Genomic DNA, 144,179 nt, shown 5'->3' with positions numbered 1-144,179 from the left:
TATGTCAATGTCCACTATTTGAGTTTAAAATGATGTTATTCCACTGAAGGTATGTTTAGAGCCCTAAACACTGCTAGAGGGGAAACCTCCTTGGATGAATGGTTATAGCCATCAGCATGTCTATAATGCATTGCAAGTCCCTTAGTCTCCCTCTGAGTTCCACGGCATTGGTTTCTCTTGATGGAAGATGCCATGAAATCCCACACAACAGCACACTTTTGGATGAAGGATGGCAAATTGAATTTCTCCTCAATTTGCTGAATGCCCTTGGAAATGGATGCTTATTGACATCTGTACCGGAGAGCCCAAAACATCCAAACCTCAAGTCAAATCAATATTATCTATCAGCACGCCTATGCAACCAGTCTAGGTGAATTAATAATATAACTCAAACTAATACCTGTGCAAAAATATAGATTTATTGTTGGTTCTCCGTCATATCACTTGACTCCATTCATCTTTGTCATTTCGACAACATTGTCTATCAATCAATAACTGTGGGCCAAAGTAGTCAAGATGAATAATGCTCTGAATTAGGATTCCTAACCATTATCGATTATGAATTTGTCCCTGTCCTTGAACTCATTCACTGGGCCTAAATGCTTTTATGTGAAGGGAGTGCTTCAATCTCTTTATTTGCCAACTTTTTTTAACAAACAATATTTATCCCATGCCCATCTTGTATACTAAGATGCAGGTTGTTAACATTACTGTATGTGTGGCGTGAGATTCCTTGACATTACCCTTTAGAACAGAGCGAGCCAGTATTGCTGATGAATCATGGCTGCAGTGGTTATCTGCATCTGATAACCTGGTGAGGGACATAACGTGCTGAGTGCCAGAGAGAAAGGCCTGACAGCTGTGAAAATCAGCCCAGAATATTTCCCGGGAAACAGGCTTTGTTGCGTCATGGCATGAGGCCTTGGCAAAGTACAAGCCAGAAACATGGAGTCTGAAATTATGTCTCTGTCTCTCTGGGTAAACAAGCCAGCACACATTCATTACACAGCCTCAAAAGTGTATTCATCAGCAAATGGGAACTATTTCCTTCTATGAATTGAACCCATTTGTTATATTTTAGGATGGATTCTTTGTCATGTGAACCATCAATACCAGTATGTGGATGTAAAATACGAAATGATGTTATCTCAACAAAATGGATTCCCACAAAAATGTCATCTCTCTCTGACAGATTGAAGATCTTTATCAAGATGCCACCCAGTTGTGACCGTAAACATCAAAAGAATGTGGCTATATTTTTTAAACATAACATTTGCATTTTCATGCATTTAACAGTGTAATCGTGAGCCTTGGCCTGTCCAGCAGCAACAGTTTTTGCCCCCCCCCCCCCCAAATACCCTGTAGAGAACTATCCAACAAAGCAACTCTGACATAGCATCAGTGTTCCATTTAACTGATGTTTGAGAAGCCATTACCTTGGCACATAGTAGACAGCTTTATTTAATCTACAAGCTGCCAGGCCTGTCGCCTTCCCAGACTGGCACAGCAGGTGCTTGTTCCTCCAATCTGCAGGGGTTGGCATGAGCCAGGTCATTTTATTAAATCTGGGGGGGGCTGGAAAATCTGGCAAGGAACAAAGTTCAATGCTGACACCTCCAGGTAAATGTATAATTACTGGTACCGACCATACGCTTTCAATCTTCCAGTATACACCAGACAGAGGACTGCAATGGAGTCAAATTAAGAGGTCAAAATGACTGCGTTGCTCTGGTGAAATTTTGGCCAAATGCAGCATTTGATATACCTGATTATATATTTAAACATTTTTTAAATATATTTTTTCCACATCTAAGCAAAGGAGGTCTGACCAAGTAATAATAGATGCCTAAATATTGGAGATGGTGAAATACCTCCCATATTGAATAGATATTCCCCATCTCTTTTTCATAGAATCTAGATTTAGGATCAGGGGAGCATTGCCCAAGAAGACTGTCATTCAGAGTGGACAATTACCTCGTCTCATACAGGGATCTTTTTTTTTTAATTAGGGAGAGTAGGGCCAGGTTCTAGAATGTAATGTTATGCTGTCAGAGCCACAGTGTGTCTGGGAACAAAGGTCGGTGGGATCCTCTGTCTTCAGTCTGGAGTCTGGGATTACATGTGGAAGAAGAGCTTCTCCCCAGGATCTACCAGGCCAGAGGGGTTAAAGGCACAGCTACAGGACTTGTCAGAGATGCCATGTTGGTGTCCCGATGTCAGGATTAGACCATGATCATGAAATACATGTATGGTAGCTATGTACACTCAGGGAACTACTACCTTAGATACTTAAAGCAAAGGGGAGCTGTGGTCATAGTGGAAATTCGGGCAGAGCATTTGAGTCATATTTCATTAAGTTAATTGTACATAAATGGCCTTTGTAGACACTTCAACTGAATATGACTCATATTTTCATGTAGCTCATAAAAGTGGTTGTATGCCCACAATCATTTTGGATGAAAGCATCAACATCAGAGACATCAGAAACAGACTTTTGTTGCACCCCAATGGAAACATTACCATTGGACATTCTGCTAACAATGGTTGAGATGTTATGTTTTATTATATTTTATTTGACAAGGCCGTCACAGTATCATTGTTTTGTTAACCTCCCCCATAACCCCCCCCCCCCCCACACACACACACACACTTTTTAACAAAGCACCTTTTTATGTTATTTTTAAACAGCATTGTCTTTCATTTTCAAAAACATTTTGTTATATAATTTTTTTAAATTCAGTTATTCTGACTCATGTCTCCCTTTAGTGGTGCTCCACCTCTCCATTTCAATTTTTCTGATAGACAGAATATAAATTGAACATTTATATTGTCTTACATTTCTCATGACTCTTGAAGAAGAGAGGACGCACCACTGTCATCTGCTATCTGAGCTTGTTAGTTTTCCCCAGATGAAATGTGATTTGTCTGCACCAAATCCCCGCCATTTAATGTGGGATGTGATCAAGTGTGCAGGCCGTATTTATAATGCATCACCGTGTTGCTCTGCACAAGGAAAGGCCTATAATAAGTCCTCTTTCACCACACCATTAGAGAGCATGTCTCTTCATTTCAGTGTACACTGATAATTTACATGGGGCCTGACACAGTAAATGAGAATAACCGGGGTTATTTGTTGTTTTTACTCTCCTTTTCCAGTCTCATCAACATACTGGGGGATAACGCTTTTCTTCTTCATATGCATTGTCTGAAAACAAGTTATTTTATTCTGTAATTGTTGAGCGGTAAACACAATGCTTGTTGACATTTGCAGAAAATCGGTGTTGATCACTGAGCCAGAGCAGATTCGCAAAGCCAGTAATTGAATAGTGAGGAGTGCAGTGAGGGAGGGAAAGATGTGGCAAAGCTTGCTGTGAACAGCAGATGGCACTGGCGGAGCAGGAATGAGTGTGAGAGCTGAGCTTGGTCTATCTGTGCTCTCTTTTCTTGAGGCTGGCTGGTCCTTCCACTCCACCCAAGGTGAATAATGACGGTGTATAACCCACCCGAACACTAGAGTAGCACTTTTTAATCTAGTTCAGATTTATGATGTTAACAGCATGAAAATGCCCCCTGCTTCTTGTTCGGGATGAAATAGAATGTATGTGTGGGCATTTAATAAGAGGGTGTTTTGAAAGGTGATAGAAAAAGGCCTTTGCCTCGGCTCTCACTGAAGTGAGTGGACTTGTGAGTCATCTCTCAACCTTTTAGATGTGCGAGTGAGGAGGAAAAGCATGAGGTGAACTGATAACCAAGGACTACATCAGACAGGAATGAATTGAAAGACGAAGTGTAAATTGCAGCAACTCCAAGATAGATGAAAGGGCAGAAGCGAAGAATGTTGAAATTGGAACTCAAAACAGGGCCATAAAAAAACAAGATGATGAATAGCAAATATAGATTGACTGTATCTAGTGCCTCATTCACCATGTGCACCCCTGTGGCAGAGTTCCTCATTTCCATAAAAGTCTACTTCCTCCGTCTGACAAGAGAGAAAACACTAGCTGCTGCTTTACAAGAACACTGGGCATGCCATTAAGAATTCTCCATTACATGGCTGTAAATGTACTGTGCATCTAGGTATGCGTGTACTTCACTGATTTATTCATGAATTTATTAATTCACTCGTTCATTTCCGAACGATACCGATGGTAGAAGTTCAATATGAAATCCAACATGGGAATATATGGAAATACAATGTAATGGCGCAATTGGGAGTATAATTTTAAGATACAGAGTAACTCTGCAATTGTCAACAATGAACAACAAAGAACGGATGAATTGTATCGCAAAGGATGTATGAACTGAAGACCTGATACTCCAACTCCAGCCTCGAGCAACAAATGAGGGGTCAACCAACAAATAGACAGACTGTGAAAACATTTGACAAGCCAGAGTGCGAGAGATTAATGTGATAGATCAATCTAAAGATTTATTCCTTCCCAGCCAAAGGTCTCCATTTCTGTCAAATGCCTCCTTGCTAGATCACTCACCATAGACACAGGGCCATATCATTATCTCCCTGAAAGAATTGTTTTGTTGGCTGGCAAACAGATACCAGCGGATGACCTTAATTATCATGTGCCAGCAATGCTGGGTTTTAGATTACTGAGTTACTTGAGCAGCCTGCTTCAGTAAAGTATGCTGCATGTTATATTGTGATTGTGTGGGCAGGAGCCGATAGCCCCTCTCCTTTCCCCTGTATGGAACCTGATGCCAGCACAGGACACTCTGGGGAAGGTTTCAGCAGGACAAGGCATTCAGCCAAATAGCACTGCTGCTCCCACACAGGTCTACAATTTGTCTCGCTGCTCCCCTGGATACACCTCATGAAAACAAATGAACTCTCACCTTTGTTGCTATGGCAAGGAAGTACACAACATTGTTAGTGACAACGATTCATTACAGGATGCTCAGGGTTATTATGGGATTGTTGAATGCCACCCCCTCAGGGTCCAGATGCCCTACTGTACGGCTGCATCTGAGATTTGATTGTGGTGAAAATTGGATGGGGGAGAAAAAGAAGTGAAGGATATTTAGTGACCTCAGTTGTCCAGTGATGTTTTGTCCTAAAGGGTTTTCAGGACTACATCAAAGACAAGAGCAGGGAGCAAGTGTAGAAAATCCAGTCCAGGATCAGAGGTCATGGGCTGTATAAGCACTCCTGGTGAGGGAAGATCATAAACCATGGGGTGTTAAATCGATTTTCTGTGTTCCTGTGTGGCCCGTGGCTGAAACAGTGGGGGAGAGACATGTCCGTCATCTTCATCCATACGTTTATAGTGCCTATGAGAAACTGTGACCATCTAAACCTCGTATATCAATATATTTTAGACCAAGTAAAAGTAGTACAGTAGTTGACTTTCAGTACACTGAGGCTAATAAGAACATTAGTCTTTGTCATACGGCGATGAGAAAAATAAAGACAGCGATTGTAATGCACTGTAATCATGAAATGGATTTATGAAATTAATGAATATCTCAAATGAATCTTGTGTCTTACCGTCATAACAGAAAAATGATCAAGTAGATTATTAATCGTTATGACATTGTCATCATGTTGGCTTAGTTTAATCACAGTGAAATCCAATGCTATAGCATATACCCCAAATGACCTTTTCACATATGCTGAAACGTTCATGGGGATGTGCTTAACATGAAGGTACAGAAAGGTCAGCGTGGGATTGAGGGTTAAACACGGTAATCCCTGATTTGAAGGGTTTTCAATGAAAATGAGCTTTGTCTTTCATCCCCTAATCAAAATTATAGTGGATTTTTTTAATCAGCGATTGAATGGCTTCTGTGGCGCATCCCACCAACCATGCATGCCTCATTGTTGAGTAACACAGAATGAGTTCAAGAATTCAAGCTCAGATTCGGGCTAATTGAGCTTGTGTCTTCAAATAAATGAAGGTAGTGGTCTTTGTAGCACAAGCCTATTGCCACTACTGCCCATGATTGACTTCAATTATAGGCTTTGGGGATTAGGTTGACCCAGGGTGGAAGTAAATCGTCTGGCTCTGCATACATAAATGAGTGATTATCAATTCTTGATCTAAGGGTAGCATCCCAACGCAATTCGCTGAGTGCGTCAATAGAAATGCTGTCACTTTTATAGAGCTATTAAATGTTAAGACGTATTTTCCTGCCTTAGAGCCGAACCGTCAGACTGGGTTTCAGACACCGCCATTACTATGTCGTCATCGTTTTCCATCCGTCACCCCACAAGCGTCCTCCTTTAATGTCCTTTCATAGCAAGACATCAGATGTTATATCATTAGAATAGTGTTCAGAAGTCATTAGGGTTGGTTGCCTGTGTATAGCGCTAAGTATAGGTATGAACCACATTGCCTCAGTGATCACACAGCTTGGACAGATTCCAGGACTCACTTGCTGCCTAGTGAGCAGTCATGGATGGGTGCAGTGAACAAGGATTGGGTTTTACCCAGGACATGTGCAACCTCTGACTACAGGACCCCCTTTACACTGCTGCTATTATGGGCTTCTGAAACAGGACTCAGTTCATTTGATATTTCACGTTTGATGCATAGCTGGAAGAGGAAACTATTAGCAGGCTTCAACCGATATAGATCTCTATGTATAGCGTTGATCCTAGACATAGAAGTGAACATAATCTACGGTATGCAGATTCAACACAAAGATATGTTATCTGCCCTTTATGAGTCATTTGGAATGATTTGGAGGTTCTCACTGGTACCTCATGTTAGAAGTCACCATTGGTTGGATCTCAGGTATCTCCACTAGAAGTGCACTTGTATACCATATTAACCGGCAGGGAGGATAGACATGGTTGCAGGATCTCTACACTAATTACACAATGTCTTTATCTCCTCTCCATCAGAGCCTGAATGTAGTTGTAGAATGCAGAGGAGCCAGTGCGGGGTCAGTGACGGTGAGTGCAGCTGCGCATGTGTCAGGAAGTTAATGGAGGCTCCACTGTAACAGATTACAGCAGCTCTGTCAGAGGAAGAGGGGAGGCAAGGCCTGCAGCACATCCATCACTGGGCCCTGTCTATGTGCAGCCTCAGTCTCCCTAAGCCGTGTGATAAAGGTGCATGTCAGCTCCCCTCCGCTGCTCAACTGCGTCCAATCCCTGCAGAATCCACACAGAGGCTCAACACTGGATAGGCTGGTACTGTACTGTACCTGCAGCCTTCTATCTGCACAGCAGGACATAAACATATAGGCTTGAGCTCTCACCAGTGCTATTTCCTTCTTCTTTCTTTGGTCCTTAGGATACCTCAGACTCAGACCCTCTGTCCAGATTCATTCCTGCATATTACATGGTTCTCTCTGTTACCAAAGGCAATTATAAAGGGTCGAGCTTATTGTGTGGCAAATCCCCAATCGGCTTGTCTGCACAGGGGACTCTAGAATTAATCCTGTCTGAGAGTAGGAGAGAGGGAGAGAGAGAGTAAAGAGAGAAGAGAGAGAAGAGCAATAGTAGAGAGAGTAGAGAAAGAGTAGAGAGAGAGAGAGAGAGAGAGAGAGAGAGAGAGAGAGAGAGAGAGAGAGAGAGAGAGAGAGAGAGAGAGAGAGAGAGAGAGAAGGCACACTGTGTTTTCATGTCATGAGTGTCATGCTAGCAATGTGTTGAGAATACTTTGTTCAGGTTGTGTCTCTGCTCAAGATTACAACATCAGACATTCTTTAGTCCATTAGTGGCACAAGCTTATGATTCTTTTAGACATGCTTGTGTAGGCCACTGAGAAGTTCATTTATTTCTCAATCATATCGTTTCATTTTTATCGAGGAGGATAGTATGGCGTTGAAAAACACCAACAATTAATTTTTGCTAATATTCCTTATGACATTACACTGTCTGGACCCTAATGACAGTCATTACCAGCACAGATGTATGTTTATAGCACAAATATCAATAATGCTCGGGAATTCCACTTGTAATATTTCATACCTACTGTAGAGGCTAACGATGATACTCTGTGTTATGTAGATTGGTATAGTGGGCAAGCTTATAGACTCATCTGCACTGAACTCAGATGCCTCTGTAACATGCTGATGTGACATATCACCATTCATATTAAATGCACCAATGCAATAAGCATTTTGTACAGCTCACAACTCCTAATATTGTAGCAGCGTTTACAGTTCAACACATGATTACAAATACATTCACAATGAATTACAGGTGGTTTCTCTATGCCGTTACTTACCGATGCATTGAAAACATTCTCAAAAACAGATGACTTATTTCTCTGAAAACTCTGCTTGTCAGATATCACTAGTCTTCCTTGACTCCGGGAATACTACATTTATTTTAGTTTGCCTGGCATGGGTTTTTCTGAGAGAGAAGCATATGTTATTTCCTGGAATTCTCAAAGCAAATTGTTAATTTCAGTGTGCAGGTGCGTAAATTCCATGCACTCTGTTTAAAGTAGTTAAGATCAATCATATAAAAAATCTTGCTTTCAAAAGTTTGTGTTCCTTCCACAATTAACAAAAAATTTATATTTCCTTTTTACATGAAAAGGGAGGGACAGCTGGAGCTCTACCAAAGCTGTGTGCTGGGAACGGACAGCATACTTAATCAGTTCAATTAGACCTAGTTGCCACCAATATCTATTGATAATGTGATGTGAACATGTATCACAAGGCATACCTTTGATCATCAGAAATGAAGGAGATAGCACATCTGCCAGTTACCATCAAACACAGCGTGTCTTTAAAGAATAAAGTTCCAACTGGGTTAGAGAGAAGCCTTTAGTATTCAGTAAGCCAACTATTCAGATGTTCGATGTGGACAGAACAAAGATGACAACTGGGTTAGAGAGAAGCCTTTAGTATTCAGTAAGCCAACTATTCAGATGTTCGATGTGGACAGAACAAAGATGACAACTGGGTTAGAGAGAAGCCTTTAGTATTCAGTAAGCGACCTACTCAGATGTTCGATGTGGACAGAACAAAGATGACAACTGGGTTAGAGAGAAGCCTTTAGTATTCAGTAAGCCAACTATTCAGATGTTCGATGTGGACAGGACAAAGATGACAACTGGGTTAGAGAGAAGCCTTTAGTATTCAGTAAGCCAACTACTCAGATGTTCGATGTGGACAGAACAAAGATGACAACTGGGCTGAAGGTCAGCTACAAACGTAAGGGCAGTCATAGATTTGAGCTTTTGTTGAATTAACTGCACGGACTTTACTGGGAAGCCTGATGGGAATCTCATAATTGGAATAAACTGTGTTGCACATTCAAAATGGTGGCATTTGTACAGGAGGTTATATTATTGATATCGATCCATGTTTTATAATGATGAAATAGAAGAGGTTGTTTTGATTGACACTACTGTGGACGTGTGTCCAGCTGAGGTATATATTTTCAGAGGGAATGTCATCCTAGACATATATATTTCAAACCATCTCAGTATCAGTCGGTCTTAATTTACATTCCGTGGACGTGTTTAATAAACAGCTTTATTGTGTTCGGAAATGTGTTTTAAAGGCAACAGATGTATGGTCATAAACAACATGGCATCTGTATACTTTTTGGTGACTATGGATTTTATGTGGCCTCAACATTATGGTTTTATCTCTCTCAATAGTCCCCAAATGATACATCTGAAGACTACAGCATTGCCACGAGGATATTAACATCCATCCATCCATTATCATGTATCTCCCCATGTATATTTACCTTCCTGACTGACTTAAAAGCCTCATAATTCAAGAATATGAGATATACTGCAATTATCAATGTCCCCTGACAATTTGAATCCTATTCTGTTTTGATTAAATGCGTAGAACACCAACCAATATAGTCATGCTTTGCTGTCTAAAAATGTAGCACTCTCATTCTGAAGCATAATTTCCTCTGAGGTTTATAACAACCGGGCCTCAAATTAAAACGAGATGACCAATGTGCTGCAAACCTTTTTCAGATAGCTTTTTAAATGCACCTATTTGTTTTAATCTCCAATCTCTGCCCTACCATTAGGGTTTCCCATTAAGCCCTGAAAGACAGGCAGGAACCTGGCACATCACAGGAGCAAGAGTCCTAAACAGACATCTGTCTGCCACTCAGCAATGCCTTAAATACAGCAAGGCCGTAAATACATGGAATTGAATTAGTTAACATAAAGAATGAAACCTTCCCTCTAATTGGATTAAGTGATGGATGCCCCACTAGCATAAGTACAGACGTATAAGAACATCACTGATTGTTTCCATGGATTTTAGCTGAGGAAAGAGGAAGGCTGTGCTGTGGATTGGCTTTGCCTCATAATGCAACCTGGTCTCAGAGCATTTCTTATTATTCTCTCTGTAAATCTGAGATACTCCATTTAGTAAGATATCTAATGTTCGTATGATATGTATCCATTTGTGGATGCCCATCACCCGTTTTGTATGATATGTTACAAATTACAATGCGTATTATATGTTACGAATTTACAAATGTACAAAATGTTACGAATTTGCTAAACATACAATATGTTACAGTCCCCTCCTATACTCCCTGTTCACCCACGACTGCATGGCCAGGCACGACTCCAACACCATCATTAAGTTTCCAGACGACACAACAGTGGTAGAACTGATAACCGACAACGACGAGACAGCCTATAGGGAGGAGGTCAGAGACCTGGCCGGGTGGTGCCAGAAAAACAACCTATCCCTCAACGTAACCAAGACTAAGGAGATGATTGTGGACTACAGGAAAAGGAGGACCGAGCACGCCCCCATTCTCATCGACGGGGCTGTAGTGGAACAGGTTGAGAGCTTCAAGTTCCTTGGTGTCCACATCAACAACAAACTAGATTGGTCCAAACACACCAAGACAGTCGTGAAGAGGGCACAACAAAGCCTATACCCCCTCAGGAAACTAAAAAGATTTGGCGTGGGTCCTGAGATCCTCAAAAGGTTCTACAGCTGCAACATCGAGAGCATTGCATCACTGCCTGGTACGGCAATTGCTTGGCCTCGCAAGGCACTACAGAGGGTATTGCGTATGGCCCAGCACATCACTGGGGCTAAGCTGCCTGCCATCCAGGACCTCTACACCAGGCAGTGTCAGAGGAAGGCCCTAAAAATTGTCAAAGACCCCGGCCACCCCAGTCATAGACTGTTCTCTCTACTACCGCATGGCAAGTGGTACCGGAGTGCCAAGTCTAGGACAAAAAGGTGCCCCAGTGCCCCTGCACATTGGTTAATCAGGCTATATGCATTGTGTCCCGCCACCTGCCACCCACCACACCCTCTTTTACGCTACTGCTACCCTCTGTTTATCATATATGCATAGTCACTTTAATTATACCTTCATGTACATACTACCTCAATTGGGCCGACCAACCAGTGCCCCTGCACATTGGGGCTATCTGCATTGTGTCCCACCCACCACCCCCCAACCCCTCTTTTACGCTACTTCTACTCTCTTTTCATCATATATGCATAGGCACTATAACCATATCTGCATGTACATACTACCTCAATCAGCCTGACTAACCAGTGTCTGTATGTAGCCTCGCTACTTTTATAGCCTTGCTACTGTATATAGCCTGCCCTTTTACTGTTGTTTTAATTCTTTACCTACTTATTGTTCACCTAATACCTTTTTTGCACTATTGGTTAGAGCCTGTAAGTAAGCATTTCACTTTAAGCTATACCTGTTGTATTCGGCGCACGTGACAAATGTGACAAATTGTTTTGATTTGGTTTGAAATTTGATAAACTTATGATATGTTTACGAATTCTAGCTAGGTGGCTAATGTTAACTAGGCTAGGGTTTAAGGTTAAGTTTAAGTTCAGGAGTTAGGTTAAAGGGTTAAGGTTAGTGTTAGGGGAAGGGTTAGTTAAATGGGTTAAGGCTAGGGTTAGGGAAGGGTTAACTAACATGCTAAGTCGTTTCAAAGTAGCTAAAAAGTAGTTGAAAGGTTGCTAAATAGCTAAAGAGGTCCGTGATGAGATTCGAACTCGCAACCTTTGCTTTTTGTTCTACATTCCATTTCGCTTCACCACTTTGTCCTGGATCATCTGTCCTTGAGGGTGTGTTAAGGGCACCTAGGTGTTATGAAGTGAACCATGATCAGGGCCTGGGTTCATTCTGCCAAGGCAGATCCCTCCTGATCTCAATGACTTCACACAAGGAGGGTGCTCTCGGTAATAACTCTGCTAGATGATATCTAATCCAGGTACTTGAAGTCTATCTGCACTCGCAATTGGTGTGTTTTTTTTCTCCATTTCCCATCTCCCAACAACACATGGGTCTATGAACTGCAGTACATATCAATGACAGCAAGGGCAATAGAAACATTATTAATGTGTTAATTTACAGGACAGGCGAGGTGTGCAGGGCTCAGGAGACTGCAGTTTTTTTGGACCGAAGGGGATAAAGCTGGAGGAAACGATTTCTATGATGATGGGGATCAAATAGGAAATATGAATTATTAATCACAAGCGCTTTGTCCCTCATGCCCCCGAGGAAAGAGAGACTGCTGCTAACACAATCCCCATCCCATTTATTTTTATGGAAAAGTTATTAAAGTGTGTACTTGAGATCAAATGGCACAAGAGGAAACGATGAAAATAATGTCATCACTCGGGTCCGAACATTTGGAGGCTTTTAACAAGCGATCAGACATTTGCTGCCGCCCAGCAATAAATTATGACCTAGAGAAAACTTAAAAACCCTCCCTATTTATTTAGCTAAGAGTTCCTTTTCAGAAGACAACAGTTGGCTGCCAAGTGACCGGGACTTCTCTGAGGGATTAGGAGAGTACATACAAAATAATCCAGTCTATTTGGCCCTCATTAAACTAACCTGCCTCAGCTCAGCCATATTCTCCAGATAAACCTGGCCACACCCCATTCATCTAAATGTAACCAAATGTGCAGTATCCCAATATTCTGCTGCAAAGCATACACACCATAATGCATTATGTAAAACTCCCTAGCATAGAATTCCATTACAGAAAAATGATCGCTCTGCTGTGCCAAATGATAATTAACCTGCTTGAGTGCAACTTTGTCGACTCAGGGTTGTGCTTACAATGGTAATCACAGTAATCTTATGTGAAATATTAAGCGGCACTAGAGAAATCCAATCAGTGTTGCCTATATAGCAAAAAAAAAGCATGTGTCACAGTGCATGGTACAGAATACAGCTCAAATCGAATCAAATGTTCTTTATCACAAGTGCCGAATACAACTGGTGTAGACTTTACAGTGAAATTGCTTATGAACCTTTCCCAACGATGCAGAGTTTAAACATAATAATACAAATACAATAGTAACTAACACAAGAGGAATAAAATAAAATACACAAGAATGGAGCTATACTCTATACAGAGAGTACCAGTACTAGAGCAATGTGCAAAGGTATGAGGTACTTGAAGTAGATTTGTACATGAATGCAGGGCAAAGTGACTAGGCATTCGGATAGATAATAATAAGAGTAAAATGAAGAATACAGTAGCACCAGCAAATGATGATTGTAAAAGGGTGTGAGTGTGCATGTGTGTATGTATGTGTGTTTGTGTTGTGTTGTGTCGGCATACGCGTGTGTGTGTTATGTGTGTGTGTGCATATGTAGGGTTTGTCAATTTGTGGGGGTTTTGTGTCAGTGTAACAGTGTAGTGTGTGTGAGTGAGTGTGTATATGGTGTGTATATAAAGTCTAGTGAGTGTGTATATGGTGTGTATATAAAGTCTAGTGAGTGTATATGGTGTGTATATAAAGTCTAGTGAGTGTGCATAGGGTCACTGCAAATAGTTTGGGTACCATTAATTGACTATTTAGCAGTCTGGCTATTTAGAAGTCTGGCTATTTAGCAGTCTTATGGCTTGGGGGTAGAAGCTGTCTCTGAGCCTGTTGGTTCGAGCTACCGTTTGCCGGACGGTAGCAGAGTGAGCAAATATTTTGGGGAGGCAATTGTTCGGGCCTTCCTCTGACACCGCCTGATATAGAGGTCCTGAATGGAATGAAGCTCGGCACCAGTGATATACTGGGCTGTCCGCATCACCCTTTGTACACGTTGTGGTCAAGGGGGGGGGACCTGCTCTTTCCATGACATAGACTGACCAGGTGAATCCAGGTGAAAGCTTTGATCCCTTATTGATGTCACCTGTTAAATCCACTTCAATCAGTGTAGGTTGAAGGGGAGGCGAAAGGTTAAAGAATCATTTTTAAGCCTTGAGACAATTGAGACATGGATTGTGTTTATCTGTCATACGGAGGGTGAATGGACAAAATATTGAAGTGCCTTTGAACGGGGTTTGGAAGTAGGTGCAAGGCCCACCTGTTTGAGTGTGTCAAGAACTGCAACGCTGCAGGGTTTTTCACACTCAACTGTTTCCCGTGTGTATAAAGAATGGTCCACCACCCAAAGGACAAAGGAGTCTGACACGAATTGTGCAGAGCAACAGACGGGCTACAGTTAGTCAACTGACATTCCATAACAACATTAGTGCCCAAAGACCAATACAAAAATGAACCATTCGTCGTACCTTGACATGAATGGGGTATGGCAGCCGACAATCTTACAGAGTTCCACTTCTTTCAGCAAGAAACAAGAAACTGCGGTTGCAGTGGGCTAAGGAACAAAAACACTGGACACTGGAGAATTGGAAAAACATTGCCTGGTCTGATAAATCCCAGTTCCGGCTGTTTCAAGCTAACGGGAGGACTAGGGTATGGAGAAAAACACATGAGCACATGCATCCATCATGTCATGTGTCAACATTGCAGGCTGGTGGTGGTGGTGTGATGGTGTGGGGTTTGTTTTCATGACTCACATTGGGCCCCTTGATAAAGTGGAGCAACATTTGAATCCCACAGAATATCTGAACATCATTACCAACCAGGTGCATCCCTTCATGGCAGCAGTGTATCTATCTGTGTATCTATCAGTGTATCTATCTCCATGCCACAAGGCTAGGATTGTCCAGGAATGGTTCCATGAACATGATGTGAATTCAGCTTACTACAGTGTCCTGCCCAGTCACCAGATCTCAATCCAATTGAGCATCAATGGGATGAGATGGAACAAGCTAGTCAGAGTAGAGATTCACTACCAGCCAACTTGACACAACTGTGAGAAGCATTGGAGCCAACATGGGCCAGCATTCCCATGGAACACTTTCAACACCTTGTAGAGTCCATGCCCCGACGGATTGAGGCTGTTCTGAGTGGAAAAGGGAGTGCAACTCAATATTAGGAAGGTGTTCCTAATGTTTTGTACACTCAGTGTATATTTATCATACTGCACGAGAACACTACAGTATTTCTTGAGGCAAAGATCGCTGAAACAAGTAAATGTTTTTTTTAGTCAGTGGAATCCAATCAATCACGTATAGTACTTTGAGCTGTGTCTGTGTTGACCAGGGAGTGTGTGTACTCAGCTGTAGTACTGATGTAATGTGAATGACTTCAGCTCTCAACCTTTCTCTGTGGTTGTCCAGGGGAATGTAGCTGAGGAAGAAGTAGAGAGGCATGGCCACAGGTCAGCAGTGTTTATGACTAGTGTCAACACGGCTGACAGACTTCCCGGGGAGGGTTTATACACTTCCCACAGCGAGCGGCACCTGCCGAGGGGGATGTTTCCCATGTTTCCTTCATGCCTAAGGAAGCTTGGCATGTATTATGAATGTTTCCATCCACCACCAATGTAAATCACCCATCAAATGTGACTTACCACATATCACAGTGGAGAGGTGAGGAATGATTGCACCAATTGAATCTGGAGATGATTAGATGACCATGAAAATTGGAGGAGCCAGGTTGTGAATTTAGCCAGCACACCAGAGTCAACACCTTCATTTTTACAATAAGTGCCTTGGTATTTTGTCACCACAGAGCCAGAACTGTGGATCAAATGCCCAATCTCATACAATCCCCTAGATCTCAACTCACATGGAATTTAATATGTTGCCAACTAAACATTGACAGTAGGAATTCCATGGAAGTATGATGATTTAGACCACTCTGGCTTAGATCAGGTTTACTTACTGACGGTGCATTCGGAAAGTATTATGGGGTATTGTGTGTAGATTGATGAGGAATTATTTTATTGAATCCATGTTAGAACGTAACAAAATGTTGAAAAAGTGAAGGGGTCTGAATACTTTCCGAATGCACTGTACCTACCTACTTACTATGATGATGTCCAAAATGAACACTGTGCTCTGAGATGGGCCTCTTCATCTATTCATTAATACTCACGTATTGCCAAGCGTATTGGGGTAGATCTTTGTTTGAAAGTTTGAAGGACAGCACCCTGTGCAGGGCAGTGAACCAATCAGTGCCCATGGCCACTATGGCCTCCGATGTATGCTGCTTTCTAATGTATGTTACTTTCTAATGTACACCACTTTTATTTCCCCGATACTGCTGTTAATCATAAAAAGATGGAGGAGCACACCTACAGGTCCTTGACACTGAGGCTTTGTGACAGAGCAGGATCATTTTCATTCATGAAAGCCATCTTTAATTGAAATCTTCGTTTGTCATTTGGAGTATGTCCACAGTATAAAACAGTCCCTGACATAAGCAGTGCATTGGAATTATTATATCATTAGGAATTAAATAGGTAATACATTCTGGTCTTGACTCTGGGGACAGTTACATTCTCACATTTCTATCACATTTCTCTTTTGAATGACACATTTTTGTTCTTGCAAAGCACAGATAAGGCTAATTGGACAGTTGAGAGGCTCATGAATTGATGATATGGCTTGTGTTGCTTTCCATTTAAGATGTGGACGGAATTAATGAATGAAAGGTCTTTCTCAGGTTCCTTGAGTTCTGTGTGACCTTGGGGATGTTTGTGGAATATTTCTTCATTTTTTTCTTCTCTTTTCCTTGTCTCCTTTTGACAATGACAAGAGGCTTTACATGCATACCAATATGGCACGTGGATGGAATATGGTGACACTCTGAATGTGAATTCTCTGAACGATTTGAGTCATTGCTAAAGTAGTCATTAGTGGTCAAATCAATGCCAATATAAAGACTGCAGTAAGAGGAAGCAGTACATTGGTCTTTAATAAGTCCCATCCTGTCTCTGCCATAATGATGCTTTCTAAAAGTATGAATCTTTTCTCATCATTGAAAGCCTTGTCCAGACATGAAATGCAATTCTTAATACATAGTGGATACGCATTATGGAGGGTTTATTCTGTCATTAAAGCTGGCTGTTAATAAACTTTGTGTAGAACAGCTTGGCAATACTTGTTCTATTAATGTTGTTATGAACCAATGTTTCCATGAATCAGTCAGCTGCTCACATTGCTAAAATGTCCAACTAGCTCTCACAGTCTCACGACTGAATTAGACGTTTATCAAATGTCACATTTCTAAGTTGTTGCAAACATCAACTGTTTAAGGTTACAGTTAGGCTTAAAACAAAAACAACAACTTTTCTATAACTGGATTTGAACTTGCAACCTTTGGAATCAAAGGCAGATGCTTATGCCCATCCACTATCCCAATACACAATTCAATTGCAAATCCGAAACCTACTTGAAGGTAAAAGAGCTCACTGATGCCCCTCGTGCCAGTTTCCACGTCATCTCCCAACGTCCTCAGACATGGATGGTCATCTCCCAACGTCCTCAGACATGGATGGTCATCTCCCAACGTCTTCAGACATGGATGGTCATCTCCCAACGTCCTCAGACATGGATGGTCATCTCCCAACGTCCTCAGACATGGATGGTCATCTCCCAACGTCTTCAGACATGGATGGTCATCTCCCAACGTCCTCAGACATGGATGGTCATCTCCCAACGTCCTCAGACATGGATGGTCATCTCCCAACGTCCTCAGACATGGATTGTCATCTCCCAACGTCTTCAGACATGGATGGTCATCTCCCAACGTCTTCAGACATGGATGGTCATCTCCCAATGTCCTCAGACATGGATGGTCATCTCCCAACGTCCTCAGACATGGATGGTCATCTCCCAACGTCCTCAGACATGGATGGTCATCTCCCAACGTCCACAGACATGGATGGACGTCGAATACTGACTTGTATCATGGGTGACCCGGCTGAAAACGTCATGGTCCAGTATAGTATCACAGCCCCAACAGTCTCCATTCTTCCATGCCATATTGACTGACCATCAGCAATAGGCTGTAACTCCTAAAGCAGAGCAATCAAAGTGAATCGACAGGCAGTGGAAGCAATATGACACTTGTTGTTGTGTTTCTTCTCAGTGAAGGGATTATGCCTGATGTTGTGGGCTAGAGGGAAGAGTGGGTGTTTACCTGAACTGATCAATAGGAAACTCTCAAAATGGCTTATTTTTCAAAACAGAGATGTAGCTTTTTGAGTACTCACAATAAGATCATCAAACAACATTCTTTGAATAATCATAAATATAAAAGGAGTTGTTTGGTTCCTGGATGCTGATTGGTTGACAACAACTTCCACAACTCCCACACAATATCTTGACGTGTTAATCTCATAATTCCACTGTCCCACAGCCCAGGCAGGAAATTCATCTCCCTCTGGAAAAAAACATCTACACATAATTTTTCAATGCTACTATTTGGTTTGCAACAGTTGGGGGTTGTATAAACCTATCTGTCTGCCTCTACGACCTGTGTGATAATGTATCATTTGACTAATGGGATCTCTCCCATGCCAGCAAAGAAGAGGCTGGCTGTCACCAACCAGCTCTCGGACCATGGACAGTTCTTACACTCATGTGCCATCAACGGAAACGTCACTATTAACATCACTAACTAGCTTGGTTAGCTCTGACTCACCAACCATTATAGTTGTTGCCTATTTAGGCCGATTAGATATTTATTAAATTATTATTTATTAAGGTGCTTGTCTCTCATTATCATTTAATCTCTGCTAGCCAGCTACAGAATGATTTTTTTTTAGCATAGCAACGTATTAGAATTAACGACTAGGTCAATGAGATAGCTATTTACTCATTAAATTAATATTTGTCATTAATATTTGTATAAATATGTTGGCAACCGTTTTATAAAAGCCCTCAGGCATTATTGCTTAAATAGTCGTTTATCTTTGTTTTTAGAATAACTGTCTGGTCTTTTCTTCATCACAAAATGTCACACTTCAACGATAAAAACTCAATATATCCTGGGTAGAAATGGAAAAACTAAAGCTTAATCGTTATACCTTTTCTCACAACAATAAACTCCCCACCTCCGTCCATATGTTATCCAACTCCTGTGGGCAAGATCATATTTCTTAGTTCGCCGTCTGAAAATGTGTATCTTCCCACTCGCCTGGTATACAACGGCTCTATATGAAAAGGTACTCCATCTCTGTACGCTTAGTGTTTGATGAATAGCCCTTTGTATATAGCATGTCTCAACCATACTAAATATGTAAACAGGGCCTACAACGTTCTGTTTCCCTGGAAGTAAAAGAGAATTACGCTCATGAAATTCTGTAGCATATGATACGTAAATGCGCTAAATCTTCGCCCGATCGCATCTGCTCTGCTGAAGAAATGAAGCGTTCTGTGTCCCGTTGTCATCGGGACTCTACTGAGCCCTCTAAGGTCACAGAGATCATTCGCCTGTTGAAAATGGCTTAACACCGACTGCAAATGATCACTGCTCGAGAATGATAAAGCTGATGATCTCTGGTGTCGATTCTCTGGGTGGTTCAGAACGATACATCTTCCTCACCAGGAAAACCTTTTTCCACCTTGTAGTTCTAACATAACATGAGAAATGATAAATAGGCCAGGTGGAACTCACCATTTTATAGGACTCCTAGCCTGGGGTCCTGAAAGGGCCACAGATGCCCAATGACTCATACACCTCCATACATTCTGCAGCCCACTACTCCCCCTCTAAAAGAATGCTGTGGCCTACTGAGGCTGTGTAAATGACGTAGACTGGAGAACCACAGTGCACATGGCTCAGTGCTCCCTATCTGAGGGGAGAAACGAGACTGGCATGCTGTTTCTGATAAATAAGACACATTCAGAGAGGATGGTAGTTGTCAGAGGCCATGCTCTGGAAGTTCAAAGTGAAGCGCTTCATGGAGTTCTGCAAACTGTCTGTTGGGAATATCGCCCGCAAAAAAATATGTATCTCAGTGTCCTTATACTACACATACAGTGATGCATAGATATAAAGCATAGCCTCCAGACACTGGTGAATCTTTCAACTTCACACATACAAACAGTACAAATTCTGTAACATATGTAAATATGAAATTCTACACACAAGCTGCTCAGTTGCTATTTTCTCTCCTGCTACAAATATTCTTTGTAATATCACATGCATGAGATGTATACTACACGCATGTGATGGAAGATCATCTTTTTTGGTGTATGGCTAATTGTAACAGCCAATTATCCCATGTTTTCATTATACCGGCTCGACAATTTGAGGGTCATATTTCGATTTTCATGCTGCGTATGGAGAGAGCAAGCAAGCTGTGATTTTTTGTTGTTGCGGAGTAGCATGCCAAGTTTTTGATGTGCGTATTTGTTTATGTCTTGGAGAAATATTGTGAGTATGTATATTTTTAATTGGTAGTGGGGGTGGTGGGAGGCAGGCAGGCAGGGGAAGCTGGTTATATTCCGTTTTTCTGCTGTATGCTTGTTGTGTGTGGCTGCTGCTTTTCACTCCAGCTTGCTGTATGTTCACCCTGATATGCACCCTCGGGCAGTGTGCCTTTCATTATTTCTTTTGAAACTTTCATCTGAATTCTCAGAGGGATTAGCCCTCTTGATTCCTGACACAGTCAATGAAAAACAAGCCTCGTACACTGGGAGGCTTACAGCCGGCAAAGCCGTGCTCAACCCTCCCTCCTTGCCTTCCCTGTGCTGTGTGTGTTGGAGCTGGGATGATTTACACAAGAAGTGGATGCTCTTTTTCTCTGTGGTTTTGTTTCATGTCAAAACTGGGGTCATCTTCAGTTTTCACTGAAATTCATCAAAGCTTCAGAGCAAGAGGTTAATTCAGTGGAAAATATGAGCCATTTTCCATTTCATATAAAAATAAGACTAATTTGTATAAGTCATGATCTGTGGCATAGCAGGTCCAACCCTCACCCTATGTTGTTGGTATATGAGTCAACTCTCAATATGAAAATAATGAGGGGTGTTTGAAAGGATGGAATGGATGATGTTGAAGAAATAGATTTGGTAGAACTCGCTCCAAATGTGACTAATTAGTGGAGGCCGATTGAATTGATCTCGAGTGAGAATTGAATGCAAGCACTTATCTGGAGGATTTGAATGTGAGTTATCGGAATCAACCCTTACTTATCCCTCATCTTTAGTATTCAATTCGCACGTAGCTCTCAGCAAAAATGCAATTGGTCTTTTGAGCACTGCCATGTCCCATTCTTCTTTAATAAGGGATGTGCACCCATACAGGCTGCAGAGCACCTTGGAGATCTGTATGTGAGATACACTGTTCACTTCATGTCTAAGAATAATAATTAGCCTGTCTTACCTCCGGTCCTCCCAAACCAAGCATGTTCATTAAGAATGGACAGGGCACTATGATCACCTTCTGCGCCTGCAAGAATAATGTTAAGCCTGTTTATGTGGTAGTCTGGGGAAAATGTTGGAGTCCAGATTCCTACTGCTGTATGGAGAGTCGGTGGATTATTAAATAGTGTCTCTGAATTCTTTGGGGTTTTAAATGTTGTGTGTTGTTGACACCCTCCCTCCTCCAAGTTCTCCTTTGTAGCTTATCTTTGTCAGCAGTTTTATTACTTTGCAATGCGCTACTAAGCAGGTGGAGTTAATCTATCTTGTTTGCCCTTCAGTTATGGTTTACTGTCCGGGGGACTGGACACAAGTGTCTCCAATAATCCCTTAATTAGGCGATGATGGACTGTTCATTTAGTATGCAAAGCTGCAAATCTTCCTCTCCACTGATCGGGGAGTGCCTCTGCAGTGGTACGGCAGGCCAGCACTAATGATCTCAGCAAGTGGCAGCAATCCATTGCAGCGCTGCAGCGAGGGCACATTAATCTTGCAGGTGATCTGGTTGATGAATGACCCTGGCCCAGAAGCCCTGGCAGATCCCGCCTTAATTATGCTGTGGGAGCCACACTTGGGAGGCACCGGGTCGCACCGCACCGTGGGGACGTCTTGCAGATTCAGGGATGGCTGACTGGCTGGGACTCAGGAGGAGTGGAGCCATCGCACCAGCTTACAGGTTGTTCTCGTCTCACCACAGCCTAATGCTGGACGAGGAAGTAGAAGCTCCAAAGCGCCCTGGGAGAGATGACAGTGTTTCCTGATTCCACCACTCCAGAGAGGAGTTGATGTGTGGGACATGATCCCCAGGTGGAACTTAGCGGAAAGGGCAAATAGAAAGTCATCAATCCCAAACGTCACAATGATAGGTCATTAGGAGCCAAGTGATTTCACAGGGTCTTCTCTCTGAATGTGAGACTCTTAGAAGGATCTTTTTTTTTCTTGTGATGTGGCTTCGAACGGTGCAGTGCATTTTCACTACTGCTCCAATGGCACTCCATTAATTCACAGTGCTCAGCAGGGCAAGTGTTGCATCAGCGACACACCCAATGACCCTAAGATAGCTCAATAGTACAACAATGTACAAGTACAGCATAAGAGAAAGAGAAGGAAATGATTTCATCTGAACAATTCCGGATCAACCTTATTTCTCTGAAAAGGACTATAACCATGTTTTTTAAAGTCCATGTTAAGTGACACTTGAAGTGGATCAACAGACCAAATGAGTCTAAAGATCTCTGGCCCATTGTCTCTTTCAACATTCTTCTTGATCCTCTCCTGCTGTTTTACCAATGTGCCAGACCCTTAATACTGTAAAGGTCTGCTGGTGTTTAGGGATGGTATTATGCTTCTGTCTCTCAAAGACAGATTGACCATACAGAATGTATTGCAAATTGCCATGAAGCCTGTCAGGCAGAAACAATATGATTAAGTACAACCCGTAGCACAGTCCTTAATGAAGCAAGAGCCGGGATAAAAGTTCTGCCCCCCAAGGACCTGCTGATGGTGGCCCTATGGTGATCCAGTGGGAGAGGTCTAATACAGGTAACTGACAAAATAAAGGAAACACTTGAGGGATACAAAGTATATTTAAAGCAGATGCTTCACACAGGCGTGGTTCCTGAGTTAATTAAGCAATTAAAATCCCATCATGCTTAGGGTCATGTATAAAATTGCCCAGTGGCCCATTAGTTTGGCTACCATGGCTAGAAGAAGAGATCTCAATGACTTTGAAAGAGGGTTCTCAAAGGAGCATAGGGGGTTTTAAGTGTGTGTGTGTGTGTGTGTGTGTGTGTGTGTGTGTGTGTGTGTGTGTGTGTGTGTGTGTGTGTGTGTGTGTGTGTGTGTGTGTGTGTGTGTGTGTGTGTGTGTGTGTGTGTGTGCATGCGTCTGTGCGTGTGTGTGTCTCAGTCTCCAGATTTCAACCCAATTGAACATTCTGGAGCAGTACGAGACAGCGTTTTCCACCTACATCAACAAAACACCAAATAATGGAACTTCTCATGGAAGAATGGTGTCGCATCCCTCCAGTAGAGTTCCAGACACTTGTAGAATCTATACCAAGGTGCATTGAAGCTGTTCTGGCTCTATTAAGACACTGTATGTTGGGGTTTCCTTTATTTTGGCAGTTACCTGTACATCTCAACTCTGGTACTGCGTGAGTATCAGCCCCCCACTGTCCTCCCTCTAGGTATGGTCTCTTGGTCTTCACTGGTTGCTATATCGAACATACAGTATGACCCATTCTGAGGTTATTGGATTATTTCGCCCAACAAACCCCACTGTGGATAATTTGTCCCTTTTCTTGCAGTCCTAGACAATTACTTTTTTATCAGGGCAAATTTTGTGAAACCTCATTATCTTGAGCGTTTGGAATGAGGATCAATAGAGATTTATCCTTTGTTTTATTTATTACAGTGGAATAGAGGAAAATATCCATTGTCCATTTTCCAACTGCTTTCCATGTAGGATGTTGCCATACCATATTTACACCTTTAATTGTTCTGCCGTCTTCCGTGGGGTTTTCAAGCACAGAGAGGCCACTGCTATCCGGCCACAACCTTGGAGCCAACTGCTGCATTGCAAACATCCAACAAATTGATTTAATTGCATTCACATACAATAAAGTGGCGATGTAAAAGGTCAGTAAGAAATGATCCAAAGCCCAAAGGAGGTTGTTTTAAGGTGCCAGCTGAATTTAATTCACATCCATCACTTTTTATCATCTAATTAGTTCACAGAATGGCAGGCAACATTGGGGGAAAACAGCATTATCGATCACATAAAGGCCTGATATCTATCACTTCACCTCCGCATTGACAGACTCCAGCCATTTCTAACCATGGGAGTCTATGTGGCTTCAGCAAAGTGTTCTGAGCATCTCACTGAAGTGACGCTTAGCCAGACAGCATGTCTCTACAGCTGACATCCTCTTGTGATAGTTTACAATAAATACTGTGTTTACTTCTTAATTATTTATATCATCGATTAATTTCAATCAATTTAAAGGCAAAGAATGACTTTGTTCTTGGACATGGCTGCTGCCATTGCATTTATTTTGCATACTGTATCTGTGACTGTGTGACTATATAGTGCTTTTGTGGTGCAACACATCAGCTCATTATGTCAGTGTGAGGCTAAAACATGCAGGGAGTTAATTAATGTAAACCACCTGTATCGATGGGAAATGATATAAATTCCAGTAAGCTCATAATGACTTCAAACAATGATTTGCAACATTGATGAGTTGAGATTCTAATGAATGCATAGATATCATTTGGTAAGACAGGAACTAAAAATGAACTGTTCATTTTGAAACATGGACTCCATTTTATACCAATTTTGAAGAATGCAATCAAAATTGATTTACTGTAATAATCCCTCCCTAATCTTAAAACACAGACATTCTGAGACAGACTGTCTTCCTCCAGAAAAAGAAAAAGCACCCAGGAGACAATGAGTCCTGTATATAGTGATCCCCTTAGGCCGGCTCCAACTACCTCCACATTCCACAACCCACACTGTACCAAAGTACTATCTAACTTTTCTCCTGTTGACGCCAATACATGCATTATTCAAAAGTGATTATCTCAAGTTAGGTGTTATCAACCAGTTGTAATATATCATTTTAACTTACCAACCTTCAATTACCAATCAACAATTATTAAATCAACAGTTATTATATCTTCTAGACAACCAAATGTCTCGTATGTGTGGACTGCAGGATCCCTGATACAGTACTTGAATGGCAGTGGATATACTGGTATACAGGTAACTGACAAAATAAAGGAAACACCAACATAAAGCATATCAATAGGGCGTTGGGACACCACAAGCCAGAACCCTTCCTGTCTCAGCCTCCAGTATTTATGCTGCAAAAGTTTGTGTCGGGAGGCTAGGGTCATTCTGTTATATCTGGAGTATTTTGCCTGTCTTATCCGGTGTCCTGTGTGAATTTAAGTATGCTCTCTCTTTTTCTCTCTCTCTCTCTTTCTCCCTCGCTCTCTCTTTCTCTCGGAGGACCTGAACCATAGGACCATGCCTCAGGACTACCTGGCCTGATGACTCCTTGGTGTCCCCAGTCCACCTGTTCGTGCTGCTGCTCCAGTTTCAACTGTTCTGCTTGCGGCTATGGAACCCTGACCTGTTCACCAGACATGCTACCTTGTCCCAGACCTGCTGTTTTCAACTCTCTAGAGATAGTAGGTGCGGTATAGATACTCTGAATGATTGGCTATGAAAAGCCAACTGACATTTTCTCCTGTGGTGCTGACCTGTTGCATCCGCTACAACCACTGTGATTATTATTATCTGACCCTGCTGGTCATCTATGAACATTTGAATATCTTGGCCATGTTCTCCACCCGGCACAGCCAGAAGAGGACTGGCCACCCCTCATAGCCTGGTTCCTCTCTAGGTTTCTTCCTAGGTTCCGGCCTTCTAGGGAGTTTGTCCTAGCCAACGTGCTTCTACACCTGCATTGCTTGCTGTTTGGGTTTTAGGCTGGGTTTCTGTACAGCACTTTGTGACATTAGCTGATTAGCTGATGATTGATTGAGAACAGTTTTAATGCACCTTGGCATTAGATTTGACACGTTTCTGGAACTTTATTGGAGGGACACCATTCTTTCACAATAAATTAAATAATTTGGTGTTTTGTTGAAGGCGGTGGAAAATTCTGTCTAAGGTGCTGCTCATGCTCATCAAACCATTCAATGGCCACTTGTACCCTGTGGATGGGGGCATTGTAATCCTATGGGGGGCATAGGCATAGTAGCCAAAATAATGGCCAGCCCAGCATTTTTATGCATGACCCTAAGCATGATAGGATGTTAATTGCTTAATTAACTCAGGAACCACACCTGTGTGGAAGCACATGCTTTCAATATACTTTGTATCCCTCATTTACTCAAGTGTTTCCATTATTTTGGCAGTTACATTTACATAACTTTACTATAACAAAGCATACTGTATGCTGAAGTGGCTGTACAGTATGTACCACAGCTGCTAAGAAAAAAGGAAGGGTGTGATTTATCTGCCTTTCTCTGTGTAAGAGATGTCCTATTGGATTGTTCAGCATTTTCTGTCCTGTGGGAGGCCATAGGTCTAACGCAAAAGAGCTGCACTTTGATTTTTTTGTTCACTACTCTAGGATTATTGCGTTTTGGCAATAAAATATCTTTGGTCTCACCTTTTTTCCTCCTTGCTCAGTCATTTCAGCCACTGTTTGATTTGCCAAACTGCTGGTTACACAATCTTAGAGATGTGATGGGAAGAGAAATTTGGCCAAATAAGCATTCTCTCATACTTTCAGATGCTAATACTATAAGATGACCCTGTCATTCTGCTTTGAGAGCAATGAGCCCTCCATTTATTGTTGTCCAGACATTGCTGTGGTGCAGATATTTCTGGTGTGTTTGAGGAGTATGATGAATGAGACTCTCTAATAAAAGGAGACATATCTCAGTGGCTCACAATCTAGAATCTCTTACTTTACCTCCCAAAAGGGCATAAGTCAAATTTGTCAACATTTTTCAATTCAGAGAACAATACTGACTGTCACCTTGTGTAATAAATGTGGTATAGATATGTTCTCCCTACATAAGCATCTTCAATGCAAAATACCTCAGTAGGGCTACACAGACTAGTGTCCGTTCCAGCTCACGTACAATGCACTCCATAGCACTGTCATGTGCCCCTCCTTTGTATCAGACCAGCATGCATGAGAAGCAACAACCTCTGTGATATGAATTGGTGGAGTGAAACGACGATTTTCATCACACATAATTTCCATCGAAAAAAAGATTGATCTATTCTCCAACCATCCATCCTACCTTCTTGTGTAAAATCTCCCAAGATCACGATTACAACTATTGCAATGTTCCAGAGAACACCAGTAGGGAGCAGCCATGAGCTGCTTGTATAATAATTATTTAGTAGTAGTCATATAATAATAATAATAATAATAATAATAATTACTATTATTATAATTATGACACATTTTATTCAGTAAATAATTTGAGGAAATTCAGATGTAGCCTACATTAGTTGAGCAAATTATCTTATCATTAAGTGCATACAGGGCAATACACCGCTTTCTACTTTTCCCTACTCACCCTTACATTCATCCAGCAACATCTTTGCCGATCATAAGGCATAGAAAAAGGAGAGGAGGAATAGTCATCCCGCCTTCCCAATGCCATCTCAGTGTTATCTGCCTGTCGTATCTGACGTCTCATTGGGTTTCCTACACTCTGGCACCGATTGCGAAAAGTGGGTGTTCACTTACTGAGTTTGTGGTGCTCCTACTAATATAATAGTGCTTCCGTGCGGGTGAGCTCACAGAGTTGATGAGCACATCGTATCTACCAATCAACAGAAGGCATTAGGACAGCAAGCAACATTCCTGGCCACTGAGAGAGCGCAGTCAATTAATATTTATGCAAAGGTTGTTCACTTTCTACTGCACAAAGTTAGCAGTGAGAGGACCAATGTGTGGCAGTTTTTTCACCCTTGTTGGGAAGATCCACCGGATTTGTAATTGGCCGCCAGTGTATCGGGATGAAGACGTGCTTTGCACACTACTTCAAACACTTTGGCGTTCCCTTTTTTTTTTTCTGTAAAATGCCAAGACTTCGTCCATCACATTCTGCACATTTCAAACCAGGCTGCTCATTTGGAAGGACGCCAGACCGCAGGCTTGCTAATCTGCAAATTCAGTCCAATAAATGGTGACATTGGCTGTCAGCGTTGGAATAAGAAATCGATAGGCTACTCAAAAAAGGGACGCGATATTCTTTCGGAATTTTAACGATCTATTTCCTGTATCCTTATAACCATGCGAATTAGGGGTATGCTGGAGTGGTTCAGCTACTCACATTTTCAAATGGAGCTGTGCTCATAGTGACAGATTATTGTTGTTGAGTGTCCATGCAAGTATTGGGGTGGAAACATGTCTGGCCACTTCTTTGAGAGGATCACTGCTATCAGAGATGGCATTTTGGTCCAGCACTTCGGTTTTTACCTCTAAAGTGCCCCGGAAAATTTTATTCATGTTCACCCTCTCTCTTTCTGTCACCTACTTGTTCTATAGCCTGATGAGCTGTTACAACTCGTTACAGTTCCCCTTGCAAGAGAACTACGTGTACCAAGGGAGGCTGGTAACGGAGGAGACAACTTTCGTAACATTAAGGGAGAAACTTTATTCCACTTCACCCCAGGGCTATTTGGACGAGGAGCTGATAGAGGTGACTGCTGCCGAGAAAACGGTTGCAATTTCCACCGTCAAAGATAATGTGGAGACCGAACAAAGAACATTGGATTGGGTTCGGAATCAGGCGGCTCCAACTAAAACTGCCGCGGTGTATCAATCTCCCGCTCTGGAGAGGGAGCACCAGGAATTCAGCACCACGGACAACGAACTCAGGGTGAACTGCACCTCGGATTATGGGGTGAAAAAATTACCCCAAGCCATTATAATTGGGGTGAAGAAAGGAGGTACCAGGGCTCTGCTCGAAGCTTTGAGGGTCCATCCCGATATCAGAGCCGTTGGGAATGAGCCACATTTCTTCGACAGGAACTACGAGAAAGGGCTGGATTGGTACAGGTGCGCGCATCCACTCTCACTTAATAACCCTATCTGGTTCAGAGGTCTCATTACCCCACATAACACAAACCATGTGTTGGTAGATAGCCTCGATTGGTTCATATTTTAAATGCATTAGATTATCTCTAATAATACCTATACCACTATCAATGCAATTATTTATTATAATCATAATAAAAAGAACAACTCTGATGAAAAATTGCCTACCTATTAGATTGGATATCTGCCAAGTAATTCTGCTTAAGCATGTTTCTAGTCTAGTAAAATATCCCCCACTTGTTTTACATCCAATGATACAAAACAGTTGATCAGGTAGCCTCATTTTTCTATCCATTCCACTGCATCAAAATGAGAGCTAGACTGATTTGGATGATAAACTAAAATATTCATATCACTTAGAACCCACATCTAGGGAACAAAGTAGCCCTTATGCACTACACCTTTATCAAGCTTCTGAAGTACAGTGAACCTAGTTTTGCAATAATATACAATGTTTTATCGTAGCGTGCATGTATATGAACATAGCATGCAGCAATAGCCAACCTATTCAGTCGAACAGGTGTTCATGCGAGTGCATTCATTGGAACAATACTCAGATCCCACCTACAGTTGTGGTATTACCTTTCCACAGTGTTCAGAACTGCCCCTGTGCAACAGGCCTGGTACCTTAGCAATGTACTCTGTGTTCGGAATATGATGTCCAGTTAGTATTCATACTGTACCACATGTTCTGATAGTGTCACAAATATAGACAATCTTGCCTCATTTAGACAAAATGTATTTCCTTGTTTATTTCCATCTGATATTCGCTAGTTCCCAATATTGCGTTTATTTAGCACAAATGCCTTGCCATGTCCCCCATTGCAGGAAAAAGTCTGGTAGCTTGATAACAAAATTCTGCGCTCACCAAGATCCATATCTGATTCGGTGTATATTGTAGGAATTGTGAAAAAGTGGTCATTTTAAAGCTATTTAACAGAGCTGAAACCAAATGCATGTAGCTAAAGGCCTATTTAAGTCTATCTATCTAAAAGCCATATTGCCAGGCTTTTGCTGTATGACTGCATGGGGGTAGAGAGATCATAATTTTGATCAGCTAATCCAGATGTTTCTCTGCTGATCCTGAGTGTTGTGCCATCCATGTCTTCTCACATGCAATACATTCAAGGTAAAGATTCCCCCAGTCAGGTTCATCACCCAGTCATGTTTTTTTCTTTGTTTTCCAACACTGCACATCTCACTGCCTCCTTTTGATTATTGTTCTGTTTATTAAAATATAAACAATCATGGCATTGAACCACAGTCTGTTTGAGGGTTCTTCCGTCCTTCCGTTTGACAGTGGCACTCGCTCAGTAAGGCACCAGCATCTAGCAAGATGATGGTCTGACCAACCAGGGGAATGCTGGATGATTTCAAATGGACTCAGTGAGCAGAGAATGAAAATGAAGCCAGCCAGTAGTACACAGAGTCCCTGACTCTGTGCTTGTGCCCAGAGGGATGAGTTGCTGTGCCTGTGAACCCAGTCTAGTAGAGTGGCTCGGGGCTTTGGTATACAGGGGACCATCTGCCTCAACTCATTGCAGTGTGGATGGGAGCTATGCTCTCCTCTGTCCTCGGCTGTTGGCTGTTCATTTAGCCTGTGTTAATGTGAGACGTTTCATTACGCTTTCGGGGTGTCAGGCTCATTAGACGACAAGATGACAGGCTTACATAAATAACACCAAAGTGTGCTTGTATGTTTTAGTGCCCCTGAGCCAACCAAATCCCTTAAGCGCTCTTAACATTTATTTCCGCGTTTCGTCCTCTGAGTAATGTTAACCTCAGGATGACGTATGCAGAAATGTAACTATCGGGTAGCGGTGTTCTTTACACCCATGGGGAAGATATAGCAATGTGGCTGTTCTGTCTGCCAAATTTGAACAGTGTTGTAGTGTGACAAGGGAAAAAAAGGTTACACTCAGAGCTATGTGATCTGCCCACGTCCTGATGCTACAGACAAAGCATGTCATTTTTGTGGTGTTTTTGCTGTGTAAAAAAATATACTACGTCACGTCTGTGTGCAGGCCTGCTGTGTAGGCAGTGTGCCTAATCCTATGACTGAAATGATGATTACGCCAATATAACATTGGCTTAGGAGGTTGAGTCCAAAAATGTTGTCAAACGCACTGAATCAATTTGGTTGTGCAGCGGTGGCTTGTTTCATACTTTGTGATGGCTTGGAGAGTTAGACACTGGCAGAGGATGAATGTGGTACCCGTTGTAAAAGATTTAAAAGAATCCCGTACAAATGCACAGCCTGAAGAGGTGTGCACTGAGAGAGCTATTCTGTGCTTGCCACAGTTATACGGTGCTCCAGAATCCCGGTACGCATACAGAATTCATCTGGTAGAAATATCAAGTGAAAACATATTTTTATACCCCATCCGCTGGGCATATATTTCACAGGGAGTAAGTTCATCTTCTTGTTCATGAAATATGATGCAGCACCTCAGTGACATCTGTTTCACCCGGGTTACACAGTGTTTAAAAGGCTTGTCGGGGAGGACCTTATGCCTTGTTAAACTCCTTACCGCTTTTGAGGAGAAGCTATAGTCTTTAACCAGCAGGTCATTCTTTCTGTGTGTCGGGTCATAATAGCTATACCATCATTAGAAGAATCACGCCGTTGCCTGGAAGCCTATCTCGGGTTTAAATAGGTGCTGCAAAACAGCAGACGATTCATTGAGCTGGTATTTAGGAACAACTCTATTGCTTGTGTTACAGTTGATTTTCCACGAAGATCATTTGGGTTGTACTACTTTGCTGATCATATTGTGTGAGTTGTCAATGAGATGCATAGCTCTGAAGCGGCTCTGAGGTCTCCGAGCCCCTTATCATTGTGTTGGGAGAATGACACTTTGTAAGCCTTGTAAGCGATAAAAGCTGAGGCAATGTGACTGTAAATCCTTTGAGCTGTTTTGTATCTTTGCAAGGCAATGGCCCTGTGTTGCACAGTGTGACAAACAATAGTGTTAATTTACAGTGGTGCTTGTTCTGAACGTGCTCTCCTTCCCCAAGCTATTTCACCTCAGGCGGAGGTCTTGGTTGCTGCCTGCTGGCTTTTATATGAGGTGGCCTTTAAATAAGATGCCAAAGAATCAGCCTTGCCATCACCAAGGACTTTCTCTCTTTGTGTGAATTGTAATGCATTCTGATCAATAGGGACCTACACAGCTCAGAAGCCCACACAGTGCAGGCTCTACGCTCTGCCAAGGCCTTGCAATGAAGTGCTCTCGTTCTTTTATCTACTTTTTCTTCGAGGCTCTGTTTCCCACTGAATGGTGGAAAAAGCTTAACGAAATAATTTCCAGTTTGCTGCTTCTTCTTTTTCAGTAAATACGAAATGCTAGTAGTGTAGAGACCATGTCAGAGCACCATGTCTTTGCACTGCTGCAGGCCCGGGGGGACTCTGAGGAGAATAGCATGAATTCCAGCCCCAGCTTTATCCGCACCCTTCAGTGTAGTAAGACAGGACCCTCTGACAGGAAGTGTGTGTCGGAGACAGCGTTCTACTGCTGAGAGTAGCATCAGAGAGTCTAAATCCTGTGTTTATCCCTTGTTTACCCCTGCGCTCCCACCTCAGCATGCAGCTCCACGGCTCAGCTCCCTGAGTCTTGCCACCAGACAAGGGGCCCGTGACTCCAGTCGGCGGGGAGATGGGATGGAGGGAGGTGGGCCAGATCCCTGAGCAGCAGGCTGGATGCCATCCCCTCCATCTTCCAGCTGGGCCTGTGTTGCTGCTGCTCCAGCTCCTCCACGTCCTCCGCTCCTCCCCGGCAAGCCGGAATCTGTCTGTGCCTGATAAGATGGCGCCAAGGCTCGCAAGGACGCACCTCTGGGTACTGGGATGCCAACGTGGCAGTTGTGGAATTAAACTTTTTAATTAGCAGCATGCCCCAGTGCCTGTCAAGAGAGTGGACCACTGCAGTCAGGTTGGTCTCAACATCCCCCCTCCCCTTTTCCACTTGATTAAACTCCCAAGCACCACAGAGCCCAGAGATTCCACCAGCGTCCACAACAGAAACATGTTTATTTCCCGTTACAGCGCCTTTGACTGGATGCAGACATGGCACAGCGCTATGACACAGACGGCACCTTCCCGCCAGAAAGCCTTTGTGTCATCTCTGTCTGGCTGTTAAACATGAGTTTATGAAGGAGAATAATCAGAACCTTCAGATTGCTGCACCACCAATTACTGTCAGTCTGGATAAATATGGATATTGGATCACACTTAAATAGCCTAATGTAACTCCCTCTGTAGCAAGTTCCTACAACTATGAATGGCAGGTTTGTGTAGCCGTTTACTCTAGTGTATTATCACATGCAAGATACCTGTTACAAGTCTACTAGCTAGATATTTAGGTTTGTGTATCTTATGTGTGTGTGTCTCTACAGGGATACTGTGGGAACAATTCACAGCACTTTATCTTTCCAGTTCAACCATATCAGCAGGTATTATCAAGATAAGTCTAGTCATGAACACCATCCACACAGCATTGCACTGCCTGGGAAAATGTTTTTTTTTCTGCAATGGAATCATTGTTTTGTGTTGGGAGAATGTGGATTCAATTTGTTTTGTGTTACTCTAGGGTCAGCCTTGGGGGGTTATCTTAGTCTATTTTTATTGTGACACTAGAATTATGAAAGAAGTAACACTGCTGCATCCTTTGTGGCTTAGAGAGAGAACAAATCACTCTGGCAGTGGGTTAGTGCAGACAATTTCATTCTACCCCAGCTACTTCTTGCTATTCACATGCAATACCTTACCCTCTCTCTTTGACATTCATTTCCTATTCCGTGTCATGGACAAAGCTACACCCAAACACCTAAAGTGATCATTCTCCAATTCCAGTAAAGTTGACTTTACTTGAGCTTAGAATTTAATTTGCTGATTCAATTTGCCAACACAATGAATTGGCAATGGGGCATGGTTGCCATCAAGGCTCAGCCTCCCTTTAGGTTTGTGTCTGTCAAAATAGAACTGGGTGGAATTCTGCCTTGCATTCTTCTCCATTCCACCGCCAATGGGAAAACAGGGAATTCTTAGCCCCCTATTTCAGTTCCATGTCATAGATGGATTGCCTGAAAATGACAGCCCCAGTCTCGCCTGTTAAGTGATTTATTTTGGACCAAAAATAAAGTATAAGCACAAGTCATTTTAAGCTTGAAAGGATTCCTATCTCCCAGGGATTATTTACTTGCCGCAGAATTGCCGTGATGTGCTTCTAGTCAGAAGGAACAATGATTCCATTCGGCAAGAATGCTGCTTTACAGCCGTCTTTAAATCTCTCCGAATAATACTTCCTTTTGGGACAAATAAGCATGTCAATCATACTTGTCAAGATTCCAATTTTCCTTTAGCCTCTCCTGGAGCACTTGGTGCTGTGCATACATGCCCCTTATCGGTTGTGAGTGATGCAGTCTCATGACACAAACCCAAAAGCAAGCTGATGCATTGGTTCAGTCAGAGCAGGATTCTCTCTGACAGGGCTGGCCATGGAGCCAAGACGTCACGCAAGGGCTGTTGGGAGCATGTTTCAAATATGTGGCTGTGACCTGACATGTACTCCAGGAATGTGTTAAGCAGAGGGATGTGGGGAGAGTGGAAATCATAACTTCTCCCTCCACGCTCCACCAGTAGCATTATTCCGCCTGCATGCCCATGACATGTTACACACAGAGCTTATTCATAGGAAATACATCAGCTTGGCTGTATCAAGATGTAGGAATTAGCTTGAGATATAGTCTGGGATGACATGGAAAGCAATCGCCTTTTTTTTCAAGGACTTGCCAAAGAACAGAGCAGAATGAAAAGGCAGTTCTAGCTATAGAAATACACATGTATCCTGTCAGCTCACATGCACCTCGCGCCACTGACGCCATCCACAGCTCACAACAATATTGACAGGCTTAATTCAATTATGGCAGTGTGATGTGCTGAGACTCCGGAGGTGTGAGCTAATTCCTCTGTTTATACCCCTGAGTCACTGTCACAAACAAAGAAATTCATTGGCTTCCAGGAGCTTGTTTGCTGCGATTGTCCCATTGCCTTTGAAGTTTCTCATCGCTTTAAGTTGTTTATTTATTCATGCTCTTTCTTTGCCTGAAATCACCATGGGGTATTCCGCTAGAATATTTTAGCACAGTGTGAAACAATGAAGGAGCTGAGTATTAGACATGTAAACTACGCATAACACAGTCCTTACATTGAGATGGTATTCTGATTCAGAGGGGCTGGGTTAAATGCGGAAGACACATTTCAGTTGAATGCATTCAGTTGTACAACTGACTAGGTATCCCCCTTTCCCTTTCTGTGTTGATTGGGCTTTTTAAGTAGGAACTCTTCATTGGGAGTTGTGTTTATTGAAACCCTTTTATAAGTATTTAGGTTTTTCGAGTTTCAACCATCTGCATCAAGAACATTTTATCAATCAGACCTCCACCATGAGAATACTGTCCTCGATTCTCTGTATAGGCTGGTGGAAGTGATTTTTATATAGAGGCTGTGGCATTGTGCCAAGCTCCTTTGAGACTTAGACTAAACTGATGAAATGCAAAAGGATTCTTTTAGGGATTATGCTAATTACTAATTGGTGTATAAGAAGGTGATTGTTTTTCCTGGATAATTTGGATTATTGGCATTAGAGATTTAGTTGCAAGTTAACGTGCTCTTCCTGTTTTAATGGGGCCATTAGCTCCTCCCAACCATGTGAAGCCAACTCTTAGTTAATGTGGCTGATAGTTTTTCTTTATGCCTTTAACATGCTCAGCCACACACACACGTGTGCAGGGTGACACACGAGGAAATGTGTTTCGGTGCAATCATGTCAAAGATGCGTGTGTGTTTAAAAGAAAAGTGACATATCCCGTAATCCTTCATGTATGGGGGTAAGTACAAAGGGGTACACAGTCAGACATCACAGGTACAATCACGTTTCCCCATGGTTTTGTTTTTCTGTTGAATGTCAGAATTTAGCTATGAAGCTTTGTATTGTTCTAAAAAAAGATAGATGCCAAACTGTAGTTACAGTATATATATTTTTAAAATATTTTATTAGGCAAGTCAGTTAAGAACAAATTCTTATTTTCAATGACGGCCTAGGAACAGTGGGTTAATTGCCTGTTCAGGGGCAGAACCTTGTCAGCTCGGGGATTTGAACTTGCTACCTTTGGGTTACTAGTCCAACGCTCTAACCACTAGGCTACCCTGCCATATTCACAAGATATGTTTCAGAGCAGGAAGAAAAAATAGGAGTGAAAACATGATAACCCATACCCAGGGCTATAGCAGGATTAGACTCTCTTTTTGTCTGAGGTTTATCTTTAGATATGTGAGCTACACTTGGTTATTCATCCCATTCATTTTAGTATGCCTGGGATGACTCTGCTCACGGTCGCCTTCCACTCCCATCGACCTCCAGTTTGTTTCACATCTGCACGACTCGAGGAGGGAGAATGTGAAGTATGAATTGATTTTTAAGTAAGCATACATTTTCCTTCAGACACCTGCGGAACATATTGGGCTCGTGCTGCATTGCAAAACAGGCTATTTTAATTGATCTTTGTGATGAACAATGAGGACAGACCACCCTGTCTTTGGAGTCAAGGTGACTTTGGCATCACAATCCTATGCCGAGTCCCTTGTTTTTTTTTATGATGGGACAACTTACCATGAAAGCGCATCTGGGCAGAGGTGAGAAGGTAACAGTGCTGTAACTAATGGGTTTATTTAATTTAATTTACTGGCTGTGGCCCCCAGATCATTGGAGGCATGCTGGCCACAGTGAGATTGAGGTTGCAGTGGGAAAGAAAGAAAGATTAACCCTCTTTTCAAAAGGGCAAATTTCACTCTCATGTCATGCTGGATTTTCTTGCCGAGATAGCAGGCCTGTATAAATCTGCAGAACTAAATGAATACAGGTTTGCGGTGAAATGGGCCTCTCAAGCTTATTTCGTACAAGCCACCTAATCAACGTCACGCTGGGGCCATGCTCGCTGGGCTGGGGAATCGGTCATAAATGAAGGCTTTGTCAACATGTCCTCAGATGGATGCAAGGGAGCATTTGCAATAACAATTGCTTCTGGATTCGAAACGTTGACGTACCAACGGAAGGTCAATTAGGCATATCTAACACGACTGAAGTTTTTTTGAGGGGAAAGTTGTGAGGGCAAGTATTTTCCTAATGATTAAAGGTATATAATTCTGTAGAACAGCTTGGTAGGGTTGTTGCTGTCACCATTAACACAGGCTTTTAGCTAAATATTATCTTTGATGCCATTGTTGTAGTCACATGTCTCTCCATATCTGTTTCTGGCCACATTGTCTCCAATTAACAGTCTCACAATTTTCTGATGCAATCAGTGGAATATAAATGAAGCAATCCCAGTAGCCTCTGGCTCTGCGTCGTCTCAGCCTCACGCTGAATCACTCGCTGTTAGATCTGTTTTGTAATAAACCCACTTTTTACAGGGCTAAACACGTACTCACTGCACCTTGGGTAAACTCAACAAACGCTTCAGGGTTTCAAAATTAATGTGGCATAATAATTAGTTAACCAACAGTGCGATGCCAGAGGAAGGAATTTTACTCCTTGTGTTTAATAACAGATAGTTTAATTTGCCTTGCTACTAATGTTGCATGTGTTTCTTCATGCTATTTAATAGTTGGGACTCACTTAGCTGGCTCCTTCCCTCCACACAGATGGATCTGCACAAATATACCCATTAGATGATTTTTCTTTCAGTAGATTTTTGTTTTGTGGTGGCAAGACAGTGTAAAACACTGAAAACTGCCTACAAACCACTGATGGTTGCTCACGGCGGAATCCGATCAAAACAAAGAAGCTGTGTTTGGTTAGTTCACTCAGTCAGCCATTGGCTGATCGATGGATCGGTCTGCATTCTAGTGGATGTTATTGAAGTACATTTTTTAGGACTGAGGCTTATAGGCTTTTGTAGGACTGAGGCTTTTAGGACTTTTGTCTTATAGGCTACCCCAGGTGTAATATTATCACTTTCCCTCTCACCTGTCTGTTGGGCTAACCCAACTCTAAAGCTGTGAGAGGGGTGTGTGTTTTTGTTTTGTTCGAGACGAGTGAATGTCCAAAGCCAAAGCAAAAAGGCGCAAGACATTACACGGCACCACCCATAGATGAAGAGACTAACAGTCTTAAAGGCCAGTGCAGTCAAAAGTGTGATTTTCATATGTTTTATATACATTTCCACACTATGAGGTTGAAATTGTGAAATTGTGAAAATGATGATAATGCCCTTTAATAGGGATAGGTGTTCCGTCAACAGGACAGTTGTAAATCATACAGCGCCTTGTGTCACGATAGCAGATTTTAGAGAAACAACAAATGTCGGTGTATATATATATAAGTGTCTTATATTGGCTGAAAGCTTAAATTCTTGTTAAATAACTGCACTGTCCAATTTACAGAAGCTATTACTGCTAAAAATGCCATGCTATTGTTTGAGGAGAGCTCCTAAGAACAAAACACTTTTTTCACTGCGATAAGTTTGAGAAATTCACCTCTGAAGGTGAAATGTGTACTTACATTCTGAAATCTTGCTCTGATTTATCATCCAAAGGGTCCCAGAGATAACATTGTCATTTTGTTAGATAAAAATAATTTTTCATATCCTAAAAAGGTCCATATAGCATGCACAATCGATTTTGTATTTCCACTCGTTCAATTTACAAAGAAAGGAATCTGTGAAAATCTAACCCTAAATGTTGTTTCAACCAGTCAAATCACATTCGTATGTATTCCTCATACATCCTAGAATGTAACCAGTCTTCACTATATCATTAGGGGTGTAGTATATCCTATAGGACACCAAATTTGGTCAGAGAGTGATGCCGTCATGGCACGCCGACGACGCAGCCGGTCTTGCTTGATCGACTGTATCTTTGTCAAATAAGCACCAATCGGGGTCAAACAAAGCTAGCTAGATAGCCAATGAGCTGGCCTTTACGGTAGTATCCGGAAACCCTGTATATGTCGCAAAATGTATCTGCCAACCTTTTGCGACAACATGCCTTTTCCTTTTTGGTAAAAATTACAAGAATATTCATAGTTATGAAGTTATGAAAACTGGTTGTTTTGCAAATGTTGAACTTATAATATGGCTACAAATACTGGAAAAGCTAAATCAAAGTCCAAGTATACTGATTCGATGATATTCTTGCAGAAAATGTATTATGAATGCAAATTTCTCCTTCATGATTTGCCCAAATATACCTGAGTGACTTCACACTAAATGTCATGTAGTTCACTCATACTTCAAGTTATCAGTATGAAACTTTGCACATACACTGCTGCCATTTTGTGAACACCATCGGAATTACAACCAGAGTGATGGCTGGAACTGGGACCATTCTCTTGCATTTCAAGATGGTGGTAAAAATAAAAAATCTTTGTATTTTCTTCTGCCAGATATATTGTGTTATATTCTCCTACATTCAATTCAAATTTCCACAAACTTCAAAGTTTCCTTTCAAATGGTACCAAGAATATGCATATTCTTGCTTCAGGGCCTGAGCTACAGGCAGTTAGATTTGGGTATGTCATTTTAGGCAAAACATTTAAAAAAGGGGGCTATCCCCATGAAGTTTTGGTGGGATGCAGTTTTGGACTGTCTTGTGTAGGGTTGTCGACCGATTAATCGGCATGTCCGAATAATTAGGGACGAAATCAAGTTTTCATAACAATTGGTAATCTGCCTTTTTGGACACCGATTATGGCCGATTACATTGCAATCCACGAGGAGACTGCGTGGCAGGCTGACCATCTGTTATGCGAGTGCAGCATCAAAAGGACCTTGTGGCTGATTGGAGTCAACGTAAGTTGCTTGCTAGCATTAACTTCTTGCGTCGAGCAATCCCGTATCCGGGAGCGTAATCATAGCCTCAAGCTCATTACCATAACGCAATGTTAACTATTCATGAAAATCGCAAATGAAATGAAATAAATATATTGGCTCACAAGCTTAGCCTTTTGTTAACAACACTGTCATTTCAGATTTTGAAAATATGCTTTTCAACCATAGCTACACAAGCATTTGTGTAAGAGTATTGATAGCTAGCATAGCATTAAGCTTAGCATTCAGCAGGCAACATTTTCACAAAAACAAGAAAAGCATTCAAATAAAATAATTTACCTTTGAAGAACTTCGGATGTTTTCAATGAGGAGACTCTCAGTTAGATAGCAAATGTTCAGTTTTTCCAAAAATATTATTTGTGTAGGAGAAATCGCTCGTTTTGTTCATCACGCTTGGCTAAGAAAACCCCCCGAAAATTCAGTCATTACAACGGCAAACTTTTTTCCAAATTAACTCCATAATATCGACAGAAACATGGCAAACGTTGTTTAGAATCAATCCTCAAGGTGTTTTTCACATATCTATTCGATAATAAATCATTTGTGGCAGTTTGGTTTCTCCTCTGAACCAAATGGAAAAATGCATGCAGCTGGAGATTATGCAATAATTTCGACGGAGGACACCAAGCGGGCACCTGGTAAATGTAGTCTCTTATGGTCAATCTTCCAATGATATGCCTACAAATACGTCACAATGCTGCAGACACCTTGGGGAAACGACAGAAAGTGTAGGCTCATTCCTGGCGCATTCACAGCCATATAAGGAGACATTGGAACACAGCGCCTTCAAAATCTGGGGCATTTCCTGTTTGAAATTTCATCTTGGTTTCGCCTGTAGCATCAGTTCTGTGGCACTCACAGATAATACCTTTGCAGTTTTGGAAACGTCAGAGTGTTTTCTTTCCAAAGATGTCAATTATATGCATAGTCGAGCATCTTTCCGTGACAAAATATCTTGTTTAAAACGGGAACGTTTTTTTATCAAAAAATTAAAAGAGCGCCCCTTATATCGAAGAAGTTAAACAGATTGTTTTTATAAGATTAATCTTCACATAATCACTAGTTAACTACACATGGTTGATGATATTACTTAGGTTAACTAGCTTGTTCTGCATTGAATATAATGAATGCGGTGCCTGTTAACTTCGCCAAATGGGTGAAGTTAACAAAAGCATATTCGCAAAAACAGCACAATCGTTGCAATAATGTAACTTACCATAAACATCAATGCCTTTCTTAAAATCAATACACAAGTATATATTTTTAAACCTGCATATGTAGATCAAATACATTTATGTTAGCAGGCAATATTAACTAGGGAAATTGTGTCACTTGCGTTCAGTGCAAGCAGAGTCAGGGTATATGCAGCAGCTTGGGCCGCCAGCTCGTTTCGAACTGTTGACAGGCCATTTATTCCTAACAAAGACCGTAATTAATTCACCAGAATTGTACATAATTATGACATAACATTGAAGGTTGTGCAATGTAACACCAATATTTAGAATTAGGGTTGCCACCCGTTCGATAACATTCACTGAAAGAATAAACGTTTTGTTTTTGAAATGATAGTTTACGGATTTGACCATTATTAATGACCAAAGGCTCATATTTCTGTGTGTTTATTATATTATAATTAAGAGAGCAGTCTGACTGAGCGGTGGTAGGTTGCAGCAGGCTCGTAAGCATTCATTCAAACAGCACTTTCCTGCATTTTCCAGCAGATTTTCGCAGTGCTTGAAGCACAGCTCTGTTTATGACTTCAAGCCTATCAACTCCCGAGATTAGGCTGGCAATACTATAGTGCCTATAAGAACATCCAATAGTCAAAGGTATATGAAATACATATGGTATAGAGAGAAATAGTCCTATAATTCATATAATAACTACAACCTAAAACATCTTAACTGGGAATATTGAAGACGCATGTTAAAAGTAACCACCAACTTTCATATGTGCTCATGTTCAGAGCAAGGAACTTAAACGTAAACTTTTTTACATGGCACATATTGCACTTTTACCTTCTTCTCCAACACTGATTTTGCATTATTTAAACCAAATTGACCATGTTTCAATATTAATTTGAGACTAAATTGATTTTATTTATGTATTATATTAAGTTAAAATAAGTGTTCATTGTTCATTCACTATTGTTGTAATTGTCATTATTACAAATATATATATAAAAATCGTCCGGTATCGGCTTCTCTTGGTCCTCCAATAATCGGTATCGGCGTTGAAAAAGCATAATCGACCTCTAGTCTGGTGACATCACGAGGCGGTAAATTAGATAAAATAACTAAAATAAAGATAGTTCCAAAACTTTTCAGTCCCCCCCCCCACTCAGATAAAAAAATAAAAAAAAAGATCAGTCTTGAATTTACAACAGATTATTTTCCCTTTCATGAGATATAGACAGTTTGCATCATCTCTTGTTTTGTAGCTTTTTTGTGCTCTTTACTATAAATATTGTGAAGCGGAAAAGATCTTTGTAGATCTCATTACATGTTCCATGAATTTTTCATACAGTATGGCATTTGGTTCAACTTGAATGATAACTGCATTAGTTCACCAATTGTCTTCATTCTACTACATTCTGGTTATCCGTATTCAAGTGTTTCATCATCAGTGCATGATGGCATTGGCATTTTTTTGTTTTAACGTAACAGCTCCATTGGACTCCTGTTCTCACCGGGAGCTTTCGCACTGAGATTAGCCACACCGTGTCTCTAAACTGTTCTGACAGGTGATTTGCCCATAGTCTTTTGATGAGTTGTTCACATTCTGATATAGCAAAGTTCCTATACATAATAATTCCACCGTAAACGCCATTCACAATTGAATCATAGATGTCTTAAAGATAAAAACGACTGGATTGGCCCTTTAAATCCAGGTTATCATAAACCAGTCCACTCATGCCACCGTCAGACTGCAGCTGAAGTGTAGGTTGAGTTTAGGTTATTGCAGTGTAAGTCAAAATTATATGCCTCCCGTATCCTCACAAGTTTGAACAGGAAAGGAGAAGGTAGGTAATAGAACTTTTTCTTATTGCGACAGCGTCTTTAGAAAGGCATTCAAAGACTAGCCCTAGTAATACAGGAGTATGGTAATTAATATCAGTCAGAAACAGTATAGTGTTCAGACAAGCCTTGACATTGAAAGGGCATGCCCCCCAACTCAAATAAATGGTGCCCCACAGAGCCAGACATGGCCCTGGCATTCCCCGATTTTTAGTTCCTTTTGTTTCACCAGTCAAGGGCATTTTTCTATCAGACTTGTCCATTATCTGAGTCTGAAAGACACAGCAAAGTCCACCACATGGTCTGTCAATTTGTGAAACTCACCAGAGCAGTCCTGGTGTGATAATGAATGTAATTTCTTTCATCCTATGGCACAGACACAATTATTTAAAATGCCTGTGGACCTGTGCATGCGGCGAAGTGTAAGATACACCAAATAGTCATCTTCACCCACTCCTAGATGAAAATAATTGTCAATAATGATGTATTTCTTTATTATAAGGAAATAAAAAAAATTAATACAGAAACATGTTCCAGTAGGGCTTCAATAGGAACAGGAATATTTCCTAATACTGTCACGTGGCTTATTAGCCACAGCATCAACCACGCATTTCTTAACATTCTACAATGCTGCCCGCTGTGTGCTGGTTCATCTATCTGGCTTGCACCCGACCAGAACTGACAACCCACTGGATTGACTGACTGTCACCAAGGCACCCCCTATAAAACCATATCAGCCCAGCCTGAGGTTGTGATCCCAGCCTCGTGTTGTGTCTGGCTAGGGCATGTTTGTTTTGGAGAGAGCACTCTGCCTTCCTTGGCTGTCCACTTTATTGCAGCGGCCCCTAATAGCTTGATTTAATGCACTCTCAGAGGTCAGATATTGCGCTGGCAGCCACAGACCACTTCCTTCCTCACTGCCCCATTAATAGCAGCAAACAAATCAGAGATGCACTGTAAATTCTCTCCCTGGCATATTGGAGCTGTTTGGATGGGAGACGTGGACAGATTTATTATGGGGAGGAAGGATATCTCTAGCCAGGTTTTTTTCCCATCTCTCTCCAAAACATGGGCTGTGTGAACACTAATTAAATGTATTATTCCCAGTAGGATAGCTTAGCTAGTGTTCCTTCACATATCCTCTGATCCTTATGATAGGTCTGTGCAAGATGTGTACTGTATGTAGAGTCATGTGCAGAGTCACTCATCAACTTCTTCAGTAACCTCATAAAGGCTTGTAAGTAAAGCCTGTTTATCCTGACCTGCTTTTCACAGGACTACTTCCTCCAAACAAGAAGCTCAATCTCAAGTGGTTTATTTTGTCATTGAGGTTTGCTAATTGTGCCTTGTAAATGCCTTGTAGATGTGTACAGTGACAGTCATAAGCATATCAGTCCAGAACCTTTGACATTGTGCATCTTGGCTTTGGAGAGTCATGTGTTGTGTTTAGGGACTATCACCTAAATAAAAACTACCGGTCAAAAGTTTTAGAACACCTACTCATTCAGGGGGTTTTCTTTATTTGGACTATTTTCTACATTGTACAATAACAGTGAAGACATTTAAACTATGAAAAACACATATGGAATCATGTAAACTTTTTTCAGGACCATGTCTTTCAAAGATAATTCATAAAAATCCCAATAACTTCACAGACCTTCATTGTAAAGGGTTTAAACACTGTTTTCCATGCGTGTTCAATGAACCATAAACAATTAATGAACATGCACCTGTGGAACGATCATTAAGACAATAACAGCTTACAGACGGTAGGCAGTTATGAAAACGTAGGACACTAAAGAGGCCTTTCTACTGACTCTGAAAAACACCAAAAGAAAGATGCCCAGGGTCCCTGCTCATCCGCGTGAATGTTCCTTAGGCATGCTGTAAGGAGGCATGAGGACTGCAGATGTGGACAGGGCAATACATTGCAATGTCTGTACTGTGAGACGCCTAAGACAGCGCTACAGGGAGACAGGATAGACAGCTGATCGTCCTCACAGTGGCAGACCATGTGTAACAACACCTGCACAGGATCGGTACATCCGAACATCGCATCTGCGGGACAGGTACAGGATGGCAACAACAACTGCCCGAGTTACACCAGGAACCCACAATCCCTCCATCAGTGCTCAGACTGTCCGCAATAGGCTGAGAGAGGCTGGACTGAGGGCTTGTAGGCCTGTTGTAAGGCAGGTCCTCACCAGACATCACCTATGCCTATGGGCACAAACCCACCGTCGCTGGACCAGACAGGACTGGCAAAAAGTGCTCTTCACTGACGAGTCATGGTTTTGTCTCACCAGGGGTGATGGTCGGATTCGCGTTTATCGTCGAAGGAATGAGCGTCTCACCAAGGCCTGTACTCTGGAGCGGGATCGATTTGGAGGTGGAGGGTCCGTCGTGGTCTGGGGCGGTGTGTCACAGCATCATCGGACTGAGCTTGTTGTCATTGCAGGCAATCTCAACGCTGTGCGTTACATGGAAGACATTCTCCTCCATCATGTGGTACCCTTCCTGCAGGCTCATCCTGACATGACCCTCTAGCATTACAATGCCACCAGCCATACTGCTCGTTCTGTGTGTGATTTCCTGCAAGACAGGAATTTCAGTGTTCTGCCATGGCCAGCAAAGAACCCGGATCTCCATCCCATTGAGCATGTCTGGGACCTGTTGGATGGGAGGGTGAGGGCTAGGGCCATTCCCCCCAGAAATGTCTGGAAACTGGCAGGTGCCTTGGTAGAAGAGTGGGGTAACATCGCACAGCAAGACCTGGCAAATCGGGTGCAGTCCATGAGGAGGAGATGCACTGCAATACTTAATGCAGCTGGTGGCCACACCAGATGCTGATTTTGACCCCCCCCCCCCCCCCCCTTTGTTCAGGGACACATTATTCCATGTCTGTGGAACTTGTTCAGTTTGTCTTCTGTTGAATCTTGTTATGTTCGTACAAATATTTACATATATTAAGTTTGCTGAAAATAAACGTAGTTGACAGTAGAGGATGTTTCTTTTTTTGCTGAGTTTAGTAACCAAAAAAAGTGTTAAACAAATAAAAATGTATTTTATATTTGCGAATCTTCAAATAATCACCCTTTGCCTTGATGACAGCTTTGCACCCTATTGGCATTTACTCACGAGGTAGTCACCTGTAATGCATTTCAATTAACAGGTGTGCCTTAAGTTAATTTGTGTGTTTGAGCCAATCAGTTGTTGTGACAAGGTAGGGGTGGTATACAGAAGATATCCCTATTTAGTAAAAGACCAAGTCCATATTATGGCAAGAGCAGCTCAAATAAGCAAAGAGAAACAACAGTCCGTTATTACTTTAACACATGAAGGTAGTGAAGAACTTTGAACGTTTCTTCAAGTGGAGTCACAAAAACCATCAACCGCTATGGTGAAACTGGCTATCATGAGGACTGCCACAGGAATGGAAGATCCACAGTTACCTCTGCAGCAGAGGATAAGTTCATTAGAGTTGCCAGCCTCAGAAATTGCAGCCCAAATAAATGCTTCACAGAGTTCAATTAACAGACACATCTCAACATCAACTGTTCAGAGGAGTCTGTGTGAATCAGGCCTTCATGGTCAAATTGCTGCAAAGAAACCACTACTAAAGGACACCAATAATAAGAAGAGACTTGCTTGGGCCAAGAAACACGAGCAATGGACATTAGACCAGTGGAAAGCCCAAATTAGACATTTTTGGTTCCAACCACCGTGTCTTTGTGAGATGGGGTGTGGGTGAATGGATGATCTCCGCATATGTATTTCGCACCATAAAGCATGGAGGAGGAAGTGTTGTGGTGTGGGGGTGCTTTGCTGGTGACACTGTCTGTGATTTATTTAGAATTCAAGGCACACTTAACCAGCCTGTCTATTACAACTTCTGCAGCGATACGCTATCCCATCTGGTTTGCGCTTAGTGGGACTATCATTTGTTATTCAACAGGACAATAACCCAACACAACTCCAGGCTGTGTAAGGACTATTTTACCAAGAAGGAGAGTGATGAAGTGCTGCATCAGATGACCTGGCCTCCACAATACTCCGACCTCAACCAAATTGAGATGGTTTGGAATCAGTCGGACCGCAGCGGGAACAAAAAGCAGCCAACAAGTGCTCAGCATATGTGGGAACTCCTTCAAGACTGTTGTAAAAGCCTTCCTGTCACACCCTGACCTTAGAGAGCCTTTTAATGTCTTTATTTGGTTTGGTTAGGGTGTGATTTGGGGTGGGCATTCTATGTTTTGTTTTTCTATGATTTTGTATTTCTATGTTTTGGCCGGGTATGGTTCTCAATCAGGGACAGCTGTCTATCGTTGTCTCTGATTGGGAACCATACTTAGGTAGCCCTTTCCCTTCTTTCTTTGTGGGAAGTTGACTTTGTTTAGGGCACATAGCCTTTAGCTTCACGGTTTGTTTTTGTACTGTTTATTGTTTTGTTCAGCGTCTTTTTTCCGAATAAAAAGAGAAATGTACGCTCACCACGCTGCACTTTGGTCCTCTTCCTTTAAAGGCCAGGTGAAGCTGGTTTAGAGAATGCTAAGAGTGTGCAAAGCTGTCATCTAGGCAAAGGGTGGCTACTTTGAAGAATCAAAAATATAGTTTGATTTGTTTAACATTTTTTGGGTTACTACATGATTCCATATGTGTGATTTCATAGTTTTTATGTCTTCACTATTATTCTACAATGTAGAAAATAGTTGAAAAAATAAATAAAAAACATGAATGAGTAGGTGTTCTAAAACTTTTGACAGGTAGTGTATACCCGATATGAAGCCGTCACAACCATACAGGAAAACAAAGCTTGTAAATTGGAAGTAACCTTTTCTCAGACAGCCCTTTCCTTCCAATCACATCTCGGCTTTGCAGCAGTATGACAAAATATTTATTTTCATCAAATGATGCGTATTTGGTCAGACAGGATAATTATTATTCTAGTCAGCATGTGTTTATCTTGATGTAGCCCTCAATAATCAACTAGATCCAACAAGCACATTTCATTCAGGTGCCACTGCAGTCAAAGCCCTTGGATTTCTAAGGAGCACTGCTCAACATCATTTTCAACAATAGTGGTAAAATGATTTCCTTACACAATGTTAAACATTTGACTTATATTTCACGCTGTAAATATAGCACAAGGGTGTATATATCAGAGCCTTCATTATTCAATATTTTTATTGACATGACTACAGCATTTGAGAATCATCAATTATGTTTCCTGGGATAAATGGAACAATGTCAAACATGTGGTTTCCATATGTTTGATGTGTTTAATACCGTTCCATTCCAGTCATTACAATGAGCCCGTCCTCCTACAGCTCCTCCATCCAGCCTGCTCTGATCCTAAGGTGCATTTACTGTAAAGGCGTGACTGTTTTTGAAGCGTTTCCAACCTTCCCTGTAGATGTTACACACAAAGCACAGCTGCTTTGAAAAAATTACCCAGAAACCCAATTTTTTTTCATAGTTATTGGGAATTGGAAACTACACTTGCCAACAATCATTTAGAGAGACATGACAAAGCTACATAACTGTTAACCCTTCTGTAGCTTATCTTTAAAGGCCTTCATTATGAGTTAGAGCCATATACTTAGAGTTTTATCAAATCTATGAAACCAACTGGCCGGTGATTGTAAATGAATCATGTTGTGGTGTATAAACCCGGGATGGTTGTGATTTTTAGGTAGAAAGAGCTCCAGTAATGCTGAATCTCTGAGGCAGATGTCTGTATTTAGACAGGGCAGGTAGCATATTTGAGCAACAGATACTCTAGGGAGTAAAAACCTTTCAGTGTTCTGCCAATTACAGTGTTCTGTGTTCTTACGGTGTTCTGCCAATTACAAAACTTGCCTTGGAAATGCACAGTCCTCTTCTTATACTCCTCTCCATATTGTTTATACACCAATCTCCCACTGCATTCTCACCTTCACTTTTCTTATGAAGAATAAACTGCCCGGGGCTACTCTCATGCAACAATGGTTCACACTGTCCATAACACAGAAAAGCATTCACCTTACTCACAGGAGACCATGACTATTTCAACAGTATAGACCTCTTGTCACAAAAGAGCAGGAGCGAGGGAGGACAGCATTGTGTGCGATTGAAAAGTAGACATTTTGCCCATCCCTGTATCACTTGATTATGTTGTGGAGAAAGAGAACTTCACAAGGAGTGGAATATCAATTTTCTCTTATGTTCTAAAAATGTCAGTAATCAAAGACTTGGTATTAATTACACACATAAACAAAGCAGCCTTTTTAATGGTGATCAACATCAAAGGTAGTGGCGGACTCAACAAAAATAGTCCTTGGAGAATTCAGTGTGGGGTTGTGTGTGTGTGGGGTAGGGGTTGTGTGTGTGGGGTTGTATGTGGGGGGGGGGGGGGGGGGGGGGGGGGGCTTGTATGTGTGTGGGGTAGGGGTTGTGTGTGTGGGGTTGTGTGTGTGTGTGTGGGGGGGGGGGGGTTGTATGTGTGGGGGGGTTGTGTGTGTGGGGTTGTATGTGTGGGGGGGGGGGGTTGTATGTGTGTGGGGTAGGGGTTGTGTGTGTGGGGTTGTATGTGTGTGTGTGTGGGGGGGGTTGTATGTGTGGGGGGGGTTGTGTGTGTGGGGTTGTATGTGTGTGGGGGGGGGGGTTGTATGTGTGTGGGGTAGGGTTTGTGTGTGTGGGGTTGTATGTGTGTGTGTGGGGGGGGGGGTTGTATGTGTGGGGGGGGTTGTGTGTGTGGGGTTGTATGTGTGGGGGGGGGGGGTTGTATGTGTGTGGGGTAGGGGTTGTGTGTGTGGGGTTGTATGTGTGTGTGTGTGGGGGGGGGGGGGGGCGATCAGGTCAGTGCTTGTGTGCATGCATTATGTTTTGTGTCAGTCTGTCTGTGTGTTTTTGTTTGTGCTGAATGAGAATATTTTTAATGTGGAAAGTCTGTGATGATTCATACTTTGCTCAAGGAAAAAGGCAACATGTTGGTCTGCCCCACTAAATAACCAACAATATTATGAATTCTATTTCTCTCCCCTCGCTATTAAAAATGAACAGGCCCACTATGGCTGCAAAACTTGGCAGCAGGGACTTGGTCTTGATTTGCGGGGGAACCAATAAAACGGCTTGGCGGGGGCGTCCATTCTCTCAGATGTTAAGACATATGAATTATGCAGAAACCAGCTGTTCCAATATTTATCACTATGTGTGAATATTCTTTAATGCATATGGGGGAAGCCAAAGTCATTATATCTGTTACATATTTAGGCATACATTTGGTTGATGGATGCTAAAGGATGAAATATGAGGGTATTAAGAATTGCACTTCATGCAAATCCTTAAATACGGTTTGCAGTGTTCGGTATTGTGCTAGCATAACAATATCCCAATAAACTGTCCTCAGCTGCTCAATGGTAAGTGATCTCATTATTTAGGATTGGGCTTTATAGTCAACAGCAAGGAATTTTGAGGCAACCAGGAGAGTAAAATGATCTCATGTTTCCTTTCTTTTTTTTAACACCCAATCTAAATTATGCACAGTAGCATTGTTTATGCGTCAAACCAGGCCTCGTTCCAGAATCATCACAAAGAAGCTCAGTATTAATTGGCAACAACAGAATGGAGACACAGCAAACAGACACCTTTCTCACTCGGTCCACGATGCAAATCATATTCAGTATGGGAAAAGCAGAGCCAACTGTCTTTTAAGTTTCATCCCCTCAGTTCTAATGCCAAATTCAGTTGAGCTGTGCAGTGTTTAACCTCTCCACCTCCGGATCCCCAAGGCTCCGAAAGAAATATCCTGACTAAAATGAATGCAGGGGTAGATGGCAATTGGGGAGGTGAATGAGGGATTGTGAATAACGCTGAGATAATTGGGGTCTGCTGCAGCTCTCTTTCCCCCTCTCAGATCCAGGGACAGCCAATGGAAGGGGAGACAGGGGAGAGAAGAGGTCAAAAAGACTTATTCAGCAGTGGAACACGTTTGAGGTGGGCATGCACACACCCTCTACTTCCTTGTACTCTCATAGTGGCCCCTTTAGTACACAGGGAGTGAGTTAGGTAGATAGATCGCGTGCATCTCATCTATATTGAGAGTTACACCTCAGCGGTGCAATCAGCTGCCCCGGTGGAGAGTGCTGACCACGCTTGAGGGGGAATGGGGGGAGTGGCTAAGTGGTGCACCTTGGCGAGGGCTGGGTTTACCCACGAGACACTCACAACACTGACACACTTTCACTTTGGCTAATAAATCATTAAAAGTCTGATGTGCACCGATGGGAATGCAGTGTCAGTTTTGATACTTGATTAGCATTTCTGTCACTTCGCTTTATGCTTAACATAACTCCAGCTGTGCAACCAATTCCCACTGCCCATCGGCATGACAATGCCGAGCCATTCCTCAAACTGACAGGCCGTCATGACAACATGTCCACTAAAGGGGAATTGCACTGAACGTCCAGAACACACGTGCAAAAAAAATGTTTTCCTTAGAGACATTACACATCTCAAGTGTCACAGTATCAGACTGTGTTGGTCTCTGTGTGTAGAACACTGCCAACGGATTGGGGAGTCATGATAACTGCACAACATAGTTTAGTTCGACACTGGGAATGCTCACTCACACTCGTATTGGATGGAGAAGCTGATGCCACGTCACACACAACTCACCAGCACTGAAATCACTGACTACTGGTGGAAAACAAGGCGCAGCCATGGCTATAAACTTTATATGAGTGTGGCTTATTAATTTATCAGTCCCAGTTGTAAAGCCTACTCTACTGGAAACTTCCCCACTCAGGGATGGATCTGCAGAGCGCAGGGCAAGTAGTATGTCATCCTTGTTTGATTGCTACTGTTTTAATGGTGATCATGACTCTGCTCATTAAAAAATGTAATTGTCTAATATTATCTCATTAGATTGATTTAGATTCAGTCTGGAAGATCAGGCTTTGACTCTGACCTTGGGCACCCACCTTGCTCTGGTCTGTGGCAGTTGCTTAGTCTAGGTCCTAACACACACTCTTAGTATGGTAATGAGAGATGTTAATATTCCCTGCCTGACTTCCTGGTTCACCATTGGTATGTTGAAATCTGTCAGTCGGCTGCATCATTTCTGATAGCCCCCAGTCAGTCTGCTCTGACCGTTCCCTGTCAACTAGGAGATAGTTGCGTTGCTCTTTAAAATCAGGCTGGCTAGAAATAGATGATTATACTTAAATGTATTACTGTGGACTTTACAGGACAATGTTACATTTAATTTAATCAAGCTCTTTTGATTTTATTGTTCACTGCCGTTTTGGTGATATAATTCAACTTGAAACAATCAAAAGATTGTTGTGCTTCATTGTTTAACAATAAATTGCATAACCCTTGGAATTGTTCAAAACACTTCTACTACACAGTAAATAAAAATGAAACAATAACTGAAGCATCATTTTCCATCTCTGCACAGATGAGTAGCGTCAAAAAATTGAAATACTCTGAAAAATAGTTGTTACATAACAGCCTAATGTAATTGTGACTTTTTACATGGTTTTGTTTGTTTTATTACTGAGTGTCTTTAACAATGTATAACAAGGCCAAGCTGTTCTCTGTGGGTTTGGTGGGTACTCTCTGATTCTCTTCCAGAGCATGACCATAGTATCTATCCACTGTGGGGCCTGACCCTTGCTTGAAGGCGCATGGCCTACATTGTACTGAATATAGTCCTCTTTGTCTTCTCCTCAGAGGGCCTCTGATTCAAGAACATAAAGGAATAAAGAAACACATGGCTTAGAGAATGAAAATACACTCTAGGGTATGTTGCCATTCCTCGGCTGGTTTTGCCTGTCCATTATGATTCAATTTCACCATGTCTTTATGCAGCGGAAATGGAAATAGCTAGCTACGAAGCGTTACGTGTTATGCTATTAACATTCAGCTGTGTGCATATCTTGGGAAAAGCATTGTGTTCTACTTTCAGATAAGATATTGGAGATAGCGTGACAGTACGACACTTAGCTTTCAGAAGGCATTTCGCCCTTCAAATGACAACAGACCTGAAGTCATTACATTCTTCCTGTATTCTCTATCCACTATGAAGGTCTGGACTGGAGAGCAGATCATGGTTAGCATCAGCAACAGAACGATGATGAAAGCCTTTCTAAAACTTGTGTGACCTGACTAACCTGCACAATGACTTTGACTAATTAGATGTCATGGAGCGTGGTGTGCTGGTTCAGAATGCTAAGCCTGCAAATTAATATTCCATCATGTTGTGCTTAACAAGATAATTAAATGCTAATATACGCTAACAAGCAACTCTGTTTGTATAATTGGGGCTAGTGGCATTGTGCTGTATGTGGAAATGATTTGGATGGAGGGTGAAGATTGTAGGATTTAAAATATGAAATAATTCTAAGGAAAGTCAAGTTTAATACGTATCATAGCATTTGTTGTGGCAAGGAACCTGTTCAGATTATGGTCTGTCTTTAGACTAATTGATAAACAATAGATATAGATTAAACCAATTGTTTTGCTTGATAAGTAAGGGGGTGTTTTTGTTTTCTACTTTCAGACAAGATGAGCATAAGTACAGTAAATTATTGAATCTAATTCTAGTTTTGTTTGACATGGATTGCAGTATATTATTATGCATCGTTCCTGTCGCTGTATATTTTCCCATCACATCTTGGCTGTCACTCTGGGTGTATCCCTGCCTCTCACTCCATCATATTTGTTGCTGTACATATTTGAGTTTCACAGTAGCACCAGTAATAGCCTTTTAGTGCTGGCAGCTGTACATCTGCAGTGCTATTACAAGTCCTGACAGCTTTAGTGGCACAGCTGCATTAACCCAACACTAAGGGAAAGAACTGAGAGTCTACCATGCCAGTCCCTCCTGATCTCACCCGATGCCATTTTCCCGAGTTGAGCTCACACCTGCTGAAACGCCACACATTAATCTGTCAGAAGTGAATTCCGTCATAAGTCTTGTCTAAAAATGCGTGACAATGGATTCTTTTTTTTTTTTTTGCCACACTGTAGGTTAAGGTAGGATCGTACGTGTTTTCAACTGGTCCAACTGAATAAGAAAATGTTTTCTGGTTGGCATGTTTCTAGGTTGTTGAATTTGTTCATTGCATGTGAACTATGATTTTTCCTCCCTGAATGGTTTCATTGGAGTCATTAATGTTTGGATGAAAACCAAATTGTTCTTTCAGAAGCATTAGTCAAGGTTAAAGACAAATATTTAGTGTTTGTCTTGGATGTTGGCCCATGTTTTCAATATTAATTGGCACTCTGAATAACACAAAATTGACAGTTTTACTGGCACAGCAGGCTTGGTTCTGGCCAAAGACTGTTATTCGGGTGTCAAATCAGAATCAATTTAGACATCTATGCACCAAAAGTAATGGTGGGTCTAGAATGTTACTAGTGATTTAAAATATGCTAATTCTCAGCCCTTTAATGCACCATACCAATATTACTACAATTGGCAATGTACTGATTGTTTGCTTTAGACTAGAGTACACTAAATACACATGGTGATTAAAGTACACTGTAAGAGCTCATTCCCATAGAGACATGCAGATGCAATCAGTGACACCCGGTCAAGCACTCAAAGCCTGTTCTATTTAACCTCAGACGCCTTGCCAGGAGATGTTTTTTTAGCTCCAAATTAACAGGTTTGCCGGCAAGTCCGAACTGAACTTTTCTAAATTGAAAAAGTCCTCATTCTTCATTGTTGATCTCAGCTGTAGCCGTATTTTTACTATGTTTGATATAACACAATTGTTTTCTGTTAATGGGTTTCACACCTGTAATTAAAACAGAAGGTCAAATATTAGAAATAAGTGCTATTCAAATCCTCTGTAATTGAATAGTTGAATGGCTAATTAAAATCCCTGTTGTAGGGTGAGATAAGGGAAATTAGCCTCCTTTATGCACCTGCTCTGAATATGCCTCTCCTTTTCCCTTTCCATTCCTCTCTATGTCGCAAAAGAAAGATTCCTTTTCCCGGTCTGTCACGCTGGTTTAATAAAAGATAGCCTGGAATTAGAGTGAAGACAATACCCCCCCCCGGGAGCCTGATTAAATACCACAAGAGCCTCTAGCCAACCAGCTCGCTCCGTCCCATAAACTGCTGTATGTGGGTGAAGCATCACCATTCCATAATGTTCACACCCGCCCCTAGAAAAGAATGAAATTAGCCACACATCCCACATATTCCAGGAAAGACTCCTCCTGCTTTATCTTTAGATCCCGAAGTCTCTTTTCTTTCTGTCCTGTTTTTTTCCCTCCTTTTCTTTCTATCGCAAGCAATCAAGTCATCTAATGTATTTTGTCTTTTGTCTTAACACTGCACGCTGGAGTATTTATAGAAGTGCAGTTAACAGTAGCACAGAGCTGGGGGAGGAAAATCATCTGAATGCGTCAGCTTCTGCAGCTCGTATCAGCTCTGTGAATCCAGTCCCCTTGTGGGATCCATGGAAAGACGGGGGAAATTTGCGAATCTGAAAATAATTTTGCTTGCTGTGAAACTAAACAGATTTTCAACTCCCACTAAGGTCTCACTGAAGTTGCAGGAATCGTGATGACAGTACACTTTCATATAAAACTGCATACATCTACCCTACTGTCAGTTGAGCTTAATTTCATGTAATGCAATCCTGATGAATATTGTGTCTTATGCACTATATAAAAACAGGGATTAGCCTAGGACTAGTCAGTAAAGAATTGCATTTCAGAGATCACTGTTTGATGTGTGTCCCAGTACTCTGGTACTGATGTACCATTCCAACATGTGCCCATGCTGTGGAAACTGCCAGAAATCTCCGGTTGATTCTCTCTCATTTCAGTGCACTCAGCACGTTGGGCCCATAATGCCTTGAGTGGTTGCCTGAGCCACATGACATCACTCTGTGTAGCCACTCTCTCCAATTCTAGTTTGTCCTCCATTATCCAGGGTAACAAGAGCGGAGATAGTATGGGGGGTGGGGGGGGTGTTGGGTTCCTCGACTAAGTCCCAGAGCAGCCTCTCATGCAGAAGGCAAAAAGCTCGCCCGGGGCATGATATACCAGAGAGCTGTCTGGCTGCACGCTAATCTCACCAGCCACCCACCAGCTCTGACCTGTGTTTCCAGTGTCAGTAGCAGACTTCAGGACAAGCCCACCCCTCCATCACTGTCAGAGCCAGGCCTAATGAGCGCCAGAGGGCACCGGGTCAATAACTAAGCTGATTTGCCTACTGATATACCGTCAAAGGAGACTTCTCTGCTGTGTCTAGGCATAGTTTCTCCCATTACAATGAGTCATGTGGTTTCCCATTACCTGGGCTGGCGGTGGATGTCTACACTGATCTTCCAACTACCCCTCACAATATACGCATGACCTACTGCAGAAAATCTCAGGGACACCTGGAACAGATTGTGAGAATCCAATGCGAGTGCTAAGAGCACAATATATATAAACGAGGATGAGCACAAAGGGGGATTAACTCAAAGAATACCCCCTATAACATCCATTGCAGAGTTTGTAATAAATGTCAGCTATTTCCTTGTCAACCTCAAAAGAGCCACATTTTGTCTTCCAGGCTGCATGATGCATTAATAACTTAACACTTTTATTTCTACCTGATCTGTTGTTATTCTTAATGCTGGAATAAGTGATGTGAGGCTGAAACTGCTCCTCTGTGATTTTAAGAATGCCATTCAAATATGTCAGCGATTACAACCTCTGAGCTAATTTACATGTGATTATGCAGCTGTTTCTGTGGAAGAAAAAGAAGACAGGATTGCTGTAATTGTCTAACTTTTAGCATGTAATTATACAGCAATTTTCTCACTGTAGTCTTAGATGCTATGGTAAATGCTGTGTGGCAGAATTAATTGCAGAAAAGGGGTGCATGTTGTCTCGATATACACTTTCCTTTTTGTTCACTTTTCATTGTCCCTCATATTCAGATTGATTCATTGTCCCTCATATTCAGACTGATTCATTGTCCCTCATATTCAGATTGATTCATTGTCCCTCATATTCAGATTGATTCATTGTCCCTCATATTCAGACTGATTCATTGTCCCTCATATTCAGACTGATTCATTGTCCCTCATATTCAGACTGATTCATTGTCCCTCATATTCAGACTAATTCATTGTCCCTCATATTCAGACTGATTCATTGTCCCTCATATTCAGACCGATTCATTGTCCCTCATATTCAGACGGATTCATTGTGCCTCATATTCAGACTGATTCATTGTCCCTCATATTCAGACTGATTCATTGTCCCTCATATTCAGACTGATTCATTGTCCCTCATATTCAGTTTTCAATAACAATCACCTGGCTCTATTTTCTCTGTGGAAACGTTCCTTTGTGTGGTAGAGACACAGGCTGTATGAACTCTGTTTAATTTCTTGAAGTATACGCAAGTTTCAGGCTCCTACACTGTGTCTAAACCCACATCTAACATAGCAGGGGACAAAAAGTGATGAACAATTATCCCCATACCTTCTCCTCCTTGTGTTGCATGGATAGCTCCTTATCAGCCGGTCACTTTGCCAGCTTATCTCCCGTCTCCCATTTAACTTCACTGAAAGCGCCATCGAGCTGCTGATTACTTTAATCTATTGGAAATGAGGCCTATATTTAACAGTGGAGCTCAGAGCATATGACATTTCAGGCAACCAGGGCTTATCCTCTGTCAGTCAGCGGTTGGATCCATCTGCTGGCCATGCCTCTCTGTCTGGGGGAGGTAGGCTTGGTAATTCTAGATACACACTTGATGCCTTTATTTTGGCATGGCCTTCCATGTCTAACTCTTGATAGGGAGTATTGGCAGTTCTCAGGAAGACTGGCAGCAGGCGTAATCAATCGGGCCATCCTATGTCAGGGGGAGACAGCTGAGCCTAGAGGCTGGCTATCCATCAGGGAGAGCAGGCAGAGCCGGCCTCCACGAGTACCTGGATCTCCACCGGACTTGTAAAAGTTCAACAGCCGTGTGCATAAATAAAAAGGTTGTTTTAATTAGGTAGTGCACTGTTGAAGTTTATTCAATCCTCTGTGCCTCCTAAGTGCCATTAAGATGTGGTTAAATAATGCATCAGGTAGAACGGTGAAAGGTAGATTTTTTTGCCTTCTCCACTCAGTGGATTTGAAAAACATTGTTACTCTCTGAGACATCAGGGGAGTGATTTGGCCTCTTAGCCGCCCCCACTAGAGGCTGGAGTTGTGCGCGTGGGAGTTGTTGCTCCGAGGACAGGTACAGCAGTTCTCTTAGCTGCTGGAGACGAAGGACTCAAGAATGGTGTAGTTCTGCACAATTCTGTGGCTATTCAAACTGAACTTTACAGTGTGAGGGTGAAAGAGTTCAGTTGGAGGTTCTCTGTCTGTCTTACTTGGTCTGAGTAAGACACCGATATACAGCGGATAAAGTTTGGTGAGATTGATTTCTGCTTCCACATTTGTATTCTATCTATTTGTTAAGTACTTGCCTGCAGTGGGCATGGTATTTGTTTGTCCACCTTCCCACGGTGTGAGTCACTCTCCACTAGTAGAGCCCTAGGGGCTAGGGCACAGTGTCTGCTGCCCCCACAGAGTGTGCCCCTGCCTGGCCTGACTCTGACTGTCGTATGGCCGGAGGGGGCAGAGCGCCAGGCTCAGGCAGCTTACTGAGGTGACATTTGTAGTATGTGATCCGGCACCACAGTAGAGGGACATTAACAGAGTATCAACTTCCATATGAGTCAGTCTTCCCTCTAACTCTTGCATCCTGCCCCCTGCTATGACCATGATACAGTCAGGTACACTGACATCAGTGAATCATAGGACATGACCCCAGTGCTCCCAAGTGCATAGATCAGATCAACCCACCCTTTTTTACTGCGTGGGAAGTCATGTGGAAAATTGTTTATCATGAAAAAGGACACGTTTTCATGATGAAGATCGAAGCAACGATTCCATCCGCCATAAACATTAAACAACAACAGACCCTGCCAAATAACCATTATCATCATCGCCCCCCACCAAACAACACTCATTAAGAACAGAGCTTTCAGTGACACTCTAACCCTGTGACTAATGTGCTCCTACTGTGTGAGAGACATAATGGTGAATTAATGCTCTGGTTGCACAAACTGTACATTGTGAAAGCCACCCGCTGTGAGTTTAGTAATCAGTGTTTGCATTTTTTGTGTGTGAGGCTTAAACATTGATGGAATGTTTACTCAGGACCCACTGTGCTCATCCCTGACAGCTGATGAGGTTTATTAATACAGGGACATGTAATTACAGGGTAAAATTAGACTGGATAAAGTCATTTGAATGGATGCAGTACATTCTTTGAACAACAAAAAAAGAGATACCAGTACCACTGTCTCCCCCACTGTTCTTCAAAGCATGGAACGGATGCTATTGGCATCTATGAAGTATGATTTCTTGAGTCATAGCAAGAAACACGTTTCATGTCCTTAAAATCATGTGTATTTTTTCCCCTGCTGCATTATAGGCATGCAACTGCAAGTGTTTTCATGTTCTTTCCCCACATGGCTAAATGTGTCAGCGTCACTTCTGATCTGCTTTATTTAGATCAGTCATTTCAATTATGTCATGCAATACATCCTGGGAAGAAAGTCAGGATAGAACTTATGACCGAATCAAGCGTTATCTCTCTACGTGTGGAAATAAATACCGCCCTCCTCCGTTCATGCAGGCTAATAAAAGCTGTGTTGAGTATAATCCTGCCAAAAGGTCCAGCAATACTAATTACCTGCTGTTTACTGGGCTCTATACACCCCACCTTTCTCGGGACAATCGATGACTACACACAAAGGCCGGAGGAATCAAATCACTGCTGATAACCATTAGAATGAAATTGGAGGAAGTTCATTAGTGATTCCTAGGGCATAGTCTGGTCTGCAATATTGGAGAGACAACCCTCCCCTCCTATCCTTTGGTCTTTTGTTCTCGTCCTGTGTGGAAAGCATACAAGTCGGGACTTCTAAGACAATTAATTCAACTCGCAGACGATAGGCAACCTCATGCACTGCCTGCCTCACAGCAATCTGCAGGAAGATTAGCTGAATTTGATTCTCAATGGTTTTCCTGCTGTTTGGTTATTTGCACACGCTGTCTCCAGTGTTTGTCATCTGGCATGACTGCACTGATGTTGCCGTCCCATTGCTGTGTGTGTTGTTCAGCAGTGTCTTCATGGGTTGGTCTAGAACAGCCTCCTCTCTGTTGCCAAGGCGCAGTCTTAAGTCCCTCTCCCACCATGGCACAAGCAACACATTGGGTTGGAATCACTACCAGATATGTTTAAAGAGAGCATTTTTTTTGTTGTCAACAATGTGTCATCATTATGTGTTTTGGTCTAACTATTATTTAAACATTTTTGTGAAGTGTGTTGCGTAATCTGGTAATTGCAAGGTTCGTTCCATTCTTTGGCGACTGTTATCAGAGGAAAAATAACATGATGTGTTACTCGCAGACGATCACAATAGCTTTGGGATTATGAAAGATGCCATCTGGCCAAAATGCCAGACTTGTAATCATCAATTAAGCATCAGTAGAGGTTGGTCTCAGATAGTATCTAGCAAGTTTAAAAGTGTTTTAGGATGTTTTGGATTTAGTGTTTTAAATCTCTGGCTGGGAGAAACAAAGTTTGCTCTACTGTGAAGACTTGAATTCCTCTAAAATTACTTCTGCAACCTGCACAAAGTGAGGTCACTGCAAGGCTTACAGACAATCTTTTCCAACCTTTACCAAAGCAGAGATTGTGCGGTTGGTTGCACTGATGCTTTTTATGACCAGATGTATGTGCTGCTTATAGTTCACAGTTCTGCTGTATAGTACACTGCACTGTATAATACATCCCTGGTATATCCAAATAATTACCTTATATTTACTGTGGAGGGCATTTGCATGTGCTGAATATTTATAATGAATGGTAATGTATTAAAATCCTGTGTTTTTTTTTTTTTTTTTTACAAATTCAAGTAATTATATGCGCATGCTACTTATTAAATCATGTCAACTGTAAGGCATGACAGAAACACAATTTAGAGACAATCTGTGCACCTTTGAATCGGTTTCTTTACAATGCCTATTTTCACTTGAATTGGTTGGAGAAGTTAGACTGCACTCTAATTACACCAGCATAGAACACAAACCGTAATACTCTCAATTACACGGCATCATTTTGAGTAATGAACATGTGTTATGACTTGTGCATTATACACTAAATCATTAGGCCTCTCCTTCATCCCTCTATCGCATTTGAAAGTAGCTGTACGAGGTAGATTAGTGTAATCCACACAATACTCTGGCTTCCATGATTTTAAGATTTTAATTTCTCCATTGGACCCTCAGATTAGGTGAGTTGTATTGGACAGAGTGGCCCCTAACCTATGGCTTTTGCCTTCATCACAAATCGTATTAACTCACATGGCCTATCTAATTAAGCATGCAACAGACCATGAGCATCGAGCCAACGAGTGAAGCGGGAACAATAGATTGGGCAATATCAGCTAGGGATACGCTGTGGCTGTTTATTGTATAAAAGCCCTCTACAGCTCTCACTTCGAGGCAGATAGGAACGATTGTCCTGGAACATAAATTTTGTCTTTCTGTTTAGATGTTCAAACACTTGACTAATTAGTTTTTTCACATGGAAGGCCTATTGTACTAAAGTCCACCTTTACCAAGGTGGAAAGGAGCATTGTGGGTATCTGTATGCTCTAACCCAGGCTCCCCACACCTCAAATATTCAAGAGGTGTCCGGAGGCCATTCTTAGCAGGTTTAGTCCAAGTGCATCACCTGTCAAACGGCATCGATTCAGCCTCTGACTCAGCTGAAATAAAAACAGAGACGCATGTGTACCTAAGCACTGCTACTTTCCACGTACACGTGCTCACTACTCCAGGAAGGGAGCGTTACGCGATGTGGCCAAGCCATTTGCTCTGCCTATAAAATGCTTGGCTGGTTTTCTCTTTCTCTCCCCTTTTACTTTGGTGAACGTATTGGAAACCACAGTCCGTATAAACTGTTAAATGCAAGGAGCGTGGAGCATGTCACTGCATGTCAGAGAGCAGATAGGGCAAACTTTATTTATTACAGGAAAGGCCTTTTCACCTCCTAATAATGACTTTGAAACCATTGTGTGTATTGATTTCATCGAAGGCCTTGTGTTGTATCTCCTTTTTTTTTTATACAACTTTTTAAAACCAATATTCAATTCATCATCAATATTGCAGGTGGCCTAGTGGTTAGAGCACGTTGGGACAGTAAATTAAAGGTCACTGGTTTGAATCCCTGAGCCGTCAAGAGGAAAGATCTGTCAACGTGCCCTTGAGCAAGGCACTTAACTCTAATTGTTCTAGAGTTGCCGTTGATAATGGCTGACCCTGGCTGTGACCCACATGTAGAATGTGGAGAACTGTAAGCAACTCACCTAATTATGGTTATTAACAGTTGAAGTTGGAAGTTTACATACACTTAGGTTGGAGTCATTAAAACTAGTTTTTTAACCACTCCACAAATGTCTTGTTAACAAACTATCGTTTTGGAAAGTCGGTTAGAACATCTACTTTGTGCATGACACAAGTCATTTTTCCAACAATTGTTTACAAACAGATTATATCACTTATCATTCACTGTCTCACAATTCCAGTGGGTCAGAAGTTTACATACACTAAGTTGACTGACAGCTTGGAAAATTCCATAAAATGATGTCATTGCTTTAGAAGCTTCTGATAGGCTAATTGACATAGTTTGAGTCAATTGGAGGTGTACCTGTGGATGGATTTCAAGGCCTACCTTCAAACTCAGTGCATCTTTGCTTGACATCATGGGAAAATCAAAAGAAATCAGCCAAGGCCTCAGAAGAAAATTGTAGACCTCCACAAGTCTGGTTCATCCTTGGGAGCAATTTCCAAACGCTTGAAGGTACCACGTTCATCTGTACAAACAATAGTACGCAAGTGTAAACATCATTGGACCACGCAGCTGTTATACCGCTCAGGAAGGAGACATGTTTTGTCTCCTAGAGATCAACATACTTTGGTGTGAAAAGTGCAAATCAATCCCAGACCAACAGCAAAGGACCTTGTGAAGATGCTGGAGGGAACAGGTACAAAAGTATCTATATCCACAGTAAAATGAGTCCTATATTGACATAACCTAAAAGGCCGCTCAGCAAGCAAGAAGCCACTACTCCAAAACCGCCATAAAAAAGCCAGATTACGGTTTGCAACTGCACATGGGGACAAAGATCGTACTTTTTTGAGAAATGTCCTCTGGTCTGATGAAACAAAAATATAACTGTTTGGCCATAATGACCATCGTTATGTTTGGAGGAAAAAGGGGGAGGCTTGCAAGCCAAAGAACACCATCCCAACTGTGAAGCACGGGGGTGGCAGCATCATGTTGTGGGGGTGCTTTGCTGCAGGAGGGACTGGTGCACTTCACAAAATAGATGGCATCATGAGGCTGGAAAATCATGTGGATGTATTGAAGCAACATCTCAAGACATCAGTCAGGAAGTTAAAGATTGGTCGTAAATGGGTCTTCCAAATGAACAATGACCCCAAGCATACTTCCAAAGTTGTGGCAAAATGGACTACAAAGTCAAGGTGTTGGAGTGGCCATCACAATGCCCTGACCTCAACCCTATAGAAAATATGTGGGCAGAACTGAAAAAGCGTGTGCGAGCAAGGAGGCCTACAACTCTGACTCAGTTACACCAGCTCTGTCAGGAGGAATGGGCCAAAATTCACCCAACTTATTGTGGGAAGCTTGTGGAAGGCTACTCGAAACGTTTGACACAAGTTAAACTATTTAAAGGCAATGCTACCAAATTGAGTGTATGTAAACTTCTGACCCACTGGAAATGTGATTAAAGAAATAAAAGCTGAAATAAATTATTCTCTCTACTATTATTCTGACATTTCATTCTTAAAATAAAGTGGTGATCCTAACTGACCTAAGACAGGGAATTTTTACTATGATTAAATGTCAGGAATTGTGAAATGTATTTGGCTTTGGTTTAAATGTATTTGGCTAAGGTGTATGTAAACGTCAGACTTCAACTGTTTTTTCAAATTGAGAATCTCTCTTATAAAAAGATGTACGGGCATAGTACTAAAATGAATATGTGTGTGTGTGTGTATGTGTGTGTGTGTGTGTGTGTGCGTGTGTGTTAATGGAAATATGTCTGGAGTGCAGGTTTGAAGGCCATCAGATGGTCTGTTATTGATATAAAAACACTCAATGTTTGTATCCCTTCTCAGCTTCTCTCACCACATGTTTCTTTTAACTGTGCTATGTGTCACAGATGTCCAACTTGCCCCCCAAAGGGGATTTTGGTGGTTCTAGTTCTACATATCTTTTTCAGTGAGAAGGATTATTTACTGTGTGCCGGGGGAAACCTTACTTCACTCTTGTATATGTACATCTTTCAAGTTTCTTCTCTGCAGTCGGTGCTCTAAATCAAATGAGCACAGACCTCTTTTTTCCTCCCCCATCTCCTGAGAGATATTTTGTTTCAGGGTTCAGAAAATAAAACAGTTTAGTCAGGGTTTGAGGGCATTGTTTACTGCATTAGCAACACTCCTTGGAAAGAATTCTGACATCTTATGATTTGAAACAGAAGGTGGTTTGTTTTGTTGCCTCTTGTCTCTTGTACATTTACTGCCATGTCACCCTGCTGTGTCTCTCTGTGTACAAAGTGTTTGCTAGGGGAGTTATCTTCGATAGAGATCTGTGAAGACCACTGATAACCTTTTAACATGCTTGTCCATGTCTGGTTGGGTGCCTGATGAAAAGAGAAGAGTGTCTCAAACAGAGGGGAGGTGAAAGTGCTGCCTATGCCCTTCCAGTGACATTATCTCAAGTGCGACACTACTGGAGAGCGAGTGGACTGGAGTGCAGGGAACATCTCAGAAAAACTAAAGATGACATTGATCAAGGAGACAAATAGGATGCCTCCACAGAGCCATTCATCATTACCTTTCTCTAATACTAAAACCCCTCTACGTTTCAAAAACATACTAGTCAGATACAGTAGAAATAAAACGCATGAACTAAGAAGTGCACACTACAGTTTGCAGCCCAAAATAGTGGAATACAACAACCCTCTTTCATGAGATAAGAATCATTAAACGAAGAAAAAATAAGTATTGAAGAAGCTAGCGATGAAACTGTGGACTTTAAAGCTGCATCGGTCAGGTCAGGATAGATGGAATACTGGTAGTCTGGAAAGGGATAAAGAGAGTTTGTGACCTTGTTAATAATTCCTTCCCAAACCACTGGAGACCCTCCACCATTACCAACACAAACACCCTAAAGAAACAACTGCCAAGGCCTTACTTGTTTCCATGCCATTAGGTATATTCTGGAGCAGGCATTAGCTTTGAGCAAACCTTAGCTTATTGCCTTTTCACCCAGGGCATATTGCTTACATGGCGGAACACAGTATTTCCAAAAGAAATGCCCAGGCTTATTCATCGGAGTGTTTCAGGCCATTATGAGAAGTGCCCTCTGTGAAGATGTTTCCTGTCCTCTAACAACTAAAACAGCACAAGGAATAAGTCAAAACCATATGTCTGGTATACCCCCGGCCTGCAGTGAAATCACTGGTAGTTTCACTTCTAAGGAAAAGACAAGTGCATGAACATCCCTCTTGCTTCTGGGGTGGGGGTGTTTGCTTTAGGACATACTGAAGCCCCAGCTAAAATGTTTTTCTCAGTTCCATCCACTGTTTATCCATCAGGCTTTTCCCTCCCATTAGTTAGAAACCCATGCGCCAGTTTAGAGGGGTTAGCCTACTTGACGGCAATTGTCATCAATGAATCTGGAGGGTATAGCCGTACTGTTTGGCTTGCAGTTCTTTCAGGTAATTAAGAGGGGAAGCCAACCGCCTCCCCAATGTCTAACGGATTTCACTATCAGCTTTGCAAAGAGCTAAATGAAATTAGTAGTCTGTAGGCTACCGGCGGTTAAGTCTAATTTATCTCCTTCTTCAGACACTGTCCTGCGTTGCATTTTTAGACAAGGGGTGCTGTCCCGTGTCGGTGACGCGATCATTAGAAGGTCAGCGGCACACAAAAGAGGACAGCTTGCACAGCCACCTCTCAACAGGACTCATCTAATCTCGTTTACAGCACAGTGGGTGCTCCGCTCCACTCACAGGACGCTATGCTAGCTAAGGAATGTGACGTGGCTAATACTGACAAACTACTGGAAACTATATAAATAAATAAATAAATAAAACACCTCCAGATGAACCACAGAGTGGCCTGCCTGTGTTTTGAGATGCAAATGTGTCATTAAGGATGAGCTTGTCACCTCGCGTTTCTGGCACCATTGTCACATGGCCGACTGCTGCTGTCTGAGCATTCAGTTTAATGATACCACCGGTAATGAGACAGCTTTTGATGAGAAGCTATTGCGACGATGTTGATGTCCACTGGATGTAAACGGGGTTACATCTACCTTAGGTAATGTAATCAATGCTGCGCTTCTATACCACTTAGCCTGCTTTGAGTTGTCATGAAAGAGATACGCGATGTCGCTACCTGTGCTGTAGCGCTGTAATGAAACTGTTCATTAAAATGGGGTTGAGCTTTGTGCTGCATGCTATGTCATGTCACTGACCCACAACTGATTCCAATGATTCAACTCTATTATGTTTCACACTAAAGCTAACACCTCGACTTACTGTCTTGCAGTTATAACAGGATCATACATGTCATTTCTTTACATTAGCGGTAAACTATTATAGTTGACCTTTTTAATAAGCTTTTGCTCATTGTAAATCTAAGCTTGAACTATTTTTCCAATTGTCTTAAATTAGTTTTCCAAGCTCAATAGTGTCATTGGTGTGTTGTTGGCTGCTGGACATGAATACAGAGCCCATTGTGATCACTATATGTGTCTACAGTAATGTGTGTGCCTCCTAGCCAGCTCTTAACTGATGGCTGTGATTGACATGACGGCTGCCTCAAGGCTCTGGATCTCAATTAGGACTCACACCCCATCCCTCTATGAAGCACCCCCCCCCCCACACACACACACCCTATGTGAAGAAAACGCATCTACAGTGTCTCTCCCCTGTGAAGCACACATATCCACAGCCTTTTGTCATACACTGTGTCTGACTGCACATCAAAATAGCAGGGTAGTCTCCAAAATGTTGCTAATTCTAACTCACTACAATGCTAACAATACATTCTTCATCCACAGCTTTGGGGAGCGTATTTAGTGACCGAGTATTTAATTACAGCAGTTGTACACTGCAAGGCAGTTAGTTATTCACAGTGCTGCTTGTCAGTTTTAGCACAATGTCCAGGCTATGAAGAGACAATTTGTATGGTGCTTTTTGTTCGGGGCAAGCATTCTGGGAATGTCTATGTTCTTTAAGCCATCAATTTTTCATACTTAAGTCATATTTTAGCTTTTAAATGGAGAGAGAGGAAGTTGCCTACTGATTTGCTAGGTTTCTACAACGCAAAATGTGGAAAATGTATGACCTACTTTATATTTCTGGAATAAGATGGGTGGAAAAAATGTTGTTGAAAAAATTTGACAACCCTCATCTCTTCCTTTTCGAGTGCTTAATTTATGCCTCTTCCTCTCTTTCTCTCACTACATTACCTTCTTGCGTTCTCTCTTTTTTTCTTTTAGTTTTGTATGTACACCTTGCTTTTTCACTCCCCCTTTTGTTCAGCTTTTAAACATTGATAATACCTGCAGAGAACATGGAGGCCCATGTAGGGAGAGTGTTGGTGACCTCAGGTGATGGGAACACCTGCCTCTCTGAGGAGATGTGAGGAACAGCTATGTTCCTCTCCTCTGCTCTCCGATAGGACTCGTACAGACCCTCTTTTTCTGACTGATGATGAGCTCTCTTTCCTGGTTGCCAGTCCCAGATGTGCCTTTGATCGCTGTGTCTATTTTTAGAGCCTTTCATTTTCGCCAAGGAGTGAAATTGATAGAAAAAATATATATCGTTAGAACAAATACAGCATTGTGCAGCATTCAAAATATGTCGAAAAATTCAGTCTCATTTTTCGTACCCGAAGACACATCTCAGATGTTTGACAGCAGGCGCTGAATTAGTGACACATTTATTTTCATTACTGGAACTTCCTTGTGATTGATTATGGCTCGAGCTGTTTAAAGTTGAACACCAGGCACTGCATCCACAGTGATGAAGAGGATGGGCATACACAACTCACACCTAATTTAGAATTCCTATTTTAGCACCACATGTTTAAGCATCATAGATTTTCCCCTGGCACCCAGTTTTGTACTGATTGCTGTGTTTATGGAACTGACACGGAGCAGCATGTCCTTGTATATTATCGGATGTGGTGCGCAATGTCATGCCTCTCTTTGCTTGCCCTAGTAAATGGAGCTTTCTATTTCCAAGGAGACGTTTAGTCATAGCTCATTTGGTTTGAGGATACTCATCACGCTCAATTAGTTAAGTTTATGCTTTTGCTGTCATTCCTTTTAATAATAATTATTGTCTGTTTTTATGGTCAAATCAAATCATGACGCCTCGCTGTAGAGAGCTAGCCTCGCTGCAGAGCTAGCCTCTCTGTGGAGCTAGCCTCTACACTAATGTTTAGACATAATATTACACCTGTAGAGAGAGAGAGGTCTCTAGTGAATTAACTGTTGTAGTTGCACAATGTCAACGAGTACAGATTTAGCCACACATCACCTGCTGGTCTGCATTGATCTATGGAACTGGGATTTACTGTAGATGCTAAGAGCACTGTTGGACCATAATGCTGTGTAAATGCAGATAGATACAGACAAATAGTGGATGAAAGTGGTCGTGCTTGGCGATTATTGTCCTAAATTCCCTGAAATGGGTGGATTTTAGAGGATTAATAGAATAGAGCTGTTGTGCGCAGCCATTTCCAGATGTTGCAGCTGTAATGATTGATGCTTACTGCCTCCTAGTCAGTGGGTGGTTTTTAAACTTTTTATTTCACTTTATCTATGGAAATGTTCTTTCCCGGGGAGTTGACTTGGAAGCTCGTCAATGTCCATGATGGTATATCACCGCCAAACTGCTTTGATAATGCACTAAAAATGGATGTGTGTCTTACCTGGGACTTCTGACGGCATGTCTTGAGATAAAACAATTTCCCAAACTGACAATCTGGCAATTAGTGAGAAAGGTCCTATTCTAATTGTTAGTGCCATGTAAATGTTTAATTTTATCTTGATGGAAAAATCTACAGTGACTTTAAGGGTAAAAAAAAATACAATGTCCACATGAAAATCACATTGAATATAAAATGTGCATATACTGTACATACACAAAACATATAAATATATACACATGCTGAAAGGCTTCACATACACCATATACACACATATGTAAACTCAGCAAAAAAAATAAACATCCCTTTTCCAGGACCCTGTCTTTCAAAGATGATTCATAAAAATCCAAATAACTTCACAGATCTTCATTGTAAAGGGTTTAAACACTGTTTCCCATGCTTGTTCAATGAACCATAAACAATTAATGAACATGCACCTGTGGAACGGTCGTTAAGACACTAACAGCTTACAGACGGTAGGCCATTAAGGTCAGAGTTATGAAAACTTAGGACACTAAAGAGGCCTTTCTACTGACTCTGAAAAACACCAAAAGAAGGATTCCCAGGGTCCCTGCTCATCTGTGTGAACGTGCCTTAGGCATGCTGCAAGGAGGCACGAGGACTGCAGATGCAATAAATTGCCCTGGCCACGTCCTCGCAGTGGCAGACCACATGTAACAACATCTGCACAGGATTGGTACATCCGAACATCAAACCTGCGTGACAGGTACAGGATGGCAACAACAACTGCCCGAGTTACACCAGGAACGCACATCAGTGCTCACACTGAATGCCACCAGCCATACTACTCGTTCTGTGAGTGATTTCCTGCAAGACAGGAATGTCAGTGTTCTGCCATGGCCAGCGAAGAGCCCGGATCACAATCCCATTGAGCACTTTTGGGACCTGTTGGATTGGAGGGTGAGGGCTAGGGCCATTCCCCCCAGAATGGTCCGGGAACTTGCAGGTGCCTCGGTGGAAGAGTGGGGTAACATCTCACAGCACAGAACTGGCAAATCTGGTGCAGTCCATGAGGAGGATATGCACTGCAGTACTTAATGCAGCTGGTGGCCACACCAGATGCTGACTGTTACTTTTGATTTTGATCCCCCCTTTGTTCAGGGACACATTATTCCATTTATGTTAGTCACATGTCTGTGGAACTTGTTCAGTTGATGTCTCAGTTGTTGAATCTTATGTTCATACAAATATTTACACATGTTAAGTTTGCTGAAAATAAATGCAGTGAGAGGACATTTCTTTTTTGCTGAGTTTACATTGAACATCAGTACTCATATCTTAGATAGTCAGTGAGTATGCTTACATGCACACAATAATATGATTACTGTGAATAGTCAGATTAATATAATAGTTTGATTTAATAGTTTACATGCTTTGCAAGAAGAAGAATTTCCCTAATAATCATGTTTACATGGACACATCTGAAATCAGGGTACCTAATGGGACTTTGATAAATGCAGAAAAACATCTATCAAAATAAACATTCTACCACAGCGACTGTTATTTTTGGGAAGCCTTTTTCGGACATTTAAAGTTTGTATGTGAAAACTTTTTCTAAGATGCATACTTTCAGTTTTTCCAAACTCACTTGACAGAAGAGGGAGGTTGCTGTTGCTGGTGCTGGCACATGCGCAGGACAAACACACTGCTGGAACTCTAAACTGTTTTACATGTCTTAATAATATGAAAGATTGCTCAGAAAACCAGGTGTTTTATCTGTGTATGCTTCATTTGATGATTACCTTATGCCGATAAGATAAGCAGAGTAAGGTGTTTACATGACTAATGCTGTACTGGACGTCCTGCCACAATCAGTTTAATAGTGAATGATTAGTGTGCATGTAAACCTACTAGTTTATGATGTATACTCTGAGGGTAACTCGTCATTCCATGTGCCAGCTGAATGACATGGGTTCATTGCTTTAAACCTCCCAAACAGGCAAGTGGAAAAGGATTACAGACATTTGAGTTGGATTTAGGAGAAAATATGAGCTATAATAAATCTTGCTATATGCCTAATCCTTGACATAGAATCTGATAACAGATGTACCACATGCAATCCTTTACATTCTATTGGCTGTACAGTAAAATCATTAACTACTGAAGGTGAAATTGATTAACACTAATCTAATCCCCATTGTCCTAATCCCCATCAGTTTTACCTCATTTCTATCAACATGTTAAATGCGTAACCAGAGGGGGAAAAAATCTAGATCATCTGTACTCCACACAGAGAGACTCATACCCTCCCTCACCCTCCATTTGGTAAATCTGATCACAATCCTGATTCCTGCTTGCAGGCAAAAATTAAAGCAGGAAGCACCAAATCAAATCTTATTGGTCACATACACTTGGTTAACAGATGTTAATGCGAGTGTAGATAAATGCTTGTGCTTCTAGTTCTGACCATGCTGAAATATCTAACAAGTAATCTAACAATTTCACAACATCAAAGGAATGAATAAGAATATGTACATATAAATACATGTATATGGATGAGCGATGGCCGAATGGCATAGGCAAGATGCAGTAGATGGTATAGAGTACAGTATATACATATGAGAGTCATGTAGGGTATGTAAACAATATATGAAGTGACATTGTTTAAAGTGACTAGTGATACATTTATTACATCCAATTTTGAATGATTAAATTGGCTAGAGATTTGAGTCAGTATATTGCCAGCAGCCACTCAATGTTAGTGATGGCTGTTTAACAGTCTGATGGCCTTGAGATAGAAGCTGTTTTTCAGTCTCTCGGTCCCAGCTTTGATGTACCGGTACTGACCTCGCCTTCTGGATGATAGCGGGGTGAACAGGCAGTGGCTCGGGTGGTTGTTGTCCTTGATGATCTTTTTGGCCTTCCTGTGACATCGGCTGGTGTAGGTGTCCTGGAGGGCAGGTAGTTTGCCCCCGGTGATGCGTTGTGCAGACCTCACTACCCTCTGGAGAGCCTTATGGTTGTGAGGGGCAGTTGCCGTACCAGGCGGTGATACAGCATGCTCTCGAATGTGCATCTGTAAAAGTTTGAGTGTTTTTGGTGACAAGCCAAATTTCTTCAGCCTCCTGAGGTTGAAGAGGCGCTGTTGCGACTTCTTCACCACCCTGTCTATGTGGGTGGACCATTTCAGTTTGTCCGTGATGTGTACGCCGAGGAACTTAAAACTTTCCACCTTCTCCACTATTGTCCCATCGATGTGGATAGGGGGGTGCTCCCTCTGCGGTTTCCTGAAGTCCACGATTGTTTCCTTTGTTTTGTTGACGTTGAGTGTCAGGTTATTATCCTGACACCACACTCCGAGAGCCCTCACCTCCTCCCTGTAGGTTGGTAATCAAGCCTACCACTGTAGTGTCGTCTGCAAACTTGATGATTGAGTTGGAGGCGTGCATGGCCACACAGTCATGGGTGAACAGGGAGTACAGGAGAGGGCTGAGAACGCACCCTTGTGGGGCCCCAGTGTTGAGGATCAGCGGGGTGGAGATGCTGTTTCCTACCCTCACCACCTGGGGGAGTCCCGTCAGAAAGTCCAGGACCCAGTTGCACAGGGCAGGGTCGAGACCCAGGGTCTCGAGCTTAATGACAAGTTTGGAGGGTACTATGGTGTTGAAGGCTGAGCTGTAATCGATGAACAGCATTCTTACATAGGTATTCCTCTTGTCCAGATGGGTTAGGGCAGTGTGAAGTGTGATTGCGATTGCGTCATTTGTGGACCTATTCTGGCGGTAAGCAAATTGGAGTGGGTCTGGGGTGTCAGGTAGGGTGGAGGTGATATGATCCTTGACTAGTCACTCAAAGCACTTCATGATGACGGAAGTGAGTGCTACGGGGCAGTAGTCATTTAGCTCAGTTACCTTAGCTTTCTTGGGAACAGGAACGATGGTGGCCCTCTTGAAGCATGTGGGAACAGCAGACTGTGATAAGAATTGATTGAATATGTCCATTAACACACCAGCCAGCTGGTCTGCGCATGCTCTGAGGACATGGCTAGGGATGCCGTCTAGGCCGGCAGCCTTGCGAGGGTTAACACGTTTAAATGTTTTACTCACGTTGGCTGCGGTGAAGGAGGGCCCGCAGGTTTTGGTAGCGGGCTGTGCCGGTGGCACTGTATTGTCCTCAAAGTGAGCAAAGAAGTTGTTTAGTTTGTCTGGGAACAAGACATCGGGGTCCGCGACGGGGCTGGTTTTCTTTTTGTAGTCCGTGATTGACTGTAGACCCTCCTACATATCTCTCGTGTCTGAGCCGTTGAATTGCGACTCTACTTTGTCTCTATACTGACGCGTAGCTTGTTTGATTGCCTTGCGGAGGGAATAGCTACACTGTTTGTATTCGGTCATGTTTCCGGTCGCTTTGCCCTGATTAAAAGCAGTGGTTCACGCTTTTAGTTTTGCCCGAATGCTGCCATCAATCCACGGTTTCTGGTTGGAGGAGGATTTAATATTTGCCGTGGGTCAAACATCACCGATGCACTGGCTAATGAACTCAGTCCGTAGACACCAGTGACTCGGTCTATAAAAAAATTGTCAGATGAAGCAGATTCTAGACTACAGGACTGTTTTGCTAGCACAGACTGGAACATGTTCCGGGATTCTTCTAATGGCATTGAGGAGTACACCACATCAGTCACTGGCTTTATCAATAAGTGCATCGAGGACGTCGTTCCCACAGTAACTGTACGTACAGTGGCTTGAGAAACTACTCACCCCCCTTGGCATTTTTCCTATTTTGTTGCCTTACAACCTGGAATTAAAATGGATTTTTGGGGGGGTTGTATAATTTTATTTACTTAACATGCATACCACTTTGAAGATGCAAAATATTTGTATTGTGAAACAAACAAAAAATAAGACAAAAAAACTGAAAACTTGAGCGTGCATAACTTTTCACCCCCCTAAAGTCAATACTTTGTAGAGCCACCTTTTGCAGCAATTACAGCTGCTATTCTCTTGGGGTATGTCTCTATAAGCTTGGTACATCTAGCCACTGGGATTTTTGCCCATTCTTGAAGGCAGAACTGCTTCAGCTCCTTCAAGTTGGATGGGTTCCACTGGTATTCAGCAATCTTTAAGTCATACAACAGATTCTCAATTTGATTGAGGTCTGGGCTTTGACTAGGCCATTCCAAGACATTTAAATGTTTCCCCTTAAACCACTTGAGTGTTGCTTTAGCAGTATGCTTAGGGTCATTGTCCTGCAGGAAGGTGAACCTCTATCCCAGTCTCAAATCTCTGGAAGACTGAAACAGGTTTCCCTCAAGAATTTCCCTGTATTTAGCGCCATCCGTCATTCCTTCAATTCTGACCAGTTTCCCAGGCCCTGCTGATGAAAAACATCCCGACAGCATGATGCTGCCACCAACATGTGTCACTGTGGGTACGGTTTTCTTGGGGTGATGAGAGGTGTTGGGTTTGCGCCAGACATAGTGTTTTCCTTCACGGCCAAAAAGCTCAATTTAGTCTCATCTGAACAGAGTACATTCTTCCATATGTTTGGGGAGTCTCCCACATGCCTTTTCACGAACACCCAACATGTTTGCTTATTTTCTTCTGGCCACTCTTCCGTAAAGCCCAGCTTCGTAGAGTGTAGTGCTTAAATTGGTCCTATGGACAGATACTCCAATCTCCACTGTGGATGTTTGCAGCTCCTTCAGGGTTATCTTTGGTCTCTTTGTTGCCTCTCTGATTAATATCCTCCTTACCTGGTCCGTGAGTTTTGGTGGGCAGCCCTCTCTTGACAGGTTTGTTGTGGTGCCATATTCTTTTTTTTATTATTGATTTAATGGTGCATCGTGAGATGTTCAAAGTTTCTGCAATTTTTTTTAGAATCCAACCCTGATCTGTAATTCTACATGACTTTGTCCCTGACCAGTTTGGAGAGCTCCTTGGTCTTTATGGTGCCGCTTGCTTGGTGGTGCCCCTTGCTTAGTGGTGTTGCAGACTCTGGGGCCTTTCAGAACAGGTGTATATATACTGCGATCATGTGACAGATCATGTGACACTTAAATAAAGTCCACCTGTGTGCAATCTAACTAACTATGTGACTTGTGAAGGTAATTGGTTGCACAATATCTTATTTAGGGGCTTCATAGGGGGTGAATACATATGCACACACCACTTTTCCATTTAAAAAATATATATATATTTTGAAACAAGTCATTTTTTTCTTTTCATTTCACCAATTTGGACTATTGTGTGTATGTCCATTACATGAAATTTAAATTACAGGTTGTAATGCAACAAAATAGGAAAAACACCAAGGGGGGTGAATACTTTTGCAAGGCACTGTACATACCCCAACCAGAAGCCATGGATTACAGGCAACATTCACACTGAGCTAAAGGGTAGAGCTGCCACTTTCAAGGTGCGGGACTTTAACCCGGAAGCTTATAAGAAATCCTTCTATGCCCTCTGACGAATCATCAAACAGGCAAAGCTCCAATACAGGGCTAAGATTGAATCGTACTACACTGGCTCCTACACTCGTCTTATGTGGCAGGGCTTGCAAACTGTTACAGACTACAAAGGGAAGCACAACCGCGAGCTGCCCAGGGACACAAGCCTACCAGACGAGCTAATCAAGTCCATGCTCACTTCGGGGCAAGCAACACTGAGGCATGCATGAGAGCATCACCTGTTCCAGACGACTGTGTGATCACTATCTCTGTAGCCGATGTGAGTAAGACCTTTAAACAGGTCAACATTCACAAGGCCACGGAGCCAGACGGATTACCAGGCCATGTGCCCCTGGCATGTGCTGACCAACTGGCAGGTGTCTTCACTGACATTTTCAACATGTCTGATTGAGTCTGTAATACCATCATGTTTCAAGCAGACCACCATAGTCCCTGTGCCCAAGAACACTAAGGCAACGTGCCTAAATGACTACAGACCCGTGGCACTCACGTCCGTAGCCATGAAGTGCTTTAAAAGGCTGGTAATGACTCACATTATCACCATTATCCCAGAAACCCTAGACCCACTCCAATTTGCATACCGCCCAAACAGATCCACAGATGATGCCGTCTCTATGGCACTCCACACTACCCTTTCCCACCTGGACAAAAGGAACACCTACGTGAGAATGCTATTCATTGACTACAACTCAGCGTTCAACACCATAGTGCCCTCAAAGCTCATCACTAAGCTAAGTAACTTGGGAGTAAACACCTCCCTCTGCAACTGGATCCTGGACTTCCTGATGGGCCGCCCCAGGTGGTGAGGGTAGGTAGCAACAAATCCGCCATGCTGATCTTCAACACTGGATCCCCTTGGGTGCATGCTCAGTCCCCTCCTGTACTCCCTGTTTACCCACGACTGCGTGGCCAGGCACGACTCCAACACCATCATTGCAGACAACACAACAGTGGTAGGCCTGATCACCGACAACGACGAGACAGCATATAAGGAGGAGGTCAGAGACCTGACCAGGTGGTGCCAGAATAACAACCTATCCCTCAACGTAATCAAGACAAAGGAGATGATTGTTGACTACAGGAAAAGGAGGACCGAGCACGCCCCCATTCTCATCGATGGGGCTGTAGTGGAGCAGGTTGAGAACTTCAAGTTCCTTGGCATCCACCAACAAACTAGGATGGTCCAAACACACCAAGACAGGTGTGAAGAGGGCAAGACAAAGACTATTCCCCCTCAGGAAACTAAAAATATTTGACAGGGGTTCTCAGATCCTCAAAAGGTTCTACAGCTGCACTGGTTGCATCAATGTTGCCTGCCATCCAGGACCTCTACACCCGGCGGTGTCAGAGGAAGGCCCTAAAAATTGTCAAAGACCCCCGCCACCCCAGTCATAGACTGTTCTCTCTGCTACCGCATGGCAAGCGGTACCGGAGCGTCAAGTCTTGGACCAAAGGATTCTCAACAGCTTTTACCCCCAAGCCATAAGATTCCTGAACAGGTAATCAATTGGCTAACCAGACTATTTGCATTGCCCCCCCCCCCCCCCTCGCCCAACCCCTCTTTTACGCTGCTGCTACTGTCGGTTTAAAATATATGCATAGTCACTTTAACCATACCTACATGTACATACTACCTCAATTAGCCCGACTAACCAGTGCCTGTATATAGCCTAACTACTGTTATAGACTCGCTACTGTGTATAGCCTTTGTACTTGTAATGGCTCTCGTTTGTAGAAGGAGGCCAAAGCACAGCGTGGTAGGCTTACATCGTATTTTTATTGACGACACCAAACAAAATAACAAAGACAAAAAAATGAAAGAGGACAGTTCTGTCAGGCTCAGATACTAAACAGAAAACAAGATCCTACAAAACCCAAAAGGAAAATGACAACTTATATATGATCCCCAATCAGAGACAACAATAGACAGCTGCCTCTGATTGGGAACCACACTCGTCAAAAAATAAAGAAATAGAAAACATAGACTTTCCCACCCGAGTCACACCCTGACCTAACCAAACATAGAGAATAATAGGGATCTCTAAGGTCAGGGCGTGACAGTACTGTTATTTATCACTGGCTTTTTACTGTTGTTTTTATTTCTTTACTTATCTTTTGTTCACCTAATACCTAGTTTTTTACTTAAAAATTGCACTGTTGGTTAGGGCTTTAAGGAAGCATTTCACTGTTGTATTCCGCGCACGTGACAAATAAACTTTGATTTGATTTGAAATACATTCCGACTGTATATGATGTTTTTTTATTAATGGCTGAAACAGTTTTCTTTGTACATACTCAGAATGCATGCTGAAGAATAGCTACTGTATTCCAGGAGATATTAATCACTTGTTTTGACCAGTTTTAATCTTCTGGAGAGTTAAGAGTCTATTCGGTAACTCAAAGCATATGACATGTCTGCTGTGGAGAATTATTTTTAAATAACTCGAGTGCATGAATTAAAATGGATCCAATGTGTTCAGCGAGCTAACTTTTAATTAGCGTCAGCTGTACAAGTTGAGCCGAACAAACCCCTGCTATACCGAGCTTAATTAGAGGCTGACTTGTTGTTTTTATTGATTTACAAAGCCTTTCATAGACACTCAACTCCCCTGCTGACGACTCATTGTGACCAACGGGAACTCACTCACTCAGTGCTATGCCTGCTGGGGGGGCCTGCGGGTCGGCATTCTCATCCTCATATCAGCCATGCGTGGAACTCATGCAGCAGAACTCATGTCTGAAAGAGCTTTTCCATTCCTCTAAGCATTTTGCCTTTTGACACATTAGTCATTTGGTTTGTGGGGTCCAGATTAAGTCAGCACACTATCATCCAAATGAGGCAGGAGAGATAAGTAATCTAATTTACATTTGTTGTTCTGCTTTAAGCATAAACAGCCAGATGCTCTATTTATGAGACTGCCACAATTAGCAAATAAACATTTTCACATTAAACCTGATTAAAATTCATAGTAGGAATTTGGGTATTCAATCAAAAGCAAGGTAAGAGGCACTTAGTGGTAGCCCGATATGGTGTCTTTTCCTAAGGCATTCTATTCAAATTTTAGGAATAACCTGTTCATTCTAGTAAATATGTTTGGTAACTTAGTTCAAGAGGCATTATGAGAATGGTACTCTATCTGCAATCAATAGGGTTCATGGCAAAGAAAGCACACTTGCATAACCCACAAACCCATCTATGGTCATTGTAAGCCACGTTGCTTCAAACCGAAATTAAAAGAATGTTACGTCATCCAGAAACAATGCTTCCTATTCAGCCCTTTAAGAGCCAGTCCATGTGACCTGTTGATAAAAGCTCAAGATGTGACCAGTACAGTCTGATTATATGTTAGTGAAATTGATTGAAATACTGTACTTCAAACACTGCTAAAGAAAATATGTTATTATAATTATTATGAGCTTGAGTAGCATTGGTGCACTTTGCCAGAAAGGGTATATAATTTGCACAGCTCTTAGATCCCTCCATTTAGAATGTTCAGGACTATGCGTCATTGCAGATATGTCTGTTAGTTGGTAATATTCATAGGATGACAGAGTAGTCGCCCACCTTTTTCCAATAAATTAAATTTTCTACAGATTACAATAGCTAGCAACCTTCTACAGTTCATACATTCTACAGTTCATACATGGTACAGTATGTACATACTGACCGCATGTTTGCGCAACTAGCCTATGCTTCAATTTTCAATACAGATTTGATACTTCTATTGAATCTAATTCACCCACACACCACAGGCACACAGTTACCCGACTTTATCAACAGTATTCAGAAAAACACATTCAAAACTATGATTATTGTGTGGTCATTGTCCTACCATTTCGTATTTAATTGATTCCTCACATTTTACATTTGCTTTCCCCATGGTTTGGTGATTACTTTTGGGTCCACTTTATTCAATTCTATATCCTGGTCATTTTTCTTGTGATGTGAGCCTCTCCTCATCATTACCGTGGTGACCACTCTGATCAGATGAAAGTTTGCTGTAAACATGTCCCCCACAATAACTCTGTGTCTCCCAGTAGAGATGAGACTTTAAATACGGGGAAAAACGAGTATACTGTATATTGTTCTTTTTTTAAACATTAGCTGACTCCAAGGCCACACTTGTCAAGGGAAATGTCAGTGTGCTCCTCAGCCTTTTATCATGCTCGCCGCTGCTGTCATAATGAAGCGCCATTTCATTTCTCTTTCCCCAGATGAAGTGATAAGAGTTGAAAAGTGGTTTTGACATGTAGATGATGGAGGAGAGAAGTAAATAAGTCCCACAGCTCTGTGGAGCTCTGCTCTGTACACTTCAGACAGTGTCTGGGAGCAGGATTGCACAAGGGTTATGTCTCCTCCAGAGATGAAAGAAACCAGGCTTGATTTTGTCTGGGAAACACTTTATATAAAAGCCATATTAGCGTGCAACTGTAAAATGTTGATCAAGAAATAAGGAGACAACACTAATTGAGACAAGGTTGTTTTCTGTCAAGCTTGTTAAAGATGACATGAGGAGGAAGAGTATTTTTAACTGCAGTTGATTGGAAAATACAACAAGCATGTTTCATTATTATACAGCAAATTGGAGAACACAGAAGACGGCCAAAGTAGCTACTACTGGATGGTAGCTACTAACTCCTATGGGATGTTAGTGAGGTTTATTTCTATATGCTATCATTAATAATGATGAAGGTGATGATGAGGACAATTATGATTCGTAATGGCTGACAAATCTAGCATTAATGGATATGAGATATTGTTGGCTATAAAGTGGCAATAAATAAACTAACCTCTTCAAACAAAAGCCTGTGCTGCCCACTGACATTAAAGGATGTGCATAGTGCTCAGCAACTCTTGTGCCAGTGAGGAGGAAGGCCATGACAGTTAGCTACAGCATTATGTAGAGAGGATTAAATTGCAAAGCAACTGTAATTGATTAACCATTCAAGAGTTGACTGCTTTCAAAGCAGGAAAATTGAATTCTGACCTCAATGATGTAGCATTTCAAATGACCTTCCTTATAGAAGTGACTTTGAATGTGTGCTGTGCGAATTGCGACGGAGAGGCCCAGTTTTGTGCCTGAGGTTTGTGCACAGAATCTCAGATTAGTTCTGAGAAATGTAGACTTGATAAAGCTGTATAGCTAATATTTCAGTTGAATTCTTTTGACATTACATTTCCCCAGACTAAATGAAGCCTACTGACTAAAAGGTCTTCTCATTTCATGTTTTCATCAACCGTTTCCATTTTTTGAACTTTTTGATACACTGTAAAAGTATGCCTGTGTTGTAGTAAAGGCTTAAAATGCATTTGTAGCTCTCCTTCAGTCGCAACTCTCCCAGGGCTTGTGTATTCCTTCTCTGTGCCTTGTTTCTCTTTAATAGCCCTGTCTCTATGTCTCTCTGGATTACCATGTAAAGGAACCATTTACTTGGTCAAATACTGTATATTAGAAGAAAAGACAATCATGCATTTTTAATGATATTGTTTGTTTCTGTCTATCCTTTTTCTCCCGAGTGCCATCCACCCTGAGCCAGGGTAGTTCTGGCGTCAGTTCATCCAACATCAAGTGCATTTTTCATGGGGCAATCTGTGTGATTATTTTCACGTGAGCAATTCCTGCCCCCCCCCCCCCCACACACACACACACACGCCAGCCTGCTTCTCTGTGCCTAAGCAATGTTGCATATGAAAGGGACTCATCAGAAAGGAATTGAATGTGTGCAGAAGAAAAGAGGTGAGAGGAATAACAGTGTCTGCAGGTCAATTTAGATGTCCATGACAAGGCCTCAGAAAGGTCATCTGTGGCATTTCTTTATTTTGCCAGATTATAAAGGGCATGTGTTGTAGGGCATGGAGGGCAGCAATGAGCAAGGGGGATCTTGACTGGCAGATTGGCACATTGGTTCAACCCCTACCCATGACATGTGCTCGCTACAATTATATAAAGGACTCTGTCAGAACAACCCAGCAATATTGGAGGTAGCAAAGGTCATGGACATTGATTCCAACTAACTGATTTCATGTTACAGGTCTGTGGAACTCTTCACATGAAGCTGAACTGCTCAGCAGTCGGAGAAGCTCCCAGTCTCAAACTAATTGCTGTAAAATGGAAGTGCCCTGAACCTGATGGCTCTCATATCAATCCATGGCATATTTATCTTTAATTGGGCGCAATACATTTTTAGGGCCCTGATCTGTGCCATTTTTTCAGATGACATTTAACTGCTTTTGACTGCCATTTTATTCACAAGTTTTGTTCACAAGTTTTCACAAGTTCACCCATCAAAACACTTCTGCCTATGTGGGTAATAGCTTTTTCCTTCTTAGTGCAAGCTTTAGAAATAGCTATACAATAATTTGCAACAGACATTAGGCAAAGATAACATGGTATTGATGAAAGCAAACCAAATCATTTCTCTCCTATCCATAGAGGACATTTGTATGCAGTCATGTGTATTTTTTTATTTAACTAGGCAAGTCAGTTAAGAGCAAGTTCTTATTTTCAATGACAGCCTAGGAACAGTGGGTTAACGGCCTGTTCAGGGGCAGAACGACAGATTTGTACCTTGTCAGCTCAGGGATTTGAACTTGCAACCTTTCGGTTATTAGTCCAACACTCTAACCACTAGGCTACCCTGCCGCCCTGATGTCAGTTATGTAGATACAAGCATTGCTACTCATGTTTTCATATTTTGACAAAAAATTCAGATCCGAAATATCCTGTAATCCTTTAATTTCCATAATACTGACTAAAATGTCCCCTCATATGCTAAATGCATTTTACTCTGTGCACGTACTGTAATTGTAATCTACATTTGTTAAATAGTCCATTGAAAACATGTCAAAATTATTTATACGGCTAGCTGGTTGTGTATACTGTACCTGTAATGGTGTCTAACTATTTCCAAGCATAATTATGAGACCAGAAATCATTAGTGCTCTTCCACAATCTATTTCAACCCTTAAAGACTGTTGAACAGAATCCCCAGATAAACATGTATGACTTTGATAATAAAAAGAGTAAGAGACACCAAAATCAGCATGTTACCAAATAGTCCAGGCGATATGTGCCAAATTTAACTTTTTCATAAAAGCATGAAACTTGGTACACTTGTACAATTTGAGGCCCTGAATATTTTCACATATCTCAAAAACCAAATTTGGTGTCCTATAGGAGATACTACACCCCTAGTGAAAAAGGAAAGTCTAGTTATGTTCTTGGATCTCTGAGGAATAAATATGAATGTGATTTCACTGGTTGAAACAACATTTAAGGTTAGATTTTCACAGATTCCTTTCTTGCAAATTGAACAAAAATCGATTGTGCAATCGATTGTGCATGCTATATGGATCTTTTTAGGATCTGAAAGAGGATTTTATCTAACAAAACGACACTTCATGTTATCTCTGGGACCCTTTGGATGATAAATCAGAGCAAGACTTCAGAATGTAAGTACACATTTCACCTTCAGAGGTGAATTTATCAAACCTATCGCAGTGAAAAAAAGTGTTTTGTTGTTAGGAGCTCTCCTCAAACAATAGCATGGCATTTCTTCACAGTAATAGCTACGGGAAATTAGACAGTGCAGCTATATTAAAAATAATTTAAGGTTTCATTCGATATAAGACACTTATATGTACCGACATTTGTTGTTTCTTTAAAATCTGCGATCGTGACACAAGGCGCTGCATGATTTACAACTCTCCCGTTGACGAGACGCCTATCCCTATTAACACTGCTGCTACTCCCTGTTGTTATCATCTATGCAGTCACTTTAATAACTATACCTACATGTACATATTGCCTCAACTAACCGATGCTCCCGCACATTGACTTACATTGTACCGGTACTTCCCTGTGTATAGTCTTGTATTGTTATTTTACTGCTGCTCTTTAATAACTTGTTACTTTTATTTCTTATTCATATATATTTTTTAACTGCATTGTTGGTTAGGGGCTTGCAATTAAGCATTTCACTGTAAGTTCTACACCTGTTGTATTTGGCGCATGTGACTAATACAATTTGATTGGAATGTCTTAGCAGAACAGCCTCTAAACAAATATCCACCTAGAATAGAACAGCTATGTCAAATCTGTTCAGTTGTATTGTTTGGAGTGTTGCCCTGTTGTCAAGAACGACATGAGAAGGGTGGAGGCTTTCAGCAGTGGATGTCTCAAGAGAATCTGCTATGTCTTCTAGACAAATAAAATACACTACAGTAAGCTATACAAGAAGACCAGTTGCCAAAATCTCACTGATGGCTTGACCACATTCTCAGAATGCCCAGATATAGACTCATTATGGACTTATGTCCCAATGGGGATGAAGTGGATTGACCGGATTGAGGCCTATTTAGGATATGAGATGTTTGTCGGCCTATGTGGACAACTCTCTGGCTAAAGTGTCTTGTACACTCTGATCTACTATGGTCATCCATGCCGTGAATATTGCCGAAATGAACAACTGGTTAATTAATGGTCACATACTTTACCTGTACTCTCTTGCCTAAATTGACAATTTGTCTTGCCTAGATGGTCATATGCACCCCAAACTTTGCTGCTGCTTGCTCTTTGTGGGTCTAGACCAGGTTGTTGTAAAACACTGTGACACTCGTTGTTGTGAAAAGGGCTATATAAATAACTTTTGTATTCATCGATTTTGATGTGCTGCACCAAAGTTTAATTTGTGGGAAGATCTGCACCTTTTCTCATCCTTTCTTCCTGAACATCTCAAAATGAGCTTGATTGATGTTATCTTGACTGTTAGTGCAATCATAAAAGAGAATTGTGAATTGTTCCAAAATGGAAATGTTATTTTCTGAAAGATCATTTGAGGAGTGATGAGTGGCATTTGGGACCGACAAGCACTTGAGGTACATACGGTATGTGCCAATGAAATCACCAAGTCCTTGTGTCCAGACAATTTCAAAGACCTTCCCGTGTTCAATGAATTTACATTGTCACACAGTATCCACATTAACAGCTAGGGGAAAGACGACAGCAGGAGACAACTGTATGGCTCTGTATGCCACAGAAATAATATTCTATTGCGTACGTTGTCAGAAACTGGGATTTGATTGGATTTCTTCCCATGGCTTACCATGGCAGTCCACCATTATATAATCATCTGAATAATCAAAACATAAGGGTAGACATGACATTTTCTGTGTTATCATGTTTGGTTCAAGAGATATGAAGCAAAATACATTATTAGGTTGGAAAATGGCCGCAATGAGGATTTTTTGCGATTAATCATTTATGCCAGCTTTTGTTTGTTGTAGACTTAGTTCACACCCACGCACGCACACACACGCACCCACACACACACACACATTGTTCCTCTATCCATGTGGGGGGGATGAAGTTAGTTTGTTTGTGGGGTAATTAATTGTTTAGGGAGTCCTTCAGATTTGCAACTTTCTCTCTGGAGGATACGAATCCAGATGTGCACGGGTCTACCGGGAGTGACACTTCATGATATGTACAGTTGAAGTTGGAAGTTTACATACACTTAGGTTGGAGTCATAAACTCGTTTTTCAACCACTCCACAAATTTCTTGTTAACAAACTATAGTTTTGGAAAGTTGGTTAGGACATCTACTTTGCGCATGACACAAGTATTTTTTCCAACAATTGTTTACAGACATATAATTTCACTTATCATTCACTGCATCACAGTGTCAGAAGTTTACATACACTAAGTTGATTGTGCCTTTAAACAGCTTGGAAAATTCCATAAAATGATGTCATGGCTTTAGAAGCTTCTGATAGGCTAATTGACATAATTTGAGTCAATTGGAGGTGTACCTGTGGATGTATTTCAAGGCCTACCTTCAAACTCAGTGTCTCTCTGCTTGACATCATGGGAAAATCAAAAGAAATCAGCCAAGACCTCAGAAAATAAATTGTAGACCTCCACAAGTCTGGTTCATCCTTGGGAGCAATTTCCAAATGCCTGAAGGTACCACGCTCATCTGTACAAACAATAGTACCCAAGTACAAACACCATGTGACCACGCAGCCGTCATACTGCTCAGGAAGAAGGAAGGATACATGTTCTGTCTCCTAGAGATAAACATACTTTGGTGCGAAAAGTGCAAATCAATCCCAGAACAACAGCAAAGGACCTTGTGAAGATGCTGGAGGAAACAGGTCCAAAAGTATCTATATCCACAGTAAAACAAGTCCTATATCGACATGACCTGAAAGGCCGCTCAGCCAGGAAGAAGCCACTGCTCCAAAACCGCCATAAAAAAGCTAGACTACGGTTTGCGTCCCAATTTTTCAGTTTTTGATTTGTTAAAAAAGTTTGAAATATCCAATAAATGTCGTTCCACTTCATGATTGTGTCCCACTTGTTGTTGATTCTTCACCAAAAAATACAGTTTTATATATTTATGTTTGAAGCCTGAAATGTGGCAAAAGTTCGCAAAGTTCAAGGGGGCCGAATACTTTCGCAAGGCACTGTATGTCCTCTGGTCTGATGAAACAAAAATAGATCGGTTTGGCCATAATGAACATCGTTATGTTTGGAGGAAAAAGGGGGAGGCTTGCAAGCCGAAGAACACCATCCCAACCGTGAGGCACGGGGGGTGGCAGCATCATGTTGTTGGGGTGCTTTGCTGCAAGAGGGACTGGTGCACTTCACAAAATAGATGGCATCATGAGGTAGGAAAATTATGTGGATATATTGACACAACATCTCAAAACATCAATCAGGAAGTTAAAGCTTGGTCGCAAATGGGTCTTCCAAATGGACAATGAACCCAAGCATACTCACAAAGTTGTGGCAAAATGGCTTAAGGACAACAAAGTCAAGCTATTGGAGTGGCCATCACAAAGCCCTGACCTCAGTCCCATAGAAAATTTGTGGGCAGAACTGGAAAAGCGTGTGCGAGCAAGGAGGCCTACAAACCTGACTCAGTTGTACCAGCTCTGTCAGGAGGAATGGGCCAAAATTCACCCAACTTATTGTGGGAAGCTTGTGGAAGGCTACCCGAAACATTTGACCCAAGTGAAACAATTTAAAGGCAATGCTACCAAATACTAATTGAGTGTATGTGGGAATGTGATGAAAGAAAAAAAAGCTGAAATAAATCACTCTCTACTATTATTCTGACATTTCACATTCGTAAAATAAATTGGTGATCCTAACTGACCTAAGACAGGGAATATTTACGAGGATTAAATGTCAGGAATTGTGAAAAACTGAGTTTAAATGCATTTGGCTAAGGTGTATGTAAACTTCGACTTCAACTGCATATACAATGCCTTCAGAAAGTGCACCCCTTGACTTTTTCCAAAGTTTGTTGTGCTACAAAGTGGGATTAAAATGGATTTTATTGTCAAAGGACTACACAGCATACTCTAATGTCATAGTGGATGAACAAATCTAACATTTGTTAAAAAATATATATATATGAAAAATAGAACACTAATAAATCTTGATTAGATAAGTATTCAACCCCCTGAGTCAATACATTTTGCAATCACCTTTGGCAGTGATTACAGCTGTGAGTCTTTCTGAGTAAGTCTCTAAGAGCTTTCCACGCTTGGATTGTGCAACTATTATTACTTTTGAAAATTCTTCAAGCTCTGTCAAATTAGTTGTTGCAATCATTTTCACGTCTTGCCAAAACTTTAACTCGGCTACTCAGGAACATTCACTGTCTTCTTGGTAAGCAACTCCAGTGTAGATTTGGTCTTGTGTTTTAGGTTATTGTCCTGCTGAAAGGTGAATTAATCTCCCAGTATCCGTTGGAAAGCAGACTGAACCTCCCCAGTCCTTAATGATTACAAGCATATCCATAACATGATTCTGCCATGACTATGCTTGAAAATACGGAGAGTGCTACTCATTAATGTGTTGAATTGGATTTGCCCCAAACATAACATTTTGTATTCAGGAAAAAAGTGAATTGCTTTGCAACATTTTTGGCAGTATTACTTTAGTTTCTTGATGCAAATAGGATGCATGTTTTGGAATAGTTTTATTCTGTACAGATTTACTTCATTTCACTCTCTTGTTGATCCGTCCTCAGTTTTCTCCTATCAAAGCCATTAAACTCTGTAACTGTTTTAAAGTCACAATTAGCCTCATGTTGAAATCCCTGAGCTGTTTCCTTCCTCTCCAGCAACTAAGTTCAGAAGGACGCCTCTATCTTTGTAGTGACTGCATGTATTGATACTACATCCAAAGTGTAATTAATAACTTCACCATGCCCAAAGGGATATTCAATGTCTGCTTTTTTATTTTTACCCATCTAACAATAGGTGCCCTTTTTTTCTGCGAGCCATTGGAAAACCTCCCTAGTCTTTGTGGTTGAATCTGTGTTTGACCTTATAGATAATTGTATGTGTGGGGTACAGAGATGAGGTAGCCATTCAAAAATCATGTTAAACACTATTATTGTACACAGAGTCCATAAAATGTATTATGTGACTTGTTAAGAACATTTTTACTCCTAAACCTATTTAGGCTTTCCATAACAAGCTTTTCATATTTCATTAGTAGACATTTAGAAAAACATAATTCCACTTTGAAATTATGGGGTATTGTGTGTCTGACACTGCCAAAAAAATCTCAATTGAATCAATTTTAAATTCAGTCTGTAACACAATAAAATGTAAATGTTATTTTTTTGTCTGCAAAACGGGACTAAGGAAACTTGTGTGAAATAACACAGGTGACACTCCAATGGCCCCAACAACATTATGGGATAGAGATGTGTGTGACCAAACACTACTGTACATCAGGGTTCCCCAGCTGGCGGCCCACATTTTTTACATTTTCATTGTTGAACATAAATTACTGTAAAAACGCCAGGAAATCAGCTCCAAATGATTTTAATTTAAGAAATCTGTTCCCAAGTATTCCCACGCATAATAAAGAGACGTGATCATATACAAATGTAAGCAAGGTTTGAAATGATTATGTTTTAGTCAAACATTATATCTGTTTGGACTTCTTGTGGTCAATTAGCAGTCCACAAATTATTTATTTGTAATTATGTTCCGGACCCCTGACCATCCGCTCAACAAAAAATTGGCCCGCTGCTGAATCTAGTTGATGATCCCTGCTGTACATACAGCAAGTTAAGTCTAGGGTTGTTACAATTGCTGGAGTGAACGACACACAGCTTGGCATAGCTTGACAGGTATTCAGAAACTCCCCATACCTCTATTTTAGACAGCCAGGAGTTGCTCCCAGGGCCTTCCAACATAGCTCATCCCACATGAGATGGACTGTCACAGTCTGAGGCAGCAGACTCAGTGCAGGGGGAATGTGTGAGCGGCCTACAGCCTTATGCCTCTCTGTCATCATCAGGGCCAGTGACAGCCAGGCAGGCAGACAGGAGCTGGGGTTTTCTGTGACTCAGCTTTCAGGGTCAGGATCAGGAACCCATAGGGCCCTGTGCGGTGTTATCTCATATGGGAGCGGGGAGGGAGGAGAGGGAGGGTGAGATGGGGGGCTTTGGTCAATGATGAGCAAACTGCCCATGGCTGGTTTATGCAATATGCATGCAAGCTGTCAGATCAGAAATGTCACTGTGAGTGAGGCTGTTGAATGAGAATATTATTTAAATGATAAAATGTTGGGGAAATTTAAAGCGTCTGCAATTTAAAGTGGGGTTGTTTTTTTTTCCTTTTATTTTTTATCAGAACATGTGTTTGTGATTTAGAAAGAACCGATTTCGTACTCAATGTAGGCTACAGATGTAGGATCTTAATTTGAGCCAGTTTGCTACACCAGGAAAATAATCATTTAGCAACAGGAAATGTGAATTATTATGTGGATTATAATTAATGGATATTTTTATAGGGGTAGATACGTTTGGGGGTGGGGGTGCTACAGATGGCTTTATCGGTCCGCTAATAAAGGCCCAGTGCAATACTTTTGTGATGTAGATGTCTTTTTTTTTGTAATTTTTTTTTTTTTAACATATTTTTGTATTATTCTGATTTTTCAGAGGGTGCTGCATCACCCTCAACACCCATATTTCCCACAGCAATGTAAAATACACTACAAGTTTAAAATGCCATTGCGGGAAAATTATCCTGCAATAGGGTGATAAAATGAAGATCCAACATCCTGTGTAGGATATTTTTAGTCAGTCCTGCTCTTGAGTCTGGGCTGATTGGTAAATGGAATGTTTAGGCTAAACAGGTGCTTGAAGAAAAGACAAGGTGCCCCAAAATTGTTCTTTCAATCAGTTTCTCTCTTTGGATCTCATCTCAAGCAGCAATTTCAAGTCCATTGTAATTCACTATATGGAGAAACTAAATACTCAAGTCACTGACTTTCTCTCTGAAGCAAGTTCCACCTAACAAATGATTCCAATGTCTGGTTCAGAGCACTTAAGAAGCATGAATAATTACACTCTGCGGTAGGATGGGGCGACAACAGCTTGTATGTGTGCATGCATGTGGCCTGCGTGTGTGTGTGTGTGTGTGTGTGTGTGTGTGTGTGTGTGCATGTGTGTGTGAGTACAGTGGTGGAAATAGTACCCAATTGTCATACTTGAGTAAAAGTAAAGATACCTTGATATAAAATGACTCAAAGGCACTGTGTTGCAGTGCTAGAGGCATCACTACAGACCCGGGTTCGATCTTGGGCTGTATCACAACTGGCCATGATCGGGAGTCCCATAGGGCGGAGCATAATTGGCCCGGCGTCGTCTGGGTTAGGGGAGGGTTTGGCCGGGGAGGCTTTACTTGGCTCATTGCGCTCTAGCGACTCCTTGTGGTGGGCCAGGCGCCTGCAGGCGGAGGTCGGTCATCAGTTGAGTGGCGTTTCTTCCAACACATTGGTGCAGCTGGCTTCCGGGTTAATTGGTCAGGTGTTAAGAAGTGCGGTTAGGAGGGTCATGTTTCGGAGGATGCATGACTCCACCTTCGCCTCCCGAGCCAGTTGGGGAGTTACAGCAATGACACATGATCGAAATTGGGGAGAAAAAGAGGGTAAAATACCAAAAAACAATGACTTAAGTAAAAGTGAAAGCCCCCCAGTAAAATATTACTTCAGTAGAAGTCTAAATGTATTTGGTTTTAATATAGTTAAGTATCCAAGTAAATGTAATTGCTAAACTATATTTAAGTATCAAAAGTAAAAGTATAAATAATTTCATATTCCTTATATTGCATAAACCAGGTGGCACAATTTTCTTGTTTTTAAAATGTACTGATAGCCACACTCCAACATTGACATAATTTACAAACAAAGCATTTGTGTTTAGTGAGTCCACCAAATCAGAGGCTGTAGGGATGACCAGGCATGTTCTCTTGATAAGTCTGAGAATTTGACCATTATCTTGTTCTGCTAAGCATTCAAAATGTAACGAGTACCTTTGGTTGTCAGAGAAAATGTATGGAGTATAAAGTACATCATTTTCTTTAGGAATGTAGTGGAGTAAAAGCAAAAGTTGTCAAAAATATAAATAGTAAAGTAAAGTACAGTGCCCGGTTGCATAAAATATATAAAGTGTTTCCCTTAAGGGTTTATCTTAATAAATAATGTTCCCTTAGGGAACTGTTTAAGGTTGTTGCATGGAGCCCCTCAAATATTTCCTTAGGTAAGGGCATACTTAAGGGGTTTTACGGTAGTTTGAAAGCATGTATGACAGAAAGAGTATCTGGCTACCACGGAGACGGCCTGATTCACTGACTAAACATCTCCTCAAAGAGATCTCTTTTGTTTTGTGAGATTGGAAAAATAGAACTGCTATAATCAAGACAGGACAACCAAATTGCTTCAGAAGGTAATAAACCAGGTTTCTTATCAACTTGTTTATATTACTTTCTAGTACACAAAGCTAGCTTACAGAGTAGCTACAGCATAATAAACTAGCCAGCTATCTTTGTAGCCAGGGATAGTGCACCTTCCATTGTTCATCTAAGTAGCTAGCTAGTTGAGGTTTTACTTTTGTAACCAGATCAGATGGAAGCCACATTCACCTCCACAGATGCTTTTTACATTGATATCGATACTGAATGACGCAGTTAAGGGACCTCATGGGGACCTCTCTTAATTTAAGGGGCAAATTCACCTTAAGGTGTTTTATGCAACTGGGCCCTGATACCCACAAAAATGACTTAAGTAGTAATTTGAAGTATTTTTTACTTAAGTGCTTTACACTACTGAAAACAGCATCACTAGTGAGTGTGTGAGGTCTGACTGTGTGTGACTGTCACCAGCTGCACATTAGGGCAACTTGATTTCATCACTGTTCAACTGGGGCTGTTGTCACACAATAATGAAAGGCAGATTCAGACCTCCCATTGAGCTTGTATCGTGCTGCTTTAGTAATGTCTTTAAGGCCATCGAACCCGCATTGCAGTATTCTTGTTGTAATGGTCAAAGAGAATCACAGAATGGCTTTGAGTACCGTACAGACAAGAGGAGGCTAGTGGGAAGCGCTATAGGAGGACAGGCTCATTGTAATGGCTGGAATGGAATAAATAGAACAGAGTCAAGCATGGTTTCCATATGTTGGATGTGTTTGATAATGTACCATTTAATACCTTTCCAGCCATTACAATGAGCCTGTCCTGATATAGCTCCTCTCACCAGACCTCCTCTGGTACAAATTTACAGGGCCGGCTCCAGGCATAAGCCAAAAACCTACTGTTGAGAGAGAATAATCGAATACACAAGGTGCAAGTGTATTATTTAGTTGTGCATCAGCAATTTTTCAATTTTTTGGTTAGTCATTCTCACTCATATCATTAGCATGGCATAAATCATGGCTAAATGTTTCATACAATTCTAATAAAATCCTCTCTGGCCTATGGAAAAAAGTGTAGAATCTCGGTTAGGGCCCCCAAAGGGCTAGAGCCCTGAATAAGAAACCTGAATAAACATTGCTATGAATTCGAACTCTTCAATAAAACCACAGATTCAGACACTATATTGGTGTAGATTGCAGCACTGATGCACTGAGAGATAATCCTTCCATGGAAAGTAATGTATTGCTGCATGTGAAACTGTCCCTGTCCCCATACTGCACTCGAACCAGTGTTTCTCTGCTCGCAGACACACGTGATCTCCCTCCTTGACAACATACCAACTTTTTGAGCAATCAAAAAATATCTCATTCGATAGCTCCTTCGGTGACATTTCAAGCTAGCCGTGGAGTGAGCTTATGATATGTTCTTAACTCCGTTACACATGGTCATTGGGTATAATGGTGTGAAAGAATTCCAAGCTGCATGATGCTAATTTCAACCCTAACCATGCTGTGGACATGTGAGGAGGCAGGACACTTGGGAGGACTGTGAGATGCCGGCGTCATTTGCTCAGGGAAATAATGAACAGTTAAAGGGAGAAAATAAGCTCGTAATAGCTCACTGCCTGTGTGAGGCAATAATTAAATGTAGAAACCATTTATAATGAGTCCATCAGGAGCTTGGGCCTCATCATAATACCCTTGTGCTCATTTGGTGGACAGCAAAGCCAGTTACTCACAAGCCTTGCATGGACGTGTCATGCTCCTACCCTCTTCATACGTGAATTGTTCACCATGGTCTTGGATAGTCAATGTACACATTATTCAAGCTTACAGTGCTCTGCGTATGTTGATTCCACCTTGAACGGTGCAAACAACTACCACTCGTATACAGCAGATGATATTTCTGCCTGTAGTTTTGAATCTGCTCATTTGAGATGTGATCATGTGAAATAAGCAAGCAGGGAATTAATTGCCTGGAAAATTCCTTCGACAAGCTTTTAACTGCTGTGCTCACATATAAAAACTGTCTATTAAAAACATTAATAAAACCAATGTTATTCATCAGTAGATGTGAATGCTTGAGATCTGTTTCCAATACAAAATATGAGTCAAGACAGAATTAATTAAGCCAATTTTTAAGAATAATGTACACACTTTCACTTTGATTACATGGAAAGTGAGTATGCATGCAGGTGTGTCACAATTGCTAAATGGTTCTGAAACTAACTGTACACAACCTTAGCTAGCTAGCTAACCATCTTAGCTAACCTTGGGGTTAAAGAATTCACTTGTGTGTGTGTGCACTTATCTGCTGTTAGCTGCACACCACTCTTTGCTAGCAAACAAAAGCCGTCTAGTCAATCAATATACAAAGTTGTGTGCTATGCAGATGTCCTGTAACTTCCTTGTTGGTCCACATTTTCAGTTGCTTCTGTGAGGCATTATGGATCGATGGCCCCAACCAAATTATTCAAAGCAACTATTCATTCCTCTCCTAGCAGGAATGCATCCAACACACCACCTGTGTCAGATGCAGCCTTCAGTAGGAGTTCAAGGGCCGGTCATCTTACCGCTGATGGCTGTTGCTTTTAGATGATAGTTTCTACTAGATGATAAATCAGTAAAAAAAACAGCAGTTAATGACATATACCGATGGACCACTTACTGTAGTGTTGATGAAGACATGGGGCATTGTTGTAGTGAGTGTTTCATTTGCAGCCATATAGACAGTGAAGCCATTTTTATGGGGAGTTTCAGGACGAGTAGCTCTGTTTCAGGTAGAGTAGGTCAATCTATGTGTCTTATAGTTTAGCTGGAGGTCACGTAGATTTAAACGCAACCAGACAAATGTATACCCAGTCATGCTGACAGTCTAGACCACCCCCTATGTCATGTTGAAATGTGGTATTGGCATTCCTCATTATGATCAATCTTCAATGAAGAATCCAAATGTATTCTGAACTAAAGTCTGCAGGTTCTCAGACAGGGGGAAATTTAAAAAAAAATATGCTTCCTCACTATAGGTTGACTCCATCTCTCCTTCCTCCCTCATTATAAAGAGTCTTCTCTTTGAAATAACATCTGTTTAGGATTCCTCACAGTAGGGGAGACACCAGAAAGCCGCAATGCAGTTTGCTGTGTCAAATCATCAGATCACAGTACTTAATTGAATGTTGTTCAGGAACTAGGCAGCAAGGAAGTCAGCCGGCTAAATTCAAAGTAATTCAAATATACAGTTCAGTTCATAGCAAACGATTTTGATCATTTAACCCTTTAACCCTCTGTACCACTCGGTATAAGCACTTTGTGACAGCTGCTGATGTAAAAAAGGGCTTTAAGAAATAAAGAGATAGATAGATAGATAGATAGATACTTTGGTTGCAGAGGAATAAGCCTGATATCATTATTATTCCACAGTCAGAGGTGTATGGTGATGAACTATCATTGCATTTTCATGGAATGCAAATATTTTCTTTTAACAAACAGTTCCACGGAATGACAGGTCTTGACAATGTGCCGTGGTCTCAAAAACAGGGGCTTATTATAACAATAGTGTAGATGGGGAACATGTTCCTGATGAGTGGAGTACCCTCCACTTAAGTGCTCTCTGGTAACCAAGCTGGAGCACAGGTAGCAGTCCCCATGAGCTTTCCAGGGCTTTACTGGGATGTTTTATCCTTTTGTACCCTGTCTCACTCAACTTAATGGGGCCCAGGGACAGTCTCTGGCACTGGGGTGACTGAGGTTATAGGAAGTTCTCAGGTATCAAGTGTAAGGTATAAAGCTGCTAGTGAACCTTCCTTGCTCCCCATGATTCAGAAGTGCTTTGGAAGGGGTTTATCTGATCAGCAGAATGATTCCTGCCAAGGCGGTATTATGTGATTATACATATTCAGTACCACAGGTAGACAATGTAACGAACAAGAAAAAATGTCCACAATTCTTGGATAGGATTTTTTAAACTTGTAAAGTCATCAAATTCTCCATAATGTTTGATCACATTAAACAATCTTTGGTCAGATTTGAGATCTGTTATTATATCCAGTGATTCTGACACTCGGGTTAATTGACAGGCAGTGGATCGTCCTTAAACAGAAGAGACTCTCACAGCAGTTGAGGAAAACTAAAGTGGGTCATGAGGGAGTTGTTTGAGGGTCGAGTGTTAAAATGAGGCTGATGGAACTACAATGGTGCATAAGAGGGAGGCTGTACTATTACATGGAATATATCTGCATGTATTATAGGAAGGGAAATCAGCCTCAGTGGAAATGATGCCAAAGGCCATCATTTCATGACCACACAAGTAAGATGACTTTCCCCTCCTAATTTCTCTTCATTCATTTAAAAGGATGTCTTATTTTCTCAAATATTTGCAGCGGTTGGTTGCTAAACTGTTCTTTTGTAAATAAGTTCCTTATATCAGGAGAAGACATGGACTGACACTCTACAGATGATAAGTACAGACATTCAGTTGCATCGTGAAATCGGTGAAACACATTTACTCTAACAGCTTTTAAGGTACAAAAAAATAATAATAATCTGCAGAAGCGGAATATAGGCCAATAAAATAGAAATTGTGTAATGTACTGTAGCTAGCTGAGGAAAATAAACAAACACCAAATTCATACTCGTTTGTAGAAAAAACTGGTGCCTCTCTATTATACCATTCCAGCCTTTCAAGGAGCTAACTGTCATGGAAAATTGTAAATGGACCATTTCACTTTTCTTCAAAGTTTTTTGTATTTTTGTATTCTCCTGAGCTACTGTAGAAAATGGGATCTAACTGAAGCAGTATGTGGACAAAAGTGGGGACAGTAAACTCTCCAAGAGGTCATTCATTGGCCAGATACCTTTTAGTCCACATCCTTGCCATTTCTGATGTGGAGCAGGCCTTCTTTGTGGCAAGCTTCAAAGGTTCTGACTGTGCTGCATACAGTCCCAGGTCAATCACTCCATCACACAGGCACAGAGCCAGAGATATGCCCCTGCTTTAACTAATCAGGACCATCACCGCCCACAAAGTCATGCAATCATAAAAGTTTGCATTTAGTATCAGACATTTGTATGTGTATTTCTGCAACTACTTTGGGTTGAACGATAATCTGCGTTCGTACAGAAGGCCACCTGAAGTTTCTGTTTCACCGCAGTGCTCCACCCAGTAAAATCTATTTCTGAGGTGACGTCGACTGTTGTTTAGCAGTCAAATGTGTTATATCACCCTGCCTGCTAAATGAAGATTTTTCAAGGTTGGCTGTGCAGCTGGGGATCGAAGGACAGGATCCTCCATCATTGTCTGGAGATGTATCTTATTTCCAGTTAGGAAAAAAAAACTCTTGGCTGGTTTAGCTTTACTCACTTCGCTTCCTTTTAACGCCAATATTTGGTGAAAAAGGCACATTTAGGCACAACTCAAATCCATCAAAAGGCCATTGGAATAATAGTCCGACATCTCAGACTGTAACACTGCTGCTGATGATGGTGAATAAGTCAGGTTAGCCTCGGCAGTGTGAGCCAGCCCACTGACATTCTGGAAAAGATTTACCCTAGCACTAATTTGTCCCTATAACCTTGGTGAATAGTGCTGCTAAATAGTTTATTTCAGCTGTGGTCAGAGAAACACCACTTATACTTAGCGCTGTTTTAACCTCGGGATCACAGTCATTTGTCACCATGGACACTGAAGGTAAAGTCTGTAAAGTTCTTCAACTATTTGTTTCTTCTTCTCTTTTTCAGCAAAGGGAGATTTTCAGTTCTCTTGAGAGGGAGAAGATTTGTCAGTGATCTTGCAGATACTCCTAGAAGAGAAGAATATTTGAGATTAGAGCAACAAGAGAAAAAAAAGCCTCCGGAGCTGAGATGAGGGTTTAATATTTGGGTTTTATTTTGTCCATAAACGTTTGATACATTCCTTTTTAAGCTCCCCCTTTGGCAGTGCGGATTACACGGGTTAATCTGTATATCTGTAAAACATTATCCTGCATTTGCGATGTGTGTTTATGGCAGATTCACTCACAGTGTCAGACTACCTCTGCTGAGGAGATTAAGGATGTGTACAGTGGTTTATTGGAAGTGCTGCTCATTGGCTCAAAGCTGGCCTCAGAGGGATGCACTGAGATCTATTCCAGGATAACAAACGTATCTCCCCCCATCTTTAGCATTGCAAGCCAGTGAGTCTGCTCAATGACTTGGGATGGCCATTTCACAACTGACATGTTCCCTGTCCCTTTTCCCAAAGATAAAGAATGGTTTTATATTGAGTTGGCTCAGCTTTCTGTTGGGGAGACATAATGCTGAACTTCAACAACAATCTGCACTGAGTGCTCTACCAATGTGGAATATTGTCTAAGATTCTCTTTATAAGATGGTTGCAAGTGGGGTACTTGGGCACAGTTCAATTGGATTGCAGATGCTAGGCTTTGATCCTGAGAATCATAAAATATACAGTGCCTAGTGAAAGTCTACACACCCCTTGCAGATTCTTCATATTTTACTGCCTTAAAATTAAATCTAAAAAGGGATTATATTGAAGGTTTTCATATAGATCTACACAACCAACTCCACATTTTAAAAGTATAAGTTATGATTATTTATTTAAATAATGATGTCTTGATTGTGTATGTCTTCACACCCAATAATACAGCGCATTGGGAAAGTATTCAGACCCCATTACTTTTTCCACATTTTGTTGCCATACAACCTTATTCTAAAATGGATTAAATAATTTTTCCCCCTCATCAATCTACACACAATACCTCATAATGACAAAGCAAAAACAGGTTTTTAGAAATTTCTGCAAATGTGTAAATAAATAAAAACTGAAAAACAGACCGTTTACTCAGTACTTTGTTGAACCCTTACAGCCTCGAGTCTTCTTTTAATTGATTAGATATGATTTGGAAAGGCACACACCTGTATTTGGGGAGTTTCACTCATTCTTCTCTGCATATCCTCTCAAGCTCTGTCAGGTTGGGGAGCGTCGCTGCACAGCTATTTTCAGGTCTCTCCAGAGATGTTCGATCGGGTTCAAGTCCGGGTTCTGGCTGGGCCACTCAATGACATTCATAGACTTGTCCCAAAGCCACTCCTATGTTGTATTGGCTGTGTGCTTAGGGTCGTTGTTCTTTTGGAAGGTGAACCTTCGCCCCGGTCTGAGGTCCTGAGCGCCCTGGAGCAGGTTTCCATCAAGGATCTCGCTGTACTTTGCTCTGTTCATCTTTCCCTCGATCCTAACTAGTATCCCAGTCCCTGCCGCTGAAAAACATCCCCACAACATGATGCCACCACTACCATGCTTCACTGTAGGGATTGTGCCAGGTTTCCTCCAGACGTGACGCTTGGCATTCAGTCCAAAGAGTTCAATCTTGGTTTCATCAGACCAGAGAATCTTGTTTCTCATGGTCTGAAAGTCCTTTAGGTGCATTTTGGCAAACTCCAAGCGGGCTGTCATGTGCATTTTACCGAGGAGTTGCTTCCGTCTGGCCACTCTGCCATAAATTACTAATTGGTGGAGTGCTGCAGAGATGGTTGTCCTTCTGGAAGGTTCTCCCACCTCCACAGAGGAACTCTGGAGCTCTGTCAGAGTAACCATCAAGTTCTTGGTCACCTCCCTGACCAAGGCCCTTCTCCCCAGATAGTTCAGTTTGGCCAGGCGGCCAGCTCTAGGAAGAGTCTTGGTGGTTCCAAACCTCTTCCATTTAAGAATGAGGGAGGCCACATTGTTCTTGAGGACCTTCAATGCTACAGAAATATTTTGGTACCCTTCCCCAGATCTGTGCCTCGACACAGTGCTGTCTCTGAGCTCTACGAACAATTCCTTCGAACTCATGGCTTGGTTTTTGCTCTGACATGCACTGTCAACTGTGGGACCTTATATAGACAGGTGTGTGCCTTTCCAAATCATATCTAATCAATTAAAATTACCACAGATTTTCTCCAATCAAGTTGGAGAAACATCTCAAGGATGATCAATGGAAATAGGATGCACCGGAGCTAAATTTCGAGTCTCATATCAAAGGGTCTGAATGTAAGTAAGTGTTTTGATCTGTCATTATGGCGTATTGTGTGTAGATTGATGAGGAAAAACATGAATTTAATCAATTTTAGAATAAGGCTGTAATGTATCAAAATGTGGAAAAAGTAAATTGGTCTGAATACTTCCCGAATGCACTATAATTACTTGGTCGAAGCACCTTTGGATGCCATTACAGCTGTAAATAATTTTGAATAAGATTCTACAAACTTTGCACAACTCATAGGGCAACATATATCAATTGTTTTTGGCAAAATTGCTCAGGCTCAGTAAATTCTGTTTGGAGTCATTGATGGATAGCAATATTCAAACCTTGTCTCTGATTTTCAAGACAATTTAAGTCAGGACTGAGACTAGACCACTCAGGAACACTCAACACCTCTTGGAAAGCCATTCTATTGTGTCTTTGGCATTACATTGTGTGTAGTTGTCCTGCTAAAAATGTTTACTCTATCCCAGGGTAATGTTTTCTGAAGAGTGGTGCGGGTTATCCTCTCACTTTTTACCTAGGCTTTGCTCCTTTCATATTTATTTTGATCCTGATAAACTCTGCAGTCTCTGCCGGTGACAAGCATACCCATAACATTATGTCAAAGTGTGAAGACCTTCACTAGGCACTGTACATGAAAATATAACATAGAATGAAAAAAACACTTTGTGTTACGTGAACCCTGTCGAGCGTAGAGAGAGACATTAAAAGTGTTCTGGCCATAGCATTGTTTTCCCTTGAGTTATTTATTTTGACAGTGTTGTTAACCCTTATGTTGTTGAACGAGGGTCCCTCCCTTAGAGATTATGGATCAGAAATAGGGCACACTATGGGGATTCCTTTAGAAGCAATCTTTTGAGATTAAGTTGTTCTCAGGTGTTTTTGTGAGATCAGATTGCAATTAATTATATTATATCAACAGAAAATTCAAGTAGCCAGTGGCATGTTCACTCAAATGCACTCAAACTGAACACTGCATCAACCCATCCATAAAGAGCCAGGCTTGCATAAACCAACCCACATAGAGTAATGGTAATAAGACTATTCCCTGAAGACAGGCCAGAACTCAGTACAACAACACATCTGCCCATACATATTGAATGATTTTAAACCCATTTCAAACCATTTTGTCAGACATTACCAGGAAAAACAATCCCCGCACTAACCAGATGTAAGTAAACATAGTTGTCGTTCTTATATAAGCATGTATTTCCTGTGCTTCACTAACTCTACTATCGTGCCTGTGAAAGGTCTGTCGCTCAATACACCCGTGTGTGATGTAACTATACCACAGCTGTGGAAGAACTATGAAATGTTCAAATGATAGCATGCTAAATTTCATAGATACAGTCAGGTCCAGAAATATTGGCACCCTTGATATAGACTGTATAAAATAAATAATACAAATACTGTGCTGTATTGTATGTTCATTTGTTTGGGTTAAATTCTATTATCTTATACTAATACAGTTCAGAGAAACACATTTTGTTTAACAAGTAACACTCTTTTCTCACTGTTTTTGTCTCCTTGTTTCTATATAGAACTTTCAGATCTTGTTATGATGAGAAATCAGGCCTGTGCGCACGCTAGAAAAACAAACTCTGTAGCTGATTGTCCGAGTTTTGGGCAATTGAGAAATAGAGGCACTTCCTCAATCAAGAAAGCTAAATCAAGCTACTTTCTACGTTCTATCTTCGACTTTCCTGGTGTTCCATCAACATTTTGGAAAACAGTTAATGTACTGAAGCATGGAAATTCCTCTCTTTCCCTGCCTAAGCAAGTTGTGTCACCCTTGGGCATCATTACTAAGAAAAACTTGACAAGTGATGCTTTTAATCAGCATTTGATATCGCCCGCTTTTTATTTGAAAGAAATGGTGGTTTAATTTACACTAGTCAGCCAATCAATCGAGTGACCGCCCTTCTCTCAGCCTCTAACTGGCTCGATGTAAGTTTTGTTAACTTCCAGTGAATCTTTGTTTTCATTTCAATACTTGATACTTCTTTTCCAAATCACTTTGTATGGTGCCCTCATTGATTGTGTCCCCGCATATACTGTAAATACCTGGGAATCTGGATTGTCGAAAATCGATCTGTAACACAGACGCTGAGAGTCAGGAAGCAAGTACAGGGGGTGAATTTAATAATACAAAAAACATGGAACAAAACAAGAGCAGCGTCTGGACATGAGAAACAACTAATACTGCCTGGGGAAAGAACCAAAGGGTGTGACAGATATAGGGGAGGTAATCATAAAAGTGATGGAGTCCAGGTGAGTCTCATGGGGTGCAGGTGCGGGTAGTAATAAGTAAACTTGCGACAATGCGTGCCAGAGAGGAGGAGTAGACGTGACACTATCTTTCAATAAAGCATGTTGATGACTTAGTTAAGAAATTACGAATTAAACTATAGGAATTCCTATAGAACTCTTCTATAGGAACAGGTTATGTCTTTCTTTTAAATAGCTGAAAACAAATCATTCAGTCAACATTCATTCCCATTATTGACTACGGCAATATTGTCTATATGAATGAACGCAGTTTATAATAGGGCATTGCATCCTCATTTCGACGCCAAACCCCACCACTGATATGCGTGGCCTAAGAGCTTTATTTTCCAACAACAACAACATCCAACTCATTTTAACACCTGGAGTTTGCTAAATGGCATTGGCACCTGGATTGGAACCAGTGCTATGTTCAGATGACATGAAAATAGAGCTCTTTGGCCACGCACACCAGTGTTGGGTTTGGCATCGAAATAAGGATGCATAAGCAGAAAGGAACCCCATACTTACTGTAAAATAAGCTGGTGGATCTATGATGTTGTGGGGCTATTTTGCTTCCACTTGTCCTGTGGCCCTTGTTAAGGGAACCGGCTTCATTCACTTTATCCAGTACCAGAACATTTTAGGCCAAAATTTGTTTGCCTCTACCAGGAGGGTGACACTTGGCCACAAGCAGATCTTCCAGCAAGACAATAACCCCAAGCACACATCAAAATCCACTAAGAAATGGTTAATTGACCACAAAATCAACATTTTGCAATAGGCTTGGCCAGTATTCAGATTTTTATAACATCATACCGTTCTTCTGCTATCCCGGAATTTACGTTATTACCGCCGGATAACACACAAGGTGGCATTAAAAAACACAAAATTAAGCCTATTGGGGGTCTACTATTAACCACAATGCTAACAAAATCATCTCAAGTAATAGCGAAATCACATAGACGTTCTTAGCTAAATGCTAACGTGCGAAAGCGAACATAAACTAATTGCAAAGACAGGTGAATCCAGTTCATAAAGTTATACAAGCATATAGCTAGGCGCTACCAGATGTCATTTTGTGTCGACATTTACAAGTGAAAGTGTACGAGAGAAATTGTGCAAATGAACAAAACATGCCGTTTCTGAAGGAAGAGCAGCATGTGTACACAGAGAAGAGGGGAGAAGAACGGAGGAGAAAAAAAGCACAGGGGAAAAAATGGCAGCTGTACAGATATTTCACCCAGACTTCTCACGGCAGAAAGCCGTTATAAGATAGCTTATGGCAAACATGTAGTTGTGAATTGCATTCAAGTGTAACTTCATCAACTCATATGCGCAGCACAACAGAGACTCGCTGATAGATATTGTATAGAACGCTATGGACTGACTAGCTTCTGCTTTCTCCAGCTGTTCTATTAACAAACAAACACGCGACTAGCTCAACTGTTCTGGGGGACTAATGTACTGTAAACTTCATAGTGTAAAATGAAGAACGCAATCTGTTTTATCTCCTAACGTATTGCACAAGTTGACTGCAGGTATTAACATAAAAAGTAGCCACAAATATTCAAATGGCAAATAGTTTTGACGGCATTGACGGTATTTAAAAAACATCCCATGGCTTTTTCCAAATACCCCAGTATATGGTGCAGTATACCGCCCAAGCCTATTTTGCTTTGGCCATTTCAGTCTCCGGGCTTGAAACAGATTTGAAAACCTGTGGTTTGAATTGAAGAGAGCAGTCCATAAGTGTAGAGGGAGGATATCAAAGGAAGTGGATTATGTTTGGAGGAATGGTCTAAGATCCCTCCCAATGTGCTCCCAATGTGTTCTCATAAAACATTTTAGGAAAAGGCTCAGTGCCGGTATCCTCTCAAGGTGAGGTATTGAAAACAGGGGTGGCAATCATTTATAAAAGAATTATTATTTTTTTAAACCAAATATTTTCATCTGAGCAATTGTATTAGTACAAAATAATACAATTAAAAAAATGTTAGCATACAATATATACAATACAATATACAATACAATATACAATACAATATAGCTCAGTATTTGTATTATTTGTATTAGTATTTTTGCTCATCTTTAAAAGGGTGCCAATAATTCTGGAAATGACTGTATATGCCATCAAAGAACATTTGTATATCAAAAGAAAAAAGACTGGTCTTGGTGTACAGAGATAATCGAACGGATAAGTATTTGCGTAAATGGCTATAGCCGTTCACAAACCTGGTCCACCATTTCAGAGTATTTTCAGCTCACTGGTTGAATTGAGCAATCTGTGCCAGCTAAAGCACAATTTGGATTAGCAAAGGTTCCACTGATAGGTCAGTTTAGTCCTTAATGGAGCGGCTTAGGCCTTCTGTACATGATTATAACATTCTTAGCAGCCTATTTCCTTGTAGCCAGATGTTCCGGAATAAACACCAGGGTGTAATCATGTTGCTTTTCCCCTTAAACCCAGGCCTGGTGTGCTCTTTTTGTGACAGGGAAACTAAGCCGTGCATACAGATGTCTAAGTAACTTTCTTAATACAAATAATATAGGAAGAATCTACTGAAATAGGTGGGCAGGTAAAGCACAGACATTGCGATTTAGCTACCGAACAGTGCTGACATGTTTTGACACTGCAACAGAAATGCATTATAAAAACTCATTATCTTCTGACCAAGGTTAACCCCTCTTCCTCTCAGGACTGTTTAAGAAACAAATATCTTCCATTCATATATTTAATTTAGTGCCTCCTGCATATGAAGAGCTTCTGTGAGTGGCATAGGATTTTGAAATATTATTCAAATTCCGTAATGAATGTGGACACATACTGACATCTTCAGATTGCAGCAAATAGCTTTCATTCTAAGTGACCACCTACTACTGCATGTTTAAAGGCTTTCTGGCAGCCCTTTGCTGAGTAACTTTATAAATAGTTGCAGAAAAGAGCTCAAGATTTTGAAGGGAAGGCTATAGTATTCCACACTTAGAAATGATGTATACAAAACTCTGGGATTTCTACATGTTTTATGACATGCTATAATAGAGTAAAGAGACAACTCTGACTTAAACCCTATTCATAATTCTCATTTGATTTGATTTCAATATTTCAAGTGTCATTCAGAGCTCTATTGAACTGAACATGCTGGTTTAATGGAGCAGATTGATAGGTGAGTGAATTATCTCCACATTCTTTGCACAGGTATTTACTCTACGTGACCTTTTTGTGTCTACAAACCTCCGTGTGATTTCACCCAGACACCAAAAAGGGATGAGTATTGTGAATTGTCCCATGTGCGTGATTCCATTAATGACTCCATATCCTGGGGCAATCAATAAACCGACAACAGAAAGAGACCAGAGGCAAACTGGAGGTTCAATATCATACTTGGAGTGTGATTATACAAATTGAGTCAGATTAGGGATAAACCAGGTTAAACTGACAAAAATGCAGTGAAATTCTGACCTCCAATTAAATTGATCACGAATGAAAGGAATCTACAGTAGCTTCTCTAACTTGACGTGTCCTGATTTCATAACTTAAAAAATAATGCCTCAGCAACATGGTAAATGTCTGAAGGTTCCTGCAGGCCAGTTCTTTTCTCACAGACAAAGAAAGTACATTGAATCATGAGCTCATTTGAAGACTGGGGGAACAATTGACAAGTCAGAAATATATTGAATGGAGATTTATTGGTGGGTTTACATTCAAAGCAATGCGACCTCTATATTGTAAGCACTCAACACCCACTACAACACAATACAAAAGGAAGAAAGAAAGACAGTACAGTATATTGGAAACCGATGATTAAGGCCGATGATTAAGGATGATGATGAAGATGATGACAAATCCAAAACTTAGAACTATAGAATTATCTGCAACTTGGAGCAGATACTGTCAGGGATATCATCAGCATTATTTGTATTAAATCCATACACTATGAACAGTAAACAAGTGTTTGATATTAAGTTTGTGGGAGAGAGGATATATCACATCGGTCATATTACACCAACAAATTGACTGTCACAGAGCGTGAGTTGAGTCTTGGCCAACTCCAAATTCTAGTTTGGAGTGCAGTGCTGTGGACAAATATAGTTCTGGCTAGGAGAATTGCACAAGCTATTAGAGGCTGCCGAGTGGCACAGTGGTTTAAGGCGCTGCATCTAAGTGCTAGAGGCATCACTACAGACCCTGGTTCAATTCCAGGCTGTATCATAACCAGTTGTATTTGGGAGTCCCATAGGGCAGCGCACAATTGGTTCAGTGTCGTCTGGGTTAGGGTTTGGCTGGGGTAGGCATCATTGTAAATAAGAATTTGTTCTTAACTGACTTGCCTAGTTAAATAAATCATCTATGATTAAAATATTGTTATTCTGAGCACTTGACTTATTCCTACTATCACTGACTTTTCTGATGGATACTTAATTGATGAAAAAAGTACTTACTATGACTGAGATGTGGTTGTCCCACCTAGGGCTGTTACGGTGACCTCATTACCGCCACACCGGCAGTCACAAGTCATGATGGCAGTCAAATTCCATGTGACCATTTAGTCACGGCAATTAGGCTTCTCCAAGCTCTGATGCTGCTGATGGACATTAGTTTCCTACCAAACGTGCTAACTGCCTGGTACTCCGCACTCTATTGTCCCTCTAATCACTCTGACAATGCAAATGTAATGGAAAATCAAATCAAACACTTCATGAGAGCCCATGAGCTCATGTTGCCTACTATATTTATTTCTCAACCTTCCTAATATTAAGCAGATTGCTTCTCTTTAAAACAGGAATATAGCCTACCTGGCTGGCATGAAAATGGACCACGGGAAAAGCGTCCTCATTCACTATTTAAGTGCATAGATTACATGTATTTTTTTCCACTATCCCTGTTTCGAGAAAGGTGCATGACAACGGTCCATTCTAAATCAAAACAAATGTATCACACATATTATTTAGTATATGTTTTTTATTTTTATTTTACCTTTATTTAACTAGGCAAGTCAGTTAACAAAAACGTATTTTCAATGACGGCCTAGGAACAGTGGGTTAACTGCCTGTTCAGGGGCAGTAAAGACAAGATTAAATCAAGAATAGTGTGAAGCCTATCACTTGTCAATGATATATTATCACTTGTGAATGATGCCCAGCTAAAGGCAAACAATGCATGCTTTTTTTAACGACTTTTTAAAATCATAGTCGCACACCTCATGTAGCCTCTCCCTTAAGCCTATATGTTTTGATAAGGTTTGTATCACAACTAAAGTGGCCAAATAACATCTTAAAATGAAACGCATTAATCCGCTTTACAACGGATGTAGAGCCTAACTGGCATACATACGCAGCGCGTGATTTTCAAGTCTGGGGGAAGATCATTTTCACCATAAAAATGCATCTTTATAATAAAAGCATAACATGTATAATCACATTTGTGGTCACTTTTAAGAATTAAGTTTTCCTGCTATTGGAACATTTGCGCTTATAGCCTACTGCCGTGTGCACATTGCTGCGCTTATAATGTGATATCCTAATAGTTTATCAACATTTTAAGCTAAACGTTCTCATCTGTTGCCTCAGGCTCATTGCTTAAAATAGTTTTTTTTATGCTAGTGGTTGTATTAATCTGGGATCTATCGCTTCCCACAACTGTCCCGGACTATGTTTGGAATATTTATTTCTCCCGCAGAATAGAATAGGTCAACTTTTAGATTAACATAGGCTAGTGCTTTTGCTGTTCGTTAGGCCTACTTATCTTGTTAGCTGACAAAAAGTAAATGTGGACAGTTCTTCCAGTATATTAAATATGTGTCTCGGAATTGGATAAGGACGTGCGCAATCGCGTCCCAGATGTGTCTTCACTTGTAGCCTGTGAGAAAGACCCGATCATGTGCCATGTGAGAGGTGGTTCAGAACGCAGTGGGGAGAAGGGAATTATAATTAAAGGCATGGATTTTTTTAGGGGGAGTATGGCCACACAAAGGGGATTCAGCCGGGAAATTCGAGGCATTATCAAGTGCTTGTTAAATTGTGAACAAGAGACTGATGAAGTGTGTACAGCCTGTGCAAAAAACAACAAAGTAGAGCTCATGCCTGTCATGTAACTTTTTTCAAATCATCATTAGAGTTGAATCATGCAGCCTTAGAATGTATTAAAAATCCAACATATAGCCCAACATTTGTATCACAACTAAATAACTCTCAATTGAGCATATAGGAGTACCTGTTTCTTTGAGCACTCCCTCAAATTGTTTGGAGAAAATGTCTATTTTCTATTTTATTCAGTTATGTTCAATTGTATTCTTAATACAATAAAATAATAGAAAATAATTCCACGGAATTCTAAGCAAATCTGGTCTGCTAAATGAACTAGTGTAGCCCACGTCCATACGGCACAGCCAGATCAGGGCCTAACATAAGGACAACGCAGAGTATGCTATTCTGTTCTTCTGAAATATACTACATTTTCTTCATATCATGATTCTTTAAATCATGGATTTATTTTGATGGTGTAGGCTATATTACATTGATTTATTAGACTTTTTAAAATGTAGATGTTCCAAAGATCTGCATCAGTAGGCTATGCGTGGAAGACAGGAGATGCTAAATGTGTTTATGTTAATTACAGTCAATGACCGTGAGACCGGCAGTTATTTCCTTGACAATCACCGGCTGACAAAATGTAATGACCGCCACAGACCTAGTCCCACCTAGCTACAGTATCTTAAGATTAATGCACAAACTGTAAAATGACTAAAATGTCACATTCAAAATCTAAAGCCATTTGAGTTATTAATCAACATTCAGTCTTTGCTTTTTTGATTCCATGATTCCTGGATCAAGAATTCAACTAAAACATCCTGTTGTGAAACATGTACTGTATAGTACAATGACAGTGTGCACTGTACTGTCAAACAGCACTCTGGGTTGATGACAATGTCTTAACATGAGTAACCCATATTGAATGTTATCCATGGATGGTTTTATGTCACTTTGTTCGAATGGTGGTGTGAGCCATATGGGGCTTTCTCTGATGTGAAGTAGTTTTATATATTTTATGCCCACATGCTTATCCACGCACTAATAGATGTCCTTCACTCGTCACTCATGCAAAGGCCTTAGTATGAGAGAGATGTGTGGAGTTTCTTCCATCCATGTTCAGCTGCAGCCGAATCTCCTAAGTGGCCAGATGAGTGTCCCTAGCTGTTTTTCCCATGCAGGATAGGAAATCTATCAAGTTCAATCTGTCATATTGTTAATTGGTTCTGCATAACTGAACCAGATCTGCAAAAATGTCCTGGATACACATTTTACTCTTTGCTTCTGACATACTCAGGTGTGACCAGCAATTACTGTTTGGACTTTTATTTTATTCCAATAAATTCTTGACTGTGTTTGGGTAAGGTAAATAAATGACATTGAGAGACAATGAGGGTGACTGACAATTTGTACTTGTCTATTCACTGTGGTGCTCTGAAGCAGAATACAGGCCATCACATCTGCTTGTTGTTGTAATTGCAACACCAATCGTATAATATAAGGGCTATTGTGAGCAAATTGTATGTGTTTAGCCTGAAGCACTCTCTTCAGTTCATCCAAATGCACATAAACAAACACAAGTGAGGAACATTTAGAAGTAACAATGTATATATTCAAATGAGGGGCATGTTCCCAGTATTGTAGACCTGTGTATTTGAGTGCTGATATAAACAGTAATGTTTGAAAATATTTTTCTCTTAGGGATGGATCTGCAGAGTACGGTTTCGGTTTCTGATCTAAGCCACAGAACTTAAAAGAGTGACACAGAAAATGAACTTGAAAGCTGCCGATAATATCTTCTGAATCCTTGAAATGCGATTGCTCCTATTCTCCTCCTCTGGCTTTAATCTTGTGAAAAATAGGCTAATTTACTGGCCAATGTATAATAATAATGGCCTAATCATGCAGTTTATTATGATATTCCAAGGATCCATAAAGTTTTTTCCCCCTAGCCTTTGTTTTATTTCACGATGTTCTATGTCCAAAGAGAATGTGAACATTGCTTCAGATCTCAGCGCGCCAGTCTGCTGTTGTGGGTAGAGAAAGTGCCTGGCTCCCCCACTGTTGGAAGTGGAATGGTCTTCAGGGGATCTCAAGAAGAGAGCGGGAAAAAGGTTTTGATCAGGACCAGCTGTCAGTTCTCTAGTTAACTCTTCCATTGAAGCACACTGTTCTTCTGCAGTATAATGGGCTTATTTACAGCGGGGAGTCTGTGTTCTGTTTTAATTCAACTCACCTCTCCCTATTTTCGCACTAGCAAATTGTACACCAATGTTGTGCTCATTACCACGTACCAAGTAAAATTCCAAAGCTGGGAGATGGAAGTGTGCCAGAAAACAGCTGCAAAATGCCCCCGCTTTTCTTCTACAAAATAATGCCTTCATCCACTAACAAAGACAGAATAAGTCCATTTACAGTATTCCTCACGAGAAAAAAATCAAATGTTGTTTTCTCCCTGGATAGGACCCACAGTGTGTGGACTGCTCAGGGATTGTACAAATGCCATTGACATGACATGGCTTTGTGAGTTCGATTCAGTACCAGTGCCTACGATGAAGCCAAATGAGAGATTGGAGCAGCTTTTATTACTGTGCCAGTGTTTTATTAGAAATGACCAAGCCTCTCAGCAGCAATGTTTTCCATACACCAAGAAACAGCTTGGCCTTATTAGTGTCTGGGATGCAAATGAATATTTTCCCCAACTCGTCATGCCTCAACATTTTCTTCTTTAATGGTTTTGACAGGGCGTAATGAAACATATTCATTGAGGAAAATGCATGGGCATGTTCCAGAGCCCACTCATAGTGAATGTAGCAGAATACTTCCTCAGTCGACGTTTAAGAGATGGACATTAAATGGCACTGTTGGTAGTCTGTGTGTTGAAAGGAAATGTGCATTTCCTGAATGTTTTGTAACTGCTCCAGACGTGTGAATGTAGCATTCATTTTGTCTCTATGTGAAATGGTTTAAAGCTGTGATGGTCGGTGGGGTGAACCTATACCTAGTTCACAGTGGACAGATAGTGGCACCCAACCTGGCGAAGCAACTATATTACAATAGGTGTTTGTCTGAGTCTTGGCCTAACATCTGTAGCTCTCCATTGGTTGGAGGATTCAAAGGACATTCCATTTGCATGAGTTTGAAACACCTGACAGAAATTATCAGTGCTGTCATCCTCCTCTTTTTTCCCTCTGTATATTAGAAATCACGACGAGAAGCAATTCAATTGCTTTTAACTTCAAAGCAGCAAATGAAAATGATTTTTTTTTAAACAACCTTTTTCCTGTTTACAATGTGCTACTTCAGAACAGCATGCTTTCAAAGTACTTATTGAAATGACCTTTTCTACCCTCTCATATTGAGAACTGCAGCTTTGTTGTCATAATATGTAGTAGTCACACAGTTTTTTTTCTCCTGTCTAAGTTGATACAAGCACGACCACCATGTACTGTACTCTGTCATATAACCACTGCATCCCCGTATGCTTCAGGAGCAGGACGTGAGTGACTCACTGTCTTTCAGGAAACAGGAAGTCCTTACACTTATGTTAGATAGGACTGGATTCAATACGTATTGCCGATGTTCCGCGTTGTAGCCCTATTATCGTGTAAAGACAATGTTCCCGCATTAGCGGAGACTGCATTCACGATAAGCGCTGCATATGCTGGCACAATCAGATATTACATTTACATTTCAAGCGCGCTATATCGCTGAATATCAGCGATAGGGATTGAATCCATCCCTCAGTGTATAAATTAGAGGGTCTGCCGTTATGGTACAGAGGTAAATGCTAAGAGATGTGTTATGTGGTCTAACTGAGTAAACAGCAGATGGTTCGCCGGGCCTCTTTAGCGTTCTGTGTTTTATTTACTTACCCACCTGAATGACCCAAGTTGAGCTCAACAGCTGATGCGTAGAGAAATTAGAGTTAACTCTTTGCTCTTGTTTACTTCAGTTCCGCCAGAGTGCAAGGCCAGAGGAGTCATCTGCCTGGCGCATGCAGGAAAATTAGCTTGTTTATCAGCATTGTGATTTCTGTTCCGCCTCTCTGTTCCACTGACATTTTCGATGTACACGATCCATGACGGATTCATTCTCAATCAGTTCGACCTCAATCGGAGATGAAGGTATCGCGTGCTTGTTCAACCACCATATATATATTTTTAATTAAGCCTGATTAGGACAATAGCGTATTATGTGGCTGACTTTTATATAGAAGAGGTCACCTTGAGAATAATGTATCTATCTTGTCAATGGGATGTTTGCGTCAAAGAGGCATGACACGTTACTGTTGAGGCGTGCTATTTTGTGCTTATGGTTCTTACATAGGTTGTTTCAAGGCGATTCATTGTGGTGTGTTTTATTGAGTTTCCTCTCTCTGTGCTTTAGTTCTCATACACAGTGATGGCACACCCTCGCTACCATCTAACATGCTTTAGACTTTACTTTAAATAGCCATCAGCTGAAGACCTTGAAGGGAGAAAAACAATCTTTAGCCATTCATTACCCCACTGAGGAAGTGTGGAACATTGATGGAATGTAATGAAAACTAATACTCCTTCCAGTCACTATGCAATCTGTAGGTATGTTTTAAATCCCATTACAGCCTAAGAAATAGCCACAGCCTCTATAGTATCTTGAGCCAAACAGAATCCAGGGGGAAATTACCCATCGGGAGTGCAATACTGTTACAGAAATGACATTAACAGACCACTTGTGAGACTTGAGGGCCAGTGTCCATGTGTGTCTGCATTTGGTTTGAGGGGAGTCAATATGTATATACATAACACTTGATTTGTTTCTCCCAGTAAATTGGATTCTTTGCAAAGAGAACAGTTCATATAGAATGTGTCGGGGATGCAAACAATGGATGTGGCTATATTGTACCATCTTAGGTCTATGCTGATGACAATCTAAATTGATCAAACATTGTACTCTCCGTGTCTGTGAAAGTGGAATCATTTATTTTGAAGGAATTTAATAATTATGAGATGTAGATTTCACAAATTCAAAGAAAATATAGCATGACTAAGACTATAATTACTTGTATACAGCAAGGAGATTGTAAAACATCAAATCAATAGCATTTAGTACTGTGTTCATAAACTTGTATTATATTTCATGTTTCTATTTGGTGTAAGTATATAAAGGCTATACCATTCACAGCTTTTAATGTGGCCAATTTAGACTGTAATCATGTCTAAACAAATAGAACATGGATTGCAATGAGAAACAATGTAAACATTTAATATTGATTTGCTGGAGGTAAACATAATGATTCATTATCCATAGAGGAAAACAGTGAAACTGTAGGAACTAATCTCTCTTTCGTATGTATGAATTACATTTGCTTCCACATTGATTTATCCCCCAACTTAGTCCCAGAGACAAAGTTGAACATAACATTTGTGGCACTGGCAAATGGTTTCCTGTTATCCCTGAGATAAATCTCTCAAGGCAGGGGCATTTCTGTTCTACTACAAATTATCACAAAGAATCGTATAATTAATCACTATTCCCTTCAATGAACAGCCTCTAACCTTAAGAAAGAAAAGGAATAAGTGTGTTGCACACAACGCAGAAGTGGAAGTGAATGCTAAGGAATGGAACTCAAGGCAGGCACACAGTGTGGAGCACACAGAATAAATGTATGACAAAACAATACCCCAGGCACCAGCAGTATTAATGATATGCAGTGAACTCATTATTAAAGTTCCAAAACAGCTCCTGGAGTAACACAGATGGAGCCAATTAGGCAATGAGCATACTTGCTCACTTGCCGTTACATCTTCTGTTTCTTTTATCTTGCACATATTACTCCACGGATGAAATAAGCTGTATGTTTCTCCTCGCTACATAATGTCCAGTGATAATAACAGTTATTTTCACTTGTAATTTCAAATAATTTATTGCTCCTTAAATACCAAATTAGCTTGTACCCTGTCCTTGAGTACCTCATTTGTGTTGCAGTAGGTGCAGAGAGTTCAGTACTAACAGAGCTGAGGTAACTTCTGCTTTGTGTTCACAGAGATCTGATGCCTTCGACGCTGGAGGGACAAATCACCATGGAGAAGACACCCAGCTACTTTGTGACTAGCCACGCCCCAAAACGTATCCACACGATGGCCAGGGACATCAAGTTAATCATTGTGGTCCGCAACCCTGTCACCAGGGCCATTTCAGACTACACACAGACTCTGTCCAAAAAACCTGAGATCCCAACCTTTGAGGTTTTGGCCTTTAAGAACCGGACGCTGGGCCTAATAGATGCATCGTGGAGTGCTCTACGTATAGGGATCTACGCGCTCCACTTGGAGACATGGATGCAGTACTTCCCTCTCGCCCAGATGCACTTTGTCAGTGGAGAAAGACTTATTGTTGATCCCGCTGGTGAGATGGGCAAGGTGCAGGACTTTCTGGGACTCAAGCGGATCGTCACGGATAAACACTTTTACTTCAACAAAACGAAGGGATTTCCTTGTCTCAAGAAGCCAGAGGACAGCAGCACCCCGAGATGTCTTGGCAAATCTAAGGGGAGAACTCACCCTAAAATTGACCCAGACGTTATCCGCCGACTGCACAAATTCTTCAAACCCTTTAACATGATGTTCTACCAAATGACTGGCCAGAACTTTGAGTGGGAGCTTGAGGAGGGCAGTGACTCTCGGGGCTCTCAGAACTAACAGACGGTTGCCCCACGTCACAGCCACAGCTACACCACCAGCCTTTCTCAATAACACATCCACTGTCTGTCCCTACCGCTTCATCCTCTGAGAGAGTGCTTGAGTACGTCAAACAATCATGGCTGTCTTTGAGAAGGTGTCTGTATCCATAGGAAAAAAAGAGTTTACCGATATGCTTATATTCTCTCCCTCAAAACTAAAACATTATTGTACATACTATACATAAAATTATATTTATATTTGTGAAGGGGAGAGGATTGTATTCCTTTTGTTTTAAAAACATAGAGCTGATATATGAATCATGTTGACTATGACGATGCATGCATGCGATAAGTTAAGTGTCCTTACCTCCTGAGCCCTAAGGGTGTATTCTGCCTGCTTCTTCTCCTTTTACTTTTCATGCAGTTTGTTGCCCTTTCGCCCACACACACCAGAGTACAGTACAAAACAGTCATACTACTCAGATGACCGAGGCCATGAAGTATTCTGGATGATTTATTTCAACACTCTGTAGAGATAAAAGAAAATAAATGAATCTTACAGTACAATTATCCCTTGACGTGACACTCATGTCGTATTTGAGGTTGTCCGTGTATGTATTATAAATGGAGACTATTCCTTTTTTGTCAATCCAAGTTTACCAAAGCATAGCTTTAATTTCCTCAGAATCAATATTTTTGTTGACCTGCACTCGTAGGTAACATGTTTTAAACGAATGTACAGTACATATATTTCAAATAGTTTTTGTATATCATCATTTGTGAAGCTGGAATTGGCATATGGTGTATAAACTAAATTGTATTTCTCACACACATCAAGGGATTACTGTAAATGTCACACCCATGCAAAGTATCCTATGCCCAGTAATCTGAAGTAACAGTATTTGAGATGTGCACAAAGTATATTAGATATTTCGGAAAACTATTCTAAAAAATATTTTTTATATAGCTATTATATGATAAATGTGACAGAACTACTACGGGAAAATAATTTCAGTGAGATTTGCGAGCCAATGGGGTTCTCCTGTTATTGTTAAGTCGATGAGGTGAAAAACAACAGAGGAGGACCCAACAGAAGGGTGTTAACAAACATCTGGTGCCACGCAGTCTTCTGTCATTAAGAGATAAATGGGTTAATTAAGTAAACCTGGAACATCATTGTCAATGTCAAATTGAGGATTTGCTTCAGACAAAATGTTATTATGCACAGGTTTACCCAGTAAATCTCCCACATTGTTTTGAGAGTATCATGTATCTGACTGGAATATGTCAACCTGTTGAGGAAACATTATGTACATCATCGCATTTCAACCCACTTGTGCTCATCTTCATCCAGGTTTGTATACATGGCACAGATTATAAGAGTTTTACAGTCCTTTTTTGCTTTTCTATAAATGTTACTTTATGTCTCACTTATGTCTCATCCTTTTTGCATAGCTTTCTGTGCGTCTGTCTGCTGTCTTACTACTGTCTCTGGACTTTTCATCAATTGAGACAATCAATGCAGTCAATGAGTCAATAAATACAGTCTTCTACACATCAATGGTCGCCCACAGCTATGATGCATTACACTGTTCATCTTCCCTGTTTTCTGGTTGGCCATGACAGGCTGGATTGGTTCACTCTCTGCCGGCCTCCCTGTCACCCAGGGGAGGCTGGGTGCAGCAGCTCGTTACACAGAGCAATTGATTCAATCAAGGTAAGAACTATACTACCCGTTCGAGCACTGAGCATGAACACTTACCTCAGAGCCTCAGTTTCCCAGTCACACCTTCCACTGAGGCTTCCCTGTGCCGATATCCCTTGGTGTCTTCCTCTGAACCTCTGTCTCTCTCTCCGTCCCCGGAGCACACTCTCTCATTCCTCACATGATTCTTTCTGTCTAGCACTACTCTCTCTGTTCAGTTTAGAACAGAAATGCGGGGTCATAAATAAGATTGTTTATAGTTTGACTACTTTGGGGAAAATGGTAGGTTGCATCAAATCATCAAATTTTAATGGGATTCTGCTGCCTGTTTTAATAGTGTGTTGGTTTTACTCTGATGAAGAAACTGCATTGAATGCTTAGAGGTGGAGAAATGGGATTTCTTGCAAAAATAATACTTTTAATTTGCCAAAAAAACACAAACAAAATATTCTTGCTAGCTAATCACTATATTGCACACAAAAGCAATTCTTTTTCTGGCAACTCATTTAAACATTTTCCATTCTAAATATGTAGCAAACCTTCAGATATTGCTTGGAGAAGTTCTTTCCTTTTAATTAGGGTCCATGCTATTAAAGGCAAAAAAAAACCTGCTGAGTCAGTGTGCTTGAGAAACTAGGGCTGCACAACTAAGAGATTAAACAAGAGGGTTGAGAGGAAAAATGGGGAGAGAAGAAGTTGACATTATAAACACACAATATCAATCATACTTTTAGGAAACACCTCCTTGGTTTCTCACTTCAACAGAGTGATCAAAGTAAGATCCAACATCTGTATGCCCTGATGGACTCAAATTCATAGTTGTTTTACCAATTAAAACATAAATTCCCCTCGAACATTGTTCAGAGATGCCGCGTGGAAGGACAAAGATACCTAACGTGTCATGAAAACAGATAAAAATGTATACAAAGCATGTAAGTATCTTCTCTTTGTGTACCAAAGTACAGTCCTCAGTTGGTGGAGTAGTGTAGTGCTTTGAATCGTCTTGTGAGAGTTCCATTGTATGAAAGGCATGCAAAGCTGTCCTCCACATGTTTCTCCCTATGGGGGTCGTGGGGTGTTTTTGGCTCGGCACGGTGGTGGTGTGAGGAGACAGAGGAGAGAGGAGCTCTACTTAGACAACGGGAGGAGCCTCGCCCACTCATCACAACCACTATTATTTTGCCGTCATCATGCTCCCCGAATGTACAAATGAATGTCTGTCACTCAATACCTGTAAGGAGATAAAAGAGACGTATAATTTCCTCGCAAGTGGCATCTGCAGTACTTCACAGTAGCCTACTGTCCAATGAAAAAAGCTTGTTATACACATAGCCTAGCTCGTAGAATGACGGAGAAGAACATTAAGGCATGAACATAAACAACAATGATGCAAATCTACCATTGGAAAAACGCTAAACTAAGGGCTGGATACACTCCGGAGCGTGGAAGATCCGAGTTATAGTGCAATTGAAATGTAAAGGTAATTTCTGACAACATTCTGTATGCAGCTTTTACCATGAATGCAGTCTCTGGGTGTTACTCAAAATGCACACTATCATGCTCTGAGCCTGCAAGTTGGAGCACGGGAGGGTCTGAGTATGTGTCCAAATCCAAAGTATGCGAAACGGAGCACGGAGAGCACTTCTCGAATATGTACTTTTGTTTGTATATATTTTGAATCATGCATCGATGCAAGCTTTAATGGAAAGTGTGCAAAGAAATATGACGCAGCCACTTAAAAAATGACCAAAATGTTATTGAAATCAATGGCGGCCATTATTTGAGTTGAAGCAAGATAAAATACACTCTGACTTTGAAATGAAATGTTGCCTATTCACATCTCATATGTTGCCTGACTACAATATTTTATCTTGACACGTTAATAAATACATGCTGCGTTCAGTTATGCATTTTTACCTGCGTACGTACTGTAGATCGCAAGCCCATAATAAGTCAATAGGACAAACTGGCTAGCTACTATTGTTACAGTAGCTAGCCACGAAGAATTGTTAACTAGCTACTCACAAAGAATTTACATCTATCTTGCATAATATTCGTTTTAGGTCATTTTGCCTTTTAAACTATCTGGTTAGCTACATTATTATGATTCACATATAGCTAACTGACAGTTGTGAAGTAAAACGGTTGCTTTGTGTATATGTTGTTTAGTCTACTGTTGTCCATTGTCCTGGCTGGAAGAAGGTTCAGTGAACGGGGAGGATAGACTGAGGTAATACAGTAGGGGGAGTGTGAGTGCTTCTCAAATGTTATGTTTTATGCGTTCTCCACACTCTCGTCCTCACAAGAACGTATTCAAGAGAACGTCGTCAGAGAATGCACTCGGAGCATGAGAGTGTGGATGCATTTTGTAGTATGCATATTGAGAAACACCCTCTGGCAATGAACGTGGGTACATTGCCTTTAAATTTCAATCGTGCTGTAGCGCCCTACTTCCACATTCTGGATTGAATCTAGCCCTTACTCTCTCTCTCTCTAGTGAAACTGTTACGTCATTTTGTTTTGTTATTCAAGATTGGGGCCTTTTAAAAACAGGAATTTGTCATCAAATATGTTAGGAGAAAGGGTCCTTTTTAACACAGTACAGTAGTTTGCCATGTCTAGTTAGCTACATTGCAGTCCAATCTTACTCTGACTGGCTAAAAGCGAAATAAGTATATTGCTGTTGTAGAGGAGGGGAAGGGGTGAGCTTGTTTTTCATCCTCATCTCCGAGTATCAATTACAACACTATTTACAGTGCACGGAGGCCTGTATTGTCTGGGATCACCCTTCTGATGCCAGCAGAACAAAGTGTTGTCTATATAAAGAAGCATTTTTTCCCCAATCAATATCTCTCTGCATCCGATATGCTCCTCCTCCTAAAGGAGACTAATTTCTTGATCCATCATTGTTGGTAATGGGCTCATTAATACATTGTTGATTCATTTTCTGCTGGGTGGATATTAACCTTTTGCCAGCAATCATTAATTATGTTTGTCAGAGGTATGGTCAGTATGTATTGTGAATTAGATTATTGGAGGCCACATAAACAAACCTCTTAAAGAGCGACTGAACACACTGACTCTGGATGTGTTTCTCTGTTGCTCATTAAGAAAAAAGAGATTTCAGTCTTGGGGGTGTGGTTCGATGTGGCTTTTACTGATTTTTGTCCCCAAGGAGACACCATAGAACAAAGACAGTATTACTTCCTCAAAATAGTACAAATAAATCTAATATAACTCAAGATATCTGAAATGAATTTTGACATGTTTTGCCGAGGTTTAAGTCGTGCAATTTTATGTCTAGCTAAGGTGTTTATTGCAGTTTTTGCCATTTAAAAAAATTTGCAATTAATCATTTTATGTTAACATAAAGTCCGATCCAATGTCCCAATGGACAGGTCTGTCTCACTGTCTGTGTGTTCTGAAGAAGGAATGGATAGAGTGCAATCATTTCAGCTGTGTATTGTGCTAAGCCTGTCACATGCTTCCCAGTCAAACCAGTTCGCTTATATATTATGACAACATTTTGTGACATTTTTGTTTGTTTTGGTGTGTGGCAGGTTTTTGTCCGTCTGTTTGAGCACACAAATTATTTTCTTGAGGCAACTTGAAGTTCGGTAGCTGAAGTCTACACCCCTTTTTCGATGATTTGTCAACAGTACTACTCCTAGTAGGAGTGGGAGCTATGGATGGTATTCTTCAATTAAGTGTTTGTTGTCATTCAATGAGAGATGACTAGTTTTCATGCAAAAACAAATCACCTGAGAAATACTGCACCAAACATTTGAGTTAGATTTAAAATTTTGCGACTAAGAACCCTGAAAAAAAAGTCCAAATGAATTAATTACAGATTTCTTGATTTATTCATTCTGACTATTTTGAGGAAGATGTTTGGCTATGTTGTTGCTACGGCATCTCAACAGTAATGTTGCTTCTTTTTTCAAATTTTTCAAGTGAAGGTCTTTTAAAGTACTATGCGAGGCACAGATGTTTGCTTCGCCTAGCTTAGTTCTGCTGGGAGCAAACTGAATCTAGTATGCGGGTGCCTTTAATGGGCAAGTGAGCATTGTCGGAATCAAAACCCAACCCTCAAGTAAGTCATGAAGAATTCACTTACAAAACCTTGTTTTGGACGAGACTAACATTATGAACAATATTATCCTTTACACTTTGTAGTCAATAAATGTTTCTGACTATGCGCTTTATAATGGAAATATTACAGTTCACTGCATTTACTGTCTGTTGATTACAGTTGCCATACCGATAGACTCGCTACTCTCTCCCTGTCCATGTTCTATTTTCCTTTGTACACAATCATGTAAGTTTGCCCTGAAACTGGCAGCAGTGGTCCCTCATCTTGCTTTGTTCAGTGATGCATGCCTTCGGGGGCAATTATTATGCTCTGAAAAATCTAAAAACTCATGGTACAGTAGGTGATCAAAAATGCCTGGCCTGATGCATCTGATAACAGCTTCATGTAAGGGGATAGGGTAATGTTAGCTTTAGACATGCTAGTGATTGGTCAATGTAAGGGTTTGAGGATGCCTGGGGTGTTAAAACTCTGCAACTGGAATATAAACCACTTAAGTTCTCAAAATAACCTTTCACCAATTATACACTCACTAGATATCACATACAATGCAGCACTTCTTTCTTTTCTTAATTAGGCTTAGTGCCCATCCATCAATAACTCCTATTCTCCTATGAGGGTTTGGTCTCCCCTCTCATTTGTCAGCAAAGTAAAATATTCTCAGCCTAAATAGAAGGTATGTTTTTCATGAGGGTATTGAGAGTAACAATTATCATGTTGATTTTTAAAGAAAGACATCTTGCTCGCTACAAGAGACTCACTCTGATGTCATTGCAATGACATGGAAGGCCACCTTTGGGTGAGTTGTACAAGGTTGTTAATCTTTTATCTGATGTGTTATATGAATGATTTAATTATTGCATATGAGCTCCTAGAGTGTGTGGCTCTCCTTTTGTTTTTCATGTGAATGACCTAAAACTGATTCACTATTCCGACAGCATTATTTCAATGAGTTTATGATCCATTTGTGTCATGGGGGAATGTCGCTAATGAGAGACCTACTTCACGTTGTTCCTTGAATCATCGATTTATATGAAAGACAAAATGTTATTTTTATATGTTGTTTGACTATGCACCTCTGACTGTAACCTAAGTGATACATTTATTCATGTATTTTTTTCACCAATCTATAATGTATACATTTGCGTTATGATTACTATCAGAAGCCTTGCAATTTCCTCTCTATTTTTTCTCTTGAATGCAATGAAAAGAAAATACATCTCTGTAGAATTGTCTACATAATCTTCATATTCTGTGAGGTATGGTAATTTTGCATGAACAATAAACCATAAGTAGGAGATGAATTAGTCTGTTCCCACTAGACCAAGTCAACCTGTCTCCCTTGGAGGTAACTGTACAGTACTAGCTTCCTTCAAGTCACATGTAAAGACCAGCTTTCATTAGATTTGTCTAATCTCCCAGCAGTTTCATTTACATGTAATCAGCTAACACCATTCACAAAAACGTCTGAGGAATTAACGTTTGACAAAGATTTGGACAATTTCCGTTTATCAGGTATGCATATTGTTTTGTATAGCCTTTTGATTTAAATGCTTATTGGGTTTGCGGTTGCTGGTGTGTGGTTTGTAATGTAAACATATAGTACACAGTAAAGTATACACAGTAGAATGGATTTTGTGTATTGAGAGTAGTTATCTGGCAGAATGCAACTTTGGTCTGCTTTATGTAGATTGTCATCCAAGCTCCACCTCTTAGTGTAGATCATACATTAAATTATTTGGAAAGCCTCCATTGTTAAACAGCCTTCTGTCCTATTTCTGAAAGTGTTACTTGAAATGAACGATGATAATGGAAACACTTACTCTCATGGTTAACATTTATTTACCATTGCCCCAGGTATTATTTGAATAATTTATCAAACTTTTCTGGGAGGTTTTATGCGGTTGTTAATCATAACACGTACATATTTGCTTAGCATTGTTATGGTTCTCCATTACCAGTGATACAACATGTGTTGATTTAGCTAGTTACTTACATTGTAAGACAATTAAATGCACAGGATTTACCATGATCATAGGGTGAGAAATCTCTGGTTGGCATTTCAGTGCATTTGCAGAAAAGGCAAGTCACTCTGGACGTTTCCAATGCATATGTAGTCCACGTGTTTTGCAAGTGACAGAGTGAGAAGGGTACAACATGTTCAAGAAACTCATTTCGAAAGCCTACAGGCAATACAAGAGCTGACACAAGCTGAAGTACAAAGGCAAAGTTTAAACGTATTAGAGCTCTAGTCAATCTGTTAAACTGACACAAAAGCTGAGGTACACAGGCAAAGTTTAAACGTATTAGGGCTCTATACAATCTGTTAAGCTGACACAAAAACTGAGGTACACAGGCAAAGTTTAAACGTGTTAAGGCTCTAGTCAATCTGTACAACTGAAGCATTACAGATTCCACAATAGACATTTCAAAGGTAATTTCAGATTGAGCCGACATATGCAGCGTTTACCGTGAATGCAGTCTCCACTAAAGCGGGAACATTGCCTTTAAATTTCAATCACGCTGTAAAGCTGAACTTCCACGATGCAGATTGAATAGAGAGATACCCTGACAGAAGGCAGGATGCCAAAAGTTGCACCAGGTTTTCTCATGTTTGGACATTGGACTGTTGTTCTGTTCCATCCTAACCCTGAAGCTACATGAATGATGCAAAAATAAAGTAATGTCAGTTCTCTGAGGGAAGAGTGCCTAATGCATGTATACTTGACAAACCCCACACACCTGGCACAAATAAACAAGGTAAGAAGTGTTGTCAGTGAACAATAGAATCGGTGACCGCGTCTTACCATCTCAACATTGGTGGCTGTCATCTATGTTTGTTGATCCACATTTTGCCAGTCATTATTATATTGTCCTTTGAAGGTTTATATGCAAGCTGTCATACATTTGTATGAATGGCATAGCTGGAAAACCTTGTAACACACTGAAACCGTGAGTGGCATGGGCATATGTACGGCTGAAGGACACCACCTTCAGCACCATGGACAGGGCCACAAGCTTTTCTTCCTGGGTTCTGACACAATTTACATACATTTATTACATTAGCAAAGACTATACAGACTTATAGATAAAAAACTAAAGACACAAACACACACAAAATAAACAATACAACTAAAGAATAATAATTTGTGGGTGGGTGTGTGGGTGTGTGTGCATCCATCAGTTACACATACATTACATGATCAAAAGTATGTGGACACCTGCTTATCAAACATCTCATTCCAAAATCATGGGCATTAATATGAAGTTGGTCCCCACTTTGCTGCTATAACAGCCTCCACTGTTCTAGGAAGGCTTTTCAATAGAAGTTGGAACATTGCTGTGGGGACTTGCTTCTATTCAGCCATAAGAACATTAGTGAGGTTGGGCACTGATGTTGGGCGATTAGGCCTTGCTCGCAGTCAGCATCCCAATTCATCCCAATGGTGTTTGATTGGGTTGAGGTCAGGGCTCTGTGCAGGCCAGTCAAGTTCTTCCACACCGATCTCGACAAACCATTTCTGTATGGACTTTGCTTTGTGCACAGGGGCATTGTCATTGCCACAAAGTTGGAAGCACATGATTGTCTAGAATGTTATTGTATGCTGTAGCGTTAAGATTTACCTTCACTGGAACTAAGGGGCCTAGCCCGAACCATGAAAAACAGCCCCAGACCATTATTCCTCCTCCACCAAACTTTACAGTTGGCACTATGCATTCGGGCAGGTAGCACTCTCCCAGCATCCGCCAAACCCAGATCCGACCGTCAGACTGCCAGAAGGTAAAGCGTGATTCATCACTCCAGAGAACACATTTCCACTGTTCCAGAGTCCAATGGCGGCGAACTGTAAACGACTCATGCTGACGCTTGGCATTGCGCATGGTGATCTTAGGCTTGTGTGCGGCTGCTCGGCCATGGAAACCCATTTCATGAAGCTCCCGATTAACAGTTCTTGCGCTGACGTTGCTTCCAGAGGCAGTTTGGAACTCGGTAGTGAGTGTTGCAACCAAGGACAGACAGCACTCGGCGGCTCCATTCTGAGAGCTTGTGTGGCCTATCACTTCGTGGCTGGTCCGTTGTTGCTCCTCAACCCTTTTCACTTCAAAATAACAGCACTCACAGTTGCCCGGGTCAAAATTGACCGGGGCAAATTTCCATCAAACTGAGTTGTTGGAAAGGTGGCATCCTATGACGGTGCCACATTGAAAGTCACTGAGCTCTTCAGCAAGGCCGTTCTACTGTCAATGTTTGTCTATGGTGATTGCATGGCTGTGTGCTCGATTTTATACACCTGCCAGTAACGGGTGTGGCTGAAATAGCCGAATCCACTAATTTGAAGGGGTGTCCACATGATTTTGTATATATAGTGTATATATATATGGTCACTTTTGAGAGACGTTGTGCCGTTCGGTGTTGCTTTGTCCGTTTTTTGCTGTTCAATTGAAGGGAATTCCATGCAATGATGGCTCTATACAATACTGTACATTTTCTTGAATTTGTTCTGGACCTGGGGACTGTGAAGAGACCCCCGGTGCCATGTCTAGTGGGGTAAGTATGTTAGAGCTATATGTAAATTGATTATACAGACAATTTAGAATTCAACATATTAATATTTCTCACAAAAACAATAATTGAGCCAAGAGAGACTGACATGCATACTGTTGGCATTAGCCTTCTGTGTACAATGAGGGCAAGATGTGCTGCTCTGTTCTGGGCCAGCTGCAGCTTTTCTAGGTCCTTCTTTGCAGCACTTGACCATATCACCGGGCAATAGTAAAGATTAGATTAAACTGGGGCATGCAGCACATGTTTGGTCAACTGTGGTGTTAAGATTTCTGTGCATTTCTCTATCACAGACAGACCTCTCCCCATCTTTACAACAATTAAATCAATATGCCTTGACCATGACAGTTTACAGTCCAAGGTGACACCAAAAGATTTAGTCTCCTCAACTTGCTCAACAACCGTGTCATTCATTACCAAATTCAGCTGAGGTCTAGAAGTTAGGGAATGTTTTGTACCAAATACAATACTTTTAGTTTTAGATATGTTCAGGACTAGTTTATTAATAGCTACCTATTCCAAAACTGACTGCAGCTCTTTGCTGAGGGTTGCAGGGATTTCACTAGCTGTGGTTGCTGACATGTATAATGTTGAATCATCAACATACATAGACACACAGGCTTTGTTTAATGCTAGTGGTCGATCATTAGTAAACATATAGAACAGTATGGGCTAAGAGATATACCTAGTTCAGCACCATGGACAAAGCCACCCACCTCAGCACAGGAGACAGGTGTGCTCATTTCAGCACGCTGGACAGCGGCTTTCAGTTCAGCACTGTGGAAGCTGCACTCCCTTCAGCACCAGGCCAACCAAAGACAGCACCACAGCTCTGCTCCCCCAACACAGGATTACTAATCAGCACATCTGCAAGGCATTCCCTAATCAACTGACTGGCACAAGAGTGCAGGCTGGATCTCACTCAATTGGAGCAGTTAGGAAGACAGCCACCGCATGCCTGCTCTCCCGCTTATTAAAGGGCCTCCCAGAGGAAATTGCTGTCACTGTTTTGACTCAATTTCCTGTCCTAGGGGGGAAATGCATGTTTAGGTTTCACCTCAGAGGAATGACGAAGGCTACGTATACATATTCATGAATTAGGTGTGGCAACTTCCACTTGGAGTTGATAAACATCAACAAATAGGGCACTGACAGCTGTCAGTGTAGCTTAGCTAGAATGCGAACATTAGCTAGCTAGCTAGTAATTTAATGTTATCTGATGTTGCTCTTTTTTTTATTTGTTATTTACTACACTGTATTAAAAAGATTGGCCGGTTTTGGAACTGGATTTGTCATAAGCATTGATTGAGGGTAAACTTAGCCTCAATCAATGGCCTATCTTTGACTTTGCCATCTATCGTTATCGCCAAATTTTTTGTAATCTTCCATAAATTGCAGTTGCAAATCCGCCATAGAAATAGTTTGAAAGAATAAGATGAAGCTTGGGTAATATGGACTATTGAAAGGTATCAGATATGCATTTTCTACGTTGTAATGAACACGGGGCAACCTTTGGTATGTAGGCTTCTGGCAGGATTTGGCTGCAGTACAGTAATGCCAAGTCAGCCCTTGCTCATGGTTCTCACAGTGGAAGTGAAATGATAGGCTACAATGACTTTGGCTCATGATAGAGCATGCTGTAAAAATCTAGCTAACATTACAACTATCAAAGTATTAGAGCATGTTGTGAAGCAAAGCTTTAGTGGTCAAAACCATTTATGTTGGGGTGAAGCAGGTTTGCAAAATGCTATCATATCACTCAAATATACATTAATAAAATGGTCATATGTATATTTTTATTACAGACCAGCTAAAAAAATAAGTGAAAATGGACAAATTATCCAATGGATTATGACAATTTTCTGGGCAAAAGAGGGGGTGCAAAAACATAAGTTTGAGCCCTCTATTTTAATTTGTTCCATGGCTCAGTCTGTTTGTCTCACCTCAATTGCGAATTGTTGTGTGTTTGCTCATTGTCGCTTGTGTAGTCGGGCACAGCCCACTCTTCCCAACGTTTAATGGGGGCAGTTAATGCTGGGCAATTGAGTTAACAATTGGGGTTTGTAAAAAATCAGTGCAACTGACTTAAAGTTAAGGAAACGTACTTCATGGGAAAATGTAGGAGAAAATGTACTTAAGTTGTTTTATTTAACCTGTCCCTCTTCCCTCACTCGCTATTAAGTCCAGAGAGACCCTCCCTAAATGACTGATGCTGATGACCCAGAGGCCTATCTCTTGCCATTTGAGAGAGGAATATGGGACCGGATGACATGGTCAGCTCTTCTAGCCCCTATCTCACAGGTGAAGAGTAACAAGCTTATCAGGATCTGGAGACATTAGAGGCCAATAACTATGACCGTTTGAAGGAGGAGATCCTAAGCAGATCAGGGCTCAACCCCTACCCCTCACCTGCATCCATGGGGATACCAGGCACGGCCCGACAGCCTGCATCCGGCTCAACACTGATTGTGGAGCACGGACTTTCATTGCATCGGTGATGCCAGAATTGATGACCTCTCTACTCCTGGGTTGAAACTGCCCCGGATTTGACTGTTTTTAAGGCTGCTGGAGTGAGCAGAAATCCCTCTCGCGCTATCGCTGGTGTTCACCACACTCACAGACACAAGCCTTTGCTGGGAAACATACTAAAACCCATTTTTGCCAGTAGAGGTCAGTGGAGGTGCTGCAGGGTGAAGCCCCACAACCAGACCAGCCTGACCACAGCAAAGATCTCACCGATGTTGAAGGTGAGCCTCCATACCTATCAATGACTTCTCCGTTTTGTTGCAGGGCCATTTCAGCTCTGCCCAACTGAGAGACCAAAACCTCGCCAAGTGCCCTAGAAGGGTCCAGGAGGTGGATGATAAAGCCCTGGGAGACTGGCCTTTGGTGACTCCTTACTTTTGCCCTTCGTCAAGGGCTACGCTATTGGGTTACATAAGTAGGTGAAAGCCTTACATCACAGTTCCTAGTGCTCAAAGTGTATGTTCCAGTTCTTCTCCAGCTGGCCCCCGTCTTCGGTGCTCATCTGGGCAAGGAAAAGACAAGGCAACAAATTGTACAGTGGAATCTACACTGCTGTCACACACTACTGTCAGAGGTGTCCCACCTGTCAGTGGACTGTCCCAGTAGGGCTTACCCAAGCGTCCTCTCATTCATTGAGACACCATTTGATAGGATAGGAGATTGGCCTTGTTGGACCCCTCCCAAAGTCTGGGTGAGGATACTGAGATATCCTGGTGGTGGTAGACTATGCCACCAGGTAACCTGAGATGATTCTCCGGCGAACAATTACCACCAAGGCCATAGCTAAGGAGTTGGTGTATTTCCGCCATTCAAGCTCTTCTACGCTCACCTCTGAACAGGCAGTTAACCCACTGTTCCTAGGCCGTCATTGAAAATATGAATTTGTTCTTAACTGACTTGCCTAGTTAAATAAAGGTAAAATAAAATAAAATCCTGGTGACTGTGTGATCCTCCTTCTCCCCACCACAGAAAGCAAGTTCCTCACTCAGGGGCAGGGGCCCTACGAAGTCACGGACCAGCAATGTACAAGTAAAACCAACCAGATTGCCGTAAACAGGAGAAAGTGTATCACATCAACCTTTTGAAGAAGTGGGAGGAGGATGATGTTACTGTGTCTCCACAGAGCTTCCCAGGAAATTCCCTTAGATATCATAAACATGGCACAAGACTTTACTCCCCAACAACTCCAAGAGGTAAGACACTTTGTTGATCAGTACATGGATGTATTTTCCTCTTTCCCTGGCGACAGATGTGGTAGAGCATGATATAGAGTGGGGCAAAAAAGTACTTAGTCAGCTAACAATTGTGCAAGTTCTCCCACTTAAAAAAACGAGAGAGGCCTGTAATTTCCATCATAGGTACACTTCAACTATGACAGACAAAATGAGAAAAAAAATCCAGAAAAACACATTGTATGATTTTTAATGAATTTATTTGCAAATTATGGAGGAAAATAAGTATTTGGTCAATAACAAAAGCTTATCTCAATACTTTGTTATATACCCTTTGTTGGCAATGACAGAGGTCAAACTTTTTCTGTAAGTCTTCACAAGGTTTTCACACACTGTTGCTGGTATTTTGGCCCATTCCTCCATGCAGATCTCCTCTAGAGCAGTGATGTTTTGGGGCTGTTGCTGGGCAACATGGACTTTCAACTACCAAGATTTTCTATGGGGTTGAGATCTGGAGACTGGCTAGGCCACTCCAGGACCTTGAAATGCTTCTTACGAAGCCACTCCTTTGTTGCCCGGGCAGTGTGTTTGGGATCATTGTCCTGCTGAAAGACCCAGCCACGTTTCATCTTCAATGCCCTTGCTGATGGAAGGAGGTTTTCACTCAAAATCTCACGATACATGGCGCCATTCATTCTTTCCTGTACACGGATCAGTCGTCCAGGTCCCTTTGCCGAAAAACAGCCCCAAAGCACGATGTTTCCAACTCCCATGCTTCACAGTAGGTATGGTGTTCTTTGGATGCAACTCAGCATTCTTTGTCCTCCAGACACATCGAGTTGAGTTTTTACCAAAAAGTTATATTTTGGTTTCATCTGACCATATGACATTCTCCCAATCTTCTTCTTCATCATCCAAATGCTCTCTAGCAAACTTCAGACGGTCCTGGACATGTACTGGCTTAAGCAGGGGGACACGTCTGGCACTGCAGGATTTGAGTCCCTGGCGGCATGGTGTGTTACTGATGGTAGGCTTTGTTACTTTGGTCTCAGTCTTCCCAGCCTGGTGCAGGTCTGCAATTTTGTTTCTGGTGTCCTTTGACAGCTCTTTGGTCTTGGCCATAGTGGAGTTTGGAGTGTGACTGTTTGAGGTTGTGGACAGGTGTCTTTTATACTGATAACAAGTTCAAACAGGTGCCATTAATACAGGTAACGAGTGGAGGACAGAGGAGCCTCTTAAAGAAGAAGTTACAGGTCTGTGAGAGCCAGAAATCTTGCTTGTTTGTAGGTGACCAAATGCTTATTTTCCACCATAATTTGCAAATAAATTCATTAAAAATCCCACAATGTGATTTTCTGGTTTTTCTTTCTCATTTGTCATAGTTGAAGTGGTTGAAGTGGTTCTATGATGAAAATTACAGGCCTCTCTCATATTTTTAAGTGGGAGAACTTGCACAATTGGTGGCTGACTAAATACTTTTTTGCCCCATTGTACGTACTCCACCTGGGAAGACTGTACACGTGAAGCCGTACAGGGTCCCTGAAGCTCATCGCAAAGCCAACCGTGCTGAGGTCAAAAGACTGTGGGACTTGGATGCCCTATAGGAATCAAAAAGTCCATGGGCCAACCCCATCATCCTGGTATCAAAGCCAGATGGTACACTGCGCTTCTGCAATGACTTCCGATGACTAAATGAGGTGTCAGAGTTCGACTCCTATCCCATGCCATGGGCTGATGAGTTCATAGAGTGGCCTGGATGAGCTTGCTACATCACCACACTAGACCTTACCAAACTGCCTTCTCTAAACCTGATGGGCTCTAAGGTTATTCCTTTTGGCCTTCACGTGGCCCCAGCCAACTTCCAACCGCTGATGGACATTGTCCTACGGCCACATCGGTACTTTGATCTGTTTGGAGACCTTGGAAGATTACTTGGAGAAGTTATGCTGTGTCTTGGGTTCTCTCTGACAGATAGGCAGGCCTGACAACCAACCCAAAGAAGTGTTACATTGCACAGAGTGAGGTGCAATATTTTGGATACACCATTGGTCGAGGACTCATCAAACCACAGGAGAAGAATGTTGAGACAATCCACAACTTATCCAACCACCAAGACTCAGGTGAGAGCCTTCATGAGGCTGGCCAGTTACCATCAGTGGTTTATTCTGTGGTTTTCTGCCCGGGTGTCTACCCTGAAAGACATGATCTCTGGCCAAGCCAGAGAAGGTTAACCCTTTGACGTGTATGAACACACGTGTGATCATGTGTGATCATTCTACAGTGGTCCCTGCAGTGTACGCACAAACCGGTGTGATTAGAAGACTTCATTAGAACGTCTAGTTATGAATGACGCAACAGTCAGCGTTTGAGCTGGCAACACTGTTATTTCACAGAAACATTTTGAATACCACAGCCTTTACAACTTTGTCCTCAATGTGAGCAGTTTATTTTTTGGATGCAATGTTCAGAAATTTGGAAAAGTAGCATCAGCATAACATAATTCTCATCCAAATTGGAAAATGTAGGCTACATTAGTCCTAGCGCTAAATGAGTAAAGAGTGAGCTAACACACACAGCCATATTTATCCAACTCTCAGCTGATAGAAACCATAATATGAATGAGCTAATAGTAATTACTGCTTACAATTCATCACATCACGAGTGAGCTCACCTGTGATCAACATAATTAAGTAAAACACTTTCTAAAAGTGAAAAGAAATCCCACGATGGGGAGAGTTTGTACGTGCAGCCTTGTTTGTTTTTCTGTGTAAACCAAAGATAAGAAGAGGTGACAAGATGAGTTTGGTCTGTTTCCACTATGCATGTTGAAGGTGAAGGGAGTGTGTCATCTACCATCTTTCACATGCAAGAGTTTACTCGAAAGACAAGTGAAACATCCCTTAACCTTGTTTTGCTATAACATCTTTGGTCTGACAAACGTTTACGTGACACCCAGGAAGCATTGAATGATGTCAACAAACATGGCTCCACACAAAGCCGGCAAATAAGTTAGCATTAGTGGGCTAAGCTGTAGCATTAGTAATGTATTTCAAAAGGAGATGACTCACAAAGGTGGAAATTCTGGAAATATTTGTAAAATTCTGACAATGATTCTGAGTATGACAGTGAGGAATCAGATTCTGACAGTGACAGTGAGAAGCTGCCCCCCAACCTTGTGGCCATTGAGAACCCTGACTCTGAGCGCCCCTTGCCCACAGACGAAGTCCCAGGTCCCTCTGAAGATGCTGGTGGTGATGGAGGCAGACTGACAGTGGATGAAGTACGGGAGGTCTGAGGTAGCTGGAAGGCCTCCAGCCATTTCACCCCTCCTGGCCCTGCTGTTGGCTTTGATGAATCCCAGTCTGGAGTGCAAAGCCCCTTGCCATCTCCCTCTGAGGCAGAGTGCTTCAAGCTGTTTCTGACAGAGGAGCTGTTGGAAAACATAGTGGACACGACCTGGCAGCTACAGGAGAAGAGAGGGGCACAGGGAAGGTGGACCACCTGACGGGAGAGAAAGATCAAACCAGACTGTGTGCTTCAATATAATCGCAAAATGGGGGCAGTGGATAAGTCGGACATGATAAACAGTTTTGTGGCATGCGCTGGGAAAACCACCAAGTGTTATAAGAATATATTTTTTACATCTGATGGACACTGATGTCCTCAAAGCTACATAGTTGACCACCAGCTAACAAGTGAGGTGATTACTGAAAACGTTTTCTGTAATTTGACATACAGTTCACATACAAATTAAATACAGTTCCATTATGCAATTATAAAGATAATATCTCACCCTCTTCCCCACTCCCTCATCCTCCCAACTCCCTCATCCTCCCAACTCCCTCTCCAAATAGTATGTTGCTAGAATACATAAGTGGTCCACAAATCTTCGGCAAAGAAAATGTCCACTTCCAGTTATGATATTTGCAAGTTATGTCAAATACTGTGTGTGTGTCATTTCCAAAAGTAAAGAATAAAGAGGAATTATTAGTAATTAGAATAAATGTCAGGATAGCAATAAAACAATATTACAAGTAACATAATAACTAAAGTGTTCCACAAGGGCTTGACAACGGGGCAGGCCAGATTAATACACAGGCCAATGCAATGGTCATGACAAGCCCTTGGATAGAAGGGATCCATCTTTTGTCAAATTAATGTCAGATTTGACATGTTGTCGCATGTTAGGTGAACTTATGCAGAAGGTTAGGATAATCAATGTAGCAGGTTAGGAGAATTAGGTTAAGGTTAGGAAAGGCTTAGAGTTAGCTTAAATTAAAAAATAAATATACTTTTGACATTCATTTGACTAAAGCTGCATCCCTTCTAACCATGAAAATCAAATCAAATTTTATTTGTCACATATACATGGTTAGCAGATATTAATGTGAGTGTAGCGAAATGCTTGTGCTTCTAGTTCCGACAATGCAGTAATAACCAACAAGTAATCTAACTAACAATTCCAAAACTACTGTCTTATACACACAAGTGTAAGGGGATAAAGAATATGTACATAAAGATATGTGAATGAGTGATGGTACAGAGCGGCATAGGCAAGATACAGTAGATGGTATCGAGTACAGTATATACATAGGAGATGAGTATGTAAACAAAGTGGCATAGTTAAAGTGGCTAGTGATACATGTATTACATAAAGATGCAGTAGATGATATAGAGTACAGTATATACGTATACATATGAGATGAATAATGTAGGGTATGTAAACATTATATTAGGTAGCATTGTTTAAAGTGGCTAGTGATATATTTTACATCATTTCCCATCAATTCCCATTATTAAAGTGGCTGGAGTTGAGTCAGTGTGTTGGCAGCAGCCACTCAATGTTAGTTGTGGCTGTTTAACAGTCTGATGGCCTTGAGATAGAAGCTGTTTTTCAGTCTCTCGGTCCCAGCTTTGATGCACCTGTACTGACCTCGCCTTCTGGATGATAGCGGGGTGAACAGGCAGTGGCTCGGGTGGTTGTTGGATGCGTTGTGCAGACCTCACTACCCTCTGGAGAGCCTTACGGTTGTGGGCGGAGCAGTTGCCGTACCAGGCGGTGATACAGCCTGCCAGGATGCTCTCGATTGTACATCAGTAGAAGTTTGTGAGTGCTTTTGGTGACAAGCCGAATTTCTTCAGCCTCCTGAAGTTGAAGAGGCGCTGCTGCGCCTTCTTCACGATGCTGTCCGTGTGGGTGGACCAATTCAGTTTGTCTGTGATGTGTATGCCGAGGAACTTAAAACTTGCTACCCTCTCCACTACTGTTCCATCGATGTGGATAGGGGGGTGTTCCCTCTGCTGTTTCCTGAAGTCCACAATCATCTCCTTAGTTTTGTTGACGTTGAGTGTGAGGTTATTTTCCTGACACCACACTCCGAGGGCCCTCACCTCCTCCCTGTAGGCCGTCTCGTCGTTGTTGGTAATCAAGCCTACCACTGTTGTGTCGTCCGCAAACTTGATGATTGAGTTGGAGGCGTGCGTGGCCACGCAGTCGTGGGTGAACAGGGAAGACAGGAGAGGGCTCAGAATGCATCCTTGTGGGGCCCCAGTGTTGAGGATCAGCGGGGTGGAGATGTTGTTGCCTACCCTCACCACCTGGGGGTGGCCCGTCAGGAAGTCCAGTACCCAGTTGCACAGGGCGGGGTCGAGACCCAGGGTCTCGAGCTTGATGACGAGCTTGGAGGGTACTATGGTGTTAATTGCCGAGCTGTAGTCGATGAACAGCATTCTTACATAGGTATTCCTCTTGTCCAGGTGGGTTAGGGCAGTGTGCAGTGTGGTTGAGATTGCATCGTCTGTGGACCTATTTGGGCGGTAAGCAAATTGGAGTGGGTCTAGGGTGTCAGGTAGGGTGGAGGTGATATGGTCCTTGACTAGTCTCTCAAAACACTTCATGATGACGGAAGTGAGTGCTACGGGGCGGTAGTCGTTTAGCTCAGTTACCTTAGCTGTCTTGGGAACAGGAACAATGGTGGCCCTCTTGAAGCATGTGGGAACAGCAGACTGGGATAGGGATTGATTGAATATGTCCGTAAACACACCAGCCAGCTGGTCTGCACATGCTCTGAGGGCACGGCTGGGGATGCCGTCTGGGCCTGCAGCCTTGTGAGGGTTAACACGTTTAAATGTTTTACTCACCTCGGCTGCAGTGAAGGAGAGGCCGCATGTTTTGTTTGCAGGCCATGTCAGTGGCACTGTATTGTCCTCAAAGCCGGCAAAAAAGTTATTTAGTCTGCCTGGGAGCAAGACATCCGGGTCCGTGACGGGGCTGGTTTTCTTTTTGTAATCCGTGATTGACTGTAGACCCTGCCACATACCTTACTTGTGTATACTTGTGTCTGAGCCGTTGAATTGAGATTCTACTTTGTCTCTATACTGACACTTAGCTTGTTTGATTGCCTTGCGGAGGGAATAGCTACACTGTTTGTATTCGGTCATATTTCCGATCGCCTTGCCCTGATTAAAAGCAGTGGTTCGCGCTTTCAGTTTCACGCGAATGCTGCCATCAATCAACGGTTTCTGGTTTGGGAATGTTTTAATCGTTGCTATGGGAACGACATCTTCAACGCACGTTCTAATGAACTCGCACACCGAATCAGCGTATTTTGTCAATGTTGTTGTCTGACGCAATACGAAACATATCCCAGTCCACGTGATGGAAGCAGTCTTGGAGTGTGGAATCAGATTGGTCGGACCAGCGTTGAGCAGACCTCAGCGTGGGAGCTTCTTGTTTTAGTTTCTGTCTGTAGGCAGGGATCAACAAAATGGAGTCATGGTCAGCTTTTCCGTTCGGAAACTTAGCCATAAGTCATACGCCCCCGCCCCTCTTCTTACCAGAAATATGTTTGTTTCTGTCGGCGCGATGCGTGGAGAAACCAGCTGGCTGCACCGACACCGATAGTGTCTCTCCAGTGAGCCATGTTTCCGTGAAGCAAAGAACGTTACAGTCTCTGATGTCCCTCTGGAATGCTACCCTTCCTCGGATTTCATCAACCTTGTTGTCAAGAGACTGGACATTGGCGAGAAGTATACTGGGGAGTGGTGCACGATGAGCCCGTCTCCGGAGTCTGACCAGAAGACCGCTACGTTTCTCTCTTTTACGAAGTCGTTTTTTTGGGTCGCCGGCTGGGATCCATTCCGTTGTCCTGGGTGAAAGGCAGAGCACAGGATCCGCTTCGCGAAAGTCATATTCTTGGTCGTACTAATGGTGAGTTGACGCTGCTCTTATATTCAGTAGTTCTTCTCGACTGTATGTAATGAAACCTAAGATGACCTGGGGTACTAATGTAAGAAATAACACGTAAAAAAACAAAAAACTGCATAGTTTCCTAGGAACGCGAAGCGAGGCGGCCATCTCTGTCGGCGCCGGAAGTTAAATGGCGTCAAACACAAGATAATACTTGTTTGACGCCATTAGAATTAGCGTTGTTTTTTCTCATGTTATTCAACTGTTACCACGCACCTGCAACAAAGATAGCTCAGTTGTGCAAGTGCCTTTTGAATTTTGAATGACAGAACTACCACAAATGTAACTACATAAGCACAATGGAGTATAACACCATAAAGTTAATGAAATAAACGTGTCCGCAGTTATAAAGGAATACACATTATACATTATGCTCCATACACTGAACATAATAAAAATGCAACAACATTACTTATTTTTTCTGTTACAGTTAATTTAAGGAAATCAGTCAATTTAAATGTTTTTATTTGTCCTTTATTTAACTACACAAGTCAGTTAAGAACAAATTCTTACATACAATGACGGCCTAACGGGGAACAGTGGGTTAACTGCCTTGTTCAGGGGGAGAACAACATATTTTTACCTTGTCAGCTCGGGGATTCGATCTAGCAACCTTTTGGTTACTAGCCAAACGCTCTAATCACTAGGCTGCCTGCCTCCACAAAATAAATACATTTGGCCCTAATTAGGCCCTAAATCTATGGATTTCACATGACCGGGAATACAGATATACATCTGTTGGTCAAAGATACCTTAAAAAAAGGTAAGGGTGTGGATCAAAAAACCAGTCTGTATCTGTTGTGACCACAATTTGCCTCATGCAGTGTGACGCATCTCCTTCGCATAGAGTTGATCAGGCTGTGGAATGTTGTCCCACTCCTCTTCAATGGCTGTGCAAAGTTCCTGGATATTGGAGGGACCTGGAACACACTGTCGAACACATTGCTGGAACACACTGTCGTACACATTGATCCAGAGCATCACAAACATGCTCAATGGTTGACATGTCTGGTGAGTATGCAATTCATGGAAGAACTGTGACATTTTCAGCTTCCTGGAATTGTATAAAGATCCTTGCGACATGGGCCTTGCATTATGCTGCATCAAGCTGAAACATGAGGTGATGGTGGTGGATGAATGGCTCAAAGTGGGCCTCAGGTGGGCCTCAGGATCTCGTCATGTTGCCATCAATAAAATGCAATTGTGTTCGTTGCCTGCCCATAACAAAACCCCACAGCCACCATGTGGCATTCTGTTAACAACGTTTGCATCAGCAAACCGCTCGCCCACACGACGCAATACACGCTGTCTGCCATCTGCCCAGTACAGTTGAAACCGTGATTCATCCATGAAGAGCACACTTCTCCAGCATGCCAGTGGCCATCGAAGATAAGCATTTGCCCACTGAAGTCAGTCATGATGCCAAACTGCAGTCAGGTCAAGACCCTGGTGTGGATGATGATAACGAAGATGAGCTTCCCTGATACGGTTTCTGACCATTTGTACAGGCATTTTTCAGTTGTGCAAACCCACAGTTTCATCAGCTATCCGGGTGGCTGGTGTCAGACGATCCTGCAGGTGAAGAAGCCAGATGTTGAAATCCTGGGCTGGCGTGGTTACACATGGTCTATGATTGTGAGGTCGGCTGGACGTACTGACAAATTCTCTAAAACAATGTTGGAGGTGGCTTAGGATACAGAAATTAACATAATATTCTCTGTCAACAGCTCAGGTGGACATTCCTGCAGTCAGCATGCCAATTGCATGCTCCATCAAAACTTGTGTTGTGTGACAAAATGGAACATTTTAGAGTAGCCTTTTATTGTCCTCGGCACAAGGTTCACCTGTGTAATGATCATGCTGTTTAATCAGCTTCTAGATATGCCACACCTGTCAGGTGGATGGATTATCTTGGCAAAGGAGAAATGCTTACTAACAGGGATATACATTATTATATTTATACTGTTTTAAATGTTATGATTATTTATTTGTGTTGTTCCAAATGTCGGAATACAAATTACAGTTAGTGCAGAATGGTGCTATTTTTAGGGGGGGCTGAAGGGGGGGGGGGTCGCCCAGGGAGCCATACAAGCTAGAACCGCCAATAGGTGGAAAACATGGGCTCTCATTGAAGATTGAACATCTGCCTGAAACGTAAATTGTCCGCCACAGTGAAATGGGACAATTCTATGTGAATTAATGAGGAGGTGGAACATACCTAATTTCAAACTGTTGTTAGAAAATTATGTATTGACATGTAGCTGAAACATAGCCAACAGATAATTAGCAGACAGCGTGCCAATGGTTTGAGGGCAGCACAGGTTAGCTCTCCTGTTGCGTAACAGTCAAATTCTGGAACAGTGCGTGAATTCTGACATCACGAGCATGAAAAAACTCACGATGGGGGGACAATTAGAGATATTCAGAGCTCACACGTGAAAAGGTTCAATGGAGAAAGCGTTCAAGGACCTTCAAACCTCCCTCTGTTCAAAGACATGTATGCCCAGTTCAGCTGGATTTCTAATCAGCACACCTGCAAGGCATTCCCTAATCAACTGACCAGCACAAGAGTGCAGGCTGGACCTCAATCAACTGGAGCAGTTAAGACTTACCTTCTACAGACTCCTCCAAAGGAGAGTTACAGCCACGACACCACTGACGCAAGAAGCTACAGGTGTCTACCATCTTTAACCACCCTCTTGCCTGAACAGCTTTGTGGACTAAAACTCCAGAGACACTGAAAAGGTTAGCAATTAAAAGCTGTAAGACTAAAAGCTAAATTAAAAGCATTTCAAACATGAACTCTTTTGTTGAGTGTTTACTCATTGCCGCTTGTGTAGTTTGGCACACGCCACTCTTCCCGACAAACCCATACAATCTGGAGACACCACAACTGAAATAAACAGGCAGTGATGGTGCTTCTCAGCCCGGTTCCCCTGGGGAATAAGGCTTGTGTAAATTGTGTGTAATGAACCTTCCGGGGATTAAAGTGCTGTTTACAGGTATTCGCAGCCTCCTGTCCGTGCTGTCAAACAGCCCCAATATGTTAATGCCTTCAACAAACAAGACTTACCACGCTCTACCATAGCGCAATTTGTGCATTATGCAACAGATGCCTGAACACAAAGATTGACTTTCTCATCAAGCAAAGGTCAGAACAGAGAGAAACATTGGTTTCATATTTCGAGACTCCCTCCATAGGGAATACTATGAATGGTTTGTTAATTTAAAGGAGCAGTGCAGTCAACGTGATTTGCCAGTTTAATATATACACTGCTCAAAAAAATAAAGGGAACACTTAAACAACACAATGTAACTCCAAGTCAATCACACTTCTGTGAATTCAAACTGTCCACTTAGGAAGCAACACTAATTGACAATAAATTTCACATGCTGTTGTGCAAATGGAATAGACAACAGGTGGAAATTATAGGCAATTAGCAAGACACCCCCAATAAAGGAGTGGTTCTGCAGGTGATAACCACAGACCACTTCTCAGTTCCTATGCTTCCTGGCTGATGTTTTGGTCACTTTTGAATGCTGGCGGTGCTTTCACTCTAGTGGTAGCATGAGACGGAGTCTACAACCCACACAAGTGGCTCAGGTAGTGCAGCTCATCCAGGATGCCACATCAATGCGAGCTGTGGCAAGAAGGTTTGCTGTGTCTGTCAGCGTAGTGTCCATAGCATGGAGAGGCTACCAGGAGACAGGCCAGTACATCAGGAGACGTGGAGGAGGCCGTAGGAGGGCAACAACCCAGCAGCAGGACCGCTACCTCCGCCTTTGTGCAAGGAGGAGCAGGAGGAGCACTCCCAGAGCCCTGCATAATGACCTCCAGCAGGCCACAAATGTGCATGTGTCTGCTCAAACGGTCAGAAACAGACTCCATGAGGGGGGTATGAGGGCCCGACGTCCACAGGTGGGGGTTGTGCTTGGCACCCTGTGCTCTTCACAGATGAAAGCAGGTTCACACTGAGCACATGTGACAGACGTGACAGTCTGGAGACGCCGTGGAGAACGTTCTGCTGCCTGCAACATCCTCCAGCATGACCGGTTTGGTGGTGGGTCAGTCATGGTGTGGGGTGGCATTTCTTTGGGGGGCCGCACAGCCCTCCATGTGCTCGCCAGAGGTAGCCTGACTGCCATTTGGTACCGAGATGAGATCCTCAGACCCCTTGTGAGACCATATGCTGGTGTGGTTTGCCCTGGGTTCCTCCTGATGCAAGACAATGCTAGACCTCATGTGGCTGGAGTGTGTCAGCAGTTCCTGCAAGAGGAAGGCAATGATGCTATGGACTGGCCCGCCCGTTCCCCAGACCTGAATCCAATTGAGCACATCTGGGACATCATGTCTCGCTCCATCCACCAACACCACGTTGCACCACAGACTGTCCAGTAGTTAGCGGATGCTTTAGTCCAGGTCTGGGAGGAGATCCCTCAGGAGACCATCCGCCACCTCATCAGGAGCATGCCCAGATGTTGTAGGGAGGTCATACAGGCACGTGGAGGCCACACACACTACTGAGCCTCATTTTGACTTGTTTTAAGGACATTACATCAAAGTTGGATCAGCCTGTAGTGTGGTTTTCCACTTTAATTTTGAGTGTGACTCCAAATCCAGACCTCCATGGGTTGGTAAATTTGATTTCCATTGATAATTTTTGTGTGATTTTGTTGTCAGCACATTCAACTATGTAAAGAAAAAAGTATTTAATAAGAATATTTCATTCTTTCAGATCTAGGATGTGTTATTTTAGTGTTCCCTTTATTTTCTTGAGCAGTGTATAAATTTCCACGCTATGAGGATGGAAAAATACTGTGAAATTGTGAACATCATGATAATGTCCCATGGAAAGTAGGCTCCATCCCATTTATTTTTTTGTCCTGAAAAACTCCAAGTCCTTAACAATTACAAGCAAACCCATAACATGATGCAGCCACCACCATGCTTGACACTATGGAGAGGGGTAATCAGTAATGTTTTATATTGGATTTGTATTCAGCACAAAAAGTTAATTTCTTTGCCACATTTTTCACAGTGTTATTTGAATGACTTGTTGCAAACATAATGCATGTTTTGGAATAATAATTAAAAAATCATGTTAAACACTTTTATTGCACACAGAGTTAGTCCATGAATCTTATTATGTGACTTATTAAGCACATTTTTTCCCTTGACCTTATTTAGGCTTGCCATAACAAAGGGGTTGAATACTTACTGACGCAAGTCATTTCAGCTTTTCATTTTTTATTAATTTGTAAGAAATGTAAGAAACATAATTCCACTTTGACATTATGGGGTATTACAGACTCCATTTTAAATGCAGGCTGTTAGACAAAAACAAACAAAAAAAGTCAAAGGGTGTACAGTTGAAGTTGGAAGTTTACAGTCGTGGCCAAAAGTTTTGAGAATTACACAAATATTAATTTTCACAGTCTGTTGCCTCAGTTTGTATGAGAGCAATTTGCATATACTCCAGAATCTTAAGTAAGAAGAGTGATCAGATGAATTGCAATTAATTGCAAAGTCCCTCTTTGCCATGCAAATGAACTGAATCCCCCAAAAACATTTCCATTGCATTTCAGCCCTGCCACAAAAGGACAAGCTGACATCATGTCAATGATTCTCTCGTTAACACAGGTATGAATGTTGACGAGGACAATGCTGGAGATCACTATGTCATGCTGATTGAGTTCGAATAACAGACTGGAAGCTTCAAAAGGAGGGTGGTGCTTGGAATCATTGTTCTTCCTCTGTCAAACATGGTTACCTGCAAGGAAACATGTGCCGTCATCATTACTTTGCACAAAAAGGGCAAGGATAAGGATATTGCTGCCAATAAGATTGCACCTAAATCAACCATTTATCGGATCATCAAGAACTTCAAGGAGAGCGGTTCAATTGTTGTGAAGAAGGCTTCAGGGCGCCCAAGACAGTCCAGCAAGCGCCAGGACCGTCTCCTAAAGTTGATTCAGCTGCGGGATCAGGGCACCACCAGTACAGAGCTTGCTCAGGAATGGCAGCAGGCACGTGTGAGTGCATAATCCATGTTCATCTGTACAAACAATAGTACGCAAGTATAATCACCATTGGACCACGCAGCCGTCATACCACTCAGGAAGGAGTGTCTCCTAGAGATGAACATACTTTGGTTATTCTCTAAGAGACAGAATGCATCTCCTTGCGTCTCCTTCCTGAGTGGTATGACGGCTGCGTGGTCCCGTGGTGCTTATACTTGCATACTATTGTTTGTACAGATGAATGTGGTACCTTCAGGTGTTTGGAAATTGCTCCCAAGGATGAACCAGACTTGTGGAGGTCTACAATTTTTTGTCTGAGGTCTTGGCTGATTTCTTTTGATTTTCCCATGATGTCAAGCAAGGAGGCGCTGAGTTTGAAGGTAGGCCTTAAAATGCATCCACAGGTACACCTCCAATTGACTCAAATAATGTCAATTAGCCTATCAGAAGCGTCTAACGCCATGACATAATTTTCTGGAATATTCCAAGCTGTTTAATAGCACAGTCAACTTAGTGTATGTAAACTTATAAGTGAAATAATATGTCTGTAAACAATTATTTCAAAAATGACTTGAGTCATGCACAAAGTAGATGTCCTAACCGACTTGCCAAAACTATAGTTTGTTAACAAGAAATTTGTGGAGTGGATGAAAAACGAGTTTTAATGACTCCAGCCTAAGTGTGTGTAAACTTCCGACTTCAACTGTAAATACTTTCAGAATGGCTCCCATTGGGCAACTCCAATTATGCTCCTCAGCCGGACCACTCCAAGGCAGTCCTAGTAAACATTTTGCTCGTGAAATGTATTTTTAATAAGGATATTTTTGACTCTTTTTACTATTTTAATTGAAAACAATCAGAGTGAGATACTTAATTGTTACCCTTGAATGATTTGATATTCAGCTAAACACAGCTACATTGGACCATATTTGTATTATGGAAATCAAATGTGTTATTAACCCTTTCCTTTACAATTACCATTGTGTACATGTCATACATGTGAAATATCACCTCAATCAAACCATTCAACCAACCTCAGTCTTATTGTAACAGCCTTAAACTCATAATAACTGAAAAGCCATTCCTGCAGGTAATTCTACAGTAGATACGTTATTTTTTCTCTTTGAAGGAAACATCATAACCTTGTAAATTCAGTTACAATATCTCTGTTATTCCAGAAAACCTACAGTAAAATATTTGACGTTTTCTCGATAATCTTAATAATAAGACGTTTTGGCATAAATTAATGGATGTCCTTGAATAGTTATTTGAAACACTGTCGAAACTACCAGCATATTGTTTATTTTACAGTACACTAATCCCTATCATAATGGAGTAATACCAATTATGTTCAGGAATGTCATATTTTGAGTTAACTGTGCTTTTCAATTAAATATATTGGTAATGTCTGAAAGCAAGTTTACTGTGTGTGGCTGGGTGGCCTTGAAAAGTTATATGCCATACATGTCTGTTATTTTTCTATTCTTTTTCATTTGACCATTTCGTGAACATTCAATGCTAAGATTAGATGTGTTCATATGGCTGAAATAATTATCCTCACTACACGAATACTAAAAATGGAGTTACTGAAAGTGGTCACAAATTACAACCATTTAACTGACTAGTGAATGTGAACACTGGCCTAAATGTGAAGGCAGTGTCTTTGATTGTCTTTTGGGCAAAGCATTCGGAGAATAAGAGGTGGCTCTTGAGTCAAGTGAGTCCAGGTCAATTATGGCAGCAATGCCAGTGAGAGACAACCATGTTCTGTTCATGAATTCCGATTGATTCATACAATCATTTGAATGGTGGAAAGAAAATGCTTATCATTTAATTGCACAGAAAACAGACAGCACTCAAAGTCACAAGAGACAGTCCGGACCAGGCATGCTGAGACAAAGACCCCAAATAAACCATTTAAGAACTGCATTCGAAAGAAGGCAAAAGTATAATTCAAAATTGTAAGACAGTGCATTCTGCTATACTTCATGGGGATGAGGGAAAGTTTGGTGATGGGTAGTAGGATGGAAGAGCGTGAAGGGGAGTGTGGACCTTCCACTGTGTTCTACTGGAGCTCCATTAATCGCTAGGCTGACCAAAGGATAGCCAGATTGTTTTCAGCGAGACATTGTGTGTGTGCTGCTCCCAATTATAATTTAGATGCATAGCTTCAAGTGAAGTCATTGATCAGATTCAGGATGAGGAGAACCACTATGCAGGAAAAAATTATCATGTTTTGAGCACAAACAGTCCTTGATGTTAAATGTTATGCAAACACCCTATACAACAGAGAGGAATTTGTTGAGGATTTTTTTTTTAAAGATGGAAATATGAGCTACTGCACTTTTTGCCGCAATAAAAAAATTGAATGTGACAGCAGTTGCTAGTACGTTATGTTTCACAAAAAGTTACAATATTTTCTCACACTGCTATTGGTTGGCAGAGGTTCTCAACCTGGGGTCTGAATATCTACAAATTCACATTTATCATATACTGTATTTAACAGGTTGCCTAGCCAGAAAGAGACAAGAATAACCTCCAAATTGTGTGGATATAATGGGCTACTCATGGGTTGTGGCTGATGTGTGGATGATGAGGTCAAAGTGATA

General features: G+C 41.5%; 1 protein-coding gene across 1 annotated transcript; it reads left to right on the top strand.

Moving 5' to 3' along the window:
• Positions 1-27,853: 27,853 nt before the first annotated feature.
• Positions 27,854-115,984, top strand: LOC109892251 (heparan sulfate glucosamine 3-O-sulfotransferase 4). The gene is made up of 2 exons (XM_020484693.2): positions 27,854-29,073; positions 113,608-115,984. The coding sequence occupies exons 1-2, from the start codon at positions 28,460-28,462 to the stop codon at positions 114,260-114,262; spliced, it is 1,269 nt and encodes a 422-aa protein (XP_020340282.1). The 5' UTR covers positions 27,854-28,459; the 3' UTR covers positions 114,263-115,984.
• Positions 115,985-144,179: the final 28,195 nt, after the last annotated feature.

The sequence above is a fragment of the Oncorhynchus kisutch genome, linkage group LG6 (genome assembly GCF_002021735.2).
Source record: "Oncorhynchus kisutch isolate 150728-3 linkage group LG6, Okis_V2, whole genome shotgun sequence".
Taxonomy (NCBI): domain Eukaryota; kingdom Metazoa; phylum Chordata; class Actinopteri; order Salmoniformes; family Salmonidae; genus Oncorhynchus; species Oncorhynchus kisutch.
Note: the sequence above shows the minus strand (reverse complement) of the source record. Positions and strands in the feature narration are given on the sequence as shown.

Excerpts from the sequence above, each read along its gene's own strand:
- LOC109892251 (XM_020484693.2), top strand. The coding sequence starts at position 28,460 with ATGGCATTTTGGTCCAGCACTTCGGTTTTTACCTCTAAAGTGCCCCGG. Across the intron at positions 29,074-113,607 it reads AAAGGGCTGGATTGGTACAG|AGATCTGATGCCTTCGACGC; the intron begins GTGCGCGCATCC and ends TTGTGTTCACAG.